This window comes from Pseudopodoces humilis, chromosome 2 (assembly GCF_049639895.1).
Source record: "Pseudopodoces humilis isolate 2021_Gansu_Grassland_sample_001 chromosome 2, ASM4963989v1, whole genome shotgun sequence".
NCBI lineage: Eukaryota > Metazoa > Chordata > Aves > Passeriformes > Paridae > Pseudopodoces > Pseudopodoces humilis.
Genome location: NC_142201.1, coordinates 78,315,927 through 78,460,105, shown reverse-complemented (window position 1 = coordinate 78,460,105; position 144,179 = coordinate 78,315,927). Strand labels below are relative to the sequence as shown.

Sequence of the window (144,179 nt, the reverse complement as noted above, 5' to 3'; positions counted from 1 at the left end):
TCAGTACTAGGCTGTGTAATTTAAAAGACACATGTGAGAACTGGCACAGGCTGCTTCCACACTCGCTTCCCTGCTCAAAAGTTCTTCTGCCAACAGACCTAAGGAGAGATCAGGGGACAAAAGAACAAAAAGGGCAAACACAGCAAGCATCTCATGTTTTTGGCATCTCTCTTGAGCTGATATTTCAAAACAGGACGAATTCCACCTGCCCAAGCTTGAGAGAACCTAGGCAGAAGAAATATGTGTATGTGGGTCATACACAACCATTTAACATTGGCTGGATCCACAAAAGAGAACTGTGAGGTGGAAAAAAGCAATTCTCACTATTCCAGCCTTCTAGGATTTCAGAGGACTGTAACCAAAAGGAAGTGTTACTTCTTTGTCCTAGAAATCCAGCTTGGGGATCACAGGGAGACATATGACATTAGTTGGACCTCACTTTTTCCCAGTACTAACTGAAGAGATTATCTGAAGCAGTAGAATGTCAAGGTCCAAGTAAGGAGGCTGTGGCAGAAGCAGCATCAAAGTAGAACAAGCCCAGAAGTAGGTGAGCCAGAGGGACCCCACTGCCTTCCTCAAAGAAGGTACCTCAGATCCCCAGGAGGAATCACTGTCTTCCTTTTTCACTTCTGCTGCTGCTGCTGCTGGCAAGACACCTAAGAAAGACAAGGAGCGTGTCATTTCTGTGAGTGCTTATTTCACTCTGCTTTTCTCCACCTGCTTTCACTCCAGAGAGGCTTACAAAGGTAACCACTTAGTCCCTCTGAAATTACCTTTGCTGTGCCCCACTGCAGCAGGGCGTGCATCCAACCTGCTGCTGTTTGTAGCAGGAAGCCCCACACTAGCCTGCATTTTCTCTGGACCTTTAGGATCAGTCTGTGTAATTTAAGAGACACACGTGAAAACATTCCTGCTCAAAGTTTCCGCTTCAGCCAACAGGCCTAAGGAGTGGGATCAGGTGATGGAAAGGACAGAAAGGGCAAGCAGAGTCAGTGTGTTTGGTATCACTTCTGAGCATCGTTTTCAAAACAGTAAAAAGTCCACCTTCTCATCTGGAGAGAACCTAGGCAGAAGAAATAAATCTCCAGACTGTGGATCATATGTGAACCAGCTGATCCTGCATGCATCTAGAGAAGCAAGCTGTGATGAAAAAACAGCAATCCTCACAATACCAGCCTGTTAGTTTTCAGAGGACTGTAACCAAGAGTGAGCTTTACTCCTCTGTGCTATACTAGAAATCCCGCTTGAAGGCCAGCTGCAAGGAGGCCCAGGATATTAGCTCGACCTCATTTTCTCCCAGTCCCAAGTGAAAAGCTTGTCTGAAGCAGGGCATGTCAAGGTCTGAGTGTGTGACAGAAGCAGCAAAGGAAAACAAGCCCAGAATCCAGGGATTCATAGGAGACCCACTGCCTCCCTCAGAGAACACACTTCAGGATTGCAGAGGGAGAGATTTTCTTCCTTTTTCTCTGCTCCTTCTGCTTTGTAGTCTCCTAGCAAAAGACAAGAAGTGTGTCACTTCTGTGAATGCTCATTTCACTCTGCTGCTCCTCCCTGCTTTACTCCAGGGAGCCTTGCAAAGTTAACCATCTAGTCCCTCTGAAATTACCTCTGTAGGGCTGCACTGTAATAGATTGCACAGACACTTTATTTTTGCTTGCAGCTGGACCATTGTATTCCTTTTCTGCTGCTTCTTCTTTTGGCACATCACCTAAGAAATAAGATAAGAAGCACGTTGTTGACTTGAGTGTTTATTTTCCAGTCCTTTGGTCCATCCCTCCAGACCAGCATCCCATTGATTGAGTATACTTCTGCTACAGTGATTTTCCTCATCACCTCTTTGACAGCAAAGTATCTTACGTGACTCTGCCAATGCAGGTGTTTCCAAGGGAATGACAGGAGCTGTCTCATAGCAGGAGCTGCCAATTCGTTCATTAGCAATACTAAATATAGAAAGGAAGAAGGTGCATTAGGTAAAATCCCCCCCACATTTCCATGCACTGTCTGCAGGAAAACCAAAAGCTATGCATGTTGCATCCTATCCTTGTTCATAGACAAGTGATAAAGGGTCACACACACAGAACACACTGCAGTCCCAGAGTAGTGGAGACTGAAATCCTCATTTCAGGTGTGCTGACAGTAGAGGTGCCTAGTCTTTTCTGTGGAGTAACCCTGCTACAGTCTGGCTACAGTCTCATCTGATAAATCCCCTCTCCATTTCAAGGGCAAGGAATTTAACAAGCCTCCTGGCAGATTGACATCATCAGAGCCTCTCCCTCAGCTAGATGTTATGCTAATGGTGCAGCTACTCTCCATGTCAAGATGGTTTAATGTCTCCTCAGTCTTGGTCCTCACTTTGAAGGGCTTCAAAAATTCCCATGGTTAGCCTGGGGACCTGAGAGTTTAGAGAGCTCCCAAGTGGGTTATCAATAGGCCAACAAATATTGTGCTTGCATTCCAAGACCCGTGTTGTCTTCTAGCAACACTGAGTTAGCTGGGGCTTGGGTTTGTTTAATAAGCAGAAAAACAAACAAACAAACAAAACCCAATCAAACAAGAAAATAAATTGAACATGTTCTCCAGATCAAGGCTGCTTTGCAGAATGGTGCAAAGACATTTTATCACATTTATACTATGCCAGAAGCCCAGAGGGAAGGAATGAGCACCACATATTGTAAGAGCAATCTTCAAACATTTTTATGTATGCTTTATTCCTGAAGGAGTTTTTACACCATATTTTACACAAGCTCCTTTCTCTCCTGCTTTCCATTGATACAGGTTGACAGAAGGGGCAGGGGAAGAAGAAATGAAGTCAAGATCCAGTGACAAGAATTCATGGGCAATTGTTTATAGCTAGACAAGGAATGCCCATAGGAATAATGCAATATGTTCACCCATCCCTTGGCTACCATCACTGGGAAAGAGGGCTTTTTTCCTCAGCCTAGTTAAGCACACAGGGGATATCAGTTAGATCCCCTCTGAAATAAAAGGCAAGTAGTTGCTGCCAATGCAGTGTAACTTGGAAGCACACAGCTGAATTCTCAGAGACAGCTGGGGGGGAAAGGGACAAAGTTTTCCTCAACTTCTAAATCTACTCCTGACATGGAAAGAGATACATCAGTAGACATCACTGAGCTCAGCTTCTACAAAGCTCCCAGCACCTCATTAAACCCTGCTGCTGTTATCAAAAAGAGATGCACATCAGCACAGACATTAGGGGAATGTGGTTGCTGTACCAACGATGTAAAACACTTACACATCACTTTGAACCATTTTGGTGAAAGCTTGACATAGGTAGAGTCCCATGTCTGACTCAGGAAGAACAGCACCATGGTGAAGAAGTTGTATTGTTTTCTTATTCCCAGAAACAGTAGCAACTGTAAGAGGGCTCCTAGGGCATCCAAGAGATAAGAGTAAATACATCAGCTTTTGCAAACACTGCCTAGCCAATACTTTAATTCCTCTTTGCTCCTCAAACCATTCATTTCCCCTCTCCTACAGGCAGAGTAAAGGCACAACCAAATGTCTGCAAGTGCTGGAGAATTCAGATTGGTGGGACCTCAGGAGATCTCCTGGACAACCACCTTCCCAGAGCAGACTCAGGGCCTGTGCGCCTGTGAGTGCATGCACAAGTTGGTGTGTGCTTTCTTGCAGTCCTCAGCATGGAAATCACCTCCTGAAGAAGGGGAGCAACCGAGCCTGGGTCTGCTTTCACAGGTCACACAGGAGATCCTTCTGGTCAATTCCTTTTTCAAAGTTCATTTTTATGCCTCACATCAATCCAACTTGAACAGCGCTAAGGAGTCCCACATGCACTTTTGGAAAACCCTTTACCTATAAATATTATCCTGAGCATTCACATCAGCTCCCTTTTGAAGAAGGAACTTGACCGTTTCTTCACAGTTTTCAGTGACTGCAAGAGTAAGCGGAGTGTATCCGAACTGAAAGGAGAAATCATCTCCTTTAGAATAACAGAAAGAAGTAGAGCAAGTTGACTTGGAAAGAGCAGCTTTACCTAAAGTCCAAGCTTACTTTATTCTTAGCATTGATATCTCCACCATGCTCAAGTAACAGCTCCACGAGAGATTTGCTAGAAACCATGACAGCAAAGTGAAGGGCAGTGTTACCATTTACATCTCTGTGGTTGTGGTTGGCACCGTGTTCCAGCAGAATAGCTGCACAGTCCTTGTGCTGGTGCTCTACTGCCTGGAAACAAGACACAAAGGAGGAATAACTTCCAACATCTATATTTCTCACTGTCAGAACTCCCGCACCTTCCCAACACTGGAAAGTATGAGCATCATCAAAAATTAGAGAACATATGCCCCTTCTGCATACCTTCATTAGTGGTGATTTATTCAATTTGTCACAAGGATTTAGCTTGCACTTCTTTTCTACCAGAAACTGAACAACATCTGCATGGCCATTTATGCAAGCAAGATGCAGAGGAGTCCTAGAAATGAAACATACACTGTTCTCCTGGTTTTAGTCCAGCTGGCAATTAAGCACCACGCAGCCACTCGCTCACACCCTCTCCCTCCCCACCCCAGTGGAACAGGGAGGAGAATCAAAATGAAAACTTTAAATAACAATTAAATCATAACAGATTGATAAATAGAACAAAGGAAATAAAATCAATATTTTAATAATAATAGCAAATAAAAAATCCCAAGAAAAATCTGTGATGTACAATACAGCTGCCCACAACCCACTCACTGATGCCAAATCCCATTCCAGAATGTTGACCTGGCTAAGCTCTCTCCAGCTTTTTGTGTACTTTCTCACTGGCCAAGCATGAGACACTGAAAATGTCCTTGACTTACGGTAAACACTGCTTAGCAATGGAGGCTGTGTAAGTCTACAGAGTGCAGAACCAGTGTGAGCCCCCAAGTCCCCCCTGCTTCCCCCCCGATCAGTCCTGCACCAGAGACAGATGGGATGGGATTTCTGACAGCACTGGAAAGGCTGAGCTGGCTTTCTGTGAATCCATGTCCTGCTAAACCAAGCTACTCAGTCTGGTACCTGGAAAGGAGATGTCTCTGCTTGAGTGAAGGCCTGATGAGCTCCACAGAATCATCAAATCTTAATATGGGTTGGGTTGGGTTGGAAGGGACCTTAAAGACCATCTAGTTCCAATCCCTGCCATGGGTAGGGACATCTTCAACTAGACCAGGTGGCTCAGAGCCCCATCCAGGCTGAACACTTGGATAAACAGGGATGGGACAAGACAAAGATCAAGTACAGGGGCCAGGCTCCCGAGCAGCGCAGGGCAAGCCAGAGCAGAGCAGGGTTTTCGCTGTCTCCTACTCCAGCTCAGGCACGGCTGGTGCTCTGGGGCTGGCCCTGCTGCCAGGCACAACACAGGGCTTTGCTGGCTCTTCAGTGTGGTTGTGTTCTCTGCAAAATTTAGTTTGTTACCTTGTATTCAGCAAGCCAAGAATTGCACACTTGAGGGAGACACTGATTATGTGTTTCAGAGTTACACATGCCTGGGTGCTCAATGGTATTTCATAAATAAAACACACCCTGCCAGACTTTCCATGGTTTTATTTATACATAGAAGTTCAGAATTAATAACTTTCCAAGTATAGCCCCTCTACTATGATTGGTTAATAGTCTCCATACAAGTTATGGAACCACAGCTAACTTCTATGCATGCTTAGGGGAGGGGTCTTCACCTTGGCAGGGATCTTTTTAACCTGTAGGTGTGATTTTTAGTATTATAATGAAGACAATACAGCTATAGCATAGAAGGACTTTGAGTCTTTTGCCAAACTGGTAATGTGTATATATAGAAATACATCAACATCTTGATTTACTACAGCCTTTACACATATTCCTTCACTAAGGGATGCTTCTGCTGTCTGTTCTACTGGCACAACAATATCTTGATTTACTACATCCTTAATGCTTGTTAGTTCCAGGATGTCCTTGGCTAAGAGATGCTAGCTGCTGCCTGTTCCACTGATTGTCTCTTTTCTTGATGCTTACGCTTGAAAGCAGGCAAAATACATACATTAAAAAAACCCCGCCCTGACTCAGATAATTTTGACAAATTCCACATTTTGAACAGGCGGAGGGGCTGCTGTTTGTGCTTACTGCTTGTCCGGGTTGTAGCCATTGATGCGGTGCTTGTTCAGCCACCAGTGCTGCCGCAGCCGGGCCAGGTCCGCGCTGGCGGCCGCGGCGTGCAGGTCCACCAGCACCATGGCTCGGGCCGGGCCCAGCACGCACAGGAGGGGCCCGGCACACACAGGAAGGGCCCAGCACGCACAGGAGGGGCCCGGCCGCCTCTGCCCAGCCCCGGGCGGGGACGGGGAGCGGCTGTGGGGACAGGAGCCGCAGGGACCCGAGCCGGAGGTACGACAGGTCCGGGCGGTGCCGTGGAACGCGGGCCGGCGTCACAGGCGGCGGGCCCGGGACACCGCGGCCTGGGCACGGGGACAGAGCGGCCTGGGGTGAGGGGTGATCGCAGCGCTCCGGTCAGCCCCACACTTCCTCCTCTGGGGAAACTCTGAAGAAGTGTGTGCTATAACAATGAAGAATGTTAGCCCAGATGAAAATAAATAAATCAATAAATGAGTAACAGAAGTGACGTACGGCTGGTTCCCAGGACACTGTTTTCCCCTCGGCAGACAGTGTCCTGGAGGTAATCTGTTCAAGTTTCCCGTAAGCCAAGGGCAGGCTTCTGAACAGGAGGCAGACTGGAAGTCTCCCATGGTTTACCATATCCTAATCCCAGCGATCAATAGTTAACTGCATTTCTATCCTCTTCAATCCATTGATCATTTTATGTTAAAACATTAGCTAATTAATGACTACCTTTGAACACCAGAGTTAGAGTCATTAAGTTCATTTTAAATAAATCAATAACAGAGACAAAATTCCTGTTGGCTTGGGCAGCCTTTAAAAGAGGTAATTTAGAAAATGAGTTTTCAATGGCTCCATTCTAGCAGTTGGCAAGAACTCAAAAAATAAGCTGAGCCTCAACTTAGGCCATAAACACTTCTGTAGAAACACTAAGGTAAGATTTTCAAGGGAATTCAGCACCCCAAACTCCCAGCCTTTTTAAAAGTCTGCCTACTCTTTTGGCACTAAAATACCTCACTTCTGAGGCAAAAACCCTGAGCCCTCTATCACGAGCGGGAGGGCAGCTGTTCACTACATGTGCACAGACAAAGAGAAAACGAAGAAAAAGTCATTTTATGCAATGATTTTACATTTCCTCTTCTATCTATTAGGAAAAACGGTGGATGGCAGGTGGAAAAAACTGCAAGGACAGAAAATAAAATTTTAGGGAAATGCTAATATTCAATATATACACTGATCTATTTTCTTTTTTTTTCACCTAAAAGGTCATTGTAAGGATTATAATAATGCAAACAAAAGATTAAAGTCTTGATTGCTTTAATACCTAACTGCTAAATCCTGTTAATAGGGAAAATATGCTTTTCCTAATCCTTTTCATGCCTGATTTTCAAATTATATGGTAAAAATTCATCACAGCCAAATGCAAGGGCCCCCACTGATGGACAGGAATGAGTTAGGCCACTGGTAGTTTATAAAATAATTCCCTAGCAACTTACCATCAAGGAACAATTTATATTCACAAATAATCAGGAGCCAGATTTTGACTACCTAGATAAAAGTCAGAGCCCTTAACTGTGAAGTATTCTTTTGAGCCTCAAAAGAAGGCATGGACTTTGGATGCTAGCTTCTCAAAAGCTTGAAGAAGAGACAAGACCACAGAGTCTTTTCCTTGCTTGGGTTAATCCTTCACCAGTTACACCAGCAGAAGTTGTTCTTGTGGATGTGATAGAATCACTTTTAGGGATTGTATCAGCAAGCAGTATAGAGAAATACACCCCACTGCAGTGGCTGTTATTCTGTGTCCCCTAGAGCCAGAGTCAGAGGGTCACCCAAATGTAGTCTTGTTTCACTGAATGCCATAAACAGTGTTGCAATAATTATTCAGATTGGAGGCAATTCCGTTCATTCAATCTTGCATTTAATTCATGCAGCCTAGTCTAGAGCACATCTTTTCAAATGTTGTGTTTGGTGCTATCCCAGCACACTGTCCAGCCAGCATTCTGAATTAAGCAGGCTAATTAAAATAACAGGTACTCTTAATGCCTCCTCATGATTTCTGCAGGTCACATGGTGGTTTTCTGCTGCAAGTAATTGTTTTGTTGCAGGGAGATAGACACCTGAAGTGGCACAGGCCATTCCACCTGATTGGTAGCACACTGGTCATTAGCATGACTTGAAAGCATTTCAATGTACAAATAACAGGATACTGCTGTCAAACCTCCAGCATAGTCACTGGGTATTGTGTAAGAACATAGGCTCTTTCATATTTAGCATGTGGCAAAAAAAAAAAATCTCACAAACCTACTGTATGTAAGGTTCCTTGATTCTAACAGTGCATCCCATCACCAATGTTTGCCAGTATTCACTGGTGTTGCTCAAAGAAAGCAGCAGGGTTTGCTCCCAGTCACCTGAGTCTCTTAGTGATTGTTAGATTTCATCCTGCTTGATGAGCAGATTAGCTCTGTGCATTGGAATTACTCTACACTTTTGATCAGAGAATTTATGTATTATTCTCAGAGCATCAGAAGTAATCAATTCCATGGTTTTTTGCCCTTTTATCCCTCACCTTTATCCTTCTTCACCTCATTCCAGAAACACATTTCCTTCTGAAATTTTCACCCTGAGTTCTACTGGGACCATCCAGTACCAAGCTCATAAAGACAGCACAGTATCCGCCTTGATATTTGTCTTCATTATAGACAAAACTAAGATGACTGTTTAGTATTTTTCATCACTTGCATACCAATAGAGTACCAGTTCTTGTGTATTAGCTCCTAGGTGTTTTCATCTGCCTTCTTTATTTACATTTCTTCCCAGGTTTTTGAATTATCTGATCATAGTAACTGTGCAGGCTGGGACGCCTCTATTCCAGGCCTCCCTGAGATGCACAAGCATTGGGAAATGCTTGCTCTCAGGACATGGCCTGTTGCATACTCCTCTATGCAACTCCTTTGCTGCTAACTACTTCTTGTCTCTTCCAACAACTTCTGTTTAAGGAGGAACTTCCATCATGTGCTTATCTCCATGGTTTGTAGCTTAAAGAACATTAGCTCCCTAACATTGCTGGTGGGATAAATACTGCAATTGCCTTTCAACCAAGAAACAGTACCAAGAAGAAAAGCTCACAGAAGCTGGCAGGGAGGGAGATTACAAACCTCCTCAGGGCCAGGTCACAGTCTCACAGCACTTTCCTTCCACCAGTGTACAAGAAAGACATTTTGGCGAGGAAGTGTCACTACCACAAGACACTTTCCTATCTGGGTCCCTTTCTTCCTATAGACAACCCTGTGAAAACCATCTTTAAGAAAACACTCCAATAAAGTTAGGACACAAGTTATTTAGGTAAAACTGGCAGTACTGAGCTGTTGCAGGACACTGGAGGCATGGCTGTCTGGCTGCAGACATCCAGGTGGGGAAGTGGTGGGAGAACAGGGACAGCCATGCATGGGTGGGGCTGTGCCTGCTGCCCCCTGTGCGTGTGTGGCCAGCCCCAGAGCCCACGCTGCCAGGACCAGCCTGGCTCTGCTGGTAGCGCAGGAGCAAGATTCCAGTGCTGGAATTAGCATAAGTTTGCCTGACAGAGGACCACGGGCATAATAAATAATAAAACTCAGCATAATTTTACTGTTGAACTTGACTTTTTTTTTTTCCAAACGAAACTATTCTATGAGAATCATTCTATGATGAAGTTATATTTATGAGGGCTTATCACATAAACCCTGCTCAATACTCACAGGCCTTTTGTGAGCTATGCTCCCTTTCATCTGCATTTTGTCTTTCCTCTTCTTTGGGTGGGTGGTTGAGATGAAGTGACTCACCACTGGACGCCTTGGAATATCTTCAGCAGACAGAAAGAAAGCTAATTTAATTTAAAATGACAGGAACAGTAGGTCTACCTGTCCAATCTGATTTATTAGTGTTCCCCTGCCAACTAATTTGGATAAGATTCCAACCACATGAGCACCTTCATGTGCTTGGTCTCCTACAGACATTTAAGAAGATTGTCCTTTCTATGGATTTTGTCATATGTGACGAACATAGTGAATTCCCTTTACTCCTTTTTTTCCAGTTGATCCTTAAGAGATGGAGCACACAATTAATTAGGGAGATCTAAAAAAGAGCAAAGATAAAGACTGGTTTGAGTCAACTTTCTCTGAAAAATTTTTTTCTTCCCTGGAATTATGTCTGATAGAAAGGTTTCTTATAAAGAAAATTCACAACAGACCCAAAGGGGGATACTAAAAGGGTGGGCAGGATGTGCCTTCAAACATCCCTAATTCAACAATTGAATGTTGCGCAATGGAAATGGACTGCAGAAAATGGAAAAGTTATTACCATGCAAACCTGTAAAACAGTACTGCCATTGTCATTAAGAAAGCAAAAGCTTTGTACTGACCTCGTTAAGCCTCAGAGGAAGGGTTTTCCCTAGATGAGCTTTCCTTGACCTCTACAACCTGCACAAGGTAGACAAGCTGGAGCCAGCCAAACCTGGCTTTAGGGGTAACTGAGAGAACAAAGAGGGAGTACTTCTAACACATGTAAAATGCATCATATATCATATATTCAGATGTAATGTGGAGCTGCAGAGCAATCAAAAAGAGTAAGGTGTGAAAATATGTTAGTAAATACATAAATGTGGCCCCATGTGTGTCTTGAAATGAGGGAGGGGAAAACACCACCATGAACATCCTGTGCTTCCAGATGTTGGCAGTGGGCCGAAGCTCTCCCTTCACTACCAGCCACCAAAACAAAACCATCAACCTTAGGATCCAGAGGAGCCAGGAAAGAGTGAGGCAGAAGGGGTCTAGAAACTAAACAGGGTGAGAATAATAATTGTAATTGTATAGCTATCATTATTATATTATTATTGAAGCATTTTTCTTTCTTATGTAATTATTAGATCTGAACTATTATTTGCTTCTTGGATTAGACTGTTAATATTTCAACCACACCAGCAATACATTCTTCTTTTATATACATTTCTTCTAAAATTTCCTCTGTCCTATACACTCCCTATCCCTTCTTTATTCTTTGCTCCTCCAATTGCACCATCCAGAGTGGTGGCTGCACTGAAAATGAACCAATGTGAAATACAGTTTTTTTCCAATGATTTGGTCTGGGAGGGTTGATCAACTTTGCAAACACCATCAGAGTGAAGGGAAGATTACTACCTGCTTTATAAATGCTGGAGCTCTACACAGTTTTACTATCTGAGTGTCATTATAATTTCAAAACTATCTCATTCCAGCAGAATGTAAAATGCAATAATAGCTACCTGTGAAATTTCTATGGCTATGTCCTGACAGCAGTACAGCAGCAGCAGCAGTTCTTCCCTACTCTTATTTATTCCTTTTTATAATATGTGCATTCTCCTGATTATTTTAACTATAAAACTAGCCATGTTCCAGGAAACAAGAATTTTAAAGCCAATTATATCTGGAGCAGGACAGTGATTGAAATAAAAATTGTATTTTCAATGTAGACTTTTTTTTAAATTACCATTCTTTGAGCTTTCACACCTCAATGCTTAGGGCAGGATGGAGAGCAAATACCACATATACAGAAACCTAGAATTAATTCTTAAATATTTTTCCCTTATCTAAAGCATATTTCTGCAGCATATCATACAAGCTAATTCTAGCCCAAAATGCAGATATTCAGTACTATTTTTCTTGATGTATGTGCCTAGAAAGGAAAGCTGAAGGATGTAGGAAGTCTAACAAGATAAAATAATTTATGAGATGATTTGCAATAGATTAGTCATTTAATCAGAAAATTTAAGAGACGTCTGAAGTACCTCTGCAGGGTAATTTTTAAAAACATCTACCTCACAATAAGTAGAGAATTAAAGGTATGTAGGCAACAGCTGTGCACTCCTGTGGGAAGAGATAATATTTTTGTTCTTTGCTTATTCAGCAATTAAAGAGGTCTTAATCAATTAAAGTCTTATAATCAGAGTCACCACAGGACAAGCAAATATTTCATGGTTCTTTATGTTCTAAATCAGTCTTATCCTGAGCTTTTGGTTTATTCTGGACTAAAGAAAGCTGCAATCTTGCACATGATGCCAGAGATTATCCCAAAGCATATGGTCATGTTGAAGCTTCACATCTCTGTAGTGTTCCATTTCCAGTTGAGGCTACAGAAACCTGGATCCAATGCAGATGAATGTTATATACAAGCCAAGATATTTATGTCCAAATTTCCTACAGCTTAATGCATTCATTTCTTCCTTCCATAATATTTCAAATATTTTCATCCTCACTCTGGAATTATATTTTCTGGGAAAAAAAAATGCAAACCTAAACCCGCAACCCCAATTTTGGCTGCCCTTTCCTTCTTAATAACTTCTATATTTGCAAGGTGTAGGAATTGGGCATTTAAAACATTTTTTAAGTGTAGGTGTTGGATTTGCAGAACCAGAGCAAGAAAGCATTTGTCAAAGTCATATGTTTTTTAAAAAATATTTTGTTTCTGGCTCTCAGTGTTAGTTGTATTTTCTATGGCTCACCAGCACTTCAGGGTTCTGAGCAGCCCAAGTACTGCTCAAGACAGATGGAGTGCTGGGTTAGTGCAAATTCTTCATCTGGCCCCAATTCAATCTCATAGCAAAATTATCCATGGCCCTAGAGAAAAAGAAAACCCAAACTGTTCATATCATCACATGATTACTCACATTTGCACCCTGAAATCTGTTCCTCATATGTATGCTTATAAAACAGCATCGTGCAACATCCTGGGAACACCTGAGCCCAGCAAGGCAATTCATCTATCCTCATCACTATGTCTGCTGGTTTTTGTCACCATGGGTCTGCCAAAGGTGGGTTATTCTGACAACAGGTGGCTTTTCCTGAGCATCCACCCTGTGGGCAAATAAGGATTCAGGCACAGGGCTCGCAAGGGATTAAACTCATCTTGTGGTCAGGAGCTACTATACAGAAAACACAACACACCCTAAAACTGTCAGAACTGTGGACCACATCCAAGGTCACCTGAAGAGCCCTGGGCATGAGGGTTTTCTGTGACAAGAAGACATGGTTTGGCGTATCACTCCTTTACACAAAGTTCTCAGGCTTAATCTGGGTTTTGCCTCTTTGTTTTAGGAACAAGTATATTCTTATGTAGGACCTGCTTCTGACAGTGTGGTGAAGGCCATAATAGAGAAGTCTCTATGAAATCACCTTCTCCATACAAGAAGTGAAATAATTCCTTTGAACTGTTAAGTCAGGAACTGAATAAGTGTTTGTCATCTAATTTCAGCTCTCCCACACATACTTCCAGTGAAGTCAGTGAAAGTTTAGGCATCTAAAAGCTATTTTGGATTGACTTCAGTCTTCTAACCTGTCAAGAAGGACAAAATTCTGTACTTCTCCAGATAGAAGTGATCTCATTGTAATCACTTATTTCTGCAATTACCTGTAGCTCATTAGGAGTGAGCTATTTCACTTAATCTTTATCTCTTAGCCGGAAAACCCCACTAGGAGGCTAAAGGCAAGAATCAGCAAAGAGACAGGCAGTATAAACTCAAAATAAACTCTTGCTATAATAAATAGCTTGCTGTTTGCTGAGTTTTAAGTTAGTTACTAATCTTCAGACTTTCTATTGGCGAGACATCACCTAAACTTGTATTTTCTTCCATTTAAGCATCCAGTAAAGTTTTTGGCAGAGTTGACACTCCAGAACTTGTTGATCTACACTTTGTGACTTATCTTCAGCTTACTACTAACAAAACTACACTAACTCGAACTGCTTTATAAGTCTTGACCCACACACCTGGTTGCCCTGCCAATGACATTGTGAAAACAATGACATTGTGAAAGTATTAGTGAATCAATCCACAACAACCCTCCTTTGCAAACTATGAAGTCAGGGAAAATTGTGCCAAAAGTGCTACAAGAAATAGCCCTCAAACAGATTCTGTCATCTCCAAGGGATGTTTTTACTGTTCATGGCATGAAATGATGTGATGATTCCCTTACACAGGAATAAGAATGTTTAAAATACTACCAAAATATTTACTATGAATTAATCCAAGGAAAAGGCACCCACTTCATCCACGAGGTTGTGCATGACTTGATACTGTAACATTTCTCAGCTCTGGTTAATCAAGAACAGGTCACTGTTTTAGCCTCTGACAGCTCAAGGCCTGCATGGGTGTTGCTGAAAGTTCATCTCAGGCTTGCTGCCTGCAGCCTCCTGAATCCAGAAACTAAGGCTCTCCTCTCTTTCAGCCCTGCACACATGAGATCAGATTCCAATCAGGATGTTAACTCCAGGATGTTAAGGATATTAACCTTGCCCCCTCCATCCTCAAAAAATTCTCCAGGAGAATTAATTTTCCTTGTGACATACATGTGGAAAACTGCTATTATCTCAGTTTCATCTCTGCTCGTCTTCTTTGTGCTCCTTTGTGCTGAATGAACCACTGATCCATGAAACCCTCTGGCTGCTCAGCACTGCTGCAGTCCTCACTCCCTCCCTCCTCTCCTTGGGCTTTGAACAATTGGCACTGCAGTGATCTTATTGCGAAATCACTTGAAGAACATGAATCACCCCTCTTTCTCCGAAGTCACTGTTAAAAAATACAAAGAGGGGGTGTTAGAATTACAATAAATAAATGCTGGGCTTTATGTTTTTTTTCGTGTCAATTTTCCTCTCTGTCCCTGAAATGAAATTCTTACAAGCTGTCATCTAAAAGGACCCTGCATTTTTTACTACATAAAAAAGTAATAAAAAAAAAACTACAAAACTTTGTCCATTTTGTTTTTGTCAGAAAACAAAGGCAGATGGCAATTCTTTCTTTTCAAAAAAGGATGGGATTTTTAAAAATATCTGAACAGAAAGAATACTTTGGGTATCACTGACAGATGGCCACAGCAAGAATGGTAAGTATTCAAAAGTGTCTGTAAGACCAGGATAGGTGCCCATGTTTCCAGTGCTGAAAGACATGTGTCTGTCCCTGGTGTACAGTCAGCATCTGTTACAGAGAGGAGTAAAACACAGAAAGATCTGAATGCTTTAGGGAAATTCTGTCATTTCCACATGTGCTTTATAAACACAAGACAAAGTTACCCTCTCTTTTATTGTTGGATTTTTTTGTCTGTGTGTTTGTGTGTATGTGTGTTGAGGTTTTTTTGTTTGTCACTGAACGCATTTGGAAATGCTGACTTTTTATTTTGATATGCATCATCAAAATAACAAATTGTGAAATTTACAATATTGTCACATACGTATTTTTTTGTTTCAGAGGGCAAGGTAAATCATTGCTAGAATGATTATTAGAAGTCTTTTTAATTTTAATAAAACTTTTCTTTCAGCTATTGCAATGCATAAGCAGTTATCTGTCTTCATTGCCTTGCCTGACCATAATCTCTGGACTGCTGTCAAAATATCCCCAGTGTCCTTGAATAACCTCACAGACAATCAGACAATAATCAACACATTATCTATGTCATTATCTATGTCTCCACGGACTGATATCCAGAAGTAAACAAAACAGATCCCTGGTAACAAAGATCCCCAGAGGAAATGTGCTACAGAGAAATGTGCCCCATAGTCTGTGATTCAAAAGTCAATGCTTCAGAAAACAATACTACTGTATTTAGCCATTAGAACATTTTAGCTAAAAGCAATCTGAAAATAAATTTATTTTTATTTCCTTTTGAATATAGTTATATAGTTACGAAAAATTAAGTTTTTCTGTGACAAATTTAATGCAAAAAAATCTCTTGGTGATCTTAATCTCTTGACTTTTTATTTCAGAGGCCATGGATAACAAGTGGACAATTCTGATCGTATCTTGTGGAAGGCAGCAAATTATGTTCTAGCAAATCCTTTATGATGAAAGTTCTCTGAGCACAAATGATTGTAACTCATTTTAAATTCTTGCCCTTCCCTGTATTTCTCAGAAGTCAAATGATTTCCAGAAGAAGGAGAGAAAAAAAAAAAATAAATTCAGGACAAGACTGTGACATCTTCAACTTCAAAATATTCTCTGAGACTGAGTTTCGAAAATAAACTTTTTGCCCCAAGCTGCACTATCCATAGCAATTTTATGCATTAAAAAACACAGAAGCAAAATACTAACTGTAATGCTTCTGGCTGTCTGCTCCTTCTCTCATTCATACATCATTTAGCTTCCTTTTAGGAGGTGAAAACATCAGCTAATCTGAGAAAGGAGACAATTGGTTTGGAGCAATGGTTCCATGTAATACTCTTTTTTTTTTTATATTCTCTCGTGTGCCATCATGGTACGTCAATAATTTATAGAGCATTTAATTATGCAGTAAAGAACAAGTGGGCATATTTTCCATAGCTATTCCAAGCACATCAACAAGACCTTTTTCCCCTTAAGGCCTTGAAGCGTGTACAGTAATGGACTTACAAAACTTTCCCCTAGAGTACCTTATTGCTCTTGCGTTTTGTTCTTTTAATTTATTTTGGGGATTATGTTTTGTTTTGTTTTGTTTTTCTGAAAGGGCAATTTTCAGGCCAAACCTAGAGAATACTCTTGCTGCTTTGACTTAATTCTTTCATATGGTGAGTACATTAATAAATAATACAGTGCTGACCTGCACTAAATGGTTCTTCTAAAAATCTTGCTCAGGCTTCACAGGAAACAGAACTTGGGCTTCTCAGGGAAGAAAAAGTCAGACGGCATTAGGCTTGTTCCTTGCTGATTTTAGCGAGACACCTGTAGATGGTCCATTCTTGGTATTTCCTTTGTTTTCAGCAGGACCCTTGGAATGATGACACTGTCACACTCATGCTCTGAATCACTCAAAATCTCAGGTTTTCCTTCCTGCAATGGGCCCTGATGTTAGGTAAGAGTCAGGGCAATGCCATTTCTATTTCTGCCATGGATTTGAAGGCTCTTGGAGTGACAGGTTAACCTTCTGTGTTTCACTGTATTTTGTAAAATAAGCATAAAAAAAGCTTGCACCAGCTACAGAAGAAGAGTGTCATGAGACTAATTATCAGTGTTTCTGAAGAACTGTTATATCCTCAGGCCAAATGTGTTATTGGCAATGTTTCTGACTCTTTTAAGTGCCAACCTGAGCAATAGGCACCAAATTCTTTCTTCCCTTAAGGCCACTGAAGACAGCAGACCAGGTTCTGTTCTCACATCTGATCCCATCACATTTTAACACAAATCTCTTCAGGACTACTATTAAAATTGAGACCTCTTTTATACCTGCAAAATCTTTAAGAAAAAACAAAAAAAGCCTACCAGTGACAAAAGTTGAGCTCCATCTGCCTAGCATACTGCTTGGCCTGGTTTCAAGTATCATACCCTGCACCTGTGACACGTTTTGTGTTTAAAGCAACACAATTAGAGATAATGGAGGAAAATATACTTTATGTGTATACATTTATATATCAATATAAAATTTCTATTCTACAGGATGAAAGCTACCTGTAGCTGGAATCAAAATTCCATAAATATGTGGAATAAGCACTGTGACAAAGAGACACAGCAAAATCACCACAGAAAAGAGAGGTGTGTACATCAGGGATTTTGAGTGCTTATCAAGGAGGAAAGATGGTTGCAAGAAGATTTTTGGCTTTATGAGTGATGAAGTTTTAAAAGGATAGGAAGAGTCAGACATATTTAAGAAGCTGACAAGTTTGGCCCATCAGTAGGTGTACCAAGCTATGAGCCCAGATTTATCTATCAAGAGAAGAATTCTCTGTTTTCCAGATGCTTAGCAATATCACGTTATGGAATTCTCATACAGATTTTCCAAAGCTGAGATTTCCAGAAAAGAAAAATAAATCTGAACTTCTTTGAAAACAATGAGTTATTTCCTAAGCCCTAAGTGTGATGGGCTGGTTAGTAAATTGAATCCCTATTCTGCTCACGTTCGGGCATGTGCCAATTTTCTTCCTAATTCTGTCTTCTCTCCAATATTGTTTAATTAGAAAAAAAAAATTGACACAATAGCACATTTTGGGTGGACAAAATAAAACCCCCAAACCACCCAGTTCTGCAGAGGGAGCTCCATTGATTTTGGATTAATGCTAAAGATTTTAGAATTTTCTGCAAGAAATTTCCTGTATTATCGCTGTATACAGGGCACAGCCCAAGCAGATGACATTTACAGCACTTGTCAACATTTTAAGACTCTTATTGAGGGAAAGTAAATTAGAAACTGCATTTTGTTTTCTATTGAAATACACAGTAGGAAACCTTTCCGAATTAACTTTGGAAGATGCAGGTCCCTGTAAACACAGAGCTTTCTTTGGGACCACTGTGTTCTAGTGTGATTACTTGGCTTGTTCATCTTGTTCCTGTATTCAGCCAAACAATTAGCCTGGCAACATGCCATAGCTAAACTTTTCCATGGGAAATTTACAGTTTTCTAACTGAATGTGCCATGAAAATATGTGAAAATTTTAACTGTAACTAGAAAGTAAGAGGGTTAATGATTTTCGACGTTGCATTTAAAAAAAGCATCTCCTTGGCCTTGGTGTACAATGACATGCACTAATTGACTAAGTTAGTGAGCAAGATTTGGAAATGAAAAAGCCATAGAAATGCAAATAAAACCCCTGATGTTGATTACAGTGCAGGAGAGAATTTAGAGAGGAAAAGTGTGCATTAAGTTCATCATCCTCACATGAAAAGACATTGCAGGACACATACATTTTCAGCAATGTTATTAATAATAGTGAAGTAAATGTAAATGTCTTGAGAAAAATGCAATTAAAAATTAGATTTATTTGCTTACACATTTTTTACTTTCATGGCAATACTTATGGTTGCCCAGTAACTGTAGTAGAATCAAAGGATTAATGCCCAGTTTTCAGGGATGTCCTCTTCTTTGCAGATATAGAGTTGACATTTAGATCTTAAAACATCCCTTGGGAATCATCAGTATAGAACTATTAAATCTCATTGCAATTCACTTTTCTGAGCAGTGAATCATCTTCCCAATCTCCTCTTTAAATATATGCCAGGCATTTGTCACCATGCTAAGCAGACAGGTGTGTTTTGTAATATACATCTTTTGCCTCCTCTGTGAAAATGTAGTATTTGAACCCAGATTTCTAGAAAGAAATGGTCAGTGAATTAGCCACTCATTTTGTCTCTTCTGTAGTGATACACGCATTTTCTGTATGTATTATAGGGAGTTGTGAATATACTTAGCATGGTTCAAAACAACATCGATAAATAATCATTTCTAACGTGACAACTTAAGCATAGATATCTGCACTGTCCATAAGAGAAAATAAATGACATACATTGCACCCTTCTGTGTGGTTGGAGATTTTTGTTTGTTTGCCCTGAAATCCCCTTTAAAATATTTTTCCTATTTAATTAGCACTATACTATAGTTCAGGTTTACATGGCAAATTGATTTGATAAGGTGTAAATAAGTCGTTATGTATAATTATGTGCATGCTATGTAAGGCAACAAGAATTTACTGGAGACTCTTGAGCTTTCATGAGCTTGAGTGTCTCTTGGTAGCTTTTGCAGTGGTAGCTGAATGTGAGCCCTGATGAAAAAATAAAAAAAAAGGGACAGAGCAAAAAAGGAAGCAGCAAAGTGGAGCAAATGCACAGTGAGAGTAGAATGCTGGTTGAGAGAACAGAGTAGTCAGCATTATGTGCACTGGCACCAAATGGCACAGCAGCGTGTCCCACCCACTGAAACTGGGTTTCAGCACCTCCAGATGCCAGTGCAAGATGATTGGCAGCTACAGCCCTAGTTCTTCCGTGGCAAAACCTATAGTGTCAGGTATCCTACAAAAAGGACTTTGAGGCTCAAAGAGTGGGTAGAAACTCATCCAACCACTTCTTGCAACTCCTAATTCACAGTGTAGAACAATGTCTCGTGTCCACTTGTGTATGTCCTCAACCAGTGAGCTTGGTCCCTGCCCCAAGGACAGCCTGAGGATGCCCAAGCTGGTCCAGATTCTCCAGGATACCATCTCAGCTAATCACAGTGGAAAGACAAAGGTGCAGCTCATTTGTACAAACTTCCATAAAGACAGTAGTAGAATCTTCCCTCTGGCAATTCCTCCAGTTCTTTACTTCAAAAGAGAAAAATCTCTGAGAATGCACAAGTCAGATCTGAGATATTTCAAGAAAGAGTGAAGATCATGTCTTGATCGATGAGATATAAAATCAATACAGTTAAATGGATAGGTGCTGATTAAAAAAAATAAATACTATTTTTCCCTTTATATTTCCTTGTTTTCAATTTTAGGTGCAGCTAAATTAATTTTTATTGTGCATTAATTTATTTGACATTTGAAAATAATTTAGCAGAGGAATATTTATTTGACTGAACATAAGATTATCATAACAGCATAAGATTTCATATCCAATGATGACTAAAAATACTGTGATTATCACTTTGCTATGAGTACAGTACTACTTAAGTTGAAAGCTGGAATTGCCTAGGAGAAATGACTGCAACTTCAAGACATCAATAAACTCCCAGAAATAAAATGTTAGATACTAGAGGCCAATGAAATAACGATGCTCAAACTTTTCTTATTACAGACTGGGATGATGATGAAGGCCGTTGCAGAATGCCTTCATCAGGAAGAAAGTTGCCCACAAGTGCAGCTAAAATTTTTCTGGACCATGAGTTTAAATTAGCACACTTGGTTCACTCAATCGCACAATCTACATCATTTAAACCCAGTTCAGGTTTAGCTGATATCTTCAGATGAAATCATAATAAATTTTGGCAGCAGTGGTAATTTGAGGCAGAGTGAAAACAGGGTAAAGTCCAAAGCTGCAGAGAGGTTGTTTTGTATCATGTACAATGCCTAACCTGAGATGGAAGGGTGTGCAACATTTTGCTTTAAGGTAAAGGGAGGCTGGGCAAGACTAGCAAAGTCTTGACTGCAAGCATTGGGTGATAAGAATATTCCCCATACCAGAAAAAGATGTTTTAAAAGTTTATTACAAACTATCAAGAAACTGTTTTGTCTGGCCTGTGCTCAGCACATTTACAAATTGTTTGATGCTTTTGGGGAAAGAAGGTGAAGGTTCTTTGTTGTCTTCTTGCTTGTCCTCTAAGGAAAGTTCTTTTTCTTTCTCATCTTCATGACAAAGATGTCCTATATTTGTTTTTTATTCAGTTTTCCTCTTTGTCATGTTCTTCTCTCAGCAAAATATGACATTTTGAAGTTTCCTGGGCTGGAGAAGTTAAACTGCTTTTTGCCAGTGAATCAATTTTATTCTTTATCTAAAGAAATTTCTCAGCTTTTTGACAAACAACAAAACTACTGGGTACTATCCAGAACAAACCATATTCCCCAATACAGGTAAGCTAAAGCTGTAAGATTAAATAGTTTGGTATCTTGCTCTTTTTATTGAAGATGTCGCCTGCATGTGGCTTCCTGATGGATGCACAGAAACATAGCAAGGAGGCAGAAAACAACATTAATGTTTATATTGTGTTAAAATGAATGGGAGTGGTTCACCACAACAGTGCTCTCATTGTCAGGGATTTTGCACTCTAAGGCACAGGATGACTTCCAAGAAGGATCTTTTTCCTATCTTGTATACATTATACCTGGGATATTTGTGATGTATTGTGTGAAATATGGGGGAAAATTGAGAATGGAAGATAATAGGAATTTTGACTGATGTTTAGATTCTACCCAGAGGATTTATAGGTTGTTATTTATCTAGGAGTCAGAAAATCTGGATTCAGCTCCTCTATTAATTTCTGGATAGATGTTAGTATGTCACTTAACCCTTAATTTTTAAGGCAGTTGGTTCTCAATAGTTTTATATAGCTCTGCCACTTCCTTCAGATCCCAAAGAGAGAATTTACAATCTTGTGAAAATGTAGCCATTAATCTCTTCCCTCTACCGCTGTAACTTTCTCAACTCTTCTGATTGCCACATTTTAAGTACCTTATCTCTTCAAATTATAGGTGGGTTTTTTTGTCTTGAACTTTATTAGGATGTAAGAACACTATTAAACATTTCTCCAGTGCCTGACTGTATCAGTCCTAGGCTTTGTTATTAGGCCTAAAAGCAACACAAATAGAAAATAATGACATAGCTTGTATTGAATTCTATTGAGGCCAGTGATAAGTGAGTGCAACTACTGAAAATGAAGATGCGATATGCAAAAGACAGTCCTGCAGCAAAATCAGAGGTGAGAACAAAGACAGTCCAAGGAACTTTCCCAGACACTAATCTAACAGACATGCACATATCTGTGTCTGTGTGGGTACACTGGGCTTTCATGGTAAGCTTTTGGTAGCAGAGGATCAACAGAGGTGGTTTCTGTGAGAATCTTGCAGAAGCTTCCCCATGTCTGACAGAGCCAATGCCAGCTGGCTCCAAGAATGACCTGCTACTGAGCAAGCTGAGCAATGGTGGTGATAAAATGCCGAAGAAAAATGAATAAATGCTGGACAGTGGCCAGAGAAGAGGAGTGAGAATATATGAGAGGAACAGCCCTGCAGACCCAAGGTCAGTGCAGAAGGAGGGGCAGGAGGTGCTCCAGGCACCAGAGCAGAGATTCCCCTGCAGCCCCTGGTGCAGCCCATGGGGAGGCAGCTGTGCCCCTGCAGCCCATGGAGGTACAGGGTGGAGCAGAGATCCACCTGCAGCCCCTGGAGGGACCCAGGCCAGAGCTGGGGGATGCCCAAAGGAGGCTGTGACTCCGTAGGAAGCCCACACTAAAGCAGGGACCAACACTGGAGCAGTTTGTGAAGAACTGTGTCCCATGGGAAAGACTCAAGTTGGAGAAGTTCCTGAAGAACTGCCTCCCATGAGAGGGACCCCACACTGGAGGAGAGGAAGGGTGTGAGGAGTGCTGTCCCTGAAGAGAAAGGAGTGGCAGAGATATGATAAAAAAGAATATAATGAACTTGATGCAGCCCCCATTCCCCATCTCCCTGTCCCACTCTGGAGGAGGAGGTAGAGAAATCAGGAGGGAAGTTGAGCCTGGGAAGAAGGGAGAGATAGAAGAAAGATTTTTAAAGTTCTTTTTTCTCATTTTCCTTCTCTTTCACTAACTAGCAATAAATTAAACCAATTTTCCCATGTCCAGTCTATTTTGGATGTGGTGCTAATTGAGGAGTCATCTCCCTGTCCATATCTTTAACAGTGATTCCATGAAGGGACAGGATTTTAGAAGATGGGATCCAAGCATAGGACAGGGATTGTAACCAGCAGTGACCAGTTAAATCTGGTCACAAGGCTGGTCGAAAGTGCCCTTTCCTTTGACTACATCCTTTAAATGCTATTGCTGAATAAATGTCACCAGTTCTAATGCTACACACAATACTTCCCACTGCAGAGCCTCATGCTGCTTTTTTACTCTGGCTCTTCCTTTTTTCTGCTATCCTTCTGGCTCTGGACCAATTTCTTCTTTAAAATTCCTTTTGAAAGGTTCAGCTTGAGAACACTGTTCATTTAAGTACTGACAGTAGATTCATACTTTCAGAAGTACTGCTGTAGAGCACAGGAACTCACCAACTTCCCTTGATGAAATGCCTCATAGCTTTTTTTTAATGACTCAAGGAAAAAAACTGTCTTGGCTCCTTTCCTCTCTCCTCAATGATTCAGCCACACAAATATGTAGCAAGATGTGTGAAAAGCCATTCTGTAAACAGTTATTTAAGCAAAATGAATTATATTACATTGGTTTTGTACAAGTCCTGTGTCAATCCTATGGGACACGTTGAATTTAACCCTGGCTTAAGTTTGTGTAAATGAGGACAACTCTTATTTGCTATCTGAGGTGCTGTCACAAATTCTTCTTGCAATACATGAACTTCCATTCTTCCAGAATGCTAGCCCTGAATGTGCAACATGGCACACAGCATGTATCATCAACAGAAAATCCTTCAGAGAAAGATGGAGAGGATCTGGAGGGAGGCAAGCATCTGTTCAGACTATTCAAGGATTAAATTGATTGTCTCTAAATTAATTGGGCCAGAGAAAGGAGATAGCAGTTTGGCAACTGAACACTGCTCAGAGAGATGTAAATTTCATAAAAACGTTGGAGTACAGTGCAAGATATTTTATAACTGAGGTACCCTATTCCACTGGGCTACAAAATTGAAAGAGCTGAAGAAAAAAAGTCTGCAAACCTAATGCAGGGAATTCTTGGTGGCTCAGAGAGGTTGATAATAAGAGAAAGGATCCAGTACCTGGTTTTGGTAAAAAAAACACATGGATTCTTATAACCTTTCCTCTAAAAATTCATTATCTGCAAATATTGCCAGCATGGGTCTAAGTCAGAGCTGTATGAGGAAGGGTGGAAAGGATTTTGAATGTATTTTTTGACATCTCTTTTCAGGGGATTGATTCACGTCTGGTGTTGTACCCAGTATGACTCAGCTGAAATGAGCAAAAAATTTCTTTGATAATTGTCTTTAAGTTTTTTCTTCCCTTATCCCTTTAAGAAGCAGCATAAAGTAACTCAATCTAAAATCAAAGCAAAGGTACTGCCTCCCTTTTGCAAAAGTGTATTTAGGCTGGTAATTCTGGTTCCACTCCAACAGGAGGATCTCTCCTGTTACACATTCCCACGCATAAAATTTAAAATTAGCCCCAATATCTGGCTGGCAGACTGCAATGTCATCTCCTCTGTGAGAAGGAGTTTCTCCTGGTGAAGAGGGGTGTGGTAGGCTGACCCTGACTGGACACCAAGCGCCCACCAAAGCCAGTCTGTCACTGCCCTCCTCAGCTGGACAGGGGAGAGAAAATAGAGTGAAAAAGTTCATGGGCTGAGATAAGGACAGACAAAAACAAACCTTGAAAACACCTTTCCCATCCCTTCCTCCTTCACATGCTTAACTTTAATCCCTATTCTCTACCTCCTCCCTGACAGGGATGCAGGGGGACTGTAAATGGGGGCTCTGCTCAGCTGTGTTGTCATCACATGTTGTTTCTGCCACTGCTTCCTCCTCAGGGGGAGAAGTCCTTCCCCAGCTCCAGTGTGAGTCCCTCCCACGGGTGACAGGGCTCAACAAACTTCCCCAAGGTTGAGTCTTTCTCAGGGGCTGCAGTTCTCCAGAACTGCTCCAACGTGGGTCCCTTCACGGGCTGCAGCCCTTCAGGAACAGGCTGCTCCAGCGTGGGTTCCCCATGGGGTCACGAGTCCTGCCAGCAAACCTGCTCCAGTGTGAGCTCCTTTCTCCCGAGTTCCACAGGTCCTGCCACGAGCCTGCTCCACTATGGGCTTCCCACAGGGCAAAAGCTTCATTTGGGCACCACCCTGCTCTGCCTGGGTCCCTCCAGGGGCTGCAGGTGGATCTCTGCTCCACCCTGTACCTCCATGGGCTGCAGGGGCACAGCTGCCTCCCCATGGGCTGCACCAGGGGCTGCAGGGGAATCTCTGCTCTGGTGCCTGGAGCACCTCCTGCCCCTCCTTCTGCACTGACCTTGGGTCTGCAGGGCTGTTCCTCTCACGTGTTCTCACTCCTCTCCTTTGGCTCTTTTTTACTGTCTCTAATCACAATTAGCTCTGCACAATATATTTTCTTCCCTCTGCTAGAATACTATATCCCAGAGGCACTACCACTGTTGCTGTTTGGCTTGGCCTTGGCCAGCAGTCGGCCTCTCTTGGATCCCGCTGGCATTGGCTCTGTTGCACATGGGGGAAGTTTCCAGCAGCTTCTCACAGAAGCCACCCCTGTAGAAGCCCTGCTACCAAAAGCTTGCCAAGCAAACCCACTACAAGGGGCTAATGTGAGAAAACCGACGTGGAATAATTCAAAGTTTCAGTAATGGAAATAGTGGTTGTTTCTGGATGCTGTTCCTCTCTCAACAGGTAGGTAAGAGTACCAGAATATTTGGCATGAGTCAATGGCCTCTGCACTGGATGGCTGGAGGAGCTTGCACTGCTGACTGTTCATTAACAGTAAAGGAGGGCCCTTTCATCAGTGATTGCAGACTTTTTGCTAGAGGGAGAAGCAATTAAAGTTCTTTAAAATTGCCTATTCCTGAAGTATTTCTCATTATAAAGGATTGCAGAGGGAATTACAAATCTGTTATTTTTTCACCATGCGAGCACAAAATGAAACAGTTCCTTAATGCATTAACGTGATACTTGCAAATAAATGTGAGATAAGTTCTGGGACAAAACCAATGCTGTTCAAAAATCTGTGACACTCTAATGAGGAAATTGGGCAGACTAATTAACAAAAAAAGTAATTTGACTCAAATATCAGAGCTAAGCCAACATGCTTTTTATTCCCATTTCTTTTTCTTTTTCCACCCTCCAGGGAATAGTTTATAGTTTATAAAATGGGGGTTTGCCAGAACCAGGTGTCACTAAGTAAAAATCCCTCATGTCTAGTTATGTTTTACTCACTAAGATATGACATAGGAGATTGGTAGTACAAATACTGCCCTCACCTTCCTGAAAGGGAGGAAATGGTGTACTATCCATAACTAAAATGTTGATAGTTGCTTAGACCTAGAGACATTACAGAATGCATTCAGTCTCCCTGAGATACATTGATACATTCAAGAAACCCTATGGTCAGGGTGTAAGTGGGATTGCAAGCACATTTTTCTTTGCATTGTACCTCCCTCAGCTCTGTAAATTCACTCAAGGGCAAGAGATACTCTGTGGTTAGGAAACACTGCAGATCAATCTCTGCAGGTCACAGAGATTTCAAAGCTACTTTTCTACCAGGGTAAGGAGCTATTCAACGTAGGAGAGCATAAACTACTTTAATTTTAGCATAGTATAGACTGATTTTGGTTTAAACCTTCTCTGTTCTCTAGGTAAGAACACTGCTTCCCACCTGTGATTCGGCACAACCTGGCTCTCAGAATGATGCAAGTTCGTCAGTTCCTGTTGAATTTAGCAATGGCAACTGGGTAACAACTCTGGTTTCAGACACATTTTAAATTCAGTCTTAGGAGGAAACTGCAAATAGCAGCAGCATGCCTTCAGCTGGCTATTCAAAAATCAGTGAGTAACACTACTGATTGCATGAGAAGGTGTTTTTAAAAGGTTTTCTAATTGCCCCCTCTTCCTAAAACTCATATCAGTTTTATGGGACTGCAGCTCCCCTCACTGATGCCACTTTGCCAGCAGCCAGCAGCTGTTGACAAACATGAGCTGCTAAAGACAAGCTGAAAATAACTCTTGCTTTTTCACAGTTCAGTACTCCTTACCCCGATTTATTCATTTATGTCTTCAACAGTCTTCACTACCTGTCTGTAGTTTCTTAGTTTCAAGTCAGGTAATAAGTTATTAATGTAACTTCAGATGCAAAATGCAGTGCCCACGCAACAGGGTTTGACAGAGACTCTGGACACAGTTTGATGGTTGCCTCAAGTTATGCCTAAGGGTTTTGTCCACCCTCTGAAAAGCAAAGTGATACGGATAGCTAACCTAGGAAAATTGCAAGTCAGCAGGCACACAGGGCCATGAAAGCACACAGCAAAGCAGAGCTAGCCCTGTGCTGTGCTGAGTTAGCAACCCTTTGTTCTCATCCACACATCAGTTTATCATCCTCATAAGTCAGAATTTTAGTAACTCAGGCTTGCCCATGATACCAGCTTCAAAGTCAGCATGGACCAACTGGAGGAGTTTGCTTGCAGCCTCTGGCTTCCTGATATTCTTTGGAAGTGGCCAAAGAGCTTTTGAACCTACTGTTGTCAGAGGTACATTTGCCTCCAGCAGATCTATCTCCAGATGTATAAGAAAGAACAAAGCAAAGAAGCCAATAACTTGATCTCACTAAAGAATTACAGAAAAGCAGAAATTGAAGAAATAAACTCCCTCTTCCTCAGCATTTGCCAGTATGGACTGTGTCTCTCCTAAATATTACCCAAAGTCTCCTATGAAGTGCCAGTGGTCTTCTTAACTCAAGAAAAGTCAGTGAAATAGGGTTTTGCACCTAATGGAAAAGCCATTTTGACTGAACAAGTGCATTTCCATTAAAAAAAATCCATTAGAAAAATTGATTGCAATGCTCATACTTGGGCATATGAGAAGAAAAGAGACACAGAATGTAAGCCATTATTTGTTTACAGATGTATCTCCCCAAAGGCTTAGTTGTGGTTTGATTATATACAGTAGTAGCTCATTTACACTAGCCCTAGCAGAAGGTAGTGGTGACTAAAAATGTTTTAACAAAACTTCACACACAGCTTTTCCCTCAAATCATGCCAGGGTCTGCTGAAGTCAGGGTGATGAAGTTCACCTTACCTATGTTTAGATTTCCAGCCAGATGTTTTTCATCAAGCCTATTTTGTTCATCTGCTCTAGTTCAAGATCCATCGCTCCAACAGGCAGGACCTGTTTCTGGCTGTGACATACAGAGGCAGTGTCCTGTGGCCAGACAGATGTGGTCAAATGTGTTCCACTCTTAGTCCTTGCATTGGCTTAGTGGGTTCTGGCTGAGAGGTCAGCAATGCATTCTGGTGAGGTTAACCAGTTTTGGAGACCTCCATCCTGAAGTACATATTGCATCACAGTATGTCATCCTTGAAGGAAGCAGTGCCCTGTAGTCAAGCCACAAAACCATTCTGCTGGAAGACATCTCCTCCTTGTTGTACTCCCTACAATAGTTTAAAATATACTGCTAGTTTCTACATGTTATATTTTTCCTGAACTTTCACTTTTTCTTTTTTCTCATTTCACTTCACCTCCTTATGATGTTTCTCTGTTTTCCTCTTCATTTCTCAGTCTTATTGTCATTCCCATCCTGTAATCTGTTTTCTTTTCTTTTTATTGCTTTTATATAATTTATTGGCTTTTCTCAGCAATCCACCTCTTCATTACACTTCTTACTCTTATACTTTCCAAAATCTTTGGAAGAGAAAATAAGTTCCATTCTGCTTATTCTGCAAAACATCTATTAAATGTGTTAATACACGTTGTATTTCTAAACAGTGTAATACATGAATGCAAATGAAAAAAAAATTACATTCAGACTATTTTCACATAAATGTAAAATCTTTCTGAATACTACACACATTTAAGGGATAATAAATTATTATCCTGTATCACTTCCATCACTTAACTTGTATTTCCTTAGTCATGTTCACACTTTCCTCAATTATTTTTGTAATACAGCTCAGCTCAGTCACTCAAAGCTCTTAGAAATCACGCCCACCTTGTTTAGTCTCTATCCTGCACAAGGAACAGGAATTCAACTGAAGAAGCAGCCTCAAAAAATGCTTTTGAATCTTCAGAATCATGCCTATCAGCCCTAAATACAACTAATACAAGTCCATCTGGCATGTTAATTGTTGCTTACCTCTTATCTATGCTTGCAAACCAGCTGCAAAACCATAAAATTTGGAAATACATTGAAATATGTTCCAAATATCTTCAGTGGGGTTACAAGCAATGCTTAGGTTTCTGTATGCAGTATAGAATGCAGGACAAGATTGTTCCTGGCTAATTAAAGCTAGGGACTGGGACATAAGGATGCTGGGGAGCTCTCCACATTCTATGCTGTAGAAGACCCTTAAGCTAATTTCAGGAAGGTGCATGAACAAGTCAGCAGAGTTCTTCTGCTTCTGGGAGAAATGCATACACTGGGTTTTTCCATGAAGATACAGGAGCTCGCTCAGTGCCAGCTCAACTCTCTCTAACCAGCCCTTTAGCTTTTCCTTTGCACAAATGTGAAGACAGGCTGAGAGAGTTGGAGCTGTTCCCCCTGGAGATGAGAAAGTTCTGGGGAGCCTTCCAGTCAGTACCTGAATGGTCCTACAACAAAGCTGGAGAGGGACTTTTTACAAGGGTGTGTAGTGATGGCACAAGGGGGAATGGCTTTTAAATTAAAAAGGGCAGGGTTAGATTAGATTAGATCAGATGTGAGGAAGAAATTCTTTACCAGGTGGGCAGTGAGGCATAGGAACAGGTTCCCCAGAGAAGCTGTGAATGCTCCACCTCTGGAATTGTTCAAGGCAAAGTTGCACATGGCTTGGAGCAACCTGTGGAAGGTGTCCCTATCCATGGCAGGGGGCTGGAACTAGATGATCTTTAATGTCCCTTCCAATCCAATCCTAATAATTCTATGATATTATATGTAGCAGAAGTAGCATTGTGGCACAGGGGAGATTTCATACATTCCTTATTCAGTCTGGCAGCCACAACCTGGCTTCTTCTGAAAATTTTCCAGAGCAATAAATACAAGGATTTTCACTTTCAACCCCTGCTGCTGTACTTTGGAAGGAGTATCTGGAACTTCCAGCAGCAGATGGCCCTTCCACATCTTCAGAGTTCCTTGGTGGACCTTCAATCTTTCTGAAGTTGTTTCAATAAGCCAGCTGAGTCTGACTCAGAAAAAAATCTAAGTTTAATCCCTCCTAATAACCCAATCTTATTACATTTAGAATCCTCCTGTTGTTTTTATATTCAAAAACAAGGTAGAAATCTTTTGCCATCCAACTTCATTATTGCTTCCAAGGCTTTTCTTGGAAGTAGCATAACCATTTTCCATGTGCTGCAAAGGACCTGAATCAGAAGCATGCTGGAGCTACTCTTCTCTCCCATGCCTGCAATGTGTGCTCTTGAGTGCTGGTGTAACTGGCATGGTTCCACAAAGCCATTGCTGACTTTTCTCAAGTGCTGCTGTGTCCCACTGGACAAGTCCTCTATTTGAGACAGGAAAGAGATTGAGCTGTTTTTGAAGATGGTCATCTTCAAGTCAGTGAAAACAGCCTAAAATATGCATGCAGCACCTGTTTATCTCTCTTGCTTGCCAAATAAACAAGTGGTGGAAAACTTCTGGAGGGTATGCAGGAAAGGCTTAGCACAAGGGCACAGCAATAACAGGGCAACTGTTGACTTGCTCTTCTGATTTGACTGTCCCTCCACATTGTTATACCAGTACAAAAGTCTTGGAATCACAAATACAAATGCACTTAATTATTCATTTTTATATAGAGTAATTAAATCTCCCTTTGCAACTCATCATGAAGGCCTTCAGTCCAAGGCATGTACATACGTATCACTCTAGGCATTTGCCTATTGCATAAAAAGCTTTGCAGTGTGAGCTCCTATACTTTCCAGCTTTCCCTGCCTCCCATCAACATTGGTTAAAAGGGAAACTTCAGGAGGACAGTGCTCCCCTCAGAGCTGGTGAAGCACACAAATTCATCCAGTTAGTCAAACAAAGGTGGAGCTTTTACATAAACTGTCTACTCTCTGTCAGGACTGAGGGTCTAGAGATTTGCACAGATGTTTCTCACTTTAGTACAGTGCAAAGTGGAATTCCTTTAGTGCATATTCCCACAGAAGGGAGAGAAATCTCCACAGGTGGTCTTACCCATGGGTTAACCACAAAGGGAGACCACTGATTTGTATTTGTATGTCTGCCATTAAATGAAGTGAAAATAGCCCATGAGTGGCTTCCATTTCATTTGCCACAGCTACCACATTGCCAGCCTTCGTTGATCACATCTCAAATGTCTTTTCCTTGTGACCATCCCAGTCTGTTGCACCTCCTGTTCCATGGAGCACCCCTTTCATGTCTTGAACTGTAGAGAAAGCTGACAACATACATGTTGTGTCAGCTGGCAGGTTTTCTCACACTGCTTCTATTACATGGGCAACAATATCACTTAAGAGCAGGAATGATGTTTACCTTGACAAGGGTGGGCACATGCAATGTGCTTTTACTAATGATGGACCAAAGGAAAGGGCATATCTGAGATCCTGCTCAAGTTATGAGAAACTATAAATGTCTGATCTGTATCTTTTTTCCATTTTTTTACAAATTGAACGTTACGTTTCAGAAGGGAAAAATCTGGATGTGTTGATCAGAGAAATGTTAACACCAGAGACTTATTAATAGTAACTACAGTACAAAAGCAGCTGTTTCCAGCTTTTATACAGCATTACATTTGCTTGATGGAGATAAAGAGAAATTACTCATGAGGCAATGGAAAGAAAGGTGTAGGAGGGTGAATCACATTGGAAGAATAGGAAAAAATGAAGTGGGGGCAAAATTTTTTAAGCATGCTGTGTCATCCCCAGTAAAAAGTAATTTGCTATATCAGTGGAATGCTATTAACTCCTGCTTGGTTGGGCATAATGCATGGTGGAGGAGGGAATATTTCAGTCAAATTGAATGACAGTAATTTTGGGGGAAAGAGAATGACTCTCATTACTTTTTTTTTTTCTAGAAGGAAACTCATTGGCATCTTCACATCTAATTCTGATTTGCAGGCAATTAGTGCACAGTTGCACAACTGGAGCCAAACTCTTGCTATTAGCAGGGCACAGCACAATTGTCTAGGGCTGAAAATAAGTGAACACAAGACCACAAGTTTTCTTGAGAGCAGGGTGACAAACTCTTAGTGAAAACATGGTTTATCTGTTAAAATTGTAGTTAATTTTAGGTATGTTTCTCTTTTTGTTCCAACGACTGCTGTCATATTATTGATTACTCTTTGAAACAGAACTAAGGAATGCTCTGGAACAATCTCTGCTTCAGGGATAACAGGCTATGTCAAATTAGAACTAATCTACTATAATCTGCATATTACACAGGATTGACTGTCACACTGGATTTTTATGCAAGTTTATAACAAGAAATACTGCATGTGTTACTCTCACTGCTTTTTTTCAGGATGACATATTCCATTTCTTCTGCCTAGGGAGACCTTTTATTCCATAAGCAGAGATGGGAAAACAGAGATACTCATGTCAAAAAAAATACATGTAATAGAAGCCAAAATTAAGGGCTTAACCCAGACACAAAAAGTGACATGATTTACAGGCACACTCTAGTTTTCATGTGCAGTTTGTTTCCCCTTTGTGCTGCCCATATCTCTGCCACCTCCTGGTGTCCAAAGAGCTACTCCCAGCAGAGAGGGCAGTGACCTGGACTCTCATGGCTCCTTTATATAAAGTCCTCCACTATTCCTTACTGAAACCTCTCCTAGCAGCCAGTCTGAGTCAATATACAAAATGTGGTGACACGTTGCAAAATTTATAACCATCCCATGAAACCTTTCACTATTTCTTTCCCATTTGTAGGGCACGAAGCAGTCATGTGGCATATCTAAGGGGAAAAAAAAAAATCCCTAAATTGTCCTGTTTTCTCAGTGTTACGCAGCTTTGGGGTACATAACCCATGCCTATGTTGCAATTCAGGTATGTAAAACAGGCAGGGCATGCCAGGCCCATTTCCCTTTGCACCAGGCTGGATCTCCAAGAGCAGTGCTGAGGGAAGCCCCAGGCTGGGTGCTTCCATCATGAGGCCAGGACCACATTCCCATGCCTTGTTTCCCCTCCTGAATTCCCCTCCTGAAATACTGCTCAGTGCAGTAATTCCACAGCAGATCATTTCACCATTTCACTGTGGCAATCCAAAGGATGTCCAAATCCTTTGCACAAATATTGGGAGGAGTTTAGTGGGGAAAATATTACTCACAAACCCTTTACACTCTCCAGCTGATAACTTGTGCCCTTCATTCCCTTCACTTACACTACAGAGGTCAGTATGACCAGGTCACCCCAACTCCCTGACCTGCTGCTAAGTGCTGCTATTTCTTTGAGTTTTGCTCTTACTCTGCTCCCACTGCCTCTAGGGATGTCTCAAAGTGCCACATCCCAGGGTGTGCTTTGGGACACAGATAAAATCTTTGCTCTGTCACAGGAACTTGCTGCCCTTGAGGAAGTTGTTCTCAATTTAGGCTCAAGACTGTGATTCCTAAGATTCTGCTACAAAGTGCCCCTTGAACACAGTTCTCATTGTACTTCTCCAACCCTTTTGACAGGTCTGGAGAGATTTGCTGAGGTGTTAATACCCAAGAATACAGTATTGCATGCAGGATAACAATGAAGATATTTTACACTCAAATACCTTTGCAGTGACAAGAAGATTTTGCTGTAGGCAGTACTGGAAGGAGTGGGTCTGAGCAGCTTCTCGTTTCTCCCTGCTACAGTGAGTATCACACTTGAGACTGAGACCAAAAGACTCCAGCTAGAATGGATCTAAGGAGGAGGGACAGGACATGAGTAATCATTTCAGTTAAAAGAAACAGTATTACTTGGCCACAAGCCTCCAGGCAATATAGAATTAGTTTTTCTTAGCTAATGAGAAATTACACCTCTATAACATCTGAGCAAGAATGCAGTCCACTGAAAGTAATTCTTCAAGAAAGGATGTCAGAAAAGGCTAGGAAATGCACAAAACATTTTCACACCACTACAAAAGGGCAGCTTTGCTGAGAAACCCTCGGAACTGGATTTAGAGTAGTCCAAACTCATCCCAGCAATGTTCATGAAAGGTGCTGTATGTATCTAATGTAGCTTTTTCAGAGGCAAGACAGGGCCTTCTTGTTGCTTTTTCCTTTTTCTTTTTTCCTTTTTTTTTGGTTGCTTTTTTTTTTTTTAATAACTAGCTATTATTCTAAGATCTGTCTATAGCTACATTTATTAAAGAGCTGTATTTAGGTTCAATGGGACGGGAGGATCCAAATCTGTGTTATTTCTGAAGGACTTTAAGGGGCATTTCAGTACCTAAAGGCAGTGTAACCAGTTTCCCACCTGCATCAGCAGGCAGTATAAGAATCAGGCCCACATAAAGCTAGGAAATCAGGAGTGCTTTCTAAAACATCTCTCTAAGCTATTGCCCTTTTCTTGAAGAATTTTTCTTGAAGAAGAGGAAGCCTTGAAACTAAGAGAGAAAACTCTGACAGTGATAAACTTCAAATTTTAGGGGTCTAGAAAAAAAAAAAGGAAGAAATTAGAAAAAAAAAAAGGAAAAAGAAAGAAGAAATGCTTATAACAGCCTTTCTGGGGTTTTTTGAGAACTCTTCTTTCGCAAAACGGTAGAGGGCAGACTGGGGAATGTCTGCATGTGTACTAGGGCCTTGCCCTGATTGTATGCCAGGTGCCAACCGAAGCTGCTCCATCAGTCCCCTCCTCGGATGGCCAGGGGAGAGAAAATACAACAAAAGGCTCATGGGTTGAGATAAGGGCAAGAAGAGATCACTCACCAGTTACCATCGTGGGCAAAACAGGCTTGCCTTGGGGAAAGTAGTTTAATTTATTACAGATCAAATCAGAGTGGGATAATGAGAAATAAGAACAAAACTAAAAACACGTGTTCTACTCTCCCCTCCTTCTTGGGCTCTACTTCACTGGTGATTTCTCTGCCTCATCTCCCGCAGTGGCACAGGGGGATGGGGAATGGTGGCTGCAGACAGTTTGTTACACGCTGTCTTTGCTGCTCCTTCCTCCTCACAGGCAGGACTCCTCACACTCTTCCCCTGCTCCAGCCTGAGGTCCCTCCCATGGGACTTCATGAACTGCTCCAGTGTGGGTGCCTTCCACAGGGCGCAGTCCTTCAGGAACAGGCTGCTCCAGCATGGGTCCCCTGGGGGATCACAAGTCCTGCCAAGAAACACTGCTCAAGCGTGGCCTTCTCTCTCCATGGTGCCGCAGTTCCTGCCAGGAGCCTGCTCCACTGTGGGCTTCCCATGGAGTCACAGCCTCCTTCAGACATCCCCCTGCTCTGCCTGGGTCCCTCCAGGGGCTGCAGGTGGATCTCTGCTCCACCCTGTACCTCCATGGGCTGCAGGGGCACAGCTGCCTCCCCATGGGCTGCACCAGGGGCTGCAGGGGAATCTCTGCTCTGGTGCCTGGAGCACCTCCTGCCCCTCCTTCTGCACTGACCTTGGGTCTGCAGGGCTGTTCCTCTCATGTGTTCTCACTCCTCTCCTTTGGCTGCTGTTCCCCAGAAGTTTTTATCCTCTTTTTATCTCTGTTAACCCAGAGTCACTACCACATCACTGATGGGCTTGGCCTTGGCCAGTGGCAGGTCACTCTTGGAGCCAGCTGGCATTGGCTCTGTCAGACATGGGGGAAGCTTCTGGCAGCTTCTCAGAGATTCCACCCTTGTACCCCCACTACCAAAACCTTGCAATGCAAACACAACACACTATTACTTCCAAAAGACAGAGAAAATAACTAAACTTGAGACTGGCCTCACAGGTCATCTGGTGTCCACCAAAGGTCCCCCATATTCTAATTGGTGTACTATTCTTCCAACCCTAACGCTGATTCTAGATTCAACAGCAGAATAAATACTCTTCCCATGCTGTTCTCTTCACATACAGAAGACTGGGGCTCAGGCAACCATGCTGGGTTATGTCTTACTTGTATTTCTCTCTCTTTTCTCAAATGATTCATCAGAAGATTGAAAAAGGATCAAATGTATTTACTCTTCCAGACTATGCACTCATTTCCAGTAAAATACTTTATCCCTCCAGAAGGTTCTCTGCAGTTTTGGGAGTGGATATTTCATATTACCTCTCAGGAACTCAGAGTGACTGGTACACATCATGGCACCCTGTTTCTTTTTTCCTGTATTCAGATCACAGATCACAAACACATTCAGAGATGACAGGTCAGAATTTATGCAGATAAGAGCTCATATTTAAAATTTCCTTATATAAACATTAATTCTATTAAGATCTGTCAAAAAAAACCTTCCAAACATTGAGAGCAAATGGGAGAGATTCAAAATTTATTAGACACTTCAGTCATAATTTGATTTGAGACTTTATTTTTTTTTTAATGTTCTTACTATAAAATTATCTGTGGATTATGAACAGTCTTTTTAAAGTTTCACATCATATCATTACACATCTTCACTAGAGCTCTTTTGAGATATTTCCTGTTAATCCCTGGATTTTTATTGGATACTTCTCACCTATAAATTCCAGAGAAATTCCAGTATTCCTAAATCCTTATTTTCCCAATGGATTTTCCCAAAACACCAAAATTTGCTACTTTATGCCTTGAGGAAAATCAAGAACTTCTCCAGACTGGCAGATGACATCTGTAGCTAGCAAATTTAAGCAAAATATTTTCTCTTTTAGTTTCTCTAGTTCAATTTTTATGTTTTCTTTGTATTTTAGCAGTTAGATTTGGATGTCAGGGACCCAAACCACCTCACAGTGGATCTTTAACATTCAGTAGTTTTTATTTCCAGTGTTACTTTTTCTCCCTTTCCTCCTCCTCCATGTCCCTAGTTTTCCTTCTGCTCTATTCCCACCCCCAACATCTCTATCTTTGCCTGACTCTCTCAGTCTAGGGCATTCAACTGCATTAACACACAATCTTCTTTTTCTTCTGCATCATTACTGAAGAAACTACTTGACAACAATAATTACAAAGATCCCTGGTTTGTCACCTCATTCTGCCAAAAATATTCCCCTTAGTGCTAACCTTATATGTTCTTAATTTCATTTTCAGTCCCAGGAGAGCTTGTATTCAAGCTCATCTGAATCCTTGAGGTTTTCAACCACTGCAATTCCTGCTCATTGCTTAAGGAAATGATGTGTTTTAATCCAAAAGTATAATAAACTAGTTCAACTGTTTTCCTTTCAATTACTATCTTAGCCATTCTTTGAAAAAAATCTGGCAATAGTTATTCTTTATAAACATAGTCTTTTCTTTTCCTCATGCTTCTGAGGACCAAATGTTTTTTTACCAGTAGGCTGGTCATCTATTTCTCTGCTAAGCTGGAAAACCTCCATAAGAGTAAATAACATGATGCCAGCTTTCCACTAGGCATTTTATCAAAGTTTATTCCTCTTCTTTAGTGGCAAGAAATTCTGGATACTGGCCTTAACTAATATTTTCCGAAAGATCATATAGACTTTTTCTTGGTTTGGAGCTGTCTGTTCATTTTGAGACATCTTGGATCTCATTGAAAGCATACAGACACCTTTGTTTGTTAGACACCCAGAAGTACTAGTAAATTTAAAACCACTAACGTTCCTCCATTCCCACTGCCCATGAAATGCAAATATAGCTTCTCTATCTTGCAGGCAGATTATGGGGAAAAATATGTCACTATAACTTACGATATCAGATTCTGTGCTAATGAAGCAAATACAGGTAAACAGCTCCATAGACATGAACTAATATTTTCTTGCTTCTCCTTACATTATTGAAAACTTCTACACTTCAGCTGTGGTTATATTACTTGTGCTAACATATAAAATAGCATTTTTTATCCTACTGTACTTTGTTCTTCACAGACTCAGGATGAGTTGTTGTCCCAGGGGAAATCACTGAAACTAGGAACATGAGCAAGATCAGGTTTCTGCAATACAAACCCGACTCAAAACATGATCTACACTTTGGCGCCATGTAGGTCACATAGGAGGGCAAAATGTACCCAGTAATACCTGTGATTGTTAGTTTATACTCAGTGGGATCAGAAGTTGATATAATACCTGGTACTTTTTCTTCCATTTTAACCAGCCATCACAGGTCTTCTGAATCTTCCTCCTCAAACTGTGAACGGCTCTTAGACTTCAAAACTACAAAGTCTTCCAAGCTCAAATCAAATAAAATACAGAGTGTCCACTGTGTAAACAGGTTCCTCCATGAAGAATAAACCTAATGAAGCCTGATATCACACAGATCTGTGCTTAATGATGCTTACAGCTTCTTGCTTCCTTTCCTCCTGTAGCAAAACTCCCCATCCACCTCCTAGAAACTGAAGAGGTAAACACTGGTGCAAGTTGTGGTTTCTTACAAGGGTTGGGAGTGCTGCTGCTGGAGCAGCAGCTCCATGGGCAGATGTGATAACCAGAAAAGCTGACAGCCCCACAGGGTTCTTTTGAATGCATTTCCACAAGTGATAGTTTTGAGAAAATTTTAAAGAGTATCTTTGGCAACTTTTTCAAGGTGACAGCTATGCCCTCTGCCAGACTGGTGAACTGCCTTGAATGTGTGAAGGTCATCAAAAGCTAATATGACAGGCAAAGATCCTAATATGCAACTATGTAATTCATTGCCTTGGCATATCAGGCTAAAAATCTCAAATTTCCCAGAATAAAATGTCACCAAGGAGAAAACAGTGAGATCCATATGCAATCTACTTTGCAGGGAGAGAACAGAAACTTGACATGTTTTTCTACCAAAGAGAAAATTAAGTGATAATTCAGGTGTGATTGGCTGAAAAGGATTCCCTCTGTAATAGATAAATGCCATAATAAGGCACAAAGATTGTAGACTAAATCTAGGTCTATAAAACTGGAAATAAAATGCAGTTTTTAAGAAGTGAGGAACAACTTAAAAACAGCAACTGATGCAGGAATCAGAGCAGGTGAAGTGCTAAGAACGTGAAGTCTCTATATAAGTTTCAAAACAGTAATAACTGCTGTAACAAAAGATACTTTTCTGGTAGCAGTATTGCCAAGCAACCAAACTGCCCCATGCTGCGTCCCACCAGTACCTTCACATGCACCCCAAAAGTCTCCTGGTCTGGACCTTCAATCAAACCATTCAGAGCTCACTCCCTTATCAGCTTGAAAATGTTTTAGCTGTTGGAGCTGAGACCAGTGAGATCAATGCAAGACCTGACACTGTTCAACATTTTCATCAACAAACTAGGAGTAAATATAAATTCACTGCAGATAAGTATTGTAGAGCTGATGATGTAAAAAAGAGCAGAGAGAAAAATAGTAACAGAGTCAGAACATTATTAAGACCAAGCTGGTGTTGAGGAAATGATTTCATTTAAATAAGTGAAAATTCATATTCTTGGGAAAAACAAATGCAATATTTATGCACCAAGGGATTTTACCAACAGTAAAATAAGGGTTATATTGGGCAGGGAGCACATACTGCAGAGCTGTTAGGAAAGACTAGAAAAAAATGACAAAAGATTATTTTTCAGTGAGAGAATTGAGTTGAATTAGTTTTCAAAGATAATCAATAAATTATGTCATTCAAATCCTGGAATACTTTTATGGGAGAAAACACAGTGTCCCATGGCTTGAATGGGGTTCTGATCTGGTGGGGAATAAAACCAAAAAATTTTAAAATATGTCTGTAAGCAAAAAGGAAATCTAACTTAGAAACTACAAACAAAATTTTAGCAGTGAGGGAGACTAAACTCCTTAGCAAAACACTAGAGAAAATGTTGGATTTTCAGCCTCTTGGTGTTGTTGCATAGTGACCTGATGCCTTTTTGTTTCAGGGCTGTGATTCTGGATACAAAGCAACTGTATGTAATGCATTTGGCTCAGGTTTGGTGATCTCCTGATGCCCTTTTCAATTTGTAAGCTCTATGAATTCTATTTCTATTCTATATTTGAATATTGTCTTTACACTTTCACAGTTGTTCCTTCTCTTGTTTCAGTTTCTAGCCAAATTGAGAAGGAATATAAAATCTTTTACCTAGCCTAACTGGAATCAGTCCATGTTTTATTATTAATACATATCCATTTCTGTTCCAACAGCTGGATGAGGAGAAGTTGAAGAAGGCCTTAGTCCCTTACTTATACTCCTAGGCTATATATGTTTTCATATTTTTTCTCCAAATGCCAGTTAAGCACTGTGAAGTATGAAAGGAAACCACCAATGTAAAAGTGTATTTTTTGTGTATCTAATACAGCATTTTGCAAAATATATTCTGATGTTTTCTTCTTCTATTGTCTGTGAGGCTTTTCAGCAGCATGTAATTATTCCAAACTGCATGATTTCTTGTAGATATTTAGTCTCTATATATATTATAGGTCCAATAAAAATTGATTTAATATGAGATAAAATTAAAAAATTCTCAGATGTGTGAGCTGTAGGCAATGCAGTTATTACAGGAAAGTTTGAACTCATTTACCTTTATCAGGCTTCAATTAAAAACACCATTTAAAAGGCACTTGATAACTGCAGTGTTCAGAGAGGCTGCAGGAGATTCACAAGATGAGAAGGGGCAGAGAAAGTTCAGCTCAAAAGAGAAATGAATGAACAATGAACAGTTCACCAGCCTTAATCAGGAGCTGCTGACAGAAAGAGGTATTGGACTGGGGTACAGTTTCCAAAAGTGAAGAGAAGGCTCCAGGGACACCTCATAGCACCTTCCAGTACCTAAAGGGGATTCATAGGATGGGGGCAAACTTTTTAGCAGGGTGTCTAGTGATAGAACAAGGGGGAATGGCTTTAAACAGGAACAGGGCACTGTTCACTATGAGGGTGCTGAGGCACTGCTGGCACAGGCAGCCCAGAGAGGCTGTGGGTCCAGTATCTCAGGAGCAGAGCTGTGCACATCTTGTTGGAGGCACTTGAAGATGTAGAAGAAACTGTAAAAGTGTTTGTTGCTTGCCAGGAGCAGCCTCATGGAAAGCCAGCCTTTGAGAACCTGGTGAGTGCATTTACACAGATATTGCTCATAGATAATTGCAAAAGAAATTAAAATTAAACTCACCCTAAGGTAATAAATTTACCTTTCTCAAAATTAATAGCCAAGAAGACCATAAATATTTATGAGAATGGAGGAAGAAAATAGAAAAAAAAGTCAGGTAGAAGTCATAATTTGTTCCTTTGAGTGCTGAATAGACACTACAACTGTCTGACTGTGAAATTTAGTCTTTTCTATCATTAGATCTCTCCCTTCAGTTCCAGAGTCTTCTCCCCGTGTCTCTCCAGAACAGAAAGACCAAGAAATGAGACATTACAAAGCCTACATTTTTAACTGTTTCAGCATTTTGCCAGTACTTATGGGTCTGGAGTGTTCTGGAATGCGCAAAAGGAGAAATTATTTAAATTAAAATGTTTTGAAGCATGTGTCATAGAAAGTTGGTACCTACTTATTAATCTACCTATAGCTAGAAACAAGTAGGCACCTTCTTCTATTATCTCCATTCAGTGCAATAAAACAATAATGAAAGTTCTGAGACTCATAGCTGGGCTATAAAAAGCAACAGAGCCATTGGAATGGGATGTTTGAGACAAGCAAACATGAGGTGATAGCTCCTTGAGATGATCTGGCAGAAAGATTGGTTTCTTAGTGCATGTGTGTGTGCCTGCCATGTTACTTTGGCAGGAAAGAAAGAGGAAATGACAGGATGAGCTGTATGTGTTTGTCCAATACAGCTGAGGGCATGGAGCACTTTTTGTTGCGTGGCACTGGTTTTGCTGCACAAGTTGAAGCATTTCTAGAAATTTCAAATCAGTTAATCCCAGAGCTTCTCACATGGCTGCAGGGAGTAGGGACTATTCATGAATTAAGCAAATGAAGAGTGAAGCTACATTTGTAGATGGTATAGACAAGGAGACATAGAGGTTTGAGAAGCACACTGGTCTTTGCTAGTTATAAATCCTCCAGATGCCTAATGGCAGAGTGACCCCATATCAGTAATAGAGTTTAGGAAAAAGTTAGGCGAGTCTTACCAAAAGATTCTCTGATGTCATAATTTTCTATTAAAAGAGCCAAACCAAAATAAAAAAATCAAATCAAATCAAATCAAATCAAAACAACAACAACTCAAAAAACCAAAACTGAACAAACAAACAAAAACAAAAAAACAACTAATGAAACAAACAAAAAACCCCAAACAACTAAAGGAAGAAAAAAGTAAAGGCTAGGGAGGTTTTCATAATGCAGAGAAATTACATTTGCTCATGACATGGATCAGTCAAACAGAAAATCCTGTTTTGTGTCAAACTTTGATGGAAGTAATTGAACATGAGATGTTAATATCCTAACTTCTTATATACTATTCTACAGGGGAGGATGTGCTCCATGGGTAAGGCAGCAGATAATAAATACCTGTAATGTTCAGCAAACATTGCCCAAAATGAACCACCCATATCCACATCTGTGTGTGCAGAGCACTGAACATCTGCCATAACTCCCTGTTTTAGTTTAGGGCAAATTAGGAAGGAAAACTCTAAATGGGGATTTCTCCAGGGAAATGCCCCTCCCCACCAACTGGCCTGGGAAAAGGAAAAAAAAAAAAAATTCTTTGCAGAGAAGTGGAAAAAGCTGTTTATTTAACAGAAGTTGAGTAATATTAAATAATAAAACCTCTTGCTGTTCGATGGGATGGCAAGTCTAGGAAGAAAAGTCCTTTTCATGTGGTGTAGCTCGGCTCGCTCAGGTTCTTATCAGTCCCTCCGGCGCTGGAAAGTGCCGAGGCCCAGGCCCCGGTGGGCCACAGGCGTGAGCTCCCGGGGTTTGGCTGGGTGTTCAGTCCAGAGCAGGCTTGCACAGATCCAAGAAAATTGGGAAAAAAACAAACAAAGGTCCAGGGAACTCCTCTGCCTCAGCTAGCTAGAACTAACTAAAAGCCAGAGAGAAGCTCTGTCCCGCTGTCTGTCCGTGCTGCAGACACCACAGTCCAGGAGCGGGATGTGTGGGAGTGATGTTTTTCTTTAACACAAACTGTGGCTTCTTCTTCCCCCTCTCTTGCTCTCAAAGCCAGTCTTAAAGGTGCAGAACTTAATATATAACATAAACCAGACGACTGGGGATACCAGTATTATAAAGTCACCTCAGGACACTCCCTAATGGATGGTCCATTCCTAAGTATGAATGTGCTGATGTGAGCCAAGATTCTCCAAAGTAGCTGTCAGATCTGGGGACCTCCCTTGCATGCCTGGCTTGAGATACTACAAAGAAAGAACTTCTATTTCAGACAGTTCTGGGTAACTGCCCCTCCAGTTTTGATCATTAGATAGGAATACATTGTATTATTGCTCTTGAAGTGTCATCCTTCAGCAGCAAAGAAGAAAACAGGAAAACAGGTATTGGCTATTCTTACCTGCTTAACTACCATGGTGAGTTGAACCCTTGCTGATGCTGATACAAATATGAACCATTTCCTCAAAGCATAGCAAACTGAAGATTGTTTTACAGAGATGCTTCCCAGGCAATTCACAATGAGCTAGAGCTGTCTGTAAGTGAGAACACTGCAGACTTTATGGCAGGTACATTCTTGAGGGAAATGGATTTATTTGCTATGTTTGCTTGTCAAGCCCAGCACCTTTTCTTCAGTGCTAGTAAAACCTTTACTTTCTGTTTGATTTCAGAGTACTGTGATGGCTTTATAAACTTTTCTCTTTTAATTCATACTTTTTTTATTGAACATCACTACTACGCTCGCCATATCACTTCAGCTAACTCAAAAATAACATGGGAAGGGAGAGATAAACCATACAGTCCCAACAAAAAATTTTTAAAACCCCCAGTTTCTCTCACAAATACAGAGATCTGAGAGTAAGGGCTGAAATACGGCAGTCACCAACCACTGCAAAGCCAGAAGTTACACAGTTTAAAATAAAATCTCCAGGCAAACCAGAGACTTGTTTGCAGCCACAGGGTAGTTGACCTCACTGCAGGACAAACCACACATTTCTTCCCCCAAGCCCTAAAAGAAACAAACTACACTGGGAAAATAATGTTGTTGCAACAAATTTTGCTGGCATTGCAGTGTCTGTAAGGGATCATTTGTCATCAAATTGAACAACATGACTGTTGTAGGAGAATTGTGATGCCAGCCTGGCCTCTGGCAGTCTCAAAATCCATAGCCCTGTTCTATATAAGAAGAGAGCATTATAATTTATGACATTGAGAAGGGTCATTCTGCTCCATTTTAATTAAGAAATGTAGCACTTATGATATAATAAAGGAAAAAAAAGTTCAATAATAAAATGTTTGACAAGCTTCTTTCAAACCATAGCTTTGTCTCCAGAAGAAGATGCAAACATTTACAGGACAAAACCATAGAAACTGTGATAGCAACTGGCACTGCATGTGACAGTGCCTGGCGAGGCATGTTACTGAAATAAAATGTAACATGGCAGAAATGCAATTGCAAAGAGGAAAGATAATCAGCTGAGCTGGCTTTATCTGATGAAAACAGAAATTGTCTGCTGACTAGAGGAGGAAGGGAATATCTGGAACAATATGAGCATGACTGGTGCAGATTTTTGTGAACAAAGCACACCTTCAGTGTGTAGTCTGAGGCTGTAGAAAGTAGGCAGGACAGATGGTGAGTCCCAAAGTAGCCTATAAAGGCCTCAGGGAAGAGTGGAGGCCACGGCTTCTTGCTGGTGATTTTCTCAACAGCAGATCAGGTCTTGGTAGCTACGATCTCCCTGGGTTGTCCCCATGCACTTGGATTATATCCAGAAGGATGTTCCAGTTCCAGTTTCCATCCTGGATCTTCATCTCAGCTTTTTCAGCTGCATTTCTGCTCAGACATGGTCCACACCAGTGCTGCTCTCATCTCACCACCCCAGCACGAACAGTGTGTTTTCAGATCTGAACTGAGTGACTGGAGACCAGAGGGCACTTCTAGATATTTGAGATACAGCCCAAGTGCCCCATGAACAACCTTTGGAGCTTACCTGAGGGTCTATGCTGCACTCACAAGACCATGGCTATTTTAAGGAGATTTTATCAAGGGCACACTTGAGAAGCTTTTTTCATGGAGCTGAGTGGAATTGAATTGAATTGAATTGAATTGAATTGAATTGAATTGAATTGAATATACCTAATTTTGTTTCTTGGATAACTCCACTGGACGCAGGCAAATTTGCTTATTAGAATCACCATCAACTGAATCCTTGAACTTCCCCATATTCTCACCTTTTAAAATCAGCTGTGACACCTGGGTTCAATAAAACAAGCAGAAATTTGAGATTCACAATAAATATAATTCAGATATGCATTTAGGAGATACAGGTGTTTTGAACAAACAAGGCAGAGCATAGACAACAGCTCACAGCATGATGATGAGTAACATGACTCTGTCTAATATTGAGAGCCAGGGACAGAGCTAGCCTTGCATTCTGAGCCAGGAAAGATCATTGGTTGCAAGGCATAGCAGTGACTTCCAAGAAAATAGCTTAGGTAGGAAGAGAATGGGTAATTTTAATAAAAATGTATATGAAATATATTTATTTTTATATATAAAAAGATTCTTTCAACCAAGCTGACACGAGTTTAGCAATTAAAATAGAAATACGGAACTTTAAATGGCAGAGAATTCACTGAAAATTAGAAAAGTAAGGAATTCCCCAGTGACAGGTATGGTGAAACATTAGGTTGGGAAGTCACAAAATTATCCATGGACTGATCAGACTCAGGAGAGAGAGCATTCAGATGCAATAACACTGCAGGGGTTGCATATGCACCATGGGTTCTAACAGAAACATGAGACAACAAAGAGGTGCCAAGTGGGGGGAAAGCAGGGAGATGAATTTGATCCAACTATCCCCGCAAATAGTCTCAGCAAAGTTTTGGAGATTAAAGTAACACCTGTGTTGTAAAAGCTGTGTACTCTTTGAAGGGTGACTTGTAAGGCTGATGAGATGAAAGAGGCTAAGTTCCCATTGACAGACTTATTCCTGTATATAGTTAGGTCATGTTTAGCAATAATAAGTTTGCTGAGCCTTAGCCTGACACCATCTGGAGCCTACTCAGCAGTAGGAACAAATGGATTCTCTATCCTGTGGACCAGAACGGCTCCAATAATTTATTACTCAATATGAATCTATTAACAGTAAAAATGTCATAGGCTTTGGAAGAGATGGTGTAGGACAAATGATGCTGAAAAACTAACAAATCCTCACAATGATTTTATTAACCCTGGGGAAGTATGAAAAAAGAGCACTGGGCTTGGTTTCCCAGGACTTTGGTCTCAGGGCTGGCGATTGAAACCAACAAAAAAAAGTTCTGTTCTGCAAGGAGATTATTAGATATGAAGATGGTCCAAAAAAATAAATAAACTCTGAAATTTCCAATGGCATTTATATGTCAACATTTAGAGGGCAGGATACATTAAAGATTATTTGAATTTTGGAAAGTTGCTGAAAACTAAAATATAGAACAATCAATTCTCCCTAAGATATGAATGGGAATGTTCCCAAATAAAACTTTGTTTCTGAGTGCATATATAAGAACAAAACTGAAAGGACTTCACTGGCTTCAGTAGTTTGTGCTCACTCATTCAAAGTCAAATCCATCAGGTCAAGAGACAAATATGGTACAGCATACATTATCCAGAGACATCACGAAAAACACTTCACAAAATGCCACATCCACAGAATTTAAGAAGCAATTGAGCTGTTCAAAAACCACTAATGAAACTATTACCTAAGGAAAAGGAGTGCTGGGGGACACATGCACCTTTTACCTGCAAAATGACAGAAAGACCAAAGCTCAGCAGTACAAGGCAATGATGCTGAGGCCCAGAGAAACTAATTTTCTCAGGAAATATGAGGGGAGTCTGTTAGGTGCTGCCAAAGCTGGTAGCAGGAAGGAGGCGAGGTTGCCACGGCTCCATGTCCAGTGCACAGTGAGGCTGAGCACATATTCCTGATAAGCACATGACCATGTGTATACACACCCCAAGCTGGGGCTTGAGCCAGGTAAGGGAAGAGGCCAAGGTCCTGCAAGGTGGGATATGGCTTTTTATCATGCCAATGTTCTCCCTTACACAACTGGCTCTGGTGTGGAAACTCCCCTCCAGGGGAGGTGTTGGGACATTGTCATGGGTGGGAGCAGAAGCTTCAGCCAAGTTTACTAAAGAAGCCCTCCCATGGAGTCACAAGGTGCAGAAAGGATCTCCTTGCTTTCTAAACTCCTTCTCAGAGAGGAGCCCAGGCACAGCTGGATTGAGTCCTAGTTTAGTGAGAAGGCAAGAGAGACTGCCCCAGTCAGGCACAGGGCATGGACAGACTGACACCTGATCATTCCTGGCTCACACGAGATTGACACAGAACCTTAAAATTCCATTTTTCCCAATACACTTTGATTCATCCCTTCTCCCACTTTTGGTTGCTACTCCAAATTTCCTTTACAAGTCCTGTACATATCCAAAATACACTTCCCATATGTTCCTTGCCCCTTTAAGCAGTAACCCTCTCAGTTTATGCAGTGATCCTGAGAGATACTCCCCAGTCAACCCTCTTTGGTGATTTTCTCACGTGGACCATGGACTGATTGCTGTGCTGTGAGAACCCTAGAAGGTGGGTGAGCACTCCATTTATCTGATAAGGGTATTTTGGTTCCCCCATTCCTTTGAGTTGACAGAGATTGGTCTTTAGTCACACCTGTGGCCCCTGTTCCCTTTCCTTGCAGTGCTACAAGCCAGGTTCCTAATCATTTGGTGTAACCTGTGAAACTTGCTCCTTTGAAATCAACCCTTATCGTGTAAGAATGGAAAACAGGGTGAATTCACTTGAAGTGGGGTTCATCCACTCACAGTTGTTCCTCTGTGTTCCTTTGTGTCTGTGGAGATGAGTGCTTTGCCATATAACTTTGCAGATCCTTTTTCTGTAATTTGAGAGGCACCTCCCTTTGCATGCAGAGAAACTTCTGCTGAACTCAAACTGAATGTCTACTTAGATGCTGCTTTCTACACCCCAGCTGCTGTCTGCTTGGAGTGAATCTATGGAAGTGGAAATTGAGATCAATTCTTGATTGTTAATAAAAACATTTTAGGAAAAAAAAATTAAACTAAGAGTAAAAAAATTACTGCTATCAGATGCTACTCATCTAAGCATTCTAAAACTTGGAGATGAAACCACTGAGCTGTTAATATTCAGTACAAAATAATATTTAGACCAGTCTCAGTACGTATGTCCAGAGGTGTAGTCAGCTCACAGAACTACAATACACTAATCAGAACCATGTGGGAGTCTGAAGGGTAACTCAGCTAACTATGGGCAAGTGTCAGACTTCTCGTCTCATGTTAAGATAGTCCAGGATGACCAAAACATCTGTAGATAACAGACAAAACCATGGAGAAGGTTCTTCTTCCTTCCTGAAACCCCATCAAGATGTTGCAGTGGTTTCTCCCATGGATAGAATGTGAAAAATGAACTTCAACAGATGTTAGCTGTATTGCTTGTTTTCTACCAGAGAATACTTTGACACTTTAGAAATCTGTAAGCAGCAGAAATACTGATTAATCCATACAGAACCAAATAAATTAAAGCAGGAGAACAGGAGGTCTGACAAGGCTCATAATATATTCCAGCAATTATAGAATGGAAGTGAGTCATGTACACAGCTTTTCTAGTCCTTCATCTGGAAACATTTTAATAAAGAATTGATAAAATAATCACATTTACATTATGTCCCTCTTACCTTCCACTCTCCCTGAGATGAACTAAGTGGAATCTCTTAGGCTGTCCATCAACTAATCTGATTCCTCACTTCTAGTCAAAAGTTTTTTAAGTTCACTTTCCCTTCTCTGTCAACATGCTGAGACATCATTCCATCCTTACAGATAAGGCCAAGTCCAGAGCAAATGTATATAGGCTTGTCCAATTTTAAAATGTCTGGATTTTTCTTTGTGGTTTTCTAAATAGGAACTGGAATTTCAGTGGGTACACCTGCATCACTTTTCACATTTATAAATTTATTTATTTACTACAGCACCTCCAAAAAGATGCAGAAACCTAACCTTAACTGTGCCCTTGTGAAAACCCTTGAAATGGGAGGCAGGATTTTTCAGGAGTGCCTAAGTGACTTTAAAATGAGATTTACTATCAATGAAAAATCAGCTCTGAAGCTTGCCTGTGAGTCTCATGTCAGTCACCATTCCCTGGACAACTTCAAAGTTAAATTCTGCATTAGGACAGCTATTTCTTCTAGTGATGCAGTAGTGGTGACAGGCAGGATAACACCGAGTTTGCAGGGTAAGTTGTAGTTTTATTGATACAGAAGATAAAAGTTTTACAGAGTATCAGGCAAACCCATCCTCTTATTTGCCCAATACTTGAGGATGAACAGTTACAGACAATAAAATTATCCAGTTACCTGTAGTGCAGCTAATGATTAAATTACATTAAAACTGTTAACAATATTATATTGTAAAATATAAGTTCTTGTACAGTATATAAATACAATAGCTTTCTGCTCCTTGTCAGGAACATAAGCTAATCACACACATTTTGCAGTTTAATTTAGCTTGTGCTAAAGTACAGTTCCATCTTAAATATATACCTTAATGTGAACCATACCTATGAAATCTCTCAGTTTCACTCCCTGCCTCTTAACTTGAAAGTAATATTACAGCACTTTAAAAGCCAAATGAACACTCTTATGCAGAAGAGGCTTCTGTCAGAATTTCCTCTCTTTTAAGTCTTTGGCAATGCTTCACAGGACACTCTCCTTAGTCGGACTTAGTTTTTTACCATATGACATTTCAATCTTATCCAAAGCAGGACACTCTGATTCCTGACTCCTTCTGTCAGAAAGAGCAGGCCATGCAAATGCGCTGTATTAGTGTTAAAATTATACAAATCCTACACTGTAGGAGAAAATTTACATTGTGCAAAATATATTAATAAACATTTTAAAGATTCAAAAGATACAACATTGTTAGACTTGGCGACACTGGCCAACTGCATAAAAACACTACTTCATACCTGGTCAGTTGGTGGCCACTCACTGCTCTGGAGACCTGTGCCTTGACAAGTGGCACTGCAGTCAGACAGAGCAGGAAGATATGTATGGCTTTTTATTCAGGCTAGCCTTTCCATGGTCTGGAGGCTAAGACTAGAACCTTCAAACCTATCAAGCTTCTGAATAAGTTATATGACTTTGAGAAGGATATGTTACATTCAGTGGGTAACCAGGGCCACCTCTGTAGGCTGTAGGTACACAGCTCAGCAAATATTCATTTATAGAGCCGTGGCAGTACTCACTTGCACCTGACAAAATCACCACCAAACTCTGAACTGGACAAGTCCTGCACCCTGGTAGAAGCACCTTCTCAGAGCTGCTCACCAGGACACAACTGAAGCAGAACAGATATGAATGGACTTCATAGTCTTTTATTCTCCCAATACACCAGTAGAAAGATGAAAAACCAAGAGGAAAAGTAACTTGCATTTAAATCCTCTCAGTCCTACTAAAGATGTTTCTTGCAGAAGTATTTCAAGTAAAATATGCTGCACAGAAATATATTCTATCGCTGTGTAGTGTATGGGTTAGGTAAGCAACAGATTCACTATGAAACAGATGGAAACACTGAGATTTAATGTCTTTTAAAACAGCTTAAAGACTAAAAAACCTACAAGATGAAAAGCTGAAGTTAACTTTTTCTTCTCTGCTAACTACCTGTGTTTGCTCCACTGTGTCACTTCCATAAGAAAGGTTAAGTCTGTGGAATCACACAGGCAGAGATTCATCCCTTCCAAGTGCCTGCCAAATAGTTAACTTTGTCCATGCTAAAATCAAAATTAGAGCATTACTCAGAACTATTGCTTGAACAAATACATGCAGTTTAAACTACATGCTATAACAAATCCCTATCAGAAATGCCCTCATCAACATGGAGATAAAAGTGCTCATTACAGTCAGCAGATGGTAGATGACTGTGAAAATAGTCTTAAGAGAAAATATAAATATAGATATATTTAGCAGTATATTACTCTAGCACTGTAATGCCAAATGGTAGATTTCCAAATGGTAGATTTCTGAGGAATATACTGAAGGCAGGCAAAATATTACATATATTTCTATCTTAATTTGTATGACAACAGTGGAAAGGTTTTGGCATAACATATTTCTTGGAGGAATGTTATGATTAAAAATATTCCTTAGAAAAATTTGTTTCTTTATAACATGGATGAGTATGATAAATCATTATGTTATTGCATAAACTATACGGTTTTTAGAAAACAAGACCAAAAATAGTGCTTCAACATTTGGAGTGGAAGTAATCTATGTAATTTGAGACAGAAAGTCAAATATGAACCCTGAAAATCAGGATTGTACATGGGGATTCAGCATGCAGGCTTGCTAAACAAAACTAATTTCTACGCAGATACCAACCTATGAACTTATTGTTTTTTTCTTCCAAAATAGACAAAAGAAGCAAAAATACGTAAAGGGCATGTTAGGTACTACATAAGGCAGAACATAAGAATGCAAAAATAATTATTATATGTTCCAATAGAAATATAGGTATGTAGTCTACAGACTTCTAGCCACAGATAATTAAAAATACAGTATTTCATACTTTTGTATAGTTGAAATCAAGGATAAAGAAACTGTGTAAAAAATGGGTCAGGGTAACAGTTACCAAAACGTACAAAAATAAATTGCTTCTGATGTGTGATGTTGAATGTTTTTGCATGAAAGTAATATTGCTTTGATGAACAAAACAAAATATTGTAACTTTTCATTCAAATTCCAGAAGAGATATATAATTACTTTCTAAAAAAATAATGTATTTTCACATGTATATCCTACATCTCTTACAAACTGTACCTCTTTACACAGTACCAGTAGTTGAAAACAGGTCCTGAGTCAAGAATTTCTTGTTAAGGAACAAAATAGTTCACAGTGCCTGGTTAATTACTTTAACCCAACCACAAAGTCTGTAGCATTTAAATCTGCAGGAAAGCTTCCCGTTGCATTAGCAAGAACCGTAGATGCCGGATAAATGATTTCTTCAACCGTCACATATGTCCCCGTTAAAAATCCAACAAATCCAACAACAGCTATAAACACATCTTTAAATATTGTCCATAAACTTAAGTTTTCCTTGTAGAAAGTGAGGATTTCAACTAGAGGTGGCAGAATCAGTCCCAGAGTGCTGCTGCTGACGGCTCCAACGAAAGAAATCACCAGGTCTAGGCGAGGGATCAGAACTGCTAGTGCACCTAAAGCACAACAAGAGAAACAGCACCTTCAGATTCAACATCCTCATGAGAAACAAAACGGCAACAAACACATAATCGAGTGGTTCAGGCTTTTTACAAAGCTCCATCATTCAGTATTTTTCCAGCTCCATGTGGTGTGCACTATACAGATGAATGTCCATATTTGTCAGTAACTCACATCTTCGTGCTCATCTGAGAGACCCAGTTTCAATTCTGAATTTCTGCATGAGCTGGCAGAGCATGAAGTTAAAGTGTTCTTGTACTTACAGGGTAAATAGGTTTGGCCTGCAAATCATAGAGAAATGAAAGATATGATATTGCAAGGAAATATTTTCCTTTTTTGGTTGTTGATAGGTTTTTAGGATGAAAGAATAAAACCTGAGGAAGAGTAGAAGGGGCTGTTGCATGCTGCCCAGGAGACAGTGGGCAAAAATACATTATTGTCTATTAATTTATATAACTAATAAACTGAAAGTCACATAAAATTATTCAAAATTAACAAAGCCTGTTGATAGCTTGGCAATCACACAGTCATTTAAGTGACTTTTCCTTACAAACTTGGAAAATCTTGGTTTGTACAATTGCATTCAGTTTGTAAAATGTTGCTGTAATAGTTGCCTAGTTAGCTCAATGAGAACAGGGCCTTGCCAAGAGGAGTCCAAACATAAGGCCCACTAAGCCTTTTAAGCTTGGCCAGTCTCACCTCCTGAAACGAAAACAGTCACAGGAACAGAATCCATCATGTTGGACCAGAAACGCTTCTGGTTTTAACCGCTCTGGCTGGCAAGGTCCCCTAGTATTAACTCAGATTGACTGTTTGTCATGTCATGTTTTCAGTCCTGGATTAGAAAACATTTCAAAAACCTCTATATGACCCCTGTATGTGGTGGAAATGTCTTTTTTCCCTTCCACAAATATACTGCTTTTTAACTATCAGACATGAGTGTAAACATCCACAGCATCAGCCTGTTTGCACCCTTCCACCGCAATCATAAAGAAAGGGGAAGGGAGAAAAGAGGTGTGAAAGCCACAATCACACAAAAAAATACCATGTAATATATTTTGGTTCTTCCATAACTCCCTTCTTCACTCTGAAGCCTAAATAAAAGCATGTTTGGCTTTAGAGAAACTTTGACCATATGCTATTCAGACAGTGTTTATGGCAATGAACAAATGGAACAAGCAGGAAGGAGATCTCCACATAACGTGGGGATGAAAACCAAAAGGTGTGTATTAGCTTTATAATGTGTAACTATGAAGTTGTGCTTTCTATTTGCAGAGTATCTTTGCTGTGGGCTGAAGGGCACTAGCTGCATCAAATTCTGACACACTGTGATTATGAAAGGCAGAATACTCAAATGATGTTCCTGTTGATGTTCTCCATTGAGAATAACTTGGGGAAAACTGCATCAGAAAATTCACTCAAAATTCACTTATGGAACACACCACTGCTATCTGGCAACTGTTTGCTAAACATCTTAATGAAACTTGTAACTATAGAGTTATCACATAAAAAGGAGCTAAGATTAAAAGGTATAAACCTGCAGAGGGTCTAGCCCATCCTATTTGAAAGGAACATATCATGCACAGATCTGCCAAAAAAAAAAAAATCAATTAATTTGTTCCTGCTTGAGATGACTATAGTTTATTATCACTTTGGGATTCTACAGAGATATGAGAGGTGCCATTTGGCCAGAGAAAGACTGGGCAGAGACAGAAATGGAAACCTTAGGAACACCCTGGCACTCAAAAATAGTAACAGAGTTTTTTTTATCCCACTGTTAGGATGGATCTATGCCAAAACCAAGACCTATGCCAAGACCAATGCCAAACAGTTTCTTCCCTTACATGATGTGACATTTGAAGACTGGAAATGTCACATGTTTATGCATTTTCCAGGACAAAGCTAAATGACATGAGAAAGGAATTACACCAAAGTTAATAAGTCACCAAATACCCACCACTATAACTTTTGCAGCCATAACTGTTCAAGCCACAAGAGTAGGCACCAAAAATGTACAAGCAATGCAAGATGAGCACTCAGACCAGATTGTGATACTTACACAGCCATACAGAGTCCAAAAGTAATTGAAAAGTGCAGCTGAAGTGTATTTGCAATGTCTGGTAAAATTCTCAGCTAATGACTATGTTGAATGTGTTGTTCTGAAGTAAAAGAGAGAGCTGCACACTTATTATCTTGCCAATTTAATAGATGTAGTGGGTGTATTCATTAAATATAGATTTTCAACTTCTGTAATAGACCTCTTTCAGTTCCACACATGTCCAGAGTTTAGAAGGCACTCATTAATTTATAGTTCATAGTTTTGATTCAAACACTCTGCTTTATTAAAATAGTAAGACTATGTTTCATGTTTTTTAATTGGAAAAAATCCAACTGTAGTTTGTAATTGCTTCAAGTTGCAGAAAAACAAAATGCTGTGTGTTGATTTGAATCTCATCAAACGTTTGTCTGACTCATACAAATTTGTACGAATCTGGATATTGCTGTGGGAGGAGGTTTGGAAAAGTGTTTCAAGGTTTTAATTAGTGTCTTATTTATTCCCTAACAAGCCAAGAGAAATACAATGCATGTTTATTACCTACCAAAGAATGTATTCAAGAGTTAAGAAAAGGCTCCTTTTTCCAGAAGCATACAAGGGGCATTCCTACAGGTAGGAAGCCTGATTTTCCCAGCTATTTGTAGATTTCAAAAATACAATGTCAAGAAGAAATTCTGATCCTTTATCAGCAGCCATGAAACCTTCTGGTTTGGAAGCTCTGGGAATCTCAGCTAGAGAAGTAAGTTCTCCATGACTATTAAGACACTTTTTTTTTGGTCAACAGTTAAATTGTCTTCAGGCTTGAATAAAAGAGTGGGGGCCATATGAACAAAGCATTCTGCAGAGATACCAAGAGGCAGCATTATATTGCCTCTACCTTAAACTCTGCAGTCTCATCTCAAAAACTACAACTCATGGTTTCTCCAGCCTCTCTCAGCTATGTAGTCCCACATTTGTGTCAGCTGAGACTTTTCGAGGGGTGGAATGCTCTAGTACAATGTTTAGATTTTCTTAAGGGACAAAACACCCCCATGGGAAGATACTCTTAAATTTTTGATTCATTTACAACTTTTTGTTACAGAATCAGCATATTAGTCTCCAGACTTGCTTGGTTGGGAGATAATTCCAGTGAGATTGCTGGGGAAAAACAAAGTTTTGCCATTTCCACCCAACTTAAATGCATTATACCTGCTGATGAAGTCAAAAAAGGTGATTACCATATTCCAGTACATCCTCCAGTAATCAAATATTGAGCTACCTTATTTCTATCAGAAAGTAATGCATGTGCCACGCTAAAACCTTGAGCAAGATGGGCACAACTGTAATTAGGATCTATGGATCTAAGTAAATATTGAATATAACTTTGGTCTTAAGTTCAAAAGCAAAGCATATTATGACTTCTTTATAGGACACTTTAATCACAGAGCTCACTTAAAAAGCCTTTTTTTCCATATTCATAGGAGGACTTAATTAATTTATAAGCATCTTTAGGAAGCCAGAAACCAATTTTGAAATTACAAATACTAACAATAATGATAATTTCTGCTATATTTTTCTTTTGCTCAATAAGCTGTTTAATATTTCTTATCAAAAATTATTTATTTAATCATATGAAATATTTGATTATTTATAATCATTAAACTAAATTATTTTTCTGATAATACCAGATTTTTAGACTTTATCTAGGTATTCAAACATAATTCTGACCAAAAAAAACAGGTCTGGGGTATTCAAACATTGCATCTGAATAAAAGAAGTAGTACATACATTACCAGATCAGTAGTATGGCCCAATCAAATTTTCCTAACAGCAGGTTTTATAAATAGGCATAGTCAAAAAGATTGAGGGCTTCCTAAGCAAAAAATGTTGGATGTTACTAGGAAGTGGTGACTTCACACAGTTGCAAAGCAAAATAATTGTCTCAAGTGACATACAACCACTTCTCTTCAAAGGCAGTGACAGTGCAGAGGAAGTCCCTGTCCTGCAGCAACCCAGCATACCCCAAACTTTCTGTTTGTACCACTTCTCCAGGACCAGATAGCAGACTACAACTCTGATGTATTAAAGATGGGTGTCTGACATCCATATGACTTTCTAAAAACACCAAAAAAATTGTATTATTTGTACATTGATGCCTATGATATGGCAAATAAAGGGTCCCTTCTGGGAGTTAAAAATGCTTAAATTAAATGCTTGGCCAAGAATTCTGCCTGTACGTAAAACAGAAATTCAAAATATCAGCCTGAATCCTCTTTCCTAATCTAATATCCCTGGCTGCACTCTCTGTCCCTCTTTCTTTACCGCAGTAGTCTCAGCCACTCAATCTGGCATCCTCTTCCTCCCTTCCCCCTACTGCAGTGTTTCCTGGATCCCCTTCCTTAATGCAGCACCTTCATATTTTCTCCCAACTCCCTCCTCAGTTTCCATAACACTCCCCTCCACATTGCCCAATGTTTTTTTGCCTTTATTTCCTGTGAGAATGGAAAAACATTTCTCTGATATGGACTGCCCCAGAAGGCTCAGCCATTTTGGCTGCAAGGAGCTTACATGTGCAGGATGGACAACTGGCAAGTCAAGGTAACATCATCTTCTCAGGTCCTACATCACAATTAAAACTGTTCACCTCTTAAAAATAAATGTCAAAATCTAACAAAATTTAATGTTTCCATGAAAAGTTGCTCATGTAAATTAATAAAAAATAATGCCTTCCCTGAGAGAATGTCTTCCACAGCAGACACCAAAATGTTTTGATACACATGTACAAAGGAATATGAGACCAAGTAGAAACTGTTACCTATCTGCAGATAAACCAGTGCAAATAATAAGAACATTTGTGAATAATTTACATTCTGACACATGCAGTTTTTAAAAAGAATTTTAGCTAAAGATCCTGGTATTATATAATTGCAAATTAGAATTTTATTTTTATTTTTGCTAAAAATGATAATTAACATAGGGTTTTAGGTGGTGTTTGTCTCAGCTGTTGAGATATTAAGACTATAAGATACATATGGAAGATAATTTTTTTAAAAAATCTATTTAGATTGTCTTCGCGAACAATAATTTTCATAATCCAATTTTCTAAAAAGCATACTTTTAAATATGCTCAATCTCAAAACCAAAACTAAATGGGAAAAAAAAACAAAGCAGAAGACAGATTGCAGTTATACTATGAGGTGACAAATTTTACTTGCACATTGGAGAGAAAAAGGACAGCCTGCACACAGGACAACCACACACATCATCTGGTTTGGCTTTGTTCCCTTTGGAATGAAAAACTCCATCATTATCTTTCTGTAACATACAGTATGAGAGACAGAAACATAAAGTACTTCACATCACACTACACTGTAGTGCCCCCACACTACACCACCACATTTTTGATTGTTTTGTCCTATGTTAGTAGGAAAGAGCAGACTTACACAGGAGAAGATGGCTTCAATATCCTTATCCTTCACAAGGAAGGGTGACACAGGACACTGCCCTGACACACAGCAGGACCCTGTTGAGGGAATGGGCAGATCCATTCCTTCCCCAGAGCCCTCCACTTTTCTCAAATGTGTAAATAAATTCTGTTTTTACAGCACTTTGCATCCAAGATTTCAAAATTATTATTAAAAGGGTTTTTATTCTTTTATTCCTTAAGCAGAAAGACACATGAAGAATGACATCAGACCAAAGTGCAATTTAACAGCAGCATTAAGTCCAGTCTTCTTACCAGGCTACTTAAAATCCCTACAGCCAGGGCAAAGGACTGGCACATACCACTGGTATGAGACTCCTTTTTCAAGGCAGCATTCCCCCATTATTCCACTAATAAAATCTCTCCCCTCAAGCTGTCTGTGTTCTATATAACCCTAAAATTCAGGCAGTGCAGTTAGTTCAGATTTCAGCTTCCACAACCTGCACCTATTTTAAGCAAAATCCAGTTTCACAATAACCCAGTGCAGGAGGAGGCTGTGTGAGCAATGTCCCTGTAGCTTTACAGGGACAGGGATGAAGCAGCAGTGACACAGCTATGAGCCAATTCTTCCCCTACTCTCCTCAGGTCCACCCAGACTCACTTCTCTCTCTGAGCCAAAATGTCCAAGTGCTAGTTAATGAACTGCTTGCCCTCCTCATCCTGCTCTGCCTGCCCCCATCAGATCTTCAGAATTAATGTATTTTTACTAAGCAACCCCCTTGGATGGCGACACACCAAGAAAACCAGTCTGAGAGGCCAAGGAACGTCCTTGTGCTGTAATTTGTCCAGAGCTGCGGTACCAAGTGATCTTCATAAAACCAGCAAGCAGACATGCTTGGCACAGCACGTCAGATTAGGTGTAAATGTATTTGACCATTTAGTTAACTACAATCCATGTGGTCAGAAACGGCACCCATTTTAGGCTGTCAGATCTGAAGCATTTTTTTTTATTAATTTCTCTCTGCAGTAAATTTGTTTGAGCTTTGCTGCTTTACTTTATCACACAAATCTTTTTAGACATTCTTCAGTGAAATAATGCAATGGGCTGTTAACGTGCATTTCTGGATTCAAGAATTGAATGTAAAGCATACAACAAAACTCAGTAATACTGAGCTCCAAATGAATGGTTCTAGACCATAAAAACACTGACACTTCCCACTGGCAGTCAGTATCCTGATTCTACAGGCTCACCAGAAATGAGTCCACATTTGAACTTTTGTCCTCTTTGTCTCACTCTCTCAAAATAATCTGGCTCTGAGACAGCTGAAACGTTTCGAACCATGCAAGCAAAAATTAATGCTTGCTTATCCAAGGACAAGACTGGTTTTGCTACAGAGAAGAGAGGTGAAGAAAAGAGGCAGAAGGAGTGGTTAAACCTTGAAGAGCCAGCCATGCTGCTTCCAGTGATGCTGAAGAGTTGGGTTTTCCAATATTCACCATCACCACTCCATATTCCCCAATCTTTCTCTTGGATGCACTGCATATATCAAGATTATCCCACAGGAAAGTAAGAAGGGATACATGGCTGCTACTTTGTTGTCTCATAACAAAAGCAATAATAAATTAAAATAATTTTGTATTATTTTTTTTATATTAGTCTGTCTTGCCATTACCCTTGAAAATAAAATTTTCATTATATACCTTTTGATAACTACATAAAGCAAGAAATAATGTGATGAAGATGAAATTGAACATACTTAGCTTTAATCTCAAGCTAATATACTTCACTCCACAAATACATAAATATGAAGGAGAAACATTTCCAAAGTCACCTTTAGGAATAGTAAAAATTACTTATCTTTATCCTTCAGGCTTCTTTTCCTGTTTCACAATAAAATTTTACATTTCTTTAATAAAGATGATTAAAGAAACAGACGATTAAGATGACAAAAAGTATCTGGTTTTTTGGAATCATTTTGTAGTAACAGAATCCATCAGGGTGCCATAACTTGTAACAATCATGCCAGATAAATTATCTTCTCTAATCACCATCTAAGGACTGAACAATATATTAAGTAATAGAATAAGTTAGATTTCCCTCCTCTCACCAAGTATTAAAAAAAAAAACCAAGAAGATTCTGTTCTGAAGAACCTTAAAGAAAGTTCTGAGTCTCTAACCCATGTTTTTGGGGATGGGGGGATTGTTTATAGGTGCTACAGCTTCCATCAGCAGGAACACATTAATTTTCAGAATTTCCAAACACGGACGTGTACCAGACCAATTTGCTTAATGAAAGAATTCATGACAGAGCTCTAGACTAAGAAAAACCACAAAGAGATTTAAGCGAGGACATACTAAAGACATGAGACAAAAGAGAAGTTTAGAAACATCACATGGACAAGTCTGGATGGTCTCAACAAAGGCAAAAATTCTACTAAACAGACACATTTAAGGGATGTTAAAGGCCATAAGAAAAGCTTTTACAACCACACCGATAACAAAAGGCTGAAAGGAGGAAAGTGAGCCTGCTCCTGGATGGAGTGTGGGATTTAGTGACAGCACACCCAGCAAAGGCTAAGGTATCCAGTGCTGCCTTGGCCTCAGTCAGCCTCCCAGCCCCTGGTGTCACTGAAAGACCTCAGTAAGAAGAATTTCCATCAGGAGAAGACTAAATTGGGGATTATTTGAGGCAATTCAAAGCATAAGGATATACAGAACATGAAGGGTTGCATTCAAGAGTGTTGAAGAGAACTGGCCAATGTCCTTCTATCACTACTCTGTATTGTTTTTTAAAAGTCATGAAATTTGGGGGAAATCCCTGGTGACAAGGTAAATTAAATGTTGTCAAGAAAGCCCAAAAGAATAATACAGAGAAATACAATCAAGTCATATTTACTTTGGTCCTTGGAAAAATCATGGAGCAAGTCATCTTAGAGCATATTTCAGAGCACATGAAGGAGAAAAGGGTATCTGGGAACAGAAAATTAATGGACTTATGTAGGAGAAATCATGTCTGACCATTCTGATAGTCTTCTTTGATACAATGTCTGGATTTACTGATGAGAGGAGAGCAGTGGATGTCATTTACCTCAATTTTAGAAAACGATAAAGTGCTCACTACAATACTAATATTTAAATATGTCCCAGTATCACAAAGTACCAGTGTTGAAAGTGAGCTGACATCCCATTTAAGTAACCATTAATTTACATCATTCATTTTTAATCCTGATTCAAAACTGGATTAAATTTTATATTTAAAGAGTGATACTTCACAGCACTTTTATGCAAAATGGCTTAAAAATATATTAATTCCTGCTTATTGATAACTTCAGATTACATATCAAGTTATTTAAGTAACAGTAGTGCTTACGAGACAAAATGCTTCATTCCACAGAGAATTTTTAGCCATTTTCAAATGATTTCACACAATGTTAAAAGTTTTTCACAAAAAGCAAATACATGGATCCTCATGTTGTTTTTAAGAATCTGAATTGGCCTACTTATTTTGGGCTGTGAAAAGCAGAGGTTTTGGGCATGATTATCATATGGCATGAACTCTATTATTACTGACATAGCAATAAATAACTTGTGAGCTTGCTGCAATGTATCAAAAGTAAATTAAAAAATAATGCCCTTAAAAAGACAACAATCACTAACAATCACACTGCAGTGGGATGACCAAAGCATTTCCAAAACTGTGCTTTGCGACAGCTGGTGGCACAGGCTAGTTAAAGCCTGCTGTGGTGACTGATGATATAGAAACAAGAAGCTGCCAAGAGCTTTGGCTTCCTGGGGAAGATCACGTGCAGCAGCTGGTTGAGGTTCGGCTCCCTGTGTTGACAGGCTTAAACAGATTAAGTACTGAATTATGGCCTGCAGTCCAAATCCATCAAAAAATGCAGTCATCTGCAGATGTTTTTAGTCTTAATTTGTTGGTATTTCACCTCACAAAATGAAGTTCAAAGAGAGCAGCTTGCTTCATCACAGGGGTGAAACTCACCTCCAGCTCAGCAGAGGGAAATTCAGGCACAGCTCGTGTCTGGAGCACACTCCTCTCCCAGCATCCCATCAGCCATGCTCGCTGCAGACTGGGGCGTCCTGCATGGGTCACGCTTTGCCACGTGTCTGGTAACGCTCACGGCATGCTAGGCATGCCCAAGGGAAGGGGAACCCTCCTAGGCACTCTTTCTTAGCTTTTTGTGACCCAAGTAAATCAAAACCCAACACAAATACATGATTGCGTATCAGAAGCCTGTGCCAACACGTATTATCCTTTATCTGTAATTTTCAAAGAGCTCACCATCATCTTTTCACCTTGATGGGAGAGGGGAAATACTGACTTAGTGCTTACAGCAGTTACACAGGAATAGGGGAACTCAGGTTGGACATGCTCCTTGAAGGACTGAGGTTTAAGTCCCAAATACTGGATTTTCACCTACAAAATTACCTTTCAATCATTTTTTTCTAAATAAGGATATGCGCTTGTGTTGTGCGACCAGAAACTTTTTTTCTGGCTATCCTCAAATGCTTTGCATCCTGTTTTAGGGGTGTTTTTTTTCCCATACCAACTCTACCTTTGGTAATGCTTTTAAGTGGACAGTGCAATGATTATGTGTAAATACACTTTACAAAGCAGTATGAACCCCTGCAGAATAAAAGGCAATACTAAATATCAAGCACAAGATATTACTTTATTATAATCCCATTTTTTAACTAGCAGACATTTCAGCCACCATATCAACTAATAAAGCAAACAAAAAATATCTTCACAGTATGTAATACCACCTCCATACTTTCATACAAATGCTTGCCTTAATTAAAATTTATTGGAATATTCTTTTGGAAATTATTATGTATATTTGCTGCCTGTGGTCCTCGTATTAATAAAAAATTATTTGCAATTGTAAACTATCTAAAAAAAATTAAAATTACTTGTAAAATAGCAAAGAATAAAGGTAAATTCCAGTACGTTTGAAATTCAACAAACCCCTAACTTTTACTGTTCAAAAAATTCCTGCAATGATTTAATTGTTAGCTCTGGATCACACTGTTATTTATAATGTAATATTCAAATCTAGAGTAATTTTGTAAAACAAAATTAGCCTTGAAGGGTACGTATAGTAACGATCTTACATTACTTTGGTGTTCCTGAAACACTGATCTGAATGTTGGATCACTGCTTCACTCTCAACCTAAATGGAGGGAGCATTTTATTTGTTGCTGAGAGCTTTGTAAATATTGATTTAAGGATGTGATTATAACCATGGAGTTAGAATATTGATCTACCCATTGTCAGTGTAAGAATCAATTTGGAAAACAAGTGCAACACAAAATTGCCACAAGTTTTTTCAATTAGAAGAGATAATACTGCTGTTTATAAATCAGATGAGCAAGAATTTAATTAGTTTCCCTCTGGGAAAAAAGTCATGGAACAAGAAAAGGGAACAATAAAAATGCTCACAGGAGAACAGTATCATCAAATGGTATCAGAATGGACTAGGAGGATTTCCAACATAAATAAAGGGACAAAAAACTATAACAGATCTGAATTTAAGTAAAAGGGGGCTTATGATAAGGTAGATCAGCACTGACTGTTGGTTTCTGGACATAAACAAAAATTGATGATTGGATCATCTTGAATGTAAACATCAAGTCGCAGAAAGAAACCCTTTTTTATAGGTTAGGCACAGCAGGGTCAAGGTCAGACAACACAGCAGGTCAAAATTTTGCTCACAGTGTCACAAACAAATATCCATACCTCGGTGGTAATGCTCTCTATTTGTTTTAATGAAAGTTTAGTGCTTTACCCCATGGATGGAAATACTCAGTATGTTTACTGGGTAATTATACTTAATTAGAAAAATAATTTTTAACTGTTTAATTTTATAAAATGTGGTTTTGTAATTTGCATGTATTATATAATATTGATTACAGTTCATTATAAAAATAATGCTTCAAATACTGTATGAAAAATCGAAAGGTATAGGAAGAAATTCTGTAGTTAACAGCACCAAATGTTGACAGATTAGAAACAGATCTAAGAGATCCTTTCCCAAAGACCTTGAAGGATCAATTACAAATGAAATAAAGAACAGTTTTTGTGCTAAGGAACATTCTGACTTTATCCCTCCCTTTTATTATCACAGGGTACTTCATACACTGTGAAGAATAGGGATTCTTTTTGGATAAGACAAATTACTCAATAATTACAGTATAAAAAAGAAAGTCCTTCAATGAGGAGAAGGAGAAAATGACAAGGTTTTGTCCATCCCTCCTTCTCATGGCATGAGAAGTAAGTACAGCAAGTATATCCATAGAAGCAGGTCATACAGCCATTTCTAAGCATCGTCCTCTTTGGAGTGAGTTGCACTATTTCAGTAAGCCAGAGGAAGGAAAAACACATAAAAAACCAAAATAAAGCAATAATGCCAAAACTGTAATATCACAAGGATTTAATTAATTTAAATATGCTATAAATTTTTCTTTATTTTTGCTCTAACATTTTAAAGCTGCCTTTATTATGACAAGCAATCTTTGAAGTCCTAACTCTGCAGTCTGATGCAGTCATTATAATCAAATCCACAGAGGACTTAATTCTCATACAGTTCCATTGGTATCTCAAGACTTAGTTTGGTGCTTATTACACATGGTAAGGGCAGATGAAACAAAACAAAGATTAAAAAATTGCTAATTTTGACCAAACACAGTTCAGAAAGCACAACAAGCTGCTACCACCCAGCAACCTCTCTCCAATCCTTTAAAAACAAGGCAGGAATTTGAAAGCCTTTGTGAGGATCAGCTTATCAAGCCACAAATCATGAGTAACACTCAGGGATGATTAATATTCTAGCTTTTAGGCTTACTTGAAGCACTAGCAAAGAAAATGCCTGGAGTGACTAATTCCAGCTATGAAGTAATTTTTTAAGAGACAATTGAAAGCAAAGCAATGTTTCACTCTTATTGAAAAACGCAGGTATACAAACCAGCACAAAAGTTATACTTTGATGGCCCTGAGTATTTATTTCTGTTTCAATACACAGTGAAAACCTCTCAAACATTTTCAAGGAATACTTTTGCTACCTTGCAATTTTCAAAACGCTTACTTGCAACCTGCTTATCATTTGTGGTATCTTGAAAGAACTCTGTACATTTGGCTCTCTGCACAGCAATCTATCTATGCTTGAGGAAAGATGTATTTCCTCATCAATAAATTAAGGAAGTATTTTGAAAATAAGTTGCAACCCAGTGTCCTGCTGGGCCTCATTTTAAGAGACAATCAATTTTTTTTTTTTTTTTTTCACTCGGTATACATTAAATATGGTATTTAGCTATTCAAATTTTAAATGCTCTCATGCTAACCTAGAAATGCAGATGGGTATGATCAGTTTTCACTTATTTTTATATGAGCTCATACCTTTTGTGTGATGCTGACTGCACTTCCTCTGCCTCCCCTGAGAAAGCAGAGGCTGCTCTTCAACAAGTAGTACTGCTACAGAAATATAATCAGACTTCCTGTCACTCTTAAATTTGCCTAAAATCCTACCTAAATGCCCCCTGTCAGTTTAGTGATCTCCACAGTGCCAGTAATATAGCACACAGAAGTATGTGTCTGTTATCCAGTGAATTCTCCACATGGACAGAATAGCAGGGAATTTACTGGATCAGTTTGCCATTACTGCCAGTATTGTGCTGGTCTACTTATATGCTTTAAAAATAATTACCACAAGAAAATCAAAACAAAATGTCTACAATGTGTAAATGTAAAATGTACCTGGAGATGTTTAGCTGAATTATTTCCTACTTGCTCAGTAGTCAAAACTTTCAATGTGCTGCATTTGTGGCTAAAACATGAAAGCGTGTATATCATTGTTCTAAACACTTGCCTAATCTGCTAGCTGAACTAGTTAAAACCATTTTCTTCTACCAGCATACTGTGAGGACAGCATATCCAAAGAGAAATAAACTCCCACAGGCCACAGCTGAGACAGGTTTCTCTTTTCATCTTCTTTCCTAATTTGAGTTAGAAAGTCATACTCCAAGGGAGAAATGGCTTCTGTGTCTAAGTTGCAAAGATTGGTAATAATCTGACTGGTAACAACAACTCTCAGCATTTTGCTCCATATTTTACATATGCTCCTGAAGGGAATTTTACAATAGTTTTCATCTTTCTTTTCTCATAGAATTAGCTAGCTCCCCAGTCATATTCACTCTCTTGCTCAGTAGAATGTCTGACAGGTCTTAATTATAGTATGTATCTGAAAATTACTTGAAATTGTATCTAAATGACTTTCAAAAGTATTTTAAGTAAGATCATAAGTCTACCCATTAAGTACTCAGACTTCACCATCACTTAGTCAGAGGAATATCATTAAACAAATAGTGCTTAGCTGTTTTTGTTTAATGTTTTTGTACCTATTTTTCCCCAAAGCTGCACCACTCCCTAACTAAAATGCTTACTTAGCTGGCTCCTCTGGAGAGGACAGTGTTCAGCATCTCCCAACTTACTAATAAGCCTGCTTATCTTTACTGGTAACATAAATATCCTATCTGCAAAGAGCAAAATCAGTAAAGGGATTAACTGGCTATCCCACTCTTCTTTTAAGCCACAGCCACAGAGAAGACCACTTGACCAAACACATCATTCTGGGCTGATTAATGCCACTGAAGATACAGAGAACTTTATAAGAAAGGGAAAACAATTTCTGCTAAACAATGAAAATTTGGCTTGCCTTTCCTTAACCCATGCTTCTAAGAAATAAAGATCAATTCAACAACACAACCATGGGACAGAGTAAAGATTACAAGATACAACAGCCTGAGGCAGAGCTCTAATGCCTAAAATTCCCAAGATTTTATTGAGTAAATTCTTCAGACTTCACTTTCTGCTATGCAGAGAAATATAAAGAAATAAATATAAACTTCAGAAATGTATGTTTTCTTTAATGAGATCGTTCACATAAATAGGCTTATTCATTCAGTGCTGCAAACCAGAGAAGTCATCCCCCGTGTAATGGACCCATTTGTTCTTTTGCTGTAAAGTGGCTTCCACAAAAAGACAGGCATATTCTGTGAAAATCTGTTTTGAGTTACAGAATCACAAAATATGTCAAGTTGGAAAGAATCCATATGGATCATCAAGTCCCAACTCCCTGCTCTTCACAGAAGCCATCTAATCTGGTTTTCAGATGTTAGGGAGACTTCATTTCCCTAGGCTATCAGACACTGTCTGCACAGCACTTTCAGAACTTTGTTTTCTCTTTGCTGACTCACCCCTGCCCTGAAAGTAGTTCAGTTTCATTTTTATGTTACTAATTCACTGTTGATTAGACTTTATCCTGGGCTGTGTAGAGTTGGATCAAGCGAGGAAAGCAAGAGATCAGGAAGAGTAAATGATTTTTAAAGAATTTTTGAAGTGCAAGCTGTAACCTATCACTGAAAGGACAAAGGAATACCAATACATGGAGAATTAGTAACAATGCAAACCCAACCCACAGGAGGGCTTTGGCCATGATAAAAGCAATTACTTCAGCTGGCTGCTCCACTAAGAAATCACTAAGAATAAAAGACCACTATGTAAATTATACTACAACTATGATAGCTTTATCTTTATAAAACAGTTCTTTTATTGGTTTTACCTCTGTTGTTATTGTCATTTTATACTTATTCATGCTAGTTCAATTTGCTTCAAAACTTCTCCATCATAAAACTGCAGCTTTTTCATCTTAAACTTCCATAACAAAATCAGTTCAGCTCTGCTAAACACCACAAAAAAGGTTTTGTCCCAGAATAGCTTTAATCTTTGCTACAATGTTTAAGATATTTTCTTTAATTGATGATGACACTGACAAAGGGATTGAACACCTGCTCGGGAAGTCTACAGATGACACCAAGGTAGGTGGTACAGCTGACACTCCTGAAGGATGGGATGCCATCCAGAGGGACCTGGACAAGCTCAAGAAATGGATCCATGGGCACCTCAGGAGGTTTTAGCAAGACCAGGTGCTGCACCTGGGTTGGGGTGATCACTGGTACCAGCACAGGCTGGGGGATGAACAGACCAGAGCAGCCCTGCCCAGAAAGACTTGGAGGTGTTGGTGGATGAGAGGCTGGACATGAGCCAGCCATGGGCACTCACAGCCCAGAAAGCCAAATGTGTCCTGGGCTGCATCCAGAGCAGTGTGGGCAGCAGGGCCAGGGAAGGGATTCTGCCCCTCTGCTCTGCTCTGCTCAGACCCCACCTGCAGTGCTGCGTCCAGCTCTGGGGTCCCAACATAGGAAGGATGTGGGCTTATTTGAACAAGTCCAAGGGAAGGCCACAAAGCTGATCAGAAGGATGGAACAGCTCTCCTACAAGGAAAGGACAAGACACCGGTGAGAGAGCTGGAGTTGTTCAGCCTGGAGAAGAGAAGGCTCTGAGGAGACCTTCTAGCACCTTCCAATATCTAATAACGGCTTAAAAAATAGCTGGAGATGGATGTTTTACAATGGCATGTAGTAACAGAACAAGGAGTCATGGCTTTAAACTGAATGAGGGTGGGTTTATATTAGATACTAAGAATAAATTCTTTAATGTGACAGTAGTGAGGCACTGGCACAGGTTGTCCATAGAGGCTGTGGATGTCCCATCCCTGCAAGTGTTCAAGGCCAGGCTGGAAGTAGCTTTAAGCAACCTGCTTTAGTGGAAGATGTCCCTGCCCATAGCAGGGGTTGGAACTAGGTATTTTTTAATGTCTCTTCCAACCCAAACCATTCTGCAATTCAAGTGTGTGTACTGAGCTGGAGGCCATCAAGATCTACTTGGATCACTAGTGGATCATGTAGTCCTACTGCAGTTTAAATGGCTTCCTGAGAGAAACACAGTTCACTTTTTGATCTCAACAGACACCACTTTTATTACTGGCAGGCTTGTCACTTTTAATTCAATGTACTGACTGTCAAACAGCTACAAAGCTGCATCAGGATGAGTAGTTGAAAACAGCACATCAGCTGATTCAGTTGTTGCCATACTAATGCTCTTCTGAAAACCCTGAATTAGTTACTCTAAAAGAAATGGAGATGGAAAAAGGTGAAACAAAAGGAAAAGTTATGATTCTCAAGGAAGGAAAATAACAGAGTTGTGATAAACGTAATAAGGTAAGATACTGTGATGATAAATATTTGGATATCTATAATATAGCTGTGGAAAGAGTTCATTGTGATAAATGCCAAATAAAAATACTTTCAATTTTATTTCACACAGGTCTATCTCCTTCCAGAAAATTTCTCATGCCTCCAGTGAACAAAAAATCTCACTTCTGACTTCAGATAATACTGCTGTAAATAGGCATCAACAGTGAAACATGGAAATACTGTGAGGAAGACATAATTTTATTTTTAATTCTATCATATAATAAAATTGATGCAGAATTGTGTTATTTTTCACAGGTTCCTTTATACCTAGAAGCCCTTGCCATGCAGAATTTACAAACAAACAAAAAGCTACATATAAGAGGCAGTAGTTGCATATCAGGACAAAAACGGCTGCCTACTTCAACACAAACTGTTTTTATAGTACAAGTCTAACAAAACAGTGTCAGAAATAAAAACCCTACTCTACATTACTGTTCAACTGCCTGTAAAATTGTACACTAATAATGAAGCCTTTCAGAAATGATATTGAAAAGGTTCCAAAATTATTTTACTTCTCCATTCAAGAAATCAAAATTAAATTTAAAGAAAGTCTTTTCCTGTATAATAATAAGGTTTAAAATTATATAAAAAAGAAACTTCTGAAATCTAGTCATGTTGCTGGAAACCCATGCTTTTAGAAAAATATCTACTTCAATTAAGTATAGAGGAGCAGCCTGCAGTGCTTGACAAGCTGCAGTCAAAATCGTAGCACTGCTTAGTTGAGACTTAACTATGCAATGTGTGATGTAGCAGTTGCAGAATGCTCAGAGTCCAATATTCTCCAAATAAGCACATTTCTTACATCCTAAATGTTGAAACAGTAACTCTCTGTAAAACTAGTGGAATAGAATTCGGAAGTTCTGGCCATCTTTCAAGCTTTTACCGTGTTAAAGACAGAAAAAAAGAATATATCAACATAATGCTCAATAAGTTTGTTTCATTTTCTTCCAAAATTCAATTCAGTATTTAGTTATCAGCTTGAGAATTATTTTAGGGATGAGACTGATTCTGCTTTTTTTGTTCCGTCATAGATCACATTGAATTTCAACTCAAGTTATTATCTAGTCTGTACCTTAAAAGAAGTCTTTCTAAGCACAACTCTCAATAGCCCTAATGCCACCACACACATCCAACAGAGAAATCTTTCTGCATATTAGACACAACCTGTTTGTTTTCTCAACACGTTCATATTCAAAAGTTCTAAAAGCTTTGTAGCCATTTTTATCAAATATATTCACCTATTTCAAATAAACAAATAAAAATAATGCAAATAAACTTAGAGGCCATGGCCCTTCATAATCACGTAAATATTCTATGGATGTTCTGCAATTAACCAAATACTTTATGGTACTGGATATTAAATAATCTAAACTTCACCTAGTTTCGTGTTATCACATTATTATGCAGACTGGACTATTTATGGTTGACCTTACTCAGTTTTGCTAACAAAAAAACCCAAAGTGTGGGACAAAAATCAAAAGCATTAGAATATTGTTGCTAGAGGACATGAAGTACAGAGTGAGGGTTCTGAGAAAATCACACACACAGCAGCTTTCATGAGGCGAGAAGCCTTTATTGTGGGGTTTTAGAACCCTATTTATAAGCTGTTTCGGTCAGGTCATCGTGATTGGTAAAAGGAACAACATTTTCTTCATCCTATTGGTAAGACAAGAAAGAAAACACTCTCAGAACATCTGTGTCTTGTTTTGAGAAAATAATTTTTTATTTACACAAATAATCTTTGAGTGAGAAAAGGTTCCCAAGACTTTTCCTTGGGAACAGTCAGTCTTTGAGAGTTTGAAATTCTCTCAGGTTCAGAAATCATGTCCACAGAGTATGACCCTAGAACACAGCAGTTTGCACTGGGAATTGTTTTAATGGACGATTGAAATAAAAAAATTCAAGTATTAGCAACTTTGAAAGAAACTGGATTAAAGTTACTTTGCAGTTGGCCCAGATGTATACCCAACTGCAGAAAGACTGAAAACAGTGCAACACAATTTTACCCAACCGATTTGCTGTGGCCAAATTTTCCAACACAGGTCCTCAACAATAGTTAGTATTAAACCTCCCCAGTACTGTATCTGTGTATTAATGCATCTAAATAATCTGACTGCTTTCCTCACAACCTGATCACCTGCAGTCATATTAGACAAACTAATGAGATAAACCTTGTTGGCACACTGCACAAAAGTATCAGGCTGCGTAAATCTGAACATCGCTATGTCTTCATACAATCAAGGCTAAATACCCCTTAGGCACCTCATCAAGCCCTAAATTGCTTCTAAAGGATAAACTGAAATTTAAGATTAAGATTACATGTATCAGCACAAGGATAATTCACTACAAGTGTCCAAACGACGGCATTTAAAGCGTCAGGCACAGAGCAGTGTGACTTGAACAAAAATAAATCCTCCAGGATCTGCAATATCCAAGGATAGCAAGAGAAAAGCACTACAAAAAAACCTGTCTCATACATGTCTAACCTTTCTCAAATGTATGTTTAATATTTGAAATTTTTATATTTGGCCAATTTATGGAGATCAAACTCTAAGGTATATTTTCCCAATTCTACAGAGTTGAGTGTTTGGCTGAGTAGTCAAATGAAGGAACTGGAAAGTATTATTCAGCAGTAATGATGTCAAAACTTGGAACTGCTGAAGTAGAGCTAGTGAACATTCAAACAACAGAGTTAATTAACATGCAGATCAGACAGGTGATGAGAATATTATGAAAAGTGATTAGTCTGCACTGGGAGAAAGGAAAATGTAGAAATATAGTTAGATTTTTTGGAGGATGATGTTTCAAAAATTCAATTACTAAAATCCAGACAGAATTGGGCAGGAAATGAAAAATAAAGCTTGATAAGCCTATTTATTTTGGCTCAAAAGCATTTGCTTAAAATGAAAGAATATTGCTTCTTACTTCAATAGACTTTTGTGATTTTGATTTGGGTTAAAGTATTAATCCCATTCCATGAAAAGTATTTCACTAAATGTGCAATACTTTTATAGGAAGACAAACCCCCTTCCTATGTTAGCTGTACCCGGGACAGATGAAGGGACTCTAAAATGCTGAAGTTCAAAATAAAGCAAGGAATGCATTCTGCATCCTTATTGTATAGATGAATGTTTAAGGGCCTGGTCTTGAAATCATAATATAGACATATTATACAACCCTACTCATGTCATTCACTGCTCTAGTGGTCCGTTTGTGAAAGCGGGAGCTCTTACGTTAAATCTTTAATGTAAGTGCTTTTCACAAATCTTTGACAACCAGAGGAGTATGTAGGCAAGGTACATATTTGTATATATAGAATATAATTTTCTATTTTGATAACAGGAAGGATCAAGACTGTACAGACAATCTTGATTTCATGATTTTGTAATGTCAGAGCTTCATAGCAAAACTATGGAATACAAAATAACATATTTAAAAAATAGTATATTTATAATCTTCCCCTTTGTTTCAGTAAAAAAACTAAAATTCCATGCCCCATTTCCAACTTAAGCAACCATCTATACTGACAGCTCGCATCATCACACTACTCACACCAGTTTTAAATAAATTCCTTATCAACCTTAGAAAGTTTAGTCCTCCACAGGTGTTTGCAGGAAGTTCTGCCTTCCATGGCTACCTTGAAAAGCCAGTGCTAAGGGCAGTCACGGGTTTCCTTCTCATCTGAGTACAAGAAGAATGAAGTTTCCACCACATTTTCCAATGTAAATGGAAGCCTCTCGAATAACTCAATTTAAATCAATGCAGTGATAATTAATACGCAAATGATACACATCTGTTCCCCCTGGATGCCACAGTTCTGGGGTGTTCTGTCAACAGGAATGTGATGGATACAAAGCATACTAAATCTATTTCTGTTTATCATTAAGTTTTTCTACAAAAGCAACCTAAGAAATGTCTCTGCTTTTAGAAGCATGATAGTTAGCAAAAACTGGGGTACATACATATCACCTGTTTCTCCCTCACCCCTTTAACTGCTCTTTTCATCTACCAAGACACGGAACTTCAAAGAATCAGTTTTTTAGCTCCTCTGGAATAGGATAAGGTAGGAAAATTATTTCGTTTTGATTATATTTTATTTCTTTTTGTGCAGGAAAGATCTGTCCATGATTACTTCCATGTCTGAGGTATCCTTTATCAGCTAAAGTAGATACGCTAAAAAATCATGATTGATTATGAGTAAGAAACCTCTGGCAAGATTTTCAGTTTCATTTATTGGTTTAAGAAGCCTGAATTAAAAATGCAGCAATGATGTAATATATCTTACGTATATAATATGTTTCTTGCAGCATAGTAATTCCTAACTTGAATGCAATGAAAGATCTCACAAATCATCTCTAATAAGAAATGTCTTTTCTAACTTGTGTATGGCGTAAGTCATGCCAATGAAGACTTTCATGACATTAAAAAAAAATCACAATAAGAAATACTACAAAACCATTTAGAGAACAAGGGTTTGAAATAAACAGTTTCACAGAATTGCTGACAATCTCTTCCCAGTGAACTTCTGTTTAATAGATTATCAAATTTATTCTGCTCCTGAAACTCTCAATACAGCTCTGCTTCAGCACACTATGGGACACCTCGCTTCTGTGGTTTCTTCTCTTTGTATTCTTACAAATTGAGCAATCAGATGTAAATCATCAGCGTACTTAGATTTTTGCGTCATGTTTTGTACTCCTAACTACTAAACAATGTACTGTAAATTATTTTGACATAAAGAAAGTTATTGATGCTGTTTTCTGAGAGTAGGTTAATTTGCAAACCCAACAGTATTTTACAAATCCTTTATCTGTTGTAAAAGTGATGTTTACCTAACTCATGTTTGCAAGGTGCTCTTCAATTATGATGCATGTGAAGCACCAGCATCAATTTTCTGCCCTGGAATTGCCTTTGGAAAATCACAATTGTAATGTAAATTCATCACAATATTGCAAAAGTAGAGAGAACTCAGTAATATGTGGCTGAGGCACTTCAACACTCACCATTTTAACAAGACCAACTATCTTCTTGTTTGTCACGACCACCTGACAAAACCTAGAAATTGTTAAAAGAATTAAAATGCAGACACATTACCATAAAAGCAAAAATAGCAGAATTGACTCTTCACGCAATGGAAAGTAGACCACATGAAGATCTAGTTACACCACTAGAAAATGAAAAGAGTTTTCACATGCCTGAGTACATTCCTGTACCAAGGTTAAATGCGCTGAATTTGGAAGACGGATTCACTCACAAGAAGCACCTCTACACACCATTTGCTTCATCATCAGGTATTTCACGAAACATGCTTATGTAAACAAAACAATCTTGAGAATGTTTTAGATGTATTTTTTTAAATGAAATGTTTATGTGTTTTTCTATGCAGTCATGTATCTCACTTTGGTAATTATCTTGTTTCTCCAGCTTTCTGCTGCAACCATTGCTTGGGTGAGATGTCACATCCTTCAAAGCAGACTTGAGCTCCTCTATGATTTGAAATTGCATCTGTCCCCTCCAAAGGATGCTGATGGCAGAGATGCTCCTAATTTTAGCATAACAGGGAAGTGTCTAATGTTGAACTGAATGAGTCTGGTCTTGTGATTTAAGCTAGATAGGGTAGATCTGTGTGACTCAGAAAATATTAAGCTAAAATGTTATGGAGTTCTAACATGTACCGAAACAGCAAATTTTAAAAGTTTTTATGTATGCAATTTTGAGTCTTTTCTGAGAGATAACAAGCAACTCATCAGGAAGCTGTAACTTTTTCTGGTAGCAAAATATTCCTAGTTGACTCTCGCAACAGCATCTCTACTGCCTACATAAAATAGGAACTAATGGATTCAGCTCCATAAGTCATTTTTGCCTATGGAGGTCTCAAGGCAACAGGAACCAGCAGTTAAAAAAATGCTATAGAAAGGGGAAAGCATTACCCTCTTTAAGAGGCTGGGAGAAAGACAGAGCAGCCTGGAGCAGACCAGTGCTACAGAGCTCAAGATCTAATGGCACAGGAATGTGCAAAGAGTGCATACCCACTCTTCACTAGAAGGGACCACTCAGAAAATACAAGCACTTGTAAAGCATGATAGACGTGAGTCCAGCACCTGCAACCACTCTGTGAGAACTAAATCCTTTTATTACCTCTGCTGTTCAGCACATGTATTGATTTTGAAAACATTTCCAAATTACTGCAAAGCTGAAGGATCAAATCTATCGTGTTAGCTGCGGGTGGATGCTTCGAATTTGCTGAATAACCTCACACCAGTAATGTTCCTCACTGACAGGTATCAGGAACTAAACTGTGAAAACAATATTCAAACTTCAACTGGATGTCAGAAATGTCAATCACCAAGCAATCACCACTTTTCTTCAGTTACATTTGTTGTGTGGCTCAGCACTTCAGAAAATGAGATAATTGTCTAGATCTAGGCTATATTAATTGCAGGCTTTCATTCCTTAAAATGCTGTCATCTTACAAACCGTAGCAATAAATACGGAGAATTAATAATTTAGTCACTTTCTACCATGTATACCTTACTATTTGGCTGGCCATAAATATAAAAACTTTTTATGTTTATATAACAAGTTTTAAGGAACTGGCTATCTTGTGTCCTACACTTCTTTCACTAATAAAGATGTCTTAAAGGCTTTTATGTTGCTCTATGAAGTGTTCCACTGAGTTGTAACTCATAATCTTATACAGGAAATACTGGGATTTAAAAATGTATTCCTTTTTCAACAAAATCTCATATTTACCCTTCTGAAACCATCCTCTTCTTTATTTCAAGTGTCTCCAAGAATTAAGCTGAATTTTCAAAGTATTGCATTAGCTTTAAGAACAAGGAGAACTGAAATCTAAAGAAAATTTGCTCTTTAAATGCTTAAATGCATTTTTGAATTGTATTTTTAGACTCAAAGGATGCATACCTGCATAGCTCATACTGGTGCATGTTTGACAAAGAGCCACAAAGATTACTCAATTATTGAGCATTATTCACAAGAGAGCTGAGAGAGTAGGGACTATTCAACCTGGAGAAGAGATGTCTCAGGAAGACCTTGTCAATGTGTACACTTACCTCATGGGAGGATGCAAAGAATACAGAGTCAGAATCTTCACAGTGCTGCCCAGTCAGATGGCAAGAGGCAGCAGAATTTCACAAACTGAAATACAAGAATTTTTTCCTGAACATGAGAAAGAACATCTTCACTGTGACAGTGGTTAATACCACAGCTAGTAACCCAGAGGGACTATGTAGTCTCCATCCTTGGAGGTATTAAAAAACCACCTGAGCAGGAGAAGAGGGCTGACAAGCTCCTCTAGTGCCTTCCTTCCTACCTCTACTGTCCTATGACTCTAGATTTCCTTTCATGTTTTCAAAGACTGTTTTATTGTATTTGTATAATGGAACTGCTTATATTCAGGTGCTATTTATCTAAATTTTTCCAGGTTTTTTTTTCTTTTTTTATTGTTATTTGAAGTAATGCCTGGAAAGGTGCATAAAGTAGCACACATGCTGTATACACAAATAGATACACGAACAATTCAAAAGTTCAGTATCTTTCAAAAATAAAAGAAACCCATATCAGCTTTAAATAAAACCAATTTGACCATATAAAGGACACAGAGTTGCAGACAGATTAGAAGAACATGACTAATTTAAATGGCAATACTCAGCATAAAGTAAGACAGAATAAAGATTGACTTCATAAAGTTGAAACTGAAGAAGTACTTGCATGAACCCGGTAATAAAAGCATCTGCCTTCTCCAGTGTGACATTATAGCTAATGAAGGTTTAAGGGATTGCATTTTCCTTCACTAATCTGATTTTTGTATATTTATAAAATAAACAGAGTGAAACAATTTAACCAATTGATGTAATGGATTTTACACTACACAAGAAGAACTAGAAGACTTTCCAAGCTTGTATGATTGTAAATTATGTGCAATTCTCAAAGACAGGCACTGTGAACACCAGAATTTTTAAGAACATGGAAGTCTGTATTTTATACTGTCCTAGATACCCTGTGTCTAATTAACTTGATACTGAGATTCTTTGTAAATGACCAAAGAGTGTTTCTTTTTCTCTAGAGCCTGAACCTTCCAAGGGGATTAAGTAAACTGTGAGAACACCATGCAAAACCAAAGTATTAGCAATGAGTCACATATGTGCTAAATGGCACCAATTCTCCAGAACTCTGAAGTACCTAATGATTAGGACATCTCTTGAGAGCACTTGGACAAGCAAGTAGGTGGCAAGAACATAAGATGGTAACAAAGGAACATCTAATTATCCTAGGATGTGTATGCATCACAAGCTCAGTGGCCATCCTCTACAGAGAAGATAAAGCACAATGCAGACAGTATAAGTACCATGTTTTACATCACCAAAAGACAAAAACATACACACTAACATTGCTATTTCAGGGAGAAAAGATGCTGTTGATCAAGGAAAACAGAAATAACTCTTTGTCCACATTAAAAAGAAAAAAAAAAAAAAAGAAAGAAAATGAGATTCAACACTGATTAAGCCTCAAAAGCAACATCTGGTTTCTAACAATGGAATGTAACAGCCAGTTGTTGCATGAATACATCATATCCCAAGAGCACATTGTAATAAGAAGACATGGGAGAACATTTTACAAGTCGGGAACTGACAGAATGAAGGATTCTTATCGAAGCAAAGGGAAGATTCTGTTGCTACAAAAAGTTGGTACAGAATTGTGTTGTAAATAGAGTATGTAGTCTTTAAAATATCTGATATATTTCAAGTAAATTTTTCCAACAGTTTTACATGCAATTTATCAGCATCCATAGCAATATTTTAAAATGCAACTTAATTAAACATGTAAGCCATTAAATATTATTTTGCCACAATCAGAAGAAGTCCACAGGTTTTGTACACTCTCAGAGTGCAGGGTTTCTGAATTTGTCTGGACCTGTATTAGACTGAGCTGATTTTAGCTTGTTTTAACTGTGAGAACAATTCTTTAGCCATCAAATAGTCAAAACTGACTTTTGCCTAAGTTTTTCAAGCTTAGTTCTGAGATTACAGTACATGTCAATAATCTATTAGGGTCATGTACCCACTGAGCAATCTTCCATGTGGTACAGAAAATTCACATTGCATATAGCTTTTCTACCATAAATAACTTGGGCTATGAGTGTTGTTAGTGTCATTATAACTGGAATAGTAACAGTTGCACTGTACTCGAATTATATTCAGCCTTAATGAATAAAATCTGTGTAATTTGTTCTGTCTTAGCCGATAGCATAATTCTGTGTAAAAAAAAACAAACCAAGCAACAAACTTAGGAAAAAGTTTTAATTGTGATTTTAGTCAACCATATGTATTCTCAGGTGCTCTGTTATTGTATTGCAATATAGAAGATGTTGATCATAGAATTTCAGTCTTAATACACTGTATGTTTCTTTAACAAAGTCACAATACTGCCAATTTCAGAAGAAATCATCAGGTTATTTGATACTGATCAAGAGCATTTTGTCATTTGTACTAATCCAGTCCCAGTTTTCTCTTGTAGCTGTTAAACACTCTCTTTCTGACACACCATCTCACATACACTATGTCTCTTGGCTCTTCATAACCATGAATGTCTTTCACTTCTCTAAAACAAGGATTAATATTCTCCCATTCATTTGCAGGAAACTGCTACCCATCCCAGATTTGTTCCCCCATCTTATCCTTCAGGATCTATAAAAACCACACACGTGAAGGCTCAGTCCCAAACACTTCACTCAGTTCGCTGACCTGGGATCGAGTCAATGGTTAGGAAGATCTTCCTTTTTTTTTATTTTTTTTTACTAAATATATAATTAAAATTTTCAGTTATTTAAGGTGGGTTTTTACTACATGTTGATAAGGATCAGCATTTAGAGAACAAAAAAATCCCTACAATTACATTATAGTTTTCAGCTTTCTCACATGAAGGTCACTGGAATGAAATAGAAATTGAGGGATAAATGCAATTTGATCCATAAGAATTACTACCTGATTATATAGCAGAGTAATTAAACTAGACTTAATTGAGATGCTGCAACGTCTGCCACTTTCAGAAATGTGCAGTGTTAGCCTGCGCTTGACTAGGGTCTCTGCCTTCATTTCTGTACTGGGAAGGCACTGTCTTTAACAGGACTCTGCATTTTATATTGAAATATACTTTTAACCAAAAAATTATCTCCTTATCACATAAAAAAAATATTCTCCCATGTCCTGGATTGTAGGAGTACCACACCACTTACAGACAAACTTCAGGAGAGCAAATCCCTGCACTAAAAAGATTGAGATGTAAACAATACTGTGGAGGACCATAAAGGTTGGGAGTCATTCCCTAGAAGTATGTGGAGTGTCTTTAGCATAACACCACAGCAGTGCCTGACATTTCAAAATCCAAATGGAAACCATATTCATACATACCATATGAAAATCCTGGAATGGATGGGACTTAGAAAGCCTCTGCTTTATATGCTTTGGAAAGAAATCCAATCAAATTCCTAACATGAACAACTGAAAAATCAATTCAACTGCCTGTTAAAGGGAAAAGTTTTGCTTGGTATTGAATTCTCTGCTGCCTCTTAGAAGGATGAAAAGCTATTGCCTGTATCTGTAAACAAGTTATTGGAAAAGATCACAGAAGTTTAACCACCATTTATACCGCTGTAGAATATTTGTTTTCCACTTATGGAAATCTCAGATCCTGACTGCTACACTTCTAAATGAGTATCCAGTTGCAAAATTAAAGGTCCGAATTTGTTTGTGCCCAAAAGCATAAGCACAACATTGAAACAGATTGTGCAATCTGTCTCTTAATTTCCAAATAAACATAAAATTTGGAATGTAGACGCACACACAAAAATCAATTTTTGTTCAGAACAACAAAAGATTTGAACCTGTAAAGAAAGAAGCTAAATCCATCTGAGATAATCAGTGCATGCATTGACCAGCTTAGCACATAAACTACTAACAGCTATATCAAACTGCCCTAGTCTCCCCATCTGTGTGAATGTTGTTGATTGGAACTTCCTTGGGATCAAAAAGAAACATTTCCAGCACCATCAGCACTCTCTCATTCCTGGAGGCAATGAGTCTCCACGAAAAAATGATGCTGTCATCTTCTTCCTGCCATTCAGCTGTTTGGCCCTACTTCTCCATGTGTAACCTTTTCTTGCAAAACATGCCTTTCCGGCATGAGCTCCAGAAACTCCTAGATCCCCAATGGAATGTTTTAAGCTCTGCTATCATCCCTCCTCACTGAATTAGCGATCAGGCAGACACATCACCTACTCTGCAGCTCTCTGCAGTGGTGCTGCAGCCAACACCAGCACCCAACACTGGAGAGCAAATAATATCTCTCTCCTTTGCGTCATAGTTTGCACCACTACAGTTCTACACTGATTAAAAGAGCTGTGATGGAAACCAAATTGCAACCTTCTGAAAAGGCTATAGAATCATGAAATTAAGGGAACTACAATTATATACTCAATTACCCAGTATTGTTATTTTAAAAAGCTGACGTTTAAGAAACTCGATTCTAAATCATAAGCTGTAGTAAATTACTTCACTGTACATACTAGATCAATTTAAGGTCAAACTAAATTACATTTTAAGTAACACGTCTTTGAACAAGTCTCAAGATTCTAATGCAACTTTAGGGTTCAAAAAGTAACTAACTAGATAATGAAATTATCAACCTCAAAAAGTTCACAGCCATCTATAAACAAAAGCTTAAACATTCTAATTGATTCCTTTGCTCCAAAATTTAAACAGTTCACCATGCTCAAAAGTACTCCAGTGCAGAAATAAATCAGCACAGAAGAACTTCTATCAAAATGGAGAAAAGCACAAAAGAGTTTTGTTTTATAAACTTACTGGTAGTAAAGATAGAAGAATTGTTCAGATATAAAAGCTGAAAATTATGTCTGGTTTTATAAATTTTTATGGTCTCAAAATGTGTTATTATAACCAACAATTCCGTTCTCCAAGTGAAATACTTATAAATATTAAAAGTATTTCTCCTTCAAAATTACTTTTTCTTATGCTTTAACAGTATTCATGACAGACTATTTTCAAAAACATTGAATTTTTATATTAGGGAACCAAAATTTTACCTTAGGAAACTATTTCATTTCTGTGAAACTCCAATTTTCCATGGTTCTATGCACATGAAAGAAATTAAATATTTAATACTGCTGCACAGTGTAGGGATGTAGGGATTCCTAACAAAAGAAGATGAGAGATTGGCAAAAGAAACTTGGAAATTAGTAATAAAAGAGACCTTGAAAGGACATACAAGCACAATCTCTCTCAGGCCCTCTCAACACATACAGTAGCCAGTTGAATTTTTTAATAGCCCAGGCAATACTGAAGATCACAGCATGAGTTCCATATAGAGGACAACAAAAGGTATAAAAGCTTTTTTTAAAAAAGCAGGTGTTCTCATGCAGAAAAAGAAAAGCAATAGATAATTCTTATGTTTTCATTTCCTGTGGTCCAGTGAATTGCATCAAAACCCAGGTAATACTTTCCTAATGTTCAGTATCCCATGCAGGATTTATGCTTTCACAAACAAAGAAGAATGAAGTGATTCTTGAAGCAATTACTGACACCTTGTGCATTATCCAACTCACCAAAATATGCACTATAGCTCTTTGGTAATACTGTCAGTCACTGGCTTCTGTACAGTCTTTTCAAGGTCCTATAATTTCATAGTTACCTGAAGTGCATCAGTGAGGAAGATGGTATCATGACTTTCCTCATTCAGCCAATGAATTGACAGCAGCAAGAGATGTATTTTATGGACTCTGTCCATAAGCGTAAGTATCAGGACTCTGTTACTGGGATATTTTTTAAAGGCAATTTGAGAATTTCACTTTAACTTCATACCACCTTTGAAGAAGCTGTTGTCACCAGCCACTGGCTTGCAGCAGAACTGCACTCTGAACTGTGAAGACTAAAGAAGCAGAACATAAACTTCTCAGCTGATTTTCCTCAAAATATTTCCTGCATCATCTACATGCTCAATAGCTAGGAATTTCTCAGTAAACTGACTAAACTACAACCCCCTCAGTTAGTAAAATACAGTATTAACTTATCTGTGCTGGTATTTTGCTGTTTACGATTTTTTCTTTAACTTAAAATATCCAGTCCAGTACCCACTGCCCAATATCCATTACTGCTGTACCACTTTCAAGTACAACAAATTTGTGGAAGGACAGAGGTATGCTAAATTGCCTTTGGTTAAAAAAAAAGAAAAGGTATGGGCCATTCCTTCAGATAACAGTGATGAAACTGAAGTTACATGGGGTTTTGTTCATGATTTCAAATATGTTTGATGCCTGTACTCCCTATTATCTAACTTGAATTTTTTTCTCTTTTATACATACATAATATTAGTACATGCACCATCCAAATTCTCCAGATTAAAATATTGGTCAGTGTCAGATAAAAATATTGGTAGAGGCATCTAGCAAGTGGTTTTCCTGAAATTTATTGATATAAATACAATAGATATTTTAAACAGGTCACTGAAAAGTGGTCTCCACATAGGAGAAATACATTTACTGGAAGAGAAATGCACAAAGTGCCTCAGGGCTTTAGTGCCTGAAAAGCTGCTGTGTGGCTCACCACCAATCAGGGAAAACTAGGATTTTAGCTATTATGCATGTTTTTTGATCCCAGCTATTATTTTGGTGATTTCTAGTCTTACTCCATACATTACAGCCTATAGTATAAGGAATGCTCACCTACTCTACTGCTGTGTGAGACTCAATGAACCTGATTTTATACCAGAGTGGTTAGGGTCTGCTTCATAAATTTTCTCTCTGTAATGTTCTGTGGTCTGTATAAGAAATACACAGGCATATATCTGAATATACATAATAGTCCACTTTGTTGCATAATGCATTTTGCAATTTCTTTCTGTAGTATTATTAGAGAAAATTATTTTGATTCTCAGCTTGTGGGATAACTTTATGGCTGTACATAAAACAGCAGGGCAGCTTTATGGAAATGCTAAGCCTTTCCAAAACACTGAACAGCAAATATTAATGATATCCCACATCAAAACTCCTCCAGTCTTCTCTAAAGTTTCAAAGGAGGTTCAGCATGTCTAGTGTTTGCAAACACAACACACAGAAAACCAGCCTTAGATGAACTATCCTGAAAATAACCATACCAGTTCTTCTATGATCTTGATTTGCAAAGTGTAGCTATTCCAAGTGACAGAGCTGAATAAATAAGTTACAAAAAAAGTTAACCATAACTTCTCTTTGTTCCCTTTTATCTAAGAAAGAACCTCCAATAACAAGTAGAAATGAAACCTTGCCTGCCTAAGGATATAACTTGTTATTACGTTCCAAGTGCTGGCAAGTGGGGGGGGCAATATTCAGCACTGAGAATTGATTTTGAACTTGCTCCATGAACTTGCTCTACATTCATAGCGTTTAGATTCAACTTGGAAAAGCAAGAACCACAGGACCCAAGATCCTTTTGAGAAAACTTCTCATGCTTTTTTTGTATGCAGTCCTTTGCTGAAAACTAGCTGAAGACTGATTATCTTTGCTGAATTTAAAATGTTAACCTGCACTTTGCTAACCAAATCAGTAACACTGTATTCTTGCTTTCTATTTTGCTATCAAGCACTTCGTTTGTATTTGTTCATAGCAATTATTTCTATTATGCTTACCCCCTCTAATTTTGTTATATAGAATGACAGTTATTTGAGCTAAAACAATTGCTCACAGTAATTTGTGTGTTTACTTTTATTGTGATTATTGTCATTCCAGCTCTCTCATGGCAAGAGCAGAGCACTCTAAGTTATGCATATACACCATTTAATAACTAAGCTCTTCTTTTCCTTGGGGTTCAACAACCTACTGAAGAAAAAACACAATAACTATGCACAGAATGAAAAAGTAAATTAAAATAATAACTTATCTTCTTACTCCCCTGATAATTGCCAGTGAAAACTGTAAGAGTAAAATGGGAAAATAGATACTGTATTATTTATTTTTGCATTGAACTATCAGATATATATATATATATATATATGTATTTCTTTTGGCAAGGAATGGCTTTTAAAGACATATATATTTACCAGCATGTGTTAATAAGAAACTTACTCCCCCAGACCTGAATGTGGGCTGCAGTCAGAGAACACTTCTTTTTCTCCACAAACTCTCTCACCCCAGTATGTCCTTGTCAAAATACAGAATCCAGAACTGCACTGACACTTAAATCATAGAAAGCCAAGATTTATATGGCAGCAAAATGATGCCCTTTGTCTTGCTTTCTGACAATTTCACTGTCCTTTTTGTTGTCAGTGGATACTGAGTTCATGGCTTCAGAAATCTCTGGACAATGACTCCTTCCCAAATTTTAATGTGTACTTCTAAGCCCAGCACTAATTGTAAGCACAATTTAAACTACTTTCCCCTTGATGGACAAGAGAAGAGAGATGTAGCACCTTCCAGTACCTAAAAGGGGCTTACAAGAAAGCTGGACAGGGGCTTTTCCCATATGCCTGGAGTGACAGAAGAAGTGGTAATGGTTTTCAACTAAAACAAGGTAGGTTTAGATTAAATATTAGGAAGAAATTCTTCAAGAGAGTAGTGAAGCACTGGAAGAACTTGCCCAGAGAAGCTGTGAATGTGCCATCTCTGGAAGTGTTCAAGGTCAGGCCAGACATGGCTTTGAACAACCTGGTCTTCTGTAAGGCATCCCTGCTCATTGCAGGGAGGCTGGAACTGAATGATCCTCAAGGTCGCTTCCAACCCAAACAGATGTGAAAGAGATTGTATGAATGATAGCATTCTTTTACACCGGGAATAAAAAACTACCTTAAACATGAAGTGTTGGAAAATGCCTCCTAACGTCAGTCTTATTAGTTTAACAAAGCATACACTAACTGCAAGTTTATTATGGCCTGCTTGTATTAATGTGGAACAAAATATGTATAAGAAAGGATCCTTAAAACTAGCAGACAAAAGAATGGTGCCCAAAAGCTGTAGCTTGACAAATGCAACACAGCAAAAGGCAAATTTCAAATACACAGATAAAAAAAGCAAGGATTGCAAGGATTCATCCTTACAATCAAGATATATATGCCCAACACTTCAAGTACTTTTCTCTGCTTTGAAACAGACACCACTGAAGTTACACAGGACAGTAGTTCCTTTCAGCAATTAAAAAAACAAAGTTTCTAAAACAGTGACTCATGGAAATGTACCTAGGATGACCCTAAACATAAAGGATTCTGGTTACTTTTCTCCCACTGAATAAAGTTAACCCTGCCAAATAATTCATAGTTTCTCCTAATTCCACAGCAGACTCTTGTATCCTCAGAAGGCAGGTTAATTTATCACTACTCCACAGTTTATTTGGCACGGAGATGAATAAGAATTATATCTCAGATATCCAGCTCAACAGAGCCACAAAAATGAACAATTTTAGTTTTTGTTCATGATACTTTAACCTTTCCTTAACCTCAGCTAGCTAGCTTGCAATTTCTTTCTAGATCATTAAATATTATTTTGACTTGAATTTGTTAAATATTAGCTAACTGTACAGACAGGACTTTAATTAATGCATTTAAGTCCAAAATTACTACCCCTTTTTCCCAAAAGTAATAAATCTAGAATCTGTGCTTCTGTAATCAAAAGTTATTCATGTCTCTGATCCTAATTCTACTGGACACTTCCACAAAGTAGGTTCTAGATGGCCACCTTGAAACAGGATCAAAATGTTAAATAACACTCCACATGCACTTAGAATGTAAATTTAACTGAACAGTAAATTCTTCTAGCCTATATGCTTAAGTATAGGCCTTAAAATTAAACTTCTGCAATATTCTCAGTGGTGCACTTTGCAGCAAGCATTTGCAATCATTTTGCCTTCCAGCAAGAAATATAGCGTGTAGCTATCAAATACGGATAATTAAAGTAAACATAAACCACATAATTGCAGCTTTCTTCACCACTTACACTTTAGATCTGAAATACATCATGTCAAGTTGATTACTTGTCACATAGCAATAATGGCTCATTTGATGCATTTATACTAATAATCCTCTGGCTTCTTGTCGGATGTCACAGATGAATTATGTCCAACAATTAAAGCATAAAATAAAGGGAAAGGCATAGAAATAAAAATGGAAAAATAAATGCAGCAAAGTTACAAAATATAAAGTTTATGATTACTGAATAAGTAGTGGATAAACACAGAATATGAGAGTGAGTGGCTTTCAAAAAAAGAGCAAAAATGAGAGGTTGAAATCTGAAAGGTCACAGAAGATGCAACCAGCAAGATCATGGTGAGGTACCAGTGAGGGGAGTAAAAAAGCAAGAAGAACAAAAATATGGCATCTGATCTTATTCCAGCAAAGACAGAGCTACTTGTGAGAGAAAATGTTGATGGAACAATTGTATACACCTAATTCCTTTGGAGACCTGACTTTGAACCAAGGAGTCCTCAGGAAGGAGGTTCACATCAGTTTAGTAGGACAGCAACATGTTTCAAGATATCTTCTACTGAAGGAAGAACTACAGTTGAGAAAACCTTACCACAACGATGAAAAAAAAAAAAAAGTAAGAACATCATTCACCCTCAAAGAACAAGATACAGAATTTTTGACATCAAAACATTATTGTGACAACAGAAGAACTTTATCAGTGAGCATTACTGCAAGTCAAAACACAGTATGTTCCATTGCTTGCTGAATGAAAAAACACACAAAAGAGTTAAACAGAGAACAGGGAGGTTGTGCTGATTAGTGAAGCCAATCTGCTCTTTTCTGACTGAATGCTAGAGCTAGCATGATGAAGAATATGAAATCATCTTGGATAAAGAAAACCAGAGACAAGAGACAAGATATACTATATTTGTAAACAGTAAGATGTTAATTTGACTCAGATATCATAAAAATATACTAAAAGGTATTCCTTTTTCTCCCCCCATCCCCAAAACCCTAGAAAAGAAGCTTTTCTGTTAGTGCCAGGATCTGGGCCCATAGTGCAAGTTAGATCTAGGAAAACTTCCAGGTTTAAAAAAAAAAAAGGATAGAATAAGGTTTGCAGGATACAACAGGAACGAACAAACTACTGAATCTTTGAACATGAAGTTGAAAACAAAAGGATTAAAAAGTGAATGGGGTGCCATTTGTGCTACAGATTCCTTAGACTTTCTGTAGCAGTAAATGAAATGTTGCTCATTATCACAACATCTACACTGAGGGACCGTATCAAGTGAAAACATACAGATTAATATTCAACACTACTGAACTCAGATTAACCAACTAAGCAAAGCATAGCATATTATTACTTTTGGTATCTCCATGAATGCAATATACTTTTCAATTCTGTGTTGTTGCACATCAAAAGGGAGGAAGGAAGACACATGCCAATGTCCCAGAAAAAAACGGGGAGATTTTTAAAATGCCAAGCACCGTTATCTATTTCCTCTTAACTGTACAATACGAAACGGATGTTTTTCCATCTGCTGAATCCTTTACTTTCCCCTTAGGAAACTCTGTATCTTAAAGGAAATTTCAAGTCTATGAAGCACTGAATAGATGAAAAATGCATAAGGGGTACATACAAAAATAGCTGCTCCACTCAATAAGCATGACAGAAAATCACTGGCTTGTGTATGACATTTAAGAAGAAACCTGATAAATGACCTTCTCTTCTAAGTCAGTTCATGCATAGAAATATAATGGGCTAAAATAATGGAGAAACACAAATTCATGAATTATTGAAATGTTACAAATTAAGTTCACTTTCTATGAGCTAGAGAATATATATATATACATATATATATATATATATATATACACACATATATATATGTTGTTTTGACAAAAATTTTCACATCACCACTTCAGTATATTTATAAGCACATAGATGGAAAATACAGAGTGGAACAAAAAAATAAAAGCAGGCTTGATTAGTTTTAAAATTTTTGTTAGAAAGAGAAAATGGGATTTAACTGCAGGCAACTGAGCATGATATTCAGCATCACTTCTCACTCTTCCTGAGAAGGATTCATCATACCAAATGCTGGATATATTTCTCACCTATATTCCATCAAACTTGCCAAAGAAAGGAATAAGCACTTCTGTGGTCCAGTTCAACTTGTCCAGAAGCAAATATGTAAACTAGATCAGACAAATTGTGCCCTTCCAAGCACCTGTTCCTCTCTCATGCTTCCAAGGAGTCTAGCTTGGATAACCACTGCGGCTGTAGAGATGCAGAGAACAGAGCTTTCCATGATAAATTAGACAAGTCTTAACACATGTAGCACTTTGCAATTTATGCCAGGCATGACCTCAGATCTCCAGAGGAGCGACTGACAGGTAGGTTTACACTGTAAATAGTATTAAGAATCTTCTACTTGCACCTCATCACAAGCAAATACAATTTACAAAGGAGATCTCAAAAAGGAATCAGAAATTGTTATTTTTTTAATATGAGTAATTAAAAAGCTAATGCAAATAATTTAAGAATTAAAGTAATTATTGCCCCAGAATATGATAATCTGCCTCAGAATACATGAATGAATTGCTAAACTATTTGTTCTTCATTTGTTTTGTAAATTATGGAACAAATGTCTCAGAATGAAAATCAAGCAAATTTCATTACAAGTCCTAAATTACTTTTTAATTTTCTTACTACAAATCTTTGAAAATTTTCCATTTTTCACCTCAATCACAAATCATAGAATCAGAGAGTCAAAGAATGGGTAAGGTTGGAAAGGACCACAGGGGTCATCTGCTCATGCAGGGCCATCTCAGAGCGCATGGCACAGGAGTGTGTCCAGACAGTTCTTGAATATATCCAGTGCCCAATATTCAAACCCATACTTTTCTTTCTTTCCCATAAATTTTTTTTTGGAAAAGAAATGTACTCCAAAATCTGAAGTACAAAATCAAAATTTATTCAAAAGCCTAACTAACACCTGAACAGAAGAAGTCCAACATACAACAAAGTGATTAAAAAAAAAAGCCCAGATAAAGCTGGACTTGTTTTAGCTTTTCAGGAATTTATTTTACAACCTGAACTTTCCATATACTGCTTTTAAAATACAAGGTTTTGCAATGTTGAATACTAATATTAGACCATTCTGCTAGCCCCTATGGTTCTATCAGAAAAATGTTTTCACACATTCATGTCTCTATAAAAAAGACCAATAAGAAAAACTCTTCTAGCACCATCAAATAAATCATAACATTTAACCATTAATAAACCACAGATATCTGGTATCCATATATTAAAATTGGGTAAAAAGATATTTTAATATTTGTACTGTTAAAAAGAACTTAAGTTACAATATGTCCATAAATTGATGTCTACACCAGGGGCAACTCTTAAGATATGACAATTCATAACAGCACATCAACAGAGAGGATTCATGTATTAACCCCGGATATATCCTGGATAACCAGGATATATTAACGCTGAAATTAAGAGATTTATTCTTCTTGCAAAGATACTCAAAGAGGTTGAAAAAACTGATTTCACATATCTATTTCTCATGCCCAAGCATATGTCAAAAAAAACCTCACAATGATCAATTTAAAACCACAGGAATCTTCTATTTGGAAGCAAGAATTATGCTCACCAGCTCCCCATATCCAAAAAAGCCCCAGATAAAACCCCAATACACAGTGGGGGAAAAATTAACTGAATTAATCAAATATTTCATTTTATTCCTTTGACAATTCATGAACAACTATTTTGTGTTTAAGCCCACTTTGATGGACCTGTTAGCAATCCACACAAATATTTTATATCCCATCTGGAATTTTCTTAAATCACTAATTTAACTATTCCATTTTTCTGTCATTAATATTACTCTCTGAAATGAACAAACACTTATTAAAAACAAAAATAGGTGTCTAATAACCAACACATAAGCTTCTTCTATATAAATGATTATCACTTCATCCTAAGAGTATGCATTAAGAACTATTAGCTCTTAAAACTCCTTCATGTTACCTCTCCTACGAGAGCAAGTATTTTATTGGCACAAAGTCAACAAACAGTGTAAGACATCTGGTAAACATCATTTTATCTTGTGTCTAATTGTTCAGCATGAAGAACTGTTTTTTCCTAAAACAAAGTACAGTTAAAATAGGGAAATATTTAGAAAACATAACTGATAAGTTCAACTGAATAATGCATTTATTCTCCTCTTGGTAAAATTACACACTAAGCTCAGACTTAATGGCAAGCAGCTCAGTAACAGCTCTGTTCATGCTCAGCTGGATCAGCCCTTCAATTGAATCTCTTTCATTTCAAGGTAATAATCAAAACAGCTGACAATTCAAGTGATATCTCCACATCCACATGCAAATGCAGTATTTCTTAATTTTCCTTTTAACAGGAAAACCGCGGCTGCAGGAACACAGCCCTAAATTAAACTATAAAAAAAATAATATTCTAAACTTCTTGTGTGGATGAAAGATACTATTAATGCTTAACTCCAGTTTTCTCCATTATATTTGCTGATATTTTTCAGCAGCTTTTAGCAATTCACAAAAAAAAAAAATTTTCAACTACTATCTTTAATAAATCAAACACAACTTACTCTTTAATAATGAAAGTAATGCTAGAATTCTTCTTTTCTATTTTAATCCCTTGCTTCTTCATGGATTTGCTGCCACCTTTTCAAATAAACTATTTTCTCAATACTACTTTTTTTTCCCCATACTTCTTCCAACACATCCAGCAAGCTGATTTAATTTCAGTGTCCTTCAGCCAGAAGACATGAGGAGGCCTTTGCTAGACAGTGAGATATTTACATATTCATTCTAGTGGAAACTTATATTCTTGCTCCATTCTAAATTTTTTACCACAATTCCTACTGTGAGGCATCAAAAGTGAATTATGTCTGATGCCATTTAGGATCAACACTGACTAAAGCTTTGGCAGATCTCTCAGTCCCCAAGTTCTCAGCCTATTTTGAAGCTTGGGGAATTAATTGCTTAAGCTGAACAAACCTCTCCAAATTCTCCCCTCCCAGAATCACCATGATCTCAGTACCAAGTAAGCAGGAGAGAGTAAAGTACACTCATAATGTAACAGCAGTTTATTTCAAGCAATGGGCATAACAGAGCTGATTTGAGTAGAAAGGGTTTCTTTTCTTGTTCTCCCAGGCAAATTTATCTCTGGAAAGATAAAACTTACAGCTTTCTACATAACAACATTAACTGAACTTTTAGAAATTCATCCAGGATGGTTCAGTTCCTTCAGAAGCAAACTAAAAAGTTTCACACTTTAACAGTTAATCCCAATGTGCTGGACATACAATCCTATCATGTAACAGGCTTGGCTAAGGGCTGAACCTTGAGCATGATGCCCAACCTTCACCTAAGCAGAAGCAGCAAGCACAGATCCAAACTATATTTATGGCATTTTTTAAATATGTAAAATTGGGGTAAATACTTTGAACATTATAAAAATTCCACACTGACGAATATTTCAAAGCACTGAGGTTATCTGACATTCAAATACTGCAAATACCAAGGCAGTATCCACACAAAATTGCACCTGCATAACTTTTCTAGTGCTTTCCAAATCCCATGGCGATTCTTGTACTATTCCTTCTATTTCTGTGTGTTCCGAATTTCTAACTTAGCCCACCACAGTGATGTTTAAGTCCTATATCTGCCTAGCTAGCTAGACATCCAGCTCCCACCTGCTTTCACCATCCACCAAATCCACTCTCCAGCTTTAGGCTGGACTTTTAACACAAGCTTAGCTCACTCCTCCACTCAGCACACCAGGTGCTTCATCTGAGTTTGTAAAACAATGGTTTATGATAGGATTTATGAAGTATGGTGGGATCTTCCAACTTGCTACACCATATAAAGTGAAATCCAAGCAAAGATGAAGAGACATTTGTCTCTTGGAAATTAAATAGAAAAAAGCAGAGGAAGCAGAACATGGAAATCTAAATATACAGAAGATTATTGTGATCACTCTCCTGCAAAGCTCAGTGTCCAAAATGAGTGAGCAAATAAGTAATGAAAAGCCCTAAGCAACACAGATGGCTTTTGGGTGTGTTACATCCCGAGTCATTTGTCAAGTCCTTACTTAAAACAAACCTTATCAGATCATAAAAAATGACAAAGAAAAAAAGACTCCTGGGTCTGCTTCTTCCAAAAGAAGTTTCTCATATGCTCCAACAATAAAACAATGACATCATTTTTGAGTAATACAAATGTCCCAAGAATTAGTAACAAATGATTTTTTGTGTCTTCTCTTAAAAAGCTAATGTGTTACTAGCAACACAGCTGAAGTTTCTCAAAGAATTATTTTCAAGAAAGCAGATTCCCTTTAATCAGTGAATGACCTCTGAATGGTCCAGACATTACAACATACTCTGTCATTGGTATCAAAACCATTTAATTTCTAAAATTCAATTTAAAAGGTTTCGGATTTTTACTTTCTATTAAAGAAACACTTTCTGAATCATTTTAGGAACTATGTTCTGCAGTTAGACAAAAGTGCAGCTAAGTGAAAAGTGATGCTATTTAAATTAATTCTGTTTAAAACCAGTGCTTCAACAAAAAATGATAAACAGAAAATGAATGTAAGCATGGGAGCTTACGCAATTGTTGGTGAAAAACTATTACAGCTACTTCATGCATACAAGTTGTAGAAACTACTTAGGAAAAACCTGAAATGCCATTAGGATACTACAAAACATCATACAACAGCTGGGCAAATATCAAATTTAAGATCAAACGTTTAATGTTACTTTTTTGTGCCTTGCAGCAACCAATTTAATGTCCTCAAATATCCCAGTAACACGCATCACACTTCAGCAGCTCCATTGTAGAGATTCATATCACAGATAAGTTGTAATGGCATGTACTAGTTATACAATTCTACTATACTTATTTTTTCAAAGACATAACAATACAGCATTCTAATGTTACATCTTTATATATATAGCTATATATTTTGCATATATGTACCTTTACATATATATAGATAATTTCCTCTCTTTTTCTTTCTTTTCTTGGAGATTGTTTCCCAGTTTTCCCTTTTCAGACTACCCAGAAATTACAAAGGCTAATGATAAAATCAAGAAAAAACCCTATGGCTGAATAGTACTAAGTCATTTATAATTTTCCCAAGTCAATCAGGGAAATGTGCCTTTAAGCCTGTTCACCACTATCTCTTCTCATCAGACACACACATGAAACTATCTTTCACCAATAAATCCTTGAAGCCTTTGGGTGTAAGCAACAGTTTGGATCTACAAGATTTTTAGCTTTTCAAATCCATTGTGATATCACTACTAGGGCAGGTGATAAGGGGCACATAAATGGCAACAGAGAGTGAGCAGAAATTAAGGGCCTCATGACAGCAAGGTGTGGTTAGGACTGGATATCTTACTTGTGACCTTCTATTGTCCTGGAGAGACACTAAGAAGTGCTTTGAACCTTGAAGCTTTTTGATCTAGATGTCTCTCAAGAGCTACTCATCTATCCTCAATCTTAAAATCTTAATGCCTGCATCACTTGAAATAGAACGCAGGCTATAAGATGCTTCAGGACATATATACTTCATCATTCAAGAAAAGATTTGAGTTTTATTTTTGTTTTTTTTAATTTCACAAAGCAGATATATTTTCAGAGGAGCAAGTTATTAGATTGATGATATTTCCCTTTGCTTACTGTAGTAATTAAATTGCACTGACATTAAACTGTTTTTCTCAACAGGCTTGACCTTAAGAAAGTCTCACTGGATGTAAAAGTTTTCTTTGACAACAATCCTTAGGTATCATCCAGCACATAGCTACTGCATTAATCAAGAGAATGGAGACAATAAACCAAATATTTCCTTTCATCAATACTTTCCCCTAAAACACAAGGTTTAGACTTTTTTTGCTTATTTATCAGTTTTGATTGTTTTTAAGGTATTAACAGCTCATTTCAATACAAATGGTCAAGTCAAGAAGCCAGCTTTGTACTAGAAACAATTTTTTTTACAATTTCTTTGGGAAAAGCATGCTATGTTATTGAACACTTTGGCTCTGAGCTGTAAAGGCAAAGCTGAACTTCCCCCACTGTTCATTATCTTCAGTATTGATTCCTAAATGAGACCACACTCACCATTCAATGTCAGCTCTGCTGACTCCTACTAGTAGATCTCAACCAGCTGTGTGTGAGAAAGCAGGGACACAGCAGGAGGGATGGGAAGATTAGGGGACAAGCAAAAAAACAACAAGAAGTGAAGGTAGAGATGCAAAACTACTTTGGAGCATTATCATCTAAAATAAGTGGCACTTCATGAACTCCGTGACCAGGCATCCATGTTTGCCAATGCTGCTTTATGGATACAGACCCGGCACACTTTTAGGCTTAATCCTCAGATCAACAAATCAGAGAAACAATTTCTCCATGACAAGCTTGTACTGAAGATCACATAGATAAATGCTGACAAATCTCAGCAATAAGTAACTCATTTAAAAAATTTTATTTGAAAAAGGTTTACTTTCCAGTTGGCAGCTTTAGGCTATTACTGGCAAAAGATATTGTTGTCAAAATAATTGGTCACACCTACTAAAACAAATGTGGTTAAAATACAAATACAACACTAGTTTCAGTTGTTGTAAAAGTCAAAAGGTAGCAAAGTATTGAAACAAAATTTCAGGTTTGCTAGCCTCTGGAAGAATAAACAACAAAACATGTATTTAAGTAAGTAGATCCCAACAAAATGTAATAGCAAATTTTTTAATGGACGTTCTTTCTGCACATACTTACAGGTTGAGCAGACTAATAGTGCTCTAGCCACAAGCTCACTGAGTAACTTCCATTTCTGCTTCACTCTGGAAGTGACAACTGGAATGAGAATCTCTGCAGGGACGTAGAACTGAATTGAATACGTCACAAAAATCCCAAAGGAGTACAGAATTTTTACAGACTGATACAACCTGTTGAAAATATTTACAGACATGTAAGTATATAAGTTGCAAATTCCTCATAAAAAATTAGCTTGGTAAGGGCCCTAAGGAGATACATATATATATGTATCTATGAAAAAATATTTTTCCCCAGAAAACATGAATATAATATTTTAACTGCCTAAAAAATTGCAGAAGATAAGCCAACTAGAGTAAATCTTGCAATAAAGTCCAAACATACTTACCACGTTACTTGTGGCTGAGTAAACAAATGACAAAGAGCTATCCATGCCTCTAACAGTTTTAAATTTAGATAAGTTTTTAATTTCTGCTGCATTAACTACAAGTATCTTCCATTGCTTGCAGCAAACTGACAGAAATTATGAGTCTCTTTGTAGTATTTTCTTTCTATGGACATTATAAAAATTTTGGGTAAGGGCTTGGTTCATTTACCATGGGGTGTTGTGTGTTCACAACAGGGAAAGGGAATATTTCTCAGAAACAACCTGTTTTAACAGAAGATGATGCCAAGCAGAACAGGCACTGAAAACTTTGGTTTTTGCTTCGGTCCTTAAGAAGATGTTCAACTGAAGCAAAGCCAACATGCATAATTAAGATAATAAAAAACAGCAGTAAGAGTAGGGAAAAAACAAATAGGACCTTAATCTCTGTATCTCTCAAAGCCTGGCAGGGGTCACTTAAAGCATTCTCTCTTTGAGTACCACAGTCTGTATCTGCATTAGTAAATAAAATCCAGCCAGTACTGCTTTTGGCCCCTTATCCTGTGGTCAAATGGCACAGCATAGCAAAAATTGTATCTGTACAGCTCATCTCTTTTCCACCACGATAGAAATTTTTTTCTATCTCTTTTCTATGATTCTATGATATGAAGAAGAAAATAAAAGTAAGCTTCAACTAAAAATACATTTTGACAAATAGGTCTTAAATAATCTGTATCAAAGTTTTGGCCATCACTGTACACAACTCAGGGAATCTCCAAAGGCACATTCAAGTGGACAGAAAAACTATTACATCAATTTACATGTTGACATAATGGTGTAGTTAGTTTAGAAGCTGCTGCTTTTGTGACGTGCATATTTTTGACTGCTGAGCAGCTTTTAGAAATTCAGAAGGAACAAGAGCTCTGCAAGACTGTCCTTATTGCAGAAGCTTAGATAGATTTTAGCAGGTTAAATTTTAGCTTACCAGATACCCAGAGTTCACCTCTACTCCTCAGGCTTCTGACTACCCTAAGCCTTTACGAAATCAAAAACATGATTCAAAACTTTAAACACACAGTTGTTCAATGTAAGCATCTCCATTACACTATTTTTCTACAGCTCCATGAGGATTAAAACTTTCCAAATTTAAAAAAAAAATAAGTTGTATTACTGAGGTGATTTTACTAATAATTTAATACTATATTCCAATCAGAAAAAGATGAGTCCTTAGGCTACCTTTTAATAAAAATCTCAATCATTCATCTGTACTAAACCTCTTTTCAATTCTACATTTTTGATTTCATTATACACATTTTAAGGGTAGAAACATTGGCAAGTAGTGCAACAAAACTTGTAGAACAACACAGCTAGACCAAACAGAGCAATAATTATGTGAAGCTTTCACTTGAACTAGTCCCATGTGAAGTCTTGTCCAACTTAATACACTAATGTTTGTGCAGTCATTAACCTTTGGGATTCACAGTAAGGGAACTGTTGCACAAAGACTGTCACTTATATCTTAACAAAAAACAGATGGTGGAAAGAACCCTCATATTCAGCCTCAAGAAGACAAGAACACTAAAGAGAACAAAGAAGCAATTTTTTTTTTTTACAATGAGGGTAGTGAAGCTGTGGATGCCCCATCCCTGGAAGTGTTCGTGGCCAGGTTGGATGGAGCTTGGAGCAACCTGGTCTTGTGAAAGATTTCTGTGTTCACGGCACGGGACCAAAACAGACAATCTTTAAACGTTCTCTCCAACCCAAACCACTTTACCAATCTGTGAGACCCAAACCAAGGACACTACCAAGTACTAAAGCAAAATTTTCTATCATCTACATCTGCAAATACTGGATTACTCTTTAAGTCCATTTTCAACATATTCTAAGTAATATATTATGCTGAATGACAATTTGTACTTCCAAACACCATTAAAATAGAACAGCACTAAGTCATTTATCCAAAAGCACCAATCTAGCAGGATTTTTTTAGGAATGTAAGCAGTCCTCTACTTAAATTAAACCTAAGAACCTAACCAGTCTAGGGCCTGTGTATGCCTACCAGCCAATTCATCTGTGAGGACATCAAATAAAACTCATAAAGCAGAAGAATTTTAATTTAATTTTCTTTATTAGGAAAGGCTTATTTTTAAGACAGGGGTTGTCCAGCTGGAATTAAACACATAAGCCAAGTCTCACTGCTTAGATACATTCCAGGGTCTTTTGCCTGTCTTCTTATAAAAAAATTTCTCTGCTCCTTGCAATTTCTCTAGTTCAAACTGGCAATTTACTGGCTTTTTATGTGAGGACCAAATAGCAAAATACTGTCCTACAGTTCACTGGACATTTGTTTTGCTAGCCCAGTTAATTGCAACCATTTGTCCCTCAGTACTGTATCAGGTAGACCCACGGTCCTGCACAGCAACAGCATCATACATCACAATCCCTGAGTGCACCACTGAGCTGCTTCTCCTAATTTTGTTTGGTGCTCTGGGGTACTCTCCAGAGTAAGACAAAAACAGATGACTTTGTTAACTGTGGATATGTGCCTTGACTAGCTTTGAGGTTATTACACTTATAATGCCAATTTTCAACCCTATAGAGCACCAGCTTCCATCTCTTTTATTATCTGTTTCCTTGCATTAGGGCTGCAAAACCATCAGGACAAATATCATCATCATCATGATCACATCTGCACTGTAGCCAAGAGCTATTTGAAACACCTATGTGAACAGCTCTGTTAGACAGCAGGGATGCAGAATAAAATTCATTCTGTTGCTTGCATGAGCACAATAAAAAGCAACAGTGAGTAGCAACCTTAGCTTATTGCACATTCCTCTCCTTTTTTAAGAGCACCTCTCTTAAGGCACAAATAAACCCAAAGCTACTATTTAAAACAAGCTTTTCACTAATCTTATAAATAACAAGGACTGCTACGTTATATTAGAAATAGAAGCATTTTTCCTTTCAGCTGCATCACATAGATTAGATACAGTAAACATTTTCATATTTCTGGTTTGGTTCTTATTTTTATGTCAGAGAATCACAGACTGGTTTGGGTTGAAAGGAACCGCAAAGATCATCCAGTTCCAACCCTCCTGCCATGGGTATTACCTTTCACTAGATCAGATTACTCAGAACCCCATTCAGTCTGGTCTTTAACACTTCCAGGGATGAGAAGTCCTCTCTGGGGAACCTGTTCCAATGCCTCACCACACAGAATTTTTTGTGAATTTCTAATCTAAACCTGCCCTCCTTTGACTTAAAGGCATTCCTTCTTGTCCTATCACTACATACCCTTGAGAAAAGTCCCCCTCCAGCTTTCTTGTAAGCCCTCTTTAGGTACTAGAAGGTGCTGGAAAGTCTTCCCAATGCCTTCTCCTGGCTGAAAATCCCTCAGCTTGCTCAGCCTGTCACGGGAGAGGTGCTCCAGCCCTCTGATCATCTTAGGTTGTCCTTTGGACTTGTTCCAACATCCTTCTTATGTTGGGGGTTCCAGAGCTGGACACAACACTGCAGGTGGGGTCTGAGCAGAGCAGAGCAGAGCAGAGCAGAGCAGAGCAGAGCAGAGCAGAGCAGAGCAGAGCAGAGGGGCAGAATCCCATCCCTGGCCCTGCTGCCCACACTGCTCTGGATGCAGCTCAGGACACATTTGGCTTTCTGGGCTGGGAGTGCACATGGCTGGCTCATGATGAGCTTTTCATCCACCCACACCCCCAAGACTCTCCCCAGAGCTGCTCTCAATCCACTCCCTGCCCAGCCTCTACCTGTGCTTGGGATTGCCCCACCTTGCACTCGGCCTTACTAAATTCGTGATGTATATACAATGAACAGATATGTATGATGAGCAATATCCCCAAAAACTGGGGAGGGGAAGGGAGAAAGGAAGGGAGAAGTGGAAGGGGAAAGGATCCCATAAAATGAAAAAACATTACGGTCCAAATCTCAGTTCATAGAACAGGAGTATAAAAACAAAGTAAGCAAACAAGCAGTAGGAAATAAATCAAAGTTCTAGCAATGAAAAAAAACATTCATCCTTCAAGATGCATTTTTTATACTTTCCTGTAATAAACACTGGAATCAGTCTGGCAATTAAACAAAACTTAAGAATATTAAAAATGCATAGTTCACATTGACTCCAAGGAATGAAAATGAAGAAAGAGAGTGAAAAAGTAACACTTAAAAATTAAGAACATTCTTTACACGTGTTCTCTTTTTCAAAGAATAAAGAAGTCAGCGTTCAGTTCATCAAAGCAGGGTTTTTTTCCCATAATTTGAGATTTCACTACTTTAATAAGCTACTACACAGACATTGAACAAGTAGATGCAAGTATATGACCTGTAAGACATTATTTGATCAGAATAAAAACATTAAAATATTTTTCCGTTTTAGCACTTTTGTACTCCTGACATACCTGATTTTGTGCCTATCAGACAAAAACACTAAAAAAAATATATTAGAGGATATATATCCACCCACAGACAGATACAAAACTAACAATACAGCAGCTGAAATCATCTTCAGCGCATCTTCAGCTTGTGACATGTGCAGCCCTCATAGCTGCACATAAAAAAAAGAAAGCTAAATAAAATCTAAATAAAAATTGTAGTATCCTTGAGACACTGGCAAACATAAGTTTATTTCTCCTGACAGAAAGTCATCATATACACTATCCATCAACTTGCACTTGAACTACAAACCTATTCATCTTTATGTCTTCTATTCCATTTGTTCATCTGCTAAACTCAGTGATTACACTAAAACAGGGCACTATATTACCAGGATATCCAAAGTAAAAGTAGCTCCTTTCAGAACTACATGACAGCTTGTTGCAAACTGCATATTTCCTCCTTCAACAGTCCTGGAACTAGCTCCTTCTAGAGATGGAATGATTTATAATATCATTGATCAGTCTCCATATGCAAGTCCTTTTACTATGGAAGAAATTACTGGCTAGGGCCACAGCTCTTTTGCGGATATATTAGAAGTCTGAACACCCTGATGGCAATGAGGCATGGAACAACCTTTGCAACATTTCTGCCTTCTAGGTTACTGTATTTAAATCACAGAGCCACTTACCACTTGTCCTGTGGCAGGTTTAAAGTTATGCTGCCTTTGACTTCATCCCCAAAGCGCAGATACCCTAGGGTGGCCAGTGAGATGTACAATGCCATGACTATTCCCATCCCAATGTTCAGTGCCTGGGGGAAACGTGTGCTGTCCTTCATCCTGTTTTCCAATGGCAGCACCTGGAAATACAGGGAGAATCAATCACAGCTTATGTTCTCAGAGTAAAACTACTTGTCTCCCCTCTTTCAATGCCAACTTCCAAAATTCAGGTGATTTTATAAGTAAGTAACGTTATTCTACAATAATGTTTTACTGCTTGGATGGTCACAATGTTTTATGTACCCAATAGAAATACTTGGTTATTGAAAAGCACATATTTTGGCTGGAAAAAACGCATCAGTGTGGAAATATAAAGCAGTATTTATTGGCTAGAAAAACTGTCAGGAGAAACTTACAGTGTCCAGATGAAAATACATAAGCAATGAGAGTAACATGAATTATTTTTTTTTCTGAATCACAGGATATTTCTTCTAATCTTGTCAGGTATGCCTGCACTGTCAGCCTCCACCACAGACAAATTTGGAGTCCATGACTACCAGAATGCAGTCCCATGCTCTTTTTCATCTCTGACAGAAACAGGGCAAGCCAAACTAAGGACTGCTTTTCCTAAACATAGTGCTTTGAGCCTCACACAGTCAAGCCATCTCACTGGGCTGCCATCACTTCAAAGTGAAGACACAGGCATTACAACCATTACTACATGAAGTTTGCTGGAGACTGCCTTTTTCTTGTACTCTACAGCATTCAGAAAAATACATTCAGTAAGTTCCAACTTCAGTTTTTAGACACCCAGACAAAATTTCCAGGCAAGGCAGTAAAACCAAGTGACAAGTTCACATACTGCTCTTCCCACCTTCAATTTCACTAGCAAAACAGATCCTTTTACATCATTAAAACACCAGCTGAAGGGATACTCCTAGATAAGCACACTTTCCCCACCTCTTTCAGGAAAACCATACAGTCATCTCAAATACTCAATATGGGACATAGTCCAAGATTAAGACACCTAATACTGTATGTCTACATCTAAGTGAAACATCTAAGTTTCTACTGATGCCTTAAGATTTTAGCTTTTATATTTTTCACATATTAGTAATCCTGCAATTCTTTAGTTCATAACTCTAAATTCTGTATAGAGTATTAGCTACTGTTTTCCCATTTTGGTCAGACAAAACAATTCCTCTCTAGGCCTGGGAATAAAGGACACCTCACTGTCTCAGCCTGGAGAGATGTAAAGAAAAGTTTACAAGAGTTGGGGGGAGCAAACTTGGGGAAAAAATTACTTCATCACCTGAAGCTTTAATTGGAAGATTAACCCCCAGTATGCAAATGGACCAAACTTATGGAACGTATGGAAACCCATGACCCATCATCCATTTTTGGGTGTAGCTTTGGGCAGGGAGATTCATCTGCTCTAAATGTACCTGAAGGCTCTTCAATAATTACAACTGCTTTTTATTCTCTAAATTTTGTCTGGCCTCTGTTTTTAGGTAGTCCCAAAAAGGCATTACTATAATTAAGTTAGGAAATGAAGATGTAGGCAATACAGACAGTGGAATAAAGTTCACAGTTCAGCTTATCTTTCAGTAGACATGCAGGTTATATTTGATGAACAGTATGGCACAGTTAATTAAAGAAGCTTGTCATCCCTGGTTAGCACTTATGTCATATCTAATAAAGACAAACAGACTCAGTGCAATAGGGTTGCCTTGTAAAAGCTACTGTTCATCATATAAAATTGCTTTTTAATTGACTGAATATTTACTATTTAAGTAATATGAGTTATGAAAAAAAGCAGATTTCATCCTCTAATTAACTAACAAATTGATATATCTGAATTGCTGGCATATTATTTTCTATAGGGTAATTACTCCTTTCCTCCTAGTCACTCACTGACATTTATTTCCTGACTTGTAGTAGCATATCACCATTGCAAATCTATCCCACATGGCCCTATTTCTCCTATATGTAAAATCCCAAAATAGTAATTCTACACTTGGGAATCAAGAGGTGCCTAAAAAGGTGCACATTTAGAGAATTTTTTATTCCTATTCAATTAAAATGCATTATACATGTCATTTATGTATTTCAGAGCCTCCACTGCTGATACTGTTCCTCCAGAAAAGAACCTGAGCTTGGACTGTAACTTGATCTGGTGGGGAATGCAAAATATAAACAAAGAGTTTCAAAAATTAAATCAATTTTTAAATGAGTGTTGAGCAGCAGGAAGAATACAAAAAGAGATGTGGTCTGTAACAGACTCTGACCAGGATATCTACCTTTTTAATCTTTTTACATTTTACCAAAGTTCTTTTTACAGGCAGACAAGATTATCATACAATTCTCTAGCTGAAAACTAGTTCATAAATAAAGGAAAGGACTAGTGGCACATACTGTGTTCAATGTGCTTGAGTCCAAAGAAAGTATTGAAATTTTCTTTTTAAATTTCTAACTATACTTAAATTTTTACTCTTTAGCATTTAAACCCAACCAGTTTAGCATTCAAACCCAGAAGACCTGTGTTTCTCCAAGAAAACAAAAACATTAAAAAAATAAAACCAATTTAAAACCATTACAGGGCAATGCTCTTAAGCATACACACTCTGCTTTTTAACTATCACTAAACCAAGTTTACTCATTAAATGCAATATCATTTCCTGTATACTTATGAGTAAATCAGAATAAAATACACCCATTTAAACTCATGTTCTCATATCATCATCCTCTCTTTAACGTTACACCTTTCATTTTTGCTGAGTTTAAGGAAATGAGACACTAAAAGAAATACAGGATAATAAGACTGTTGGTGAGAGACCCATTAACATACGTAGATCTTGAAATTACATTTAAAAACTCTAATTCCTCTCGGTTTATCCTTGAGTTAGCATCAGGACTACATGTGCCTCCAAGACTGAACAAATGAGAATGATAATGCAGCCTTTCCTGCATCACTCAGTCCAGGTGAGAGCGTCCCTTCCCAGCTCACCACGGGCCTTCCCAGGTTCAAGTACCCTCTCTGAGCAGCAACAGCAATCTCAAGACAGTTGTCATTGCAGGAGATGCTTCCCTCAGTAAAACTCATCCCCAAAGAAATTATTCAAAGAACTTGAGCCAGATTTTATAGAGCATCCAGTATCACCTACTGCAAACAAGCTAAAAAGTTCTGTAACTCATGGGATTAACATGATGCCAAGTAACAACCAATCACATGTATATTACACAAACACCCAGCTCCCTAAGCTGTTGAAGCTCATCAGGATCTAAAAGATCAGTGGAGTTTTCACAAGGAGACAGAGGCTGCTGGAAGATGTGATGTGAGCCAGTGCTTGTTCTGACACTGAGTCACTGGCAGGCAGCTACTGGATAGAACTTCACTGTAAAATTTCTTTCCAGTCCCTGGATACTTCTTCTTGCAATGACTTCAGAAAAAGCTAAGGTTTCATCTGAATGCAAGAGACAAAGTTCTTTTCACAAAAGCTTCTTAGTTCTGGTTTTATTGCTTCCTTTCTGGAACCAGGAGGTGAGACGTGTCAAGATTCAGTTTCAAAGATATGTTTTTTAACCTTTTTATTTAATTACTCTCTTCTGTGTTTCTGATATCCACGCTGTGCTTCCTTCGAGCTCTTTCTCCTTCACTTCACGCTGGTCCCTGTCAAAACCCTAAACACCTATGAAATCAGATATTTTAGACAAAGCTTTTTCTTTTCATAATTTTGCAATTTCCATCCTTTTTTTTTCCTCCTTGCTGAATAAACTCTCCATCATTTTTCTCTGTCGCCTGCTACACAGTTTTTTCCTATAATTTTGAGACATTTGCACACATTACTGCTATTATACTCCTTGAAACTTACTGGTTTTTAGTTACAATCAACCTTTGGTTTCTTAAAATTGCAAAACAAGCGCAGTACATCTTGCTTTCATCCACCAAATAAATTCAAAAGTACCCATAATTAACTGGCAAAGAATTATAACTGGATTTTTGAAATAACCTGGCTAATCTGATATCATCCATTACGCAAAGTGCTTTCCCCTTCATTTCAAGCTGCCTGAAGTAGGTATAAACATTCCCAGTAATACCATTGCCTTCTCATCCCTTGTCTTGAATATGCTACTACATTCACAGTCTTCCTGCAAATAAGCTGCAGGGGACTACCTAATTTTAATCAGAAATCTGGACTGTACTTTTCCTGAAACTAAAACAAAAAAAACCAACAACAACAACAAGAGGATTCAACCCGCAGGCAGTCAGATAAACTTTTATTTTAATTTTCACAGCCACTGAAAGCTAATCCTGTGATGGATAGCTTAAGAGCAGACATGCTTAATGCTTAAATACATATAGTCATCTTTCCATTTCTCAGGAAATCACACTAAAATGGACATCCTTTATCCCCTGCACTTTTAAAGTAAGTATTTCAGGTAGATAGCTATATAGAAGTTTTGACTAGCTTAAGCTAGAGACAACTCAAGAATTTTGGAAAATTAAATATATTTATTAATTTACTCAGGGGGAAAAAATCTATCTCTAATCATACCCTACAGCAGCAAAATAAAGCTCTGTTCAGTCAAAGCAAAAAAAGCTGGTATCAAAGGTATTCAAGATATGTAAACTTAAATTCTACTACCTGACCTCCAAAGGCAAAATATTAAATCCTCAGCTAACCAATGCAGCACAGGCCTGGCCCATTCCTTCTTGTTTGCAGAAGGTACCAATGAATTCATCTGCTCACTGAAAGGTGGATTTACAACCACACAGCCTACAGGGGGACTGTCTGAAGAAAAAAGTATAGTTTCATGAAGTAAAAGAATAATAACAACATACATCATTATTATACTGCCATGTTTGCTTGCCTGTCCTAGTGCATCTCCTCTTGCACTGCACAGATGCAATATTTTGAGCAACAGGCTTCTACTCCATCACTTTTAGATACTGTTTTAAAGCTCACTCTCTTTGGTAAGCTAGAGAACATCACTATTTGGAACACGTACCATAAACAATCCAATTTTCCTTAACAGATACCTTAAGACTGCAAGCAAAAGGGCAGCTACTATTACCCAAGGAAAAATGTAAGCCAAATGGTCACTGTACATAATTTTTTATAGTAAAAGTTTTATATGAAATAAATAAATCCAGAAGACAAGTTCTTACTAAAGAACACACTGCCTTCTGAAATCTGCTGAGCAATTCCAATCACTCCAAAAACCAATCTCCTCAGATTCCAGTAAAGCCCCTTTCCACTTGTTTCACCTAGAAAAAGAATTACTCACCTACACAGAAAAACAAACCCAATCTACCTCCCTATTCTGATGGCCTTGATTTAACAATGCTTGAAGGAATTGTGTAAATCTTATTTAGCTTACCATCCAAACTTGCATTTCATCCAGGGGTTCTTTTTTCTTTTGTAATGTTCAAGTTTATTTATCACATCATTATTATATTTATTTAATCTTTAGCTTGCTCTGAAATTTAACAGAAGTTCTGCAGGTTTGTGTATTATCATGTCCTATGTGACCTTGTGAACATAATCCAAAAACTTTCTCTCCGATGCAAACTGAAAATGATAAAGTAGCTTTTTAGTTCAGTCACCAATATTTTTAAGTATTTTTGAATATCTGTCCTGTCAAAATCACTGAAGTGTTATATGCTTTTCTGGCCTTTACAGTAGTATGCAATTTTATCCAGCAAAAGATATATGTTAATAGAAAATTATGTTTTGAATTTATCAGACAGTTCCAGCCCCCAGTCACTTGGACTGCAGCCTACAGACTATACAGTACTGTGGTCTAATATGTTCTGTATAAGTTATGCTACTCTCAAAATTTCTACAGGGAAAGTGATAAAACAAAAAATTACTTAGAAATGCAAACGTTGCTGGAGGGTATATTTCAATCTACTGCAATAATACATAAAGATGTACTATATGATTGTGTATTTCTGGAGTCTTTCTAGCTCAGGAGGTAAAAATGAAATTTCCCAAAGCTGCAATGACATTTAAATATTTATTCCAGCCAATGACCAAACCCATGCTGAATTTAAGTCCCCTCAAAATAAGTTATAATGATTACTAAGTTCTCACCTATCCATACCTGCTTCTTTGCAGGCAAGAGACAAAAAATTTACAAACCTCAATCTGTTTCATTGCAAGTGATTTAAAATAAAATGTCTTCCCAAAAGGTCTTTTGTCTTCTATCTGAAATGCTCCTCCACCCATATGTTGCTTTAGCTTCTAAAGGGACACACAAGTATACACATATTGCAAGGACCTGCACAGGGCTGCACAAATTCCATTACCACAGAAGTGAAAAATAAATTACAGTGGTTTCCACTGAGGATTAATGAGCATCACAAGAAATGGGATTAAGGATCTACAAAATTGTTTAACTCTAAATACAGAAATTTCTCTGCCCTGGGATAAGAGCCTTGAAAATACAGCCATGTACACCCCTGGATCAACAGCTAAAAAACAATAGGACCCCAACACAGAAAGTGTTTCGCATGTCACATTTTACATGGCCATCACTGAAAGAAGTAACCACCCAATTCTGAAAAAAAAACCCCAATCAATCCAAATAGAAGGAAAACACTGACAATTTTACTTTTCTTGAAACAATTCCATACACTTCAGCTTGCCTTGAGGGTGCACCACCTTGACAGCTGCACTACTCATCACCTTTCCCATGAAGCACTCACACAGGTCAAACACAAGTCAAATACACAAAGTTGAAGAACACACACCACATCACTTCTTCTCATTCCAAATGCCTTCACCATTACAACATTTTTCCTTTCCACCTCTCCCATTTCTTTTAGGATTCTTTCTTCTGCTGCTCCTGACAATTCAGTATCATTTTTCTGTGGAGGCCAGTGGGCCAACAGGTAGAGTCCACAGCACTCCCCGGAGGGAAAACCCCTAAGGCAGTAACCCCCTCTTTGTTAGGGTGAGGAAGAAGCTTCTCCCAGCATGTCTTTTTGTTGCATGCAGATTCAATGCATCCCATTGGCCCTTCCCCCTCATTCCACCCCTGTGCCCTCATCCCATTGGCCCTGTTGTTCTACCCCACCCCCTGCTTTTGTTACATAACCCCGTATCCTCGGACTATCTGGGGCTCTCTCACTCACTTGAGCTCTCTCCCTTCCACCGAGAGAATGAGAGTCTCCTTGTCCCTGGACCCCTTCAAGGCAGAAGCTCAATAAAGATTCTCTGTGGAGCCCCACAAGAGGACTCCATCCCTCCTTCTGCACTGCCCAAATGTCAAACAGCTGAAATCACACACAGGAGTGCGGATGTGCCTGTGCCCCGACTTCCTTTTACGGACGCTTCTCCAGGCAGGTCACAGCACTCTGACCAACCGCCAACCACGACATTTTTCAACCAAGATGTTTATTAGGGAGCCAATCCCAATGCCTGCAGAAGTGTTCAGCAGTATGTTATTAGGGCTCTCAGCTCTGGGAGAACATGAATTAACAAAATATTTTAGGTTTAGGAAAGGTATTCTTCAGCGAACATTCAAGAACATTACTGAGTTAAAAATTCCTTCGACAAACTGATGGGTCTATTAATACCTAGTATTTTCAGCCATACAATAACATTTTTTCCCAGCTTTTGTCTCCATCATCCTTGATTCAATACATGTAAATTATTCATGATTTACAATAGATTTAAATTAGAAAATAAATATGTTGGCAAAATATTTAAGAGGTAAACTAGAACTTAAACTTTATTTATTTTTACATAAAGACACAACCATGTGCACACACTGCAATGGTACCTTCATCAATGAAAAACCTGCACAGAGCCTATTATAGATGGTAAAGTTAAGATGCTGCTAATTAAATGACAGACATGAAAGTCTAAAACCAAAGATGCGAGTATTTATTCTAGCTAGCTGCTCTCTCCAGGAAGTTATTAAAATTTCTGCATCTTCAGGGTATATTCAAAATCTTTGTCACATCATGAAGACTTACACTTAAATACTACTTAGATAATTCCATACACTGCAGGTAAGTACTTACTCAGAACATAACAGAAAGGAAATCTTATCCAACCATCACAACTAAGTTCAAAAATGCTGCAGTTTAGAAGACTTACAGAACGATGGGCCAAGGGGACAAAAATTACTGCTCCAAAAAAAGCAAAATAAACTGGATAAATATTCCTGCCCAAAATTATTTAGCTATGTTTCTTAATTATACATAATATCAGCATAAATCATATGTGTATCACTCTGCCTCTACTGCATTTATAATTCAGGAAGACAAGTCTTCCATATTAGACTGGCTCACATCGAAAAGGAAAATTAGCTTCTGTACCTCACTGAAGCTGTGTCTCGGACCCCAAAACCTACCTGCCATAAGCTGGCAAGGCAGAGCACGACAACTTGGCTCTCTGTCACTCTTGCTCTTTGCCCCCTTCTCCAAATTCACCAGCAACATAATGATTAAGAAAAGTTCCAGGCCAGTAAACTTAAAATATTTGTTTTAAAATGTTTGTTCTGCCATGCATGTGTATCTTAGGTTTTCTAAGGAAAAAGAAACATTTGAATTTTGCAAGCACGCATGTGGGATACTACCTGAAAGGAAGTTATCCTAGGAGGCCTTTTTGTGTTATTAAGAATTGCCTTTAAATAAGAAGTAATAAAAGTACAATATGTGCAAACAAATGATTCTCCAGGGTGAAAGCAAGTTTCTCCATTCTCAGGAAGTGCAAATTACTGGTAAGGAATATTTAACTTGATGAAGAGGTGGTATCAACTTGTCTGATACTTTATCAACATTCATCTGAATTGGGCAGATATTTATTTTTTACAGTTTCTGATACAACATCTTTTTATCTGCTTCATATAGCAACATTCTCTGTTTCTAACACATTTGCTCATAATTGTTTCCTAATTTTGCACAGTAGCTATAGCACTTCTTGGTAACGCAACATCTAAAGTTCACATTTACTATGTACGTTTAGTAGTAGGTCATCTCCTCAGTCATCAAATCCAGTCAGCTACACTTGCTTGTCCAAATATTAAAACATCCTCAGAGAAGTCCCACCTTTCATATTTTGAGGATACAAGCCTTTGCATCATCCCAAAAGAACACCTATGGAATTGACATACCTTGGTCCAAAGGGCTGATGCCGCAAGTAGATTTAGACGATGTCATGTTACCTGTTAAATGTCTGCTTCTGACAAATACAGTCTGGTCTTAAGGACAAGGGAATCATGCCATTTGGTTTCTTTTTTTTTTTTTTTTTTTAAGGACAATACTAATCTGTCAGAAGAGTTTTTGACAATGAGAGGCTTTTATCTCAAAGCCACAGGCCTAACAAGCTCATCTGCATTACTTTCAAAATCCAAATAATGACATTTTAAAATGATAATCCACTTAGTTTTCTTTTTAAATCTTCTGGAATTGGTTAGCTGCTGCCTAATGTGATTCCAGAGCCTGTCTTCTGGTATACAAATACCACCCTATCTTCGGCTGCAAAGCTGTGATATCCAAGTTCAAAAGCAGTTTGAATAGACATCTTCAAGTAATAGGCCAAAATATAAGAAGTCTTATTTTCCAGACCTGAAATTAATGTTGGAAAGTAATGTTTTTCTCTTCACTAAGCTTAATCTGTCTGCAGGACTCAACAGGAGGGAAAAAATTCATACTCAGTTGTAAAAGCTGTAGTTAACTTAGCATATTTATATGTAATGGAGAAGGAAAATTATATTTCTTGTTTAAATGTTATGATTCTATTGCTTGCTTCTTCCTCCTGAAGCTTATTATAAAATATCACTTCCACATTTGAATCTGGTTTTCTATATCTAGAACAAGAAACACAATCAGACTTTTGACTCAAAATATTCATTAAGTGTAACTGGTATGACATAAGCACAACATTATGCAAAGCTATTACCTGCACATGGCAATGCTACAGACAGAGCCAAGCCTGAAGGTGTTGGTTTACACCCTTCTAAAAAGGACGTTCAGGACTCTTAACTTCATTTTGGGCAAACTTAATCTGAAGTTACTTTTAATTCAGTAACAAAATCTCACATTAATTTTAAAACCAGGCCTACTCACCTTTGGAACATGAAAGAGCCACTCAAACGTGGTTCTTAAAAAATAATGCTTTCACAGAAGACAGTTGCATCTTCTGTGAAAGACATCTTCACTCTACTACATCACCCACAGCTCCTGTATTCAAGTAGTAGCATTGGTATTCTCTTCTGTGGACTGAACACCAGCCCCATGATTTGCCAGGCAGCATTATCTGGCACAGGGAACCCACAGCCAGAGAGAATCAAACTACAGAGGGAAAGCAGTAGCTGCAGAATCTCCCAGCCCTGTACACAATCCTGTATTCAAAAAGGTTCACAGCAGGCTGAATATACATTTTCTTCGCTTCCAAATCAACATTCTGCCCGCTGAACTGGAATCCTCACTTGAAAGCTTAAACAAAACCAAATATCTTACATGGTTTGTTGAATCCACTTAAGAGTACTGCATTTCTGTTGCCACTGCTGTTCCACAAACCGAACTGATGTCACTAGTCAGTAGGATTTTCAGAAGGTCACCCTGATGATCTCAAAACCTAAACTTACAAGTGTTGAAATCCCAAAGCAACTCTCAACACTATGAATGGTAACCCCGAGACTGACAGTACTGAGCTCTCAGCTGCTGTTTGGTAACTCGGGGTCACTGAGTTACCATCTTCTGCTGTTCCCACACAGTAACGATCCCCACCCAGCCGTCAAGACAGCCACCATTTGCAGCAGCAACCTTAGACCAATCTGCAGTAACCCCATTTTTACAGACATCTCTAAAAGGCAGCAACTAAATGAATAGCACAAGCAACTGACTGCAGCACACCTTAATCCTGTTACAAGCATCACTCAGAGTGTAGCATGAATTAACATTAATCAGCTCTTCAATAGCACAAACTGCTACAGCAGTTGTAGCAACAAAAAAACAACCTGCCTGGACTTTAGCAAAATGACAAAATTGTTCAAACCTGCCATCAAATAAGAGTCTAGACTGATCTCACAGGCAGATATGAACAGCTCGATTCATCACATTAATATAATCAATTCATCATATTAATTGTTTTTATTTTAATGAAAAACATCTCAAAATACTTTTATAACACTGGCTGATGAAATGTTTACCTCTTAGTTACCCAAGTGTTACTTTCTAGGCACTACCTTGGTTTGAGATTCTATATTTCAATTATAAATAGTCCACCTTTGAGTTATTAAAGACTCAAGTCAGTAAAATTGAGGTTCTTCAAGTCTATTTATTTAGGGATTGTCTACAGTCAAAGCAAGAATATTCCAAATTCCATACTGCTGATTTTCTTATAACACTGTGACAGCTAACCAGTCCTGAGCTAATTATAGATTTCAACCAAAACCCATGTTCATACACTCATCATCTGTAAGACAAACATGGTCTCTTGAGATCAAGAAGAAAATTCTAGTAGGAACGTGCTGAATCATTGCAGCTCTCTGAAACACATTCCATTTAGTGAACAGGTCTTCTGTTTTATTATTAGTTTTATTATTAGTTTATTTATTAGTGTCACTAATTTTCATTAGTTACTAATGAACTATAGTCATATTTTAAGTGATGAAAAGTGCTAAACCAAAAAAAAAAAAGTTAATATACATCTTTTGGAACAATGGGATGAAAAAAACCCAAGCAAACACACTGAGAACAGTTTTCCTCTCTTGTCAGGTTCTGCTTAAGATGACTGCACCAGCCCGAAACCTCAGCATTTCTTTGTCCCTTTTCATAACACCCAGTAATCTGGCAGCTCTCAAAATGAGAACTGGCAAAACACACATTCAGATTCAAGGAGAAGGAAAATGAGACCTCATAACTGTTTCAGGCCAACTTATTGTATAAAATTAAGCAATCAAAATCAACTTTTCTGAGAATTAAGATCTTAAGGCTTCTGTTTATAATGCCATGTTCAGACAGCTTCAGAGTAATATGAGATATTTGCAAGACATTCCAGAACAGAATATAAAATCAAGTCTTTAAAACCAAGACCAAGATTACATAAATCCATTTTAAGTGCCTGCAGTGAGACAGAGTAGACCAAGGAACCAATCTAATTAAATGGAGCTTTTTTTTCCTTACCAGAACTCAACCACATGGATATAGGAATGACAGTAAGACGGGGTAACAACTTACCACACACCAGCTATACAACAGCTTTATAATGGTAACTTGCTGAGCTGTAATAACTAGTTATCAATTAAATAATTCACCAAGAATTATATTAAATATTAGTTATGTAAAGAGGAAATGTCTTGTCTTGCTTTGCTTCACTTACTTTTTTTTATTTCATGCTTCAACAATTTTGTTTAGTTCTGATTATTCAAATATATTAAACAGTTTTTTCTTCAAATTTTCTCTATAGTGCACACAAATACAGCATAAGCATGCACAACAAACATTCTGCATGTCCAAAATCTCCCCTAGAGGCAGGGACATCTTAGTATCATTCCGCATATAAGGAACAGACATTAAGGTACAGATTTTCACTTTCATTTCCATTTTTAAAGGTAGCTACATCATATTAACGGTTTTGTGTAATGTAAGCACACACACAAAGTGTATTGAACCATAACAGACATAAACATTTAATCAGTTTGCAAATACTAATAACAAGGTGAAAACTTAACCATGCTTTCCATTTGCTTTGAAGAGGGAGTAAATTATGACCAAGTGAAAAACAGAGCCACCCTATGCAGAAATATATGCAGTACCTATATAACATTAATATCTAAATATAAAGTAGTATTTTTACATTTTAAAGGTACAAATAGAATAAACCCTATATCATTAAGCTCTTCAATAATACAGAGAAAAAAATTTGGAGTTCTTAAAGATGTCCTTAATAATAACCAGGGTGCCAAATAAGAAAATGCTCTGGGCCGTTCTTTAAAAGGTTTATATCAGAAGTCAATGCTGATGTAAATTTAAGGAGCTGTCCAATTTGGGATTTAACGTGCCAGAAAATAATTACCATAAACCAATTTCCTAGCTGTAATTCAGTAAAATACTGCTACCAAATGATAAGTCTTCATTACCTACCTGAGGCTTACAGGACTCTCAGTTGGGATTCTCTGGCTACAAATACCTGTGTGCTATGCAGTACATGAGCAAACCTGATACAACTGGGACAAGCATCAGACCTACTGTGCATAACACACACAGCAAGTGCAGTCTGTCCCAGGCAGACTATATAACCTAAGAGTAACAAGTTTAGTGTAGTCCAATCTGATTCTCTGAGCCTGGGGAGGTTTTTTTGCTCAAGACCTGTAGGTATCAATAATCTCAGGCGAACAGCTGATTTCCTATAATGAAACTTCCAAATGACAAAAGGAAAGATGTTCAGATACACTCAGATATATGGTAGCTAAACCTCTGCATCAATCAGTTCATATGTGAGAGACAGTGGAAAATAGGTTGCAAACACACTTTGTTAAAAGGTTTTCTTATTCAGCTCTTCTGCTACTGATAACACAGCAGCAAGGTAAAATAATCTGGTTTAAGTCAGAGTTAACAAATCCAAAAAAGAAAACAGACCTGAAAATCTGCTGTGTTATATGAGTGACAGACAATCATTTCAGATTAATTGCATGCTACTTTGGGGTTGTTTTAGTTTGGGTTTGTTCAGGGTTTTCTTGGGGGATGGGGTGGGAAAAGAAGGAGGGGTTGGTTGGTTGTTTTTTAATTTTAAGCATACACTTTAAGGATAACACTTGCTTAAGTATGTAACTATATATAGCAAATAAAGCATACACAGTAATTTCCCAACAATTTATGACCTACCATTCCCAGAAGCCTCTTTAGCTACCTTTTAAAATATATCATGTGGAACAAAAGTGGTTACCTAATGAAAGGAAAGCTAATGTCTTTATAAATAATTTGATGGGTGAAGGGATGGGTATTAACATCTTTGAAATAAGTCTTAATGTCTCTACTGACTTTGGGCAGCAGGTCCATTACAGAGCCCTGGCAACTTGGCTCCTGAAACAACCAAGTGGGTCTGCACAAGCCTAAACTTCTGAACTTTGGGGTAAAATAGTAGGGTCAAGGATGGAATATGTGGTAGGCTGTTTGGGAAGGCTGTAACTATCCAGGACCTCAGCCAATGGGGAAAGGAAGAGGCAACATACAGCTGTGAGTTTAGGAGAAAAGGAGGCTGCACTCACTGAAACATCGAGAGAGAAAACGCCATGGGCGTGTGCCCCAGAGGATGTTGTCCCTTTATTTAAATAAAGTCGCAGGACTCCTCTGTCTCCTTTTTGGACATAAACCTCAGGTGTTTGTGGATTTTCCTGACACTAACTATTTGAGACTGAAGTCATTTTTGCAATCTGGAATTGGGTTAAGCACCCAAGTGATGGGGATGTTATGTCGACAATTTTCACCTTATTTGACCAGACAAATTAATCCTTTTCATACCAACACAGGAGATTAGTGCTTCAACAAAACCAATCAAATAGCAACAGGAGTAAAACTACCTGTATCCCCAGCACAGAACCAGTGATTTTGAAGAGTCTAAAAAGCACTTACCACACCGATTCCTTCAAAAGCAAATACTGCTGTCCCAAAAAACAATGGGTATTTCTTCCATCCAACCACAGGAGGCAGTTTTCGAGGATCTGCTAGATCCTGAAGAGAACAAAGCAAAACAGCTCATTACTACCTCTTCCTACAATTCTAACTGACACATTATGTTACACGAAAGAAAACTCGGTACATGTTGACAGTGGTGTATACATTGCTATTTACAATCCCTGGTTTTCCTCCCAAACTTAGTCCTTTATACACATTTATACCATCTTCCCACACAGAAACTTGCAGATTATTTATTCTAGGTTCTATCGCTGTCACTAGAAATTTTTGCATTTAAAGTATCACATTGGTGTGTATAAGGGAGCATCAATTAAAACAGAAGGAAAAGTGCTCATCTCAAGTCTTATCTTCTGCAAACTCCTTAGTGTACTGCTCGTTCTAACCTGCTTTCATACTGCACAGATATTCTTCATAACTGTGAGCGACACTAAAAGAACATCTCTATAATACAAGACAAAGTTCTGCAGAATGATTAATTACTATCTTACCCAATTTTTTCTTTTCATAACTTCTCCTGCCTCCTTGCCCAGCTTATATCTCTCATTGCCTTTCTCCCCATCCTCCACTTCCCAATCATCAAAATACATATTTTTATTACCTTAAATTAAGATGCCTCAAATACAAGATAATGCTGCCTTTCATAAATTGTCAGTCAGTAGGTATCTATCAGAAACCAACTGCCATATTCAACAAACCTAACTTGCCACACTGAAAAAAAACAGGTAATAATTTTTTTTATACTTACTCTAACAATATACTGGTAAATAATCACCAGGCTGACAGCCATGGACAGATTGGCAAGCAATGAAAGCAAGGACAAGCTCTTAAGGTCACGAATGAAGACCAGGAGGACCAGGAAAGGCAGGAAGCACAGCATGTATATTCGTAAATCAGTATTCCTTTTCTCAGAGGAACTGCCAGTGGTACTAGCATTCATAGGAGCAATCTTACTTTCCAAGAATCCTTCATGGACCTTTATTAAAACAAAAAACAAAACAAACATGTTAAACAGTGGCAGCAGTGAGTATATGGTCAAATTGCTGTTCTCCTATAGGGAAATTTGTCTCTCTGCTTTACCTGGTGAGTGACAGGAATTTTGAGATCCCTGTACATGTACTCTCAGTGCAGAGGGGAAGACAAGGCACTTCCAGCAAGTGTTTCATACTTAAGGCAAATTATTAAATTAGGACTTGAAAGCACCATTATCCCACCACTGACTAAAGAGGAAATCCACACATGCAGTTTATCAGAAAGGGAGAGTCTGGTAAACTGGAAGCAAGCCAGACAGATCTGGGCTTAAATCTTAAAGAGTTTGAATTTTTCTAGGGAGTGTAAGGGCATTATATTACAAAATGTTATTGCACCTGAGTTCAGTGCCTAACAACTTTATGCCTTCACTATGCACATCATAGCAGCATACATACAAAATAATGTTAGAATATGAACATGCCTGTCTTTCATTTAGTTCAAATGAATTTTTTTCACTCTTCACTTTTTTATTAATGAACATTAACTCAACTTTAAAAACCATGATCTTGACAGAAGTGAGAGTCCTGTATCTAATAAGCTGATATAAACTAATGCCCATAAATTAAAAGTAGTACACAATGTGAAAGTGCATTGGGTTTTTTTGTACATAACATTACGATAGTTGCCTGTAGTGCACATCAGAAGATTGAGTTTGAGACTATTCATGATTCTCTTTTGGGAAGAAGTCAGTGTGGCTGCAACTGCCAAAAATTTGTTTTGTGGAAATGTACGCAGCCATCTGTGCTGTGTGCACACCACAATCAAAATATCCAGAGCTGGTGGTTATTCTGCTCACTGCAAAATGAGAACAGTTCAGTTCATTTTAAATCTCATCATGCTGTCTCCCTTAGGTATCCTTTCCTTCTCTACCATTGCAGTCATCATCTTACAAATTAGCTTATGATTTGTACTGTATACTGTACATACATACTGTATGTAGCTGTACTTAATTTGCTCATGCTGCATGAAGTCTTTGGCTTGATGGCTACAGAAAGATACCCAGACAGTGAAAAAAAAATTCCTTATAGCACAGAGACAAACAAAAATGCTAAACTTACATATAACTGAAAAAACTCGCTTGATTTCCATTGTTTCAAACAATCCACAAATTCAGGGAGAGTGAATTAACTTAAAACTATTCTGTCTGCAACCAAAAGCACTGTACTTCCTTTTTTTTTTTTTTTCTTCCCACAATAAAAAAGGGAAAGCTAAATGATACAATTCTGCAACTGCATGCTTTCCAGAAATCTCACTTTATTTGAGAACATCACTGGTCATTATGGAAACACTGATGGTTTCTACCTCACAAGAATCTCAAGTGTCACTTGCAAGATATTTAACATCTGTTAGTTTTCATAAAGATACTGATTTTAGAAAGCTACAAAGAAGTTCTAATTACATTGAGAATCAAATTAACAGAGTTACAATAACTCATCTTTGCCAAGTAATAAGTCAAACACTTAACCAAATCACTTCCCTAATGCCACATGAAGTTAAGCTCTCTGTGGAAGCTTCCAGCTTTCCCACCATACTTAAAACAGAAATACAGAACAAGCACTTTAGGCCTTTCACTTTAACAGGTGGCATCTAGTGCTCTCTCATCATGTACAAATTCAGACTCATGGTCACAGTTATACTGATAAAAATACGCAGGAGGATGCAGTTTGTTCTCTTTTGTGGACATATATACCTTTAAATCAACTTTGTATCAAGATATCAAGAGAGCAGCTCTAACAACACCAGTCAGAGCAGTGCCACTTATGGGCCTAGACAACACAAGAGAAAATAATCTGCAAAGGTGGATTTTGAGATGTGTAAATAGGGATCCTATACATTAACTCAGAAGAGGCACTCCAGATAAGATTCAGCAAGGGTTCATCTTGTGGAAGAACTAAACAAACAGGCACAAGTTACTGACAGGTAGAAGAAAGCTGAGTTGGAAAGTAAAATGCAGAAGTTATAGAAAGTAAAGATCACTATTCTCCCTCTTAAAATGGAGCAACTGGCTGTGAGAGATCTGACAGCAGAATAGCAAAGGAAAACTCTAATGAAGATGAGATTATACCAACTTTTTCAGGTGATGGCTAACATCACCATGACTTTGAAAGTATTCCCCTAAATTTTACTTTTAAAAATTAATCAAACAACACTTAAAACTGTTCCAAAAGTACCAAAATATAAAACAGCATGAAGAATCTGGGGTTTTTATACTTTTTCATGCACTGTTTAGTTCCGTGCAAATTGACTGCTGATTGTGTTAGGATGGACTATGACACATTTTCTGTCTAACCTAGTCTCAGATTTGTATTCTGGACAATAATTGTTTTCAACCCCCTGCTGCTCTCTGCTAGTGCACTACTGCATGTGGCAGTCATGCTGAGCCAAGAACAGCACACACTCTATGTAACAGTCTTTGTCCTGAACGAAGTAACATGATCTGGTCTCAAACATTTCCCCAAACCACATGAGGATATATCATTATGGTTTTAGAAAGGAAGCACATAGCTACTGAAATCAGTAAGCATAATGATGTCCCCAGGCACAGGATTTCATCAGGAGTTACTTCAGTTACTCAAGCATTAATTTACCATACTGGTATGATGTCTGAAACAGTTTTTTTCACTCATTTACACAGCCTAAGCATAACATAACCTGCTTCAGCTGAATCCAGGAAGATCAAACACTTGTGCAAACCTAGATATCAAGTTCCTTCTCCACTCAGAAAACCAATACACAAATAGAGGCTGCAAAAAAATCAGTTGAACCAATGAACAATCTTCCTTCTTACAGGAACTATCTCAGAAGCAAGAAATAATTCCATTTCCTTAGTCTCTTCAACTGAGACTACTGTTTCCTTGCCTGTATCCCAAACTACACTCTGTCATGCAATTTTATGAACTTTTCAACATCTAGTGAGCTCAAAACAGCAGTCCTTGAATCCACTGGTTCCTCCTAATTTCTTCCTTACTCAACTCAGAGCAACAGCTAGTGCAATACACAAGGCCAGATCTGGGACAAAATCATTATGTTATCAGAGAGATAAAGACTATATTATAACCCTGTAATTTTGCATGAACAGGCCAAATAAATGTATCACAGTTCATTTAGTTCTGGCACTTCATTACGACTTAATACTGTACTTTGCAACATTTTTAACACATCCAGTTTTATGACTAAGCACAATTTCCAAAGTTTTGTGATGTTTTTCCCTAAAAAATGTAAAATAAATCAGAATTCCACTACATAGTATGCTACTGATGGATCATCTTCAAGGTGCTAAAGTTCCAAAAAAATGCTCATAAAAAACAAGAAGGTGTTTTCTTTTCTTAGCTTTATCAGCAAACAATGAAAGAGGACACTTTTCCAGGGAACTCAGCAAATATACATGAGAAAGCTGATGAATTTTCCTTCACTAAAAAGAGTGGTCAGGTATTGGAGGAAATTGTCCAGGAAAAGTCTTGGGATCATCACCCTTTTAAGTGCTCAAGAAATGTGTGGATGTCGCACTTGGGAACATTGTTTATTAATGAACATGGCAGTACTGGTTAATCTTGATAAGAATCTTTGCAAAACCAACCTTATCAATTCCATGACTCTATGAAATGCCAAAATTCTTGACACAGGGTCTTCTGCTGTCAAAGCAGGAAATGCAAAGCAACTACAATATGAAAGGGGACCATGTTCCTTCGAGCACAGGTTGTTCTTCCTATTCCTATGTGTTCCTTCCCTAGCTTTGCTGCAGTCAGTCCTCAAGATTTGTGTTTCAGCTTTATTGTTCTTCTACAATCTGAAACACTTTCACCCACAAGCCTCTTACTACATCCTGACAGAGTTAACCAGACCTTTTGTTCCCAGTCTAAGTTTCTTTGGTGCTCCTGGAAAATATTCCTTAGGAAAAGCTTGGCTTGCTATTCAATATAAGTGAAAATACGATCTTGCAGCACAGTGTCTGGGAAATGCTAATGCAATGCAGAAAAATCTCAGCAAAAGTTTTCACCAGATTTGATGGGTTTAATTTGCACACACCAACATGTAAATATGATGAGCAAAGTACAGATTATAATGCAAATGTATTGGTCAATGTGTGCCAATTAGTAATTAGTAGCATTTTTACTGTGTTTTTCCTTTATCTTAATTCTCTCCTTCCCGCCCCTCACTCCCTCTGTTCACCTTCCTCATCCTTTCACTACCCTAAATCATTAGAAATTTAGGCTATACCAATTTTTGTTCTTTGGTGCCCTCTACAGGACTAATTTCTGCAATAGAAAATTGCCAGGAATAAATCAGACTTCTCCCTCACAGAAGAGCAAGCACAAATGGGCAGTCCAAATCAAGTACATTTTCAACTGCAACTTCTAAACTGCTAATAACTTTAATCCACCCATCCACAGGGTCCATGTTATAGGTCTCTGCAGCTACTTCTTTTGCAGCAGTTGCCTTCCTGTAAGACCTTTCAATTTTTCCTCAACAAAGCACAAAGTTTCCTGAAAAACATCTTAGGTTGTTTTTTTTTTCCAAATCTACAAAAGCCAAGGTCAGCAAGTACTCAGTCTCATATTTTGTCTAAAGCCACACCACATACATAACCAGTTGATCAGGTAAGTATTTGATAAGAAAGGCTTTAATTTAAACTTACATTACAAAGCATGCATTAAAGATCTCATTTCAGAAGGCCAGCAAAAGAACATCAGGTAGTATTTTTAGCTTTAACAACAGATTCTGACAGTAGGAGTACAGTTTTAAAGGCTGGGATTTTTTTTCCCCTCACAACATACAAATTACAGAGTATCCAACTTCCAAATACACAAATTTGCCTCATCATGACAGATCTTCATCCATAGAACTTGGAACACTTCTTAAACACAATATAAATACTCATCCACAATGGGATGAAAAAACCAAGCAATCTTCTATGTGCTAACTGTCCAAGGGGACACCCTTCTTTCTAAATTAAATTAAGGTAAGCTATGCCAAGACATCTGTTGCCTGCCTTATGGGTAGAGTAAGAATCCATACGGACAATTAATGCTCAGCAACCTTATTCCTCACTTAGCTACTCACAGGAACATACACAGAATCAGACAGTCACAGAAACTTTTGGGTTGGAAAAGACCCACAAGATCCCAACCTTTGACCAGTCATCACCTTGTCAACTAGACCATGGCACTGTGTGCCACGTCCAGCTGTTTCCTGAACTCCTCCAGGAAGAGTGACTTCACCACCGCCACATGTAGTCTGTTCCAATGCTTAATGACCCTTTGCATGAAGAAATGCTTTCTGATGCCCAACCTTAACCTGCCTTGGCACAACTTCAGGCTATGTCTTTTCATCCTGTCGCTGGCTGCCTGGGAGAAAACAACCCCCACCTGGCTGCACCCTCCTGTCAGGCAGTTGCAGCAAGTGAAATGTCACTCCTGAGCCTCCTTTTCTCCATATTTAACACCCCCAGCTCCCTCAGTCACTTCTCATATGATTTACTCTCTAGACTCTTCCTCAGCTTCACTGCCCTTCTCTGGACTCACTAAAGCATCTCAGTGTCTTTCTTAAAGTGAAGGGCCCAGATCTGGACACAGAACTCGAGGTGCTGCCTCACCAGTGCTTATATGGATACAGGCCCAGATCCAGAGCTTGTCATTAAGCTTTATGACAACTGACTAACCATAGTCTCCTGAGCAGAAAACACAGCAGAGCACATTGGTAGAGTCCTGGAATTGCAAAAAGCCTGTGGAAGACAGAGCACCACAAGCTCAATATGCCTGTGTTTGAGCACCCACCCTGTGCTGGCTGACCCTCCATGAACCACGTGCTCAGACACAAACTGCTGACTGCAACTGCCAAGTGTGCCCCAAGGAAGGACCAACATCCCCCAGGACCCCATCAACAGAATCCTCCTATGAGAAAGAGCTTAGAAGGACTGGAGAGCAAGAGACAAAGCAGGGGAATTTAAGCAGAAGAAGCTGTCACAAAAGTGATAGGCATGGTTTGGTTTGTTTTTGTCAGTGATGGATGGCTGTAGGGAAGAAATTTGGGTTTTCTTGAAAGGTTTCGGGTTGCTTTAGATGTGTAAAGGCATTTGTGGTTGTGGTGATCCATCTGCAATGTTTAGTTGACTTAAGCAACTTCAGGGATAAAACTTGAAAGAAAGAGATGTGACCAAACTCAAAGCATTCACAGAAAAGCAAAAACAATTTTAAGATTATATCATGTCTCCCTTCTATTAGATAAACGGGAGACAGGATAAAAATATTCAAAAATATAAAAGGTATCCACAAATAGAAAAGAGTAAATTACTTATGGCTAGAACATGAAATAAAGAACTTACAATATCAGTAAGAAATCTGAAGCTTCTACAAAGAAGCAGCTGTCTAACAGATAAAGAAAGCATTGGAACTGACTAGTGAGGAAGCTGTAGAAATGTCAATGTCAGGCATTTTTTGGAACAAAAATCAGGATTCATTTAGATACAGTGGATTCTGTGAATAGAAGGGACTAAACAAGAACCAAAAAAAAAAAATAAAAAATCCAGTTACATGAAAAGGATAAAATATGCCCAGGAGTTTGGGGAGAAAAAAAGGAAGTCAGCAGAAAGCCTAGCAAAAAAAAAATAAAAATTCTGGGACAACTGGCTCCTACACCATTTTATGCCTTATTTTCCATAATTTCCACAATTAATCTTTAAACCCAACAAACAAATCAGAAGGAAATATACACTTTCACAAGTGTAAATTCACAAGATCTGAATTTAGTTCACCTTGCCCGCTGCCCCTTTTAAACCAAAAGCTTTATAGGAAATAAAAGTGAGGGAAAATGAATCTAAACTCATAACTACTTCCATATGGCAGCATTACTCACTTGTTTCACATTTTCTGCCAAGAACACAACATAAACGCCACAAAATCCCAGCTGTGTTATCACTAGGAAAAAGTCTACAATATACCTAAGGAAGAAAAAACAAACATACATTATACTTAAGATACAATTATCCCATTGCTACCTAATATGCAATTACTGCTCCTTTTTAGAGCAGTCAAAATGCTAGACTCAAATGCCACATTAATCTCTGTGCCTGTGCAGCACAGTACAGGTTCCTCCTATGGCAAAAGAGCATGGTGATCATTGAAATAACACTGTGGTTCAGACTGTTTTTGAAAAAAGTGATACACAATGGTGGCCTGAAGACAAACTGTAATGAAACTCTGCTAGAGTCAAGCACAGAGCAGAGATCTGCCCCAGAGAATGGATTTGCTGCAGCACAGATTCTCTGGAGACCCAATTGCCCTTTTGAGGCTTGTAACTGTTTGGTGCAATAGAAAATTGTCATTATGTATCACAACAAACCAATTTTTCCTCTAATTGAGCTCTACTCCAGTCCTATGAAGTCATCACAACACATCTTAAAACACTAGCTCACTAGCAAGATGCTGCATCCTTGAAAGTAACAGGAATATAAAAATTCTTCCACAAGTGAGGTAAAAACCACTTTAAATTAATGCTGAGCAACATGTCTGTTTCAGATTCACAATTTCACTACTGTACAGTCATATCACAAACTCTACAAACAGCAGCAGATGGCAAAGAAAAAATATTGTGTTTTTTTGTAAAAGAGGGATAAAATATTTAACAGACACAACAAGCCATTTATATCTTCATGTCCTTATTGCAAAAATAGTACATATTTCTCTATTATTTGTATGTTATATTTAAACAGGAACCAAAGAATTGTTTCGCTTCCCCTCAGAATACATACATTAAAGTTACATTTGCAGTGTTAACCTGCAATGAAGAAAAATGTTGGGAAAAACAAATGAAAACTTAAAGTACTTAAAGTACTTCACTGCATTAGACAATAAATGCATTTCTGGTTATAACACATCTCTTCCTATACTGTTAAACAGAATTCTTTTACCTCAGACCTCTTGTAGAGTAGTAGAACTGAAAACTGAAATGTCTAATACAGCCAGACATCCTCCCATCTCACCATTATCAGCTGGCAGCAGGAAATAACACTGCATAAAAGCATTTTAAAGGAAGGTAAAATCTTAGAAAAATGGAATCTCCTAATCAGTCCAAGTGCCGCCATTAACTTTTAAAAATGAATTTACTCTATTAAATTCTAGTTCAATCTTACCGGCCCCAGGAAGCTCGTTTCTGAAGAGCAGCTAGGGGCCCTACTTCCAATGCACAGCTAACTGTATCACTATATCCCAAGGAGGACTTCTTCACCCTGAAATCAAAAAGTGAAGAAAAAACAGAGTTACCAGAAACTATGAGGACCTAGAACCCTACTCTGAAAATACTGTTGGTCTTCCATGATTATAACAAGTTGGCACCTGTGGCAACACTCTGCTACTGCTGAATTTCAGAGGTATAGTTTGAGCTTCTTTACCCCAGGAAGTGCTATTTAGCATTTCACAAGCATGTGAAACACTGTTGTGTCACCCAGTTCAACAGTACTAAACGAGTTTCTTACAAAATAAGGGGTTTTTTTTGATAAACTACTCCACAATCATATTCTTGTTGTATGAGCTTAAGAAATTAATCTCAAATCTAAAAGTCACAAAGAACTTAAACAGAATTCAACTATTGCTGCACAAGCAGTTAATCACAATTCATTCAATGATCTTATTTCGGTCATCAACTTTGAAGACCATTCAAAACTGCTGAGGAAAAATTCAGGAATGACACGGTCCATTCACAGTACAATATCATATTAATCTGGTAAAATAGATTTTCCAGCTACAGGGACATGAATAGTTTTGTGATTAAAAAGTTCATTGTACTTTCAAACATGAAACCCTCCCACTGCTTCTCTTTAACACTTGACAGTACAATAAAAATGTTTAATGAAAGTCACTATTAATCAAAATACTCTGTCAGTCAAATCTGAGTAACTGCTTCCCCACAGTACTGCACATCTCACTTGGAGGAATATTTAATATTTATCTGATCAGTAGCATCACTAACACATTCCTTCAGCACTACTACTTCAAAGGATTAAGTTGCCACAATTCAGAGACAAAGCTCACATATAATCATAGAAGACATTAACAATATTTCTTAGTTTATCTTTTACTCCTATAAAGTACTTATAAACTAGGTATTCATTAATTATTTACATTTTTCAAAGCTATGAAGACTCAGAAGCTCTATGAATATAAAGGACTGAAAGTAAGCAATTAAAACTGCAATGAGAAAGACCTGATTATTTGCCAGCAGGGAAGAAGGTACTGGGCAACACAAGTTAAACCAACCTCATTTTGTGTATGACCAGAGAACAAATGTGTTTTTTCAGTGTGTTGCACAAAGCATAGCTATCATTACTAGGTGCACACTAAGAATTTCAGAAGACTCTAAACTGACAGGAGAAACTGCTACAGCACCAGAATATTCTGTACAGCAAAAATCACACACAGAAAAGAGGAATTAAAAAAAAAAAATACTTCAACTCAGCAACTGAATGAGTAGTTCCACATTTACCTCTGACACAGACAGTGGCTGCAACGTACCAAGATGTGCATACAGTGAACAGATATAACTCCTAAGAACACAAGGCTGATTGGTCCAACCTGGTATGGAAAAAAAAAAGGAACGACACAGGAGATACAGAAATTTTCATGAAAATATGGGGAAAAATCTTCACATGAAAAAAACTTCACATTGTAGCAATAAATAATTAAACTTTTTTACCCCACAGCAGGGTGTTGCTGCTGATGTTTCATGTCATCCCTTAGTTTCAGTTCACTACTTAAGGCTATTCAGGGGTGATCAAGCCGTAAGTACCAAATGAGTACTTCACTCTTCTGTTTCACTTGCCAAAAAAGTTTGTCAAGAAAGAAGACTGCATAGACTGCACAGTTCAGTGGTTTGAATCACTTGATAGTGGCAATGACAGTAGGAGTTACAAGTTACAGATAACTATCAAATTAAATAATTTGTTTCAGAATAGAAGCTTGACCAGGAGTTTTCACAGAAGTAACTTGCCTTACCCACATGTAACTTTCACTCTCGAACTGAACAACCCATACTATGGAATTACAGGATTATTTAGTCATAAGGTGAAAATTTCATTTTATTAAATTTCCCCTGCCCTAGGAAATGCAGGTTTGTTTGTTACCAGGTATAAACAACCTGGGCTATACCCTATTTCTGCAGAAACACTAGATTAATTTAACAAGCTGACACTTCATCCTAACACATACAATCTGTCTCTAGAAAAGTCTGTACAAAGGTAAGACAACCCCATAGAAACGATTCCCATGAGACATCACAGAAGTCTGAGTAAATAATAATATTTCTTTTTTTCTGGCAAACTTTTTGTTTGGGCCAGAAAAATACTTTGGCTAGGCAAAAATGCTACTCATGCAATGAAGTCTTCAGGGTGAAGTAGTAATTTTCTTTAAAACAATAAAATCTTAATCTTCAATATTGATTTCCCCAAACTAAAGAGAAGAAATGACACAACTCTATTAAGATGGCAGTTACAAATAAGAAGTATTGAGATTTTAATTTTTCACAACATATATCTGTAAATCTTTCTAGATAATTGTTCTAGTCTATAAAAGAAGAATTCTTACCACAATGCCAGCATTTTTTATTGCAAGTGGAAGACCGAGAAGCCCAGTTCCAATGTTTCCCTTGAGGAGGTGAGTCAGTGTTTGCATAAACCTGAGGATAAAATATCACATTAGAAATACACATACATGGGGTAGAGGAGAAAAAACAAAACCACACCCTTTGTCTATAATAAAGTGATAAATTTCAAGTTTCAAGTTACAATTTACAGTGGTCCAGCTATTTTAAAGGAAGTGCAGCACATTCAAATAATGATTTTATTTGTCCTTACATGTGAGCACCCTCAAATAGAACACAAGTCTGATCTTCAGTTCTTTACTCCAGCTTGTGAAATGTTAATTTCACAGCAATTTCATAGTTCTTTTGCCTCAGACTCAAAATTACCAAGTTTCATCAATGTTATTTTAAAACTTACAACATTCAAAACAATTATCAGCTGCAAATCACAATTCTGTCAGCCAAAGCTTTATCCAAAGAAAAAAAGAATAAAAAAAACATTTACAAGCTTTTCTAATTAAACTTTCAAAACAGGTTATATCCAGATTCTCTCTAAATATTTTTCAAACATTGCTTGTTGGACTTTGAGTAGCCTAATCACTTTATAAGTAGGAACCTTGAAATATTTTACAGCCAGTACATCATTACCTTCAAAAGAAATGAGAACCTACTTCAAAATGGACTGCTTTGGGAAGAATTATGCAAAGTCCTTATGTAAAACCACAAAACTGTTCTGTAGGTGCAAGAAGACCCCTTCAGAGTTCAGAAAATTGCTCATAAGAAACAAGCCAGAGGCAAGAAATTTGTGTAAGCTGATATTTAAGATTAACACATACGTAATGCCTTCTTCATTATCAAGCTGGTAGTGCGTCTTAACTGGCAGGAAAGCATTTTCATGCTCTTCATCTGAAATGCCATCTGAGTCTTCTTCATCAATTAAAGGCTTCATTACTTCCATGCCTGTACAACACAGTTAACACTACATTAGTATTAGAAACAAGCTTACAGTTCAGAAGTAAAACATGATTCAAACTTCCCATGCCATGGGGTATTAAAATGTTCCTAACTACAAAGATGATTTAAGCAGATATATAGAGCACAAGTTTGCATAGGATATTCTCTTTCTTTAAAGTGGCACACTATCTCATTATTATTATTATTATTACTACCAAACACTACAGTTTTTCATTGAGAAAAGCTACTATCTATCATGAAAATGTCACTGGTTTAATTCACTTTGCAAGCTAATGCAACATGAAGCAAAACAGAAAAGTCATCCATCATTACAAAAGCGTGAGATTCATCTTAACCGCTGGTAGCTCTTTCAGAATTAAACACTAGGTCTGCACTCAGAGAGGTAAGACATATATCACAGAAAGCATCTCCATTCATTGAAGAAAGAACTAAAATACAGGAATCAGGTTGCATGCTTTGAAAGCTGCAATCTTGTGCACCTTTTAAAGTAGCATAAAATTCCAGCTAAATAACAGCACCAAGTAAGAGCAAGCAGTCAGTAGTGAACAAAATTGCCTTTCAGGCAAAACTAACAGCTTATGCCAGTTTAATGTTGAGGAAATTATAACCATTTTAAATTACAACAGTTAAGCAAAGCAAATCCTGCCAAGAGCAAAAAGATTATTTACCCTACACTCACCTACTATAGCATCCATTCAGTAAATACATTGAATAAGTCTCAAGTTCCGTAACTTTCACCAAACAAAAAGAGAAATCCTTGAACATCCCTGTGATGTTATCATTTTATATTAAAAAGAAACAAACCCAAAATAAACTACACCACATTTATATTTACATTATAACACGGCCATTGTGTGTCAGGGTTTTAGTAGTGATGGGGCTACGGGAGTGGCTTCAGTGAGAAGCCGCTGTAAGATTCCTCAATGTTAACAGGGCCAATGCCAGTTGCTCGCAGGATAGATCTGCTGCAAGACAAGTCCAAGCCCAACAGGGATGGTGGCAGCACCTCTGCAAAAACATAGTTAACAAGGGAAAAAACACCTGCTGAGCAACTACAGCTGGAGAGTGGATTGAGAACATGTGAGAGGAATACCTTGCAGACCCTAAGGTCAGTGCAGAAGGAGGGGCAGGAGGTGCTCCAGGCACCAGAGCAGAGATTCCCCTGCAGCCCCTGGTGCAGCCCATGGGGAGGCAGCTGTGCCCCTGCAGCTCATGGTGGAGCAGAGATCCACCTGCAGCCCTGGGAGGATCCCACAGTGGAGCACGTGGATGCTCAAAGAAGGTTGTGACCTCAAGGGAAGCCCACTGAAGTGAAGCAGACTTCCTGGCAGTGGACCTGTGACCCCATGGAGAGAAGAGTCTAAGTTTGGAGCAGGTTTGCTGGCATATTTGTGACCCCATTGTGACCCACACTGGAACTATTTCTGGAAGACTTTATCCCATGGGAGGAGAATGTGGGAGTACTCCCACTGAGGAGAAAGGAGTAGAAGAAACGTGTTGAACTGACCACAGTCCCCATTCCCCACTTCCCTGCACCACTGGAGGGGAGGAAGTAGAGAAATTAGGAGTGAAGTTGAACCTGGGAAGAATGGAGAGATGGGTAGAAGGTTTTTTTAGATTTATTCTTATTTCTCATTACCCTGCTCTGATTTGACTGATAAGAAATTCAGTTAATTTATCCAAGTAGAGTCTGTTTTGCCCATGACTGTAATTGGCAAGTGATCTTTTCCTGTCCTTTTCTCAACCCACACACAAACATTTTACTATATTTTCTCCAGCTAAGGAGGGGAGTGATAGAATAGCTTTTGTGGACACCCAGAATCCAGCCAGGGTCAACCCACCACAGCTATTAAACAAATCATTAAGGTTTTCATGAAGCCTTGGAGATGTCTAACCCACCAACAGGGCACTGAAGCCAATGCTAAACAACTTCTAAAAAAGAACTGTAGAACAAGTGTAAAAGTCCCACAAAGCAGAAGGCAACTTGTCCAAGTCATTAAAATTAAATTATATAGCTCAAACTCTCCTGAAAACACCAAAGGGTTGTCAAAATTTCATGTCTGAAAATTTGAAAGCCAATAACAAAAGCACTTGACAGAACCAAAGACGCCCAGTCCAGAGCAAAAATCAGAGGTCAGAGACTCAACCAGAAAGTACACTGTAAAGCAAATTTATACTGAGTGATATTGTAATTATACAAGTCATGATGGACTTCACCAGATTTTTCTATAAGGCACATAGTCTATGAATTGATCAAAAGAAGGATCACCAAGTTCCTTCCCTCTGCTCCCACAGCATTGTGCTGACTAGTTCTTGAGAATGCCACGACCATATTCCCCCTCAGCTCTGAGATTCTGCTGGGCTTATTTGATGCTCACAAAGTCCTACATACTCTAGTTCTGGAGTAAAAGTTTGCCTCCTCGGGGATCAGAAGGAGCAGGAAGTTTCACCCAGTTAGCAATTGATTAGGCTGATTTTCATTCTTTAAAGTATTGATTCTAAACTAACAATCTGAAGGAACAAGCCAAACCACAAACGTGCAAGTGTATGATCATGTGAAATTCAACAACATAGAAATGAAATAATAATTTAATTAATTTTCCAGTTTTGTATCCATCACCTTTTGTAGGATGCTCTTCATAATGCCAAACAATAATGCCAACATGCAGCAAGTAAGGCTCTTACTTAGCAGTAGCAGGGGACCAGCATAACCCATAGGACCAACAGCTTTGGTAAGTATCAGCAACAGCTCGGCCAAGGGAGAAAAGTAAAATTTTCTTCTTTCATGACAACCTGAGACAGAATCATTTGGTATATACACACACATCTATACTGTTTACCATGCAACCAGATGATATACAGAAGACTGAACTTTATTTAGACATCCCATTTTACTTTCTCTCCCAACTTCCTGACCCATCTTCTCATCACAAAGGTAGTCCTTTAAAAATAGATTTAGACATACTCAATCATTCACCTCATCTTTCAAGCAATAAAAATTTTCCTAACACAAGCTACTTTTCTTCAGAGAAGTCATTTCCCCATGCTTAAAGCCATCTAGTCATCTCAGGGTTATTGTTATCACTGTCCCACTGCCCCATTCACCCACTTTCTCAGAAATGGCTTAAATTAGACACAAGAATATCCATTTCCAATATGCACACTAAGGCAGGGAGTTTGCTGTTTCTATTCCAATGCAATAATGCATTTGAGAATAAATTCTATTAGAGGTTTTAAAATACGGGCTACAGCAATATCATCAACTCACTGCCATAACTAGACAGGTTATGACTTACTACAGGTTCCTCTGAAATACTGCATTATATAAAACATTCCAACAATGCTATCTGGTCTCTATCCTAGCCATAAAAATGCTCTTAAATTGCTTCTTTTCCTTGTCATTCCTCCTTCATCCCATGACTGCTGTACAGTTTTGGCCTAAACATGTGAACCTATAAACAGTAGTGGTACTGAGATATTAATGGGAGGTTTGGACCATGTGTCTTTCTAAGCATTGGTTTTCATTTGATAATAGAGCTCTACTCTTGGAATACTGTGGCTGAGTCCCAGAGTTCATACCCAAAGTGACATCCAGGTTTGTGTAACATCCACATTTAATGGCTCCAAACTTGTAGTCTAGACCACATGAGACAAAAAAGCTTGAGCTTTGCATACTTGGATCTAGCTTGAAATTAATTATTCTGGAACATTCACAGTCACTGCCAGAAAACTGGCACTGAATACCCAGATTTATTTTGACTCCTTCCTACAAAGGTCCTGTATGTGCAATTCAAATACAATCTCAGACTGCAGCACAAGAATAGTGTATGCATGTCATACCTGAATCAGAGATGAAGACGTCTGGCTGCTCTCACAAAGCACATGGTGCAGAGAACACCTCAGCCAACATTAGATCCAGGCTACACCAAACTGCCTTGGCTGCATTCAAACACACTATGAATAATCCAACCCAGTGCTCAGTCATGGAACTCACTGAAAATTTTGCATTATCATATATATAAGAATAAGGAAACTCATTTCTGCACACCCTTTTGTTTTCACTTAGACAAAGCACCAGCCAATTTTCAGCCCTGTCATTCCATCACCCAAAATGAATTTCTTTTTTCCTTTTTCCCCCACAAAAATCTTTTCAGACCAAATGCTGTCCTCTGATCGTCTTTAACAGCTAATTAAACTGACATTGTTTCTGCTTTCTTCTGTGAACACCCATGCAAGCAGGGTGCTAGAAAGCTCTGAAAGTACTGCTGCTATCAACCAAAGCAACACAAAGTGCATTACAACTTCTCCCAGCATTATCACTGCAATGTTGAAACTAATTCCTTAGCCACAGGAGAGATAAATCTCTGATTCATTACAGCTACACATCACATTATAATCATGCATAAATGTCAACACTGTATCCTCAAAGACCCAAATTTCAATCACTAATCAGCCGTTATACAGTGAGATTAAATCCGTAGTGTTGAAATTGTTATGACTACTATTTCCAATTTTGTATCTTCACATGTACTTTTCTATTCCCTAGAATTTGCCAGCATCTTGCCAACACTTACGGACATACCACTAAAGAAACGTTTGAACTGTTACTAAATTTTACTTAATTCCCAAGCTTTTCAAGCACACTGAAGAAAACACCTGGTTCAAAAGTTCAACAAAGAAATTAATTTTCACCAAGAACTTTAGTCAATTCTTCTATATTGCTCAAGCAATTAACACTTCCAAATTTAACTGAACCACAGGAGATAAAACCAATCTCCATCATTTTTATTTCATGGAAGAAACATTCACAAAAGAATGAAGCAGTTTGCCAGACAGGCATAGCAATCTAAAGGAGGTATTAAAAATAAAAGCTAAGTACAATCTTCTAATGTTCCTTTGGAGAAGGTCACGCCCCAGACAAATTTATGTCTAAAACCCCTTTTCCAAATCCAATTTAACAATATGGTCTAGTTTTTATTTGCTGGGTTTTTTTCCCTTCAGGTTTTTGAAGTCAGTGTCAGCAAATGGAATCAAGTGGATTTGATACAGAAGCATATACAGATTTGGGGGATAGCATACAGCATACCATTGTTTGCATCAGCTGGCTTTACTCATTTATGGGAGCAGGAACATGCAGGCCTTTTTTGGAGCACCACTACAAGCGTATATTAAGTGCTCAGCAAAAAGCAGTAGGCAAAGGAGGTCTTGTACATACTTCACTGCTCAGTCAGCTTCTACACAAGAACATGCCCACAGGGCCAGAAACGCTGTCCAAGATTCACAAACTGTGAACTGTGTTTATTAAATAGAGGGTGACCCGGTGCCTCTGTAATTGGGATAAAGATTCAATTTAGCAAACAGCTGTTTTGACTGCTCCACAAAAGACAAAATCAGCACCACATTATCATTACATTAGCCTAAAATGCAGGTTTATGCTAATATTTTCTCACAGGCTATGGAAAGTCATATTCATGATAATGGGGACATACCAGAGCTTCTGTCACCAAGCAGGGCTGGCTGCTCTTATGGGACAAAGTTAGTGACTGAATGTATGAACAAGCAGACACATTCAAGGAGTTTTCACTGCAGTGTTAACACAGAAGAAACATTCATATCTGACAGCAACCACATCTGTGACAACAGGAGAGGCTCAGTGTTCCCAGCAACTGCATTCAGTTCACAGATGATCAGTGTATTACCTCCGTGCTGCAGAGAGGCTTTTCAATTCAGCATTCAGAACCAGGGCTCTCAAGACAAATTTAATTACAAAGACAACATTATCACTAATTATTTTCAAAGTCATGCTCAGTTACTCCCTCAACTACAGAAGGAAATACCTGTTTAGATACTTAGGTACTTTAGTCTACAATTAACCTTCCCAGCACTTCTCCAGAAGACATCTAACTACAGTACAGCTTTGTCCACAAAGCACACGTGATCAGTTAGGTTACTCATCACGTGCTTCCACCACCTCCAAGGAAATTACAGAGGAAGACAAAGTGACTGTGAATGCTAGAGGCATGCTGGCCCAGATGGATAAACCTTTGCAAGTTTTCCTAGCTGAAGGGGGAAATAACAGATAACTCCATTAAACCATGAACAAGCCAGCTCCCTTTTTATTTTCCACTACAGCTACTCCTGTTGAATATAATAGGCATAAAATAAACAAACAAACAAAACACTCAAAATAAAATATATTATTCGGTTTGAAAATTAAAAAGTAAAATCTCCTCTGGTTTAAAAATTCCTGTTAAATACTAATAATTAAATTTTCCAAAATAGTCAAAGTGAGCACTAGCTTTTGTTGTGTTTATTTGTCAAGAACTCCAGGCTATGCTTTGTGCAGTTATTTGAATCTCCTCTTATTTCTCTTTGGAAAATAAATATCAGGTAATTTATTTCTCTCCATTACAGGCTGTAACTTAATAAAGTAGATTTATTCAGCTTTGTGGTAGAATGTATTAATCTTGAGAATGATTATTTCTAAGCAAATGTTGAAAGTCCATAATGCCCCTCAATAAGCAGGACAAGCTGTTTGCTTTTGCATCGTAACTGCCAGATCCAGAAGGCTCATAAAACGGGACACTTGAGTTATTAAACCAAAGTGCACACAGGTCTGCATAGCTATTACACACTTTCAGAGGAGCAATTCTACCTCAGCCCACAATGGATTACTTATTTGGAGAGACACTAGTAGTCTTAAATAGTCCACTATCCTGTCTAGACCAAGCCACATATTTCTACAATTAACACACTCTTAAGTGACAACACATAGGCAAGACTTCACTTTTATTAATTATTCAATAGCACTGAACCATGCAAGAAATTTTGGAATTCTTATCAAGTGTGGAACTGCATTTTTAAACAGTTAATCCCATCGGAAATTCCGTTTCTATGGGTTCTGACAGAAAAGCTGCCTGATGTATGAAGTTCTGGGAGGAAAAAAGCTCTAAAATTTCTTTCAGCAGCCTTTTCTCCAAAGTGACAATCTCTCAATGCAAGATGGATCAGCCTTGGGAACAATAAAATTTGAAGCATGTCTTCCAAGTTCTATCATTGCCACTGGACAGGACAAAATCTGCAGATTACAGTGGAACTGTAATCCTCAGATTTCCAGCATGGGAAAAAAGGACTGGGGGACTGGAGCATCTTTCTAATGAAGAAAGGCTGAGGGAGCTGGGCCTGTTCAGCCTCAAGAATAGGCAGCTGAGAGGGGACCTCATCAATATATGTAAGTATTTAAAGGGGGGTGCCAAGAGGATGTAGCCAGGCTCTTCTCAGTGCTGCCAACACTAGGGCAATGGGCAGAAACTGATGTGCAGGAAGTTCCACCTGACCACGAGGAAAAGCTTCTTTACAGTGTGGGTGACCAAGCACTGGAACAGGTGACCCAGAGGAGGCTGTGGATTGTTGCGCTCTAGAAATACTCAAAAACCATTTGGATGCAATCCTGTGCCATGAGCTCTAGAATGGCCCTGCTTCTGCAGGGAGGTTGGACCACATGAACCCACTGCGGTCCCTTCCAACCTGACCCGTTCTGTGATTCTCTAAACACAGATCTGAGATGAGATTTCCCATGGGTCCAGCCCAGCCCCAACTACACTTTATAACTAAACCTGCTACGTGCTAACTCGTCCATCCATGGGCAGAAAAAAACTAAGAGATGAACATCTACGTGCCCTCCATCAATTAGATTTACAGATGGAAACACTCATGTACAGAAAATACAATAAATAAATTACCGCTAATATATAAACACACATACACCCCAGGAAACCCCAATCCAGTCTTCCAAGGCAGATAAACGCATCGCCTAACGACGCAGAGAACCATTTCCATTAACTTCGGTGGAGGCCGTAACTTCAGCATGAAACCGAGCGCCAGCCAGGTGCGACTGACGCCCCGGAGGAGCGGCCCCTGCCGCTCTGCAGAGCCCCCGGCTGCGCTGCCCTCAGCTCGCCCGGCCCGGTGCCGCCGATCCGGGCCTGACAACTCAGCCCTAGCCGCACCGGCTCGGCGGAGACACCGCAGCGCAGCGCCCACCCCCACACCAAGTGGGATGGTTCATCCCGCCCGCCTCGGTGCGCTGAACGCCGCAGCGCATCCCCGGTGGGCCGAGCCATCTCTCCTGAAGCGGAGGGGGGTAAGGGTTGGGCGGCCAGTCCCGGCGCTCACGCCCCCTCCTCTCCGCCCCACAGCCAGCCGCCATCCCGCCGCCCCTCGGCCGCTCCCGCTGCTATCGGGCTGCACGGCTCGGGTCGCCTCACCCAGCTCCTCCCTGCCCGCGCCGGCCATCGCCCCGCCGGGCTGCGCTCGCCCTTCCGCCGATGTGGAGCCGGCCGGCGCGGCGCATGCGCCCGGCGGGAGCGAACCGCAGAGCGCGGCGGGCAGGCGGGCCCTGCGCGGGCTGAGGGAGGCGGCGCCCGCTCCTGATGCGGGTCCGGAGCCTTCCGCTGCCACCTGGCCCGGCAGGAGCCCCGCGGCAGCACCCGCCCATAGAATCGTGGAGTACCTCAACTCGGAAGGGACCCATAAAGGATTTGCAATGCCCTGCTCCACGTAGGACCGCCTAAAACTAAAGCATGTGACTAAGAGCACTGTCCAGACGCTCCTTGAACCGCGACATAGTTTTCATCCTTAGCGATGCTCCTTGGTTTTGCTGCGGCCCCAGCTGTGGTGGCCCTCGGCAGGGCAGGGAAACCCGACTTTGGATGGGGCACTGCAAGCTTTGAGCCATAAGTAATCGGCAAAGATTGCAAACAAGGCTGAGTGTGAGGAGTTAGCAGAGCTTTATAGCTTGAACGCTTGATGATTAACCACTAACCTCACACCCCACCTTAACCTAACAATGCTAGTTGCTCCCAGAATAACCTGCCAGTTATTTCTTCAGCAGGACTACCTATATCTATAGCTGATTTGACTTAAGTAATAAAGTTTCCAGCAGCTGCTTTCCTAAAACAACTTCTTTTCTTTTTTTCTTTTTTTTTTTTTTAATGGAGAATATAGGATAAAGTAATTTGATTTTTTTTTTTTCTACACAAGAGAAATGCAATCTTCTGAAGCTTCAGAGATACATCAATAATTAGTTTATCTACGATGAAGAATTTCCAGTGGGGAAAGCATCCATTTTCAATTGTCAAATTTATGTGTATTCCAAATACTCCTCCAAACTTTCATTTATTTATTTAGAAATTTATCTAAGAAAAGGATTCTCAGTGGGCAATCCATGACTGCAGGTTATTGATTTAAGGAACTGACTCACTAATTACAATATTTGTGTCACGAACTTATACAGTATTCTACTTCATTTCTAACAACGCCAAACTTTGTTCAAGAAAATATATAACTAACAGATCTGCAAAAGGCATATTGAGTTAAGAGTGTTCGTTCCTTCTACTTTGTCACTGCATCTCAAGACTTGACTCAGTAAATCCTGCACAGACATTGAAGAGACATTAAGGACATGATACATCTTTATTTCACATCCTACCCAATGGAAAACTCTTTGTTTATACTACTTGCCACTACTTGCATAAAAATTCTTTCTTCTGGGAGCAGGTTTGTTATTTAGAGAGATTTTTCTAATATTCTCTAAAAGTTATATCTAGCATGTGACTAACCAGTGGTGACCAATGAATATTCAAAAACAGATGGGAAGTACTGTAACATGATAGAAATTAATGATTTTATAAGCTGCATTTTGCTTCTCTTTGGTAAGAATAGAAGGATTTGCTTTAATGTGCACATCTGGTTAAAATCTAGACATCCATCCATCGAAGCAAAATTACTTCATGATGAGAATATTGCAGACACCAAATGCTTACTGTAGGCTTCATTTTCTGAATAGCATATACAGCTTCTATCTTAGAAATCATGAATTCAACTGATGTTGCTTCTGTTGGTTCAGAACAAGGCCAGATGGAGTACAATACCCAGCTTCTTCTATTTTTAATTTTTTTTTTTAATTAAAAGCTAACCCTGAAATCTTTAAAAGCCGTTTTCAGTAATTTTTTTTTTTTTTTTGTCTGCTTAAATCCTTCTTGTTAGAATAGATGCTCTGCTAGATCTATCTGAACACAAATTATACTCTGGCTACATTTCCATAATTTTTTAGGGGAAAAAAAATATAAGAACCAATTAAATATACAGAAATACTGTTTCAATTCACAACCCAGCCACACAGATGCCAGCTTTAGCTTTAGCTTTGGGGCTGCCTAAGTCTTGAGTGGCTTACATTTCTTCATGGAATCTTCTGTTTGTGATGCTGTACATTTGGCTTCCAGACCATCCATTGGGAGTGTGTCGCTCTGTTGGGAACGGCGAGAAGAATGACACAGACTCTCTTGTGGAGTCGAACTGGAGAATTTCTCTCAGTTTATTATCTCAGATCATTTTATAGACCGATACGTGAAAGTACAGAAAAGAAAACTCTTATTGGTTAGTAAAGTAACACATCACTATCATTGGTCAGTGGGGTACACCACCCCTTGACTTTCTCTTGCAAGAAAACAAGAAACTGACAAACAGCACCTACAAGGCTGTTTTATATCTCTGAGGATTGTTTTAATTCCTCCTTATGATTTCCCAGGCCACTTTCTCAGGCAAGACTGAGAAAGTTATGTGGCCTGCTATTCCACAGGCACTATGCTGCCTGCTTCAAAGTTAACATCTATAGGACTAAGTCTCATAGCTTACTTATGCATTGTACAGAAAATGTGCTGTTTAAGCCTGCTACCTGATATTCATCTGATAGCCTCTAGTCTTGCAATATAAAAATAATTATTGCATTTACCTTCTCTAAGTCATTCTTGACATATCACTGCCATACTCTCTCTCCTGTCTCTTTTCCAGGCTGAAAAGTCCCAATCTAATCTCCCTTCATAGAAGATCCGTCCTTCCATTTTTCAATATTTTCTGTTCCCTTCTTCTATGAGTTCTAGGTCTCTCATATTCAACTGCAGTTGAGGACACCAGAACTGCAGCCATACAAAGCCACTAAAACCCTTCTGCCTACATCTGAGGGGTTTTCACTCCTGCTTTTTGTAAAAATTTGCATTTTAACTTTTACTCAGGTACTACTTTGGAAGGTGATTACTTTGCATGATGTTTTAATGAGCCATTGGTAGGCTCAATTATGTTGCCATTCATCTGTCTGTAGACTATAATTCTATCTGATTGGCAAATGATTGACATTTCTCTAAGATTTATATCATGGGTTTATATATAAGAGCACATTTCAAAATCACCTTGAATGTCAATATGGCATCTACATTTCATGAGATCCTGGATAGCAAATTGCTCATCTGTGTATCAAAAAGTAGTACCTCCTGTTAATCCATCACTGAACATCATGGGGTCAAACTGAAAGAGGGGTGTTTATGCTAGATATACAGAAGAAATTCTTTACTGGAATGGTGATAAAGCACTGCCCGGAGAAATCGTGGATGCCCCATCCTTGGAAGTGTTCAGGGAGAGGTGGGATGGGGTTTTGAGCAATCCGGTTCAATGAATGACTTCCTGCACATGGCAGGGAGGTTCACAGAATTCAGAAAAACCTGTTCACAGAGCCACATAATATTCTTAGTTGGAAGAGACCTGTTAGGATGATTGAGTCCAACTCCTGGCTCTGCACAGGACACCCCAAGAGTCACACCATGTGCCCGAGAGCATTGTCCAAATGCTTCTTGAGCTCTGTCAGGCTGGTGCTGTGACCACTTCCCTGGGGAGCCTGTTCCAGTGCCCAGCCACCCTCTGGGTGAAGAACCTTTTCCTAATATCCAACCTAAACCTCCCCTGACTCAGCATCATGCCTGGTTGGAACTCTAAGGTCCCTTCCAACCCAAATCATTTTATGATTCTATGATTATGCAATCTGAAAACATGTACATATCTCTTGATCTCTTTTAATTTTCTTAGTTGCACGTGTGAGCTTCCTTTCACAGCAGTTCCTTTTGATCAGTATGCTGGTCTGTAACAGCCCATTTCCAAGGGCTTCCATGTCTTATTTTCCTTCTTTTCTTGGTACAAAAATTGAGCACTGAACATCTTAACCTGGTTAAAAATTCAGTGTCTTAATGCAGCTTTAAAAAAATTCAATTGCTAGAAGGAGACTCTTAAGCTTTTAGAAGATGTTGGTTTGATGTATATCGAATGGAGAACTGTTTTGTGACATCTTGATATAAAGTTTCATGCAATGCTCATTTTTTTTGCTGTGAAAAAATTTTGGAAGGAGGTTCAGATGTTGATTTCCATTGTATTTCCTAGAATCATAGAATAGCTGAGATTAGAAGGGAAAATTTGAAAATTTTGAAAACTTTGAAAATGATCTTGTCCACCCACCCTGGCGAAGCATGGCCACATGTATCTATCTAGGCAGCTTTTAAATATTTTCACAGAAGGAGACTCCACAGTGTCTCTGGAGAGCCTCTGCCTGTGCCTGGTCACCCTCACATGAGAGAAGTGCTTCCTGATATTCAGAGAAAACCTCTTGTGTTTCAGTTTGTGCCCATTGCCTCTGCACTGAATGCCACTTAAAAGAGCCTGGTTCCAACTTCTTTGCAGCTTCCCTTCAGTTATTTGTAGACACAGATGGGATCCCTCTGAGCCTTCTCTTCTCCCAGCTAAGCAGTCCCAGCTCTTTCAGTCTTTTCTCATGGAAGAGATGCTCCACTCCCTTCATTCTTGTGGCCCTTGGTTGGACTCCCTCCAGTCTGTTTACATCTCTCTTGCACTGAGGAGCCCAGCACTGAACACAGCACTGCAGGTGAGGCCACACTGGTGTTGAGCACAGAGGAAAGACCATTCACCCCTCTTGCCATGATGTCAATACTTTGCCCAATACAGCCCAGGATGCCACTGGCCGCTTTTGCATTGAGATTTCCCTGCTGGCTCCCATTCAGCTTGGTGCCCACCAGGGCCCCCACTGCTCTCTTGCCAAGCTGCTTTCCAGCTGGGTGGCCCCCAGCATCCACTGGTGCCTGTAGTTGTTCATGAGGTGTGTGGCTGAAGATGGCAGGCATGTTGTCAGTGTCACCAGTTAAGAAGACAGATCATGAAAGGCCCACTGTGTTCAACAAATATGCTTCAAACACCAAAATTGCTGCTTGTAAGTTTGATTGCTACAGCTGTAACACAGAAATGTTAGATGCCCCCCACTGGAATCCATAAAACATAGCTGTTTAGTAACAAAATGTTAAAACCTTGGGGTGTGTTGACTCTCCCTAAGATTTGATTAAGAATAAATATGATTACAGAAGATACTGCTGCTGTCAAAAGTGCTGCTGGTGGTTCATAATTCAAATAGAAATTATCAGCACATTTAAAAAAACAGAAACATTTGAGAAAGCCGCCAGGATTTTTTCCCAACATCGATCATTATCATGTCAGTAAAGTAAAATATTTTATCTGTCACTTAATGGAAATAAAATATCTTTATTTGCATATAGAACTGTATGTGCTGGGACTTATCAGTCAAGCATTGCCAAGATCAAGGTTTGCTTTTGTTGTTTAATTTGGTGGGCTGCCAGTGTCAACTTTCTTTCAGTATAGTTCAAAGTCAAACTACAGCATCCCTTAAATAAGTAGGTCACTTGGGAAAATGTCACAAATGTTCAGATACTTGTGAATCTTTGTCAGCTCTTATTTATCTTTAAATTAAAAAAAACCCAAAAAAACAGATGTACTGCATGATAAACATACCAAGTTGAACTAAAGGAGATCCTATGATAATTTTGGGTGGTGCCTCATATTCACAACACTTTTCCATATTATCCTGCTAACTTCACAAGTCCTTCAATCTGAAAAATAGTGCTTGAATTCTGAGGCTGTCCAAGAAATACAATACTCCATATACTCTTAAGCATCTCCATAGGCCTACTTTGATGCTTGTAAAATTAGGTAGATGTCTGTAATTCTGCACATGACCAGACACACTGTCAGATCTTGACATCTTCTCACAACTTATGGTCAGTTGTGTCTTTTTCTGGAGTATTCAGTAATGAAAGGATCAGGGAGGCCTTAGCCATGGCCCTGCTCAGGACTTAAAATCAGATTTCTCCAAGACTATGTCCCAGGACTGTCAGGGAACAGTCCTCTTCAAGTCAGCTCCCAGAAAGCACTGTGGACAAGAATGTACAAAATCTGTCCTCCACCATTTCCACAGTCCCCCCACAGTATTCCAGCAGGCTTTACACCTTCAACTGCTCACATGTCCTCATGTAATGTTTCTAGGGCATTTAGTATACCCACAAGAACTGAAAATAGATGACAGGAGAGAAGAGAAGAACTGTGGTGATGTAAGACAACCCATTCCTGTTTCAAAAATTCTACCATTCATAGTTTTTCACAGCTGGATATAATCCATTGGCATAGGTCTCTTGGTACCCATAGATGTAATATGACAAAAAGTCATGGCCCACCAGCAGAGCCCTAAGTTAACTGTCAGCCATCCTCCCACTCTTATGATTCACATCAGCTTTGGGAACTAGTATAGCCCATGGCACAAAGCATTACTCCCTAGGCTGCACTAATTCATAAGAAAGCCCAGAGAAGTACAGCTCAGAGCAACTGAAAATCCACATCACAGCATGCACTGAAGGGACTTCTCTCATGTGTCTTGTGAGGATTGTCCCTCCACCAGCTGCAAGGCTTTTACAGCCCTTGTATTTCTGTGAAGCAGTGTTCAAAGAGGGGTGTGAAGAGGAGGATGATCATATGCCTGCTTGAGCTTCTTGAGGTAAAAGTAGTTGTAGGACATTGCAAAACCATAGCCAGTTAGTGATTAAAAGGTGATACTGAAAATACTGTTTAAAGCTCCAGGAAGTATTAATTATAGGAATTTTAAAATAGCTGCACAGATAAATTCCATTTCCATTTACTTCAGAGGACAAATCAAATCCAACTAAAAAAAAAAAAAAAAAAAAAAGCCTCCTGAAAAGGGTTAGAAAGCATGAGATATTAGGAAATCGATGATCATTCAGACAATTGAGCACTGGAGTAAGGACATCTGTAGGATTTTCCTAGGATCATTTTCTTACTCTGAAATTTGCAGCTGCTGTATACATACAAGTACCTGCATTGGTAATGATGTATTCAGTGAACATGGTAATCAAGCTCTTTATCATCTGCTCTTAGCTTTATTTAATGTCTGTGAAAACGGAAGTGTACCATTTGGCATTTATCATAGAAACTCAGGTCAGCTGCTCATGTTCAGGAAGCATTTAGAAGCTGTTTTTTCATGCACAGGAGCCACCCTATTGAACAGCGTAAAAATCAATGACACACCGTCTTTATAGCCAGACCCAATGTGAGTAGTTTAGAAAATAAGTGATGGCCTGTTTCTGACTGCATAATGTATTCAGTGTGTGAGCAAACAATCGTCTGCCTGGACAGCTGCACTTTGCCTGTTGTTCTTGAGAACAGCCACCATTTCCACCCCCTGCATGCAGCCTCCTGCCCACCAGATGTGCATAAGCATGGTTTCAGGTTCTGCCCCTCTTCTGAGCTGCTCTGCTTCACGCTGGAAGTAATGCTCTTCTGGGTATAAAGCCCACTGTGGTGGGTTGATCTTTGCTGTCCACCAGATGCCTGACAAAGCCACTTTATCACTGCCCTCCTCACCTGGACAGGAGAGAGAAAATATGATGAAAGGTCTGTGAGTTGAGAAAGGACAGGAAGAGATCACTCAGCTTTTACCATCACATGTAAAACAGACTCAACTTGGGGAAATCAATTTAACTTATTGCCAATGAAACAGAGATGGATAATAAGAAATAAGAAAAATCTAAAAACACCTTTCTCCCACCTTTCCTTTCTTCCTGGACTCAACTTCCAGGACAAGAGTAGGGAGGAGTAAAAAATTCACTTACTTCCATTCATGGAGTGTCTGTATCACAAATTATCAGCCATTGTTTCATCTTTCTGTTTAAACACAATGAAATGTTATCTTCCATTCCTGGAGAAGTTCTGCTACACTGTAATTAGAAGACAATCTTACTACAACCTGACAGAAAACATTTTTCTCCTTAAAGATCTAACTCTTTGTTGACAGCAGTGTTTGCTTTTGAACTGTCAGTTGCATAAAACTCCATACCAAACCCCATAAATAAAGCATTTACCAGAACAAAAGGTTTCACTGACAACACTATCTTTTTCTGGAGTACTGACTTTGAATGGTATTTATCAATACAGTGAACACCTCCCCTTCTATACAGAAGTTCATTCTGCTCTTTATTTCCCAAAGACATTTTCAGAATAATAAGCATATCCATCTTCTACATGTGCTGCACATTTAGACTGAGGTAAATAATAATTCATATTAATTTAATGTCGAGTATTATACTTAGCTGTGGACTTCTAACAGTAGAATGGATTCTGGTACCCATTTACAGCTACAGTTCTGTATGTAGCATAAAAAGAAATTACACCATTAACTTAATCCCTTTTTCTCTTTTTGCTAGCCCTTTTCATTATCCATTCCTCCTCCTTTCTCAGCTGAAGAGTCTGAGATGAGCGTGATGTCTGCAGCAAAAAAAGCAAAGCATTTAACAGTTCAGTAAAGGTGAGACTACAAAGAGGAACTGAGGTGACAGAGACCTGCTTCATGGAAGCCATGGCTGCTCCTAGTAAGA

At 38.6% G+C, this 144,179-nt stretch overlaps 1 protein-coding gene across 2 annotated transcripts; it reads right to left on the bottom strand.

Moving 5' to 3' along the window:
- Positions 1-49,452: 49,452 nt before the first annotated feature.
- SLC36A4 (solute carrier family 36 member 4) lies at positions 49,453-136,157 on the bottom strand. Of its 2 annotated transcripts, none has more exons than XM_088052091.1 (11): positions 136,064-136,157; positions 127,413-127,536; positions 126,582-126,672; positions 125,485-125,573; positions 124,136-124,231; positions 122,860-122,944; positions 115,724-115,951; positions 114,916-115,014; positions 100,293-100,462; positions 94,855-95,024; positions 49,453-52,436 (listed from the first exon to the last, which is right to left on the bottom strand). In XM_088052091.1, the coding sequence occupies exons 2-11, from the start codon at positions 127,532-127,534 to the stop codon at positions 52,129-52,131; spliced, it is 1,458 nt and encodes a 485-aa protein (XP_087908217.1). In that variant the 5' UTR covers positions 127,535-127,536; positions 136,064-136,157; the 3' UTR covers positions 49,453-52,128. The 2 variants fall into 2 exon arrangements, with proteins under 2 accessions (XP_087908217.1, XP_005516245.2); XM_005516188.3 differs by lacking the exon at positions 136,064-136,157 and adding an exon at positions 135,819-135,895.
- Positions 136,158-144,179: the final 8,022 nt, after the last annotated feature.

What these genes read in the sequence shown, in the direction of transcription:
- SLC36A4 (XM_005516188.3), bottom strand. Translation starts at nt 135,846, where the DNA reads ATGGCCGGCGCGGGCAGGGAGGAGCTGG. An exon ending in GATAATGAAGAAGGCATTAC is followed by an intron (nt 126,673 to 127,412) that starts GTATGTGTTAAT and finishes TTTTATCCTCAG; the next exon opens with GTTTATGCAAACACTGACTC. An exon ending in CTTTTGAAGGAATCGGTGTG is followed by an intron (nt 100,463 to 114,915) that starts GTAAGTGCTTTT and finishes CTGTATTTCCAG; the next exon opens with GTGCTGCCATTGGAAAACAG.